Source organism: Bufo gargarizans, chromosome 10 (assembly GCF_014858855.1).
Source record: "Bufo gargarizans isolate SCDJY-AF-19 chromosome 10, ASM1485885v1, whole genome shotgun sequence".
NCBI lineage: Eukaryota > Metazoa > Chordata > Amphibia > Anura > Bufonidae > Bufo > Bufo gargarizans.
In genome coordinates, this window is record NC_058089.1 from 81,372,002 (window position 1) to 81,516,180 (window position 144,179).

At 44.7% G+C, this 144,179-nt stretch overlaps 2 protein-coding genes across 3 annotated transcripts; one reads left to right on the forward strand and one right to left on the reverse strand.

Annotated features, from left to right (window-relative positions):
• Nucleotides 1-8,591: 8,591 nt before the first annotated feature.
• TMEM170A (transmembrane protein 170A) lies at nt 8,592-20,612 on the reverse strand. The gene is made up of 3 exons (XM_044270375.1): nt 20,380-20,612; nt 19,869-20,039; nt 8,592-10,238 (listed from the first exon to the last, which is right to left on the reverse strand). The coding sequence occupies exons 1-3, from the start codon at nt 20,510-20,512 to the stop codon at nt 10,108-10,110; spliced, it is 435 nt and encodes a 144-aa protein (XP_044126310.1). The 5' UTR covers nt 20,513-20,612; the 3' UTR covers nt 8,592-10,107.
• Nucleotides 20,613-24,999: 4,387 nt separating this feature from the next.
• On the forward strand, nt 25,000-76,218 carry CFDP1 (craniofacial development protein 1). Of its 2 annotated transcripts, none has more exons than XM_044270319.1 (7): nt 25,000-25,137; nt 28,954-29,092; nt 30,492-30,723; nt 30,928-31,049; nt 43,983-44,102; nt 64,462-64,620; nt 75,976-76,218. In XM_044270319.1, the coding sequence occupies exons 1-7, from the start codon at nt 25,083-25,085 to the stop codon at nt 76,064-76,066; spliced, it is 918 nt and encodes a 305-aa protein (XP_044126254.1). In that variant the 5' UTR covers nt 25,000-25,082; the 3' UTR covers nt 76,067-76,218. The 2 variants fall into 2 exon arrangements, with proteins under 2 accessions (XP_044126254.1, XP_044126255.1); XM_044270320.1 differs by having other exon boundaries at nt 30,931-31,049.
• Nucleotides 76,219-144,179: the final 67,961 nt, after the last annotated feature.

Consider the following 144,179-nt stretch of genomic DNA (forward strand, 5'->3'; position numbering starts at 1 on the left):
TTCCTCACTCTTTGAAATATATCCCATAGTAGCAGCGGCAGTAACATGGGGGGCTCAGTGGAGGGACCAGACAATGAGGCGCTCGCTGACATCCTAATGAAGGGGAGGTCAGCCTCCAGGGACATCATGGCGTTTGTGTGGAAGCTCGTGTGGCTGGCCCTGCAAAACAATTTCAATTTCATTTGCACACACATAAGTGGGCAACGTAACATCGCAGCCGATGCTCTATCTCGGTTTAACTTTCCCCTCTTCTTTCAGGTCTTTCCAGAGGCAGATCTCTCCCAAACACCAGCCCCGACTATTGATGGAGTAGCACCATTTCTCAAGATGGCCAAAAGTCTCATGTCTGATTCTCTGTCCAGCAACACACGAAAGGCGTACAGCACGGCCTGGCGATTGTTCAACAGATTCAAAATTCACATACCCTCCGGCGGGTGAAGGTCCTATCGCATACTTGCTTGCGTTTACAGCTTTTTGCCACTCACAGCTAAATCTATCCTATAGCACCATCAAGCTGTACCTCGCTGGCATACAGCATCATTGGTATGTGCAATTTCTGGATCGACCATCACTATTCATGGCCCATCCAATCAAATCCTTGTTGAGGGGCATCCAGAAACAGTCCATCAGAAGAAGACCCACTAGGCGTCAGTTCACCGGCAATATGGTTAGGACCGTTTCCGACGCACTGGCCAATCACCCGTTCGGGCAGTACATCAGCTCACTGGTCAGGGCGGCATTGTATCTGGCGTTCTACGGGTTCCTCAGGCCAGGCGAGTTCACTTGTGCAAAATCTTCAAGCAAGTTCTTGCGGAGGAACCAATTGCGTTGGGACGGCACGCTGCTCACCCTCAGCTTGGACTCCAGCAAGACGGGCCGACCTGGGGAATCCGTGCAGGTGAGGTACTTTGTCACCAACAACAAGTGGTGCCCAGTAACAGTCCTACGTGAGTGGTTGCAGTACACCGGGAATGTGCTCGCGGAGTCCCCCGTTCCAATTGGATGGGTTTCCCTTGAACATCCAGACTTTCCTCAAGTACGTTCGCCTACTAGTCTCCTCTTCGGGGGTCAACCCATTAGCAATCACAGGACACTCATTCCGCATAGGTGCCGCCTCCGCAGCCTCCAAAAATAATGTACCGGCACATGTCATCCAGAAATTGGGCAGATGGAAATCTGCATGCTACGCTCGGTATGTTCCTGACCCTCAACAGGAAATGTCACTTGCATTCAATCATCTGCTCTTGTAAATATCACCTAGAATACACAGATTCAACCTTCCCTGCATCCGTGTGGTTTTTGGCCCCTTCAGGCTACCCTTAATACGGCATAACTCTACTGCTTCAGGTAGGTACAGTTAGGTTGTTCTCATTCAGCCGATCCTAGCACAAGTGTTAAGCAATGATATTCATTGCTGTGTTTGTGCTGGGGGAGGCGGGGCCACATAGGGCTGATACCTGCTGCACGTTCGCTGACACGTCTGCCCACCCAACCCCCTCTTTTTCACACAATCCTCACTGGGGTAGCCCCCTTCAGGCTACCCTTAATACGGCAGTTCCGGCATAACTCTACTGCTTCAGGTAGGTACAGTTAGGATGTTCTCATTCAGCCGATCCTAGCACAAACAATACTCCCCTGTATACCACATTTACAATGCAGGCTACAACCTCTTCTGGTCTACGGCCACATCGCTTCACTTTGTCCCTGCGCGGGTATTTACTACCTCAAAGGCTTCAGGCCTTCTAAGCCTGAAGCCTAAGAGGGTGTTGGCAGCAGGGCAGAAAACCATCATCTCCTGTGCCCCGCTGCAGTATTAAACTGCAGTGGCGGGTCTAGTCGCAAATGGCGACAACAAAGAAGTCTTGTCGCCATTTGTAAATTCTATTTTGGTCACCATCTGGAGCACTGGGAACACTCATTTTTTTTTCTACCTTTAAAGGCCCTATATAAAACTTGCTCCAGTCATAATGAATATTCATGTCTGGTGTAATGGCAAGAAGACGACACACATACAGTTTATTACTCAAACATTTTAATCATTATATAAACACTGTAAACACAATATTAGAAAGATTAGTAGAAAAATAAAACTTTTACCTGCTGAAACAATCCCTCTAATTTACAGGGAAAAATGGTCAAAGCATTACATAAAGGTGCATGACGTGACAATATAGATGCTGGAGCCACATTGTACAGTCTTACCAGTATTAAAATAAACTATGCTCTTTACATGGTAGACATCGGAACTAGAACAGCCCCAAGCATCTGCCTCAGGGCTCATGCTCACGAATATGTGCCGGCCATGCCCGTATTGTGGACCACAATATATGGGCACCTTTTACGTGCGCACCGTATCATGAATCACTTGAATGGGTCCGCAATTCGGAAGACACAGAACGGAAGGCCATGGAAGCACTATGGCATTTCGGTCAGTGCCTCCGTACTGCAAAAAAATACAAACACACTTCTTTTTGCGGTGCGAATGGGTCTGCATCCACCAGTGCAGGCCACACAGACGGTGACCGTCCACTGGGGACTGCAGTTAGCGGTCCCTAATGAACAACACAGGCGGCAAACGTTTGTGTGCATGAGCCCCTAAAGAGGGTATATCATTGGTAATACAGCTGAATAAAGCAAGTGCCTCCGACTTGGGTAGTCCATTCCCAAACTGGTTCTGGGCCTTCATATGGGTTCAATGAGAGCGGCAACTTTCTGTTAGGCCAAGTGCACACACCATATTTTCTGCTGTACAGATGGCACAGAATCCACAGCAAAATGTATTTGTTTCATACAGATTTGCTCTTTTGCATAATTAAGGGAGATTCTGAATAAATAGTCAGAAAAAAAAACCCACAAAAAAAACACTAGATTTTAAAATAATGTTCCAAAATCCACAGATTTTGATCTGTTGTACATGGGTGTGACGTTCTAAAGCCCATTCACATAGACTATGGTACAAGCACACCATAATTTGGCTGCACACTCCAAAGGGTGAGATCCACGGAGCATATCTGCAGCATAAACTGACATGCTGCTATTTCTCCACTGATGTTTTTTTTTTTTATGCATGTGGGAGATATTTAAGGCTAAGGATATACAGCGATCATGTCCACGACACCTGCTGCAGGACTGAAAATCTCACTATGCTACCGTCGCAGCATAGTGAAGCCCATCCAGCAAGGTTTGATTCCTGAAGACTAGTGTCATAGTCGCAGCAACCCATGAGTTTCAACAAGGACTCCACTCAGTTTCACTATGCCGAGATACAGCCTAGTGAAAGCGTGGTCGTCAGTCATGCAACGGGTGTCACAGCCAGGACGGCCATGTAGTCCTTGCCAAATCTTATCCAATTTGCAGCTACTATAAAACTCTGCAAATGTTCGCATGCAGCTCCTATGGGTAAAATCTGAAGCATGTGTGGCTGTACCCTTAGTGCGATTTCACACAGCGTCTTTTGCTTGTCGGAAACGGCATGGCCTCCCATGGAAAACTGGAGACGGTTACCACTCCGCTGGCCTCTGGTTTACACCTGTATGCATTTTGCAGTCAGTAAAACGCGGATCCGACAAAACACCAGTTTTTTTTTGGGTGTGTGTGTGGGGGGGGTGACCCAATGTAACAATGCCTATTCTCATCTGCAAAACGGACAGGACTTGTTCCATCTTAATTTTGAAGGCGGCGGAATGGATATATGGATGGACAGCACAGTGTGCCGTCTGCATTTTTTTTTTCAACCTCCATGGAAATGAATGGGTCCACGTCCAATCCGCAAAAAGTGCAGATCGGAAACAGAGCAAAAATACAGTCATGTGAATGGGCCCTAAGGGCTAGTTTACACGACTGTATGGTTACTGTGCCCGTGCTGCGGACCACAAAACATGGGTTCAGGCCATGTAAACTCCATGTTGCGGATGCAGACCTGTTGCCTTGAACGGGTTCGGGATCCACAAGACACGGCAAAAGATAGGACATATCCTATCTTTTGCTGTATCTTGCAGATTGTGGACCCATTGACTTGCTGTTTGCGATCCGCAACACAGGCACGGCGACCATATGGTCGTGTAAATGAGCCCTTATGCTCTAATTTGTTGTGTACTTTCAGTGTGCAATTCAAACCAACAAACCTGCCACGGCCGATTTCAGCATGTATTCAGCACCAATATTGCAATGCGCTCATTACCCACCTCCCATTGTTGGAAATTAGTGGTGAGGAAAGAGATTCTCGCTGCATGCAGATTAGCCCCATGGCCGTGGCAAGTACAACTCCAAATCTGCTACAGAAATTTGATGGCCAGCCTCCTATTGCTGCCACTAATACTTCAGCCACAAAAACCTGCTGTGTGAACATGGCCCGATAGGCCAAACTGTATCTTAGTTTTGGTGGATGTTTGCTGGTGACAGGGAGAGACCAGTGTCAAACAAGGCTTGGGCCATTCCTGAAGGTGGGGACCAGAGATGGAGTCAAGGGAGCCCCTATAAAAGCTGTAAGGGTGGTTTATGGGTTTAACTCAAATTGAAACATCATTGATTACTATTTACACACTTTGTCCAATTTGGTTTTTAGGCAGTGTAAAAAGTCACTGAGGACCAAGTCTAAGGAATTCTCTTCCATTACAACAATCTGTCTTTGGGTACGACCAGATAATGGGCCTGTCTGTGGCCGAGGGCCACGAGCCACATCCCATTAACCAATTACAACCGCACTGCTTCATTGGTAATGGCCACACGGTTTTGAGAGTTACCACACGGCCATTACCAATGAAGAAACAATGCAGTTCTCATTGCTGCAGCTCATATGGCCACGTGGCACTCAGCCACAGACAGCACATCCCAAGCGCAATACTGCTGCTCCATGTGGTTGCACCCTCACCCTTTCCTAATCCAATGCCAAATGCTGTGCCTTCTACAGGTCTTCTTAGTGACCAAGAAAAAGAACAAATCTGCTCACACAGCGGGAGCAGCAGCCGCACAGGCCTGTATGTGTATATTCTGAGGCACAGGCAGAATACACATCTGTTACCTCAGCAGGGCTCAAATGTATAAAGTATACAGCTATGATTGGAAATTAGGGATTTCACATTAGGAATTGCATATTTCAATGTTCAAATATTACAATTTATAAAGGATATAAAAATTAACATAGGTACATGCATTTACAGAGGGAACCTCCCGAGTCTGAAATCAACAAAATGCATCTTAAGGAAGGGAGTCTGTCAGCAGCTGTGACCCTGCAAGACTGCTGACAGCAATAGGTAAGTGACCAGGACAACCATACAGAGTGCACTTCACAGTGAAGCTCCGCCTCCTGGGCACTTGCAGGAGCAGCATAGGGCAGAATATAAGTTCATATCCACATTACCACTGATAATAAAGTTATGCTTGGCCATGTCACCCTGGCCCCAACTAGCGCTGTCAGCAGTTTGGCATGGTCAAAACTATTGAAGACTCCCTTTAAACGGGTTATCCCAGAAAATGACTTAGCACCTATTCAAAGTACATAACAATGGGACCCTCAGCGATCCAAAGAACAGAGGGTCCCAGAGCCCCCTCTCTAAATGGAGCGGTAGTGTGGATGCTGGTGTATGGCTCCACTCACTTCACTGGGGTTGTGTAGACCGTGCTCCGTCCCATAGAAGTTAATGCAGCGCTCTTCTGACATGCGCACTCCTGCTCCATTCCTTGGGTCCCATCAGTGGGATCCAACATTTATCATCTACCCTGTGGATAGGCGATATAAATGTTTTCTTGTAGAATAACCTTTTAAAGTGCAAGTAAATACATAAAAATAAAAAATAAAGGATCTACATGAAAGATTCAGCGACACCCTTGTAGAATTTATAATTTCTTCTCCATTGTTCAGAGAATATGAATGAGAACACAAAAACTTCTCTCTCCCTCGTGGTTAGTGGTCGGCTGAAGCCATTTATTGTCAAACAACTGAGTTTACTCTTAAATCATCACCACAACACAAACTACCCGAATCACCCTGATCAAATACTGGAGGAAAACTTGCCCTCATCATCCCAGCAGCTGCGCATGGGACGCACTTGGACAGTCCAACATGACAATGATCCAAAACACAAGGCCAAGTCCACCTGTCATTGGCTACAGCAGAATAAAGTGAAGGTTCTGGAGTGGCCATCTCAGTCTCCAGACCGCTCTGGGGAGACCTCAAATGTCCAGTTCATGCAGGACAGCCCAAGAATTTAGGGGAACTGGAGGCTTTTTGCCAGGAAGAATGGGCAGCTTTATCATCTGAGAAGATAAACAGCCTATCCACAACTACTACAAAAGACTTCAAGCTGTCATTGATGTTAAAGGGGGCAATACAGGGTATTAAGTAGGGATCGACCGATTATCGGAAATACCGATATTATCAGCAGATATTCAGGATTTTGTACATTATTGGTATCAGCATCTAACCTTGCCGATATACCGATAATGCGTATGAAGCAAATACTAGTGAGCGCTTCAATTATGGAAGCGCGCACTAGTATGCATTGGGTGCCGGGAGCAGGGAAGAAGCGCAGCAAGCGCTTCCGATACGCACCCTCCCAGGTCTTCTTTGATGGGGCCCGCGCTGCACTGTCCTGACCCCGTACAGCGTCAGGACGTATTGCGCACACTATGACCTGAGGCTGCACGCTGTCAGGTGACAGTGCAGCGCGGGCCGGAGAACACAGGGGAGCGAGACGCCAGATCCAGAGATGAAGAGGAGCCGCGGCGCAGGAGAGGTGAGGAGTTTTTTCATTTTATCCATCTGAGGTCTGATAGAGGTTAATAAAGGGCTGATCTGAGGTCTCATAAAGTCAGTGAGGAGGGCGGATGGTGTGGAAATTGGCATTTGGCACTAGTATATTATAAATGTACATTATAAGTTGACTACCAACTAAGGGCTTTATTTCTAATTTACATTTATAATATACTAGTGCCAAGTGCCAATTTCCACCACCTCAGTGACTACCAACTAACATAATATATATTATGAGATATAAAATAAATCAGTATAAATTATCAGCTATCAGCCTGAAAGTTCGCAGATTATTGGCATCGGCTCTAAAATAAAAATAAAAATCAATATCGGTCAATCCCTAGTATTAAGAACTGGGGTATGTAAACTTTTGATCAGGGTGATTTGGGCAGTTTGTGTTGTGATTATGATTTAAAGAGTAAACCCAGTTTGACAATAAATGGCTTCAGCCGACCACTAACCACAAGTGAGAGACGTTTTGTGTTCTCATTCATATTCTCTGAACAATGCATAAGAATTCCTAAATTCTGCAAGGGTATGTAAACTTATGAGCACAACTTGTATATACACCTATATTGCAGGCTACATGTAAACACTATGCAAAGCATAGGAAGTTGTACCCGGACAGTTCTGTAAATTAGACAGGTTAGATCCTATTACTGTATTGACTAGCACTTTAGATGGCGTGGCCCTTTAAAAAGGCCTCTGTCAGCAGATTTGTCCCTATGACACAGGCTGACCTGTTCCATGTGCGCTTGGCAGCTGAAGGCATCTGTGTTGGTCCCATGTTTATATGTGTCGGCATTACTGAGAAAAATTATGTTTTAATATATGCAAATGAGCCTCTAGGAGCAACCGGGGCGTTGCAGTCACTCCGAGAGGCTCTGCTGTCCATCCAATTGCCTGCGCCCTCTCCACTTTACCTTTAGGAAGTCAGAGCCAGACGTGATCACGTTTACACTGCCGGACCCTGTCAAAGTGCCGAGGGCGCCTCTAGGTATACTGTCAACGCCCCCGTTGTTCGTAGAGGCTCATTTGCATATATTAAAACCTCATTTTTCTTCACAATACGGACACATATGAACATGGGACCAACACAGATGCCTTCAGCTGCCAAGCGCACATGTAACAGGTCAGCCAGTGCCATAGGGACAGATCTGCTGACAGAGGCCCCTTAATATGAACACATTCTTATTTGCCTACAAAACAATACCGAAAAGAACACTGTCTCTCTACAATTAACCTGGGAGTTTTGCATCAGTTAGAACCATATGTAGAAACCAATCATGGACGCTCTAAAATCCAGAAGACAAGAAAGAGAGTCTATACAAAATCCACCTCCTGAGTCTGTGTAAAACCAAGACAAACTTAAGAATGCATGCACGCTTTAGCAGCATTAAGCCAAATAAAAATGTGACTAAAATGTTAAAATAGCATTAAAATGACTAGAACAGAAAATAGGCTAGAACTAGAAAGGACATGAACAGAATCAGCCTTAGAAAAGGTCAATGGTACAATATAAGAAATGCTCCTTAGTCATTAAAAAGGGAGGCACCGATATTCTTAAGAGGTGTCAGAGCTCTGCTACATGGTAACATGCTGTCCCAGCAGCAATCGGCCCCACCACCCAGCGCAAAGGGCCGCATATGGTCCTTGAAATAGCCACGAGGCCTCATGCACACAAACTTATCTTCTTTCTGTGCCTGTTCCGTTTTTTTGCAGATCGTATACGGAACCATTCATTTCAATGGGTCAGCAAAACTCTGTGCGTTACTGTGTGCATTCCATTTCCGTTGCGCAAAAAAATAGAACATGTCCCACTATTGTCCGCATTATGGACAAAGGATAGTACTGTTCTATTAGGGGCAAGATGTAATATACGGAATGCACACGGACGTCATCCGTGTTTTTTGCGGACCGCAAAATACATACGGTCGTGTGCATGAGGCCTGACTGTGAACTTCACTGTACGAGCCAACAAAAGTCAGTCCTTTAGGGTACCTGCTCACTGCGTGCAGATTTGTACGCAGACAATCCACCCAAAATCTGCACCAAAACCGCACAGAAATCCACACCATTTATTTCAGTTTTATGCCAATATAGAATCAACGCGGCACTCACCGTTAAAATTCTTTGCTTTATTTCATATTTAAAATCCAAGTGTAGGCAAGCAAGCAACAGCAGTCTCGCAGGGGTGTGTGCTTCCTCGAGCCTCGGTCAGCTATTATATATATATATATATATATATATATATAGTATATATATTTTTTTTCCATCTGTGGATTTTATGCGGTTTTGATGCAGATTTTTGTGCTGCTTTTTTTGGCAATGCTGCACAGAATAATAAAGCAAAGTGGACGTGAGATTTGTCAAATCTCATTCACTCTGCTGGTACTGGATTACGCTGCGGTTTTCCTGCACATGAAAAGAAAAAAAAAAAAAAAAAAAAAAAGGGGTACGTAATCTGCATCATGTGCAGGTGCCTAAAGGTTCACACACAACGCTTTGTCGCATGCATGGACCCTGTACAGCTGCAGGAACATCTACATGGGTAATATAAAATCCACACTGACTTACATGTCAAATTCACCCTGTGCATTCCAAAGGCAGAAACCCACAGGGAAAATCCACAGCATCAATGCGGCTGCACAGTGCAGATTTATGTGCAGAAAATACACGTGCAATCCGCACCAAACTTCACTATTTGTTGCGTTTTTGGTGTGGATTTTCTGAAGATCTCACGGGTGAAATCTGCACAAGAAAAATGCAACAACTGATTTAAAAATCCTCACAGCAGGTCTAGCTCTACACCTAGGAAAAAAAAGTCTACATGAAATTTGTGTGGAAAAACCGCACGTAATCCACATGGTGTGCAGGCACCCCGAAAATCTGCATTCCAGGTCAATTTGTGATGAAGACTGTTTTTAGTTTTTTCTGCAGCATGTGGATATTTCTGAAAAGCTCCTCTCTGCTGCTGGTACTGTAAAACGCTGTGGATTTGCCGCACACAAAGCCGCAGTGTTCCAGTCCCACGTGGACATAAGTGCTCGGCTATTCCCCATTAGAAGCATTGCTTCCATGATACAAAGTCTGGAAAGAGAATTCATTGTGTGAATGGTGATATGGATCTATAGATATTCTAACTCTAGTCTATTATCGGTTATCGATGCACTTGCTGGCATTGGATCATCCGGTTACACTGCAGTGACCGGATTTCTAGAAGTACTTGTGTGTAAAGGCAATGTGACAATCTTAAATTTCATTGTAGTATAGACATGGCTGCAAGATCTGCAGAACTCCTCATTCTACACCAACATGTGCGTCCTCTGATGTTCGTAAGGTCAATGTGCCCTGGGTTACAAAGTCGCTAAAATCCTTAAAAAGGAAACGATAAGCACACAGAACGTCTGTCCTACACCCAGAACAAGAGCCTCAAACGGAATCATTTCCTTGGCAGCGGCTTTGTAAACTCCGGCAATGGCGGCACCTGCGAGACAAAAGGAAAAACATATTTAAGGGTTTTATAGGAATTCAATATTGTTGCCCTACCCTTAGGACAGATTGGTCGGGGGGTAGCCTTTTGTAAAATGGAGAGGATGTGCGCTGCTCCAATTCACAATATATAACTATATGAAGAATAGCCAGCGGCCATGCATGCACAGTGCGCTCTGTTCTAGAAACAGGTGTGGGTTCCAGAGATGGGAACTACACCTATTAGATACCCATGTATGAGATGGACCAACCCCTTTAATGCTTCAGCAGACCAAGACATTTGGTCGGAAAAATCTGGGCAAGGCCCTCTTCTGTTCCAGCATGACTGTGCCCAGTGTACAAAGCAAGGTCCAAAAAGTCATGGTTGGGCGAGTCTGCAGTTTTGTTGGTACTATTTTAGTGTACATATGATTTTTAGTTGCCCTATATTACACTTTTTGTGAGGCAATGTAACAAAACAGTAACAAAATTCAGTTTTACATAATAAAATTATTTTTAAAAATGCTTCATTTTTTTTTTGTGTTCCCACATTCTGAAAGCCAGAGTTTTTTTTGGGGGCGATTGTCTTACATAGGGGCTAATTTTTTTGCGGGATGACGGTTTGATTGCCACTATTTTAGCATGCATATGACTTTTTGATCGCTTGCTATTACACTTTCTGTGATGTAAAGTGACAAAAAAATAAATGGCTTTTGACAGTTTATTTTTTACGGTGTTCACCTGAGGTTAGGTCATGTGATATTTTTAAAGAGCAGGTTCTTACGGACACGGCGATACCCAATATGTATACTTTATTTACCTAAGTTTTACACAATAACAGCATTTTTTAAACAAAAAAAAAAAGCCATAGTTTTTTGTTTTTTTGGGGGGCGATTGTCTTTGGTAGGAACTAATTTTTTGCAGGATGAGGTGACAGATTGGTACTATTTTGGGGGCATACACCTTTTTGATCGCTTGGTGTTGCACTTTTAGTGATGTAAGGTAACAAAAAATAAAAGTTTTTATTCTAAATTTATTGACGGTGGTCATCTGAGGGGTTGGGTCATGTGATATTTTTATAGGACTGGTCATTATGGACGTGACAATACCTAATATGTATACTTTCTTTTATTTAAGTTTTACATAATATTTTAAGAAACAAACAAAAATAAAATCATGTTTTAGTGTCTCCATATTCTGTGTCAGCTTTTTTAAAAAAAAATTGGGTGATTGTCTTAGGTAGGGTCTCATTTTTTGCGGGATGAGATGACCGATTGGCACTATTTTGGGGTGCATTTTACTTTTTGATTGCTTGGTATTACACTTTTTGTGATTTAAGGTGACAAAAAAATTGCTTTTTTGTGGCACATTTTTTACGGCGTTCACCCGAGGGGTTAGGTTGTGATATTTTTATATAGCTTGTTGTTAGACGCGGTGATACCCAATATGTCTACTTTTTTTGGTTTTATTTATTTCACTAACACAATAATAGCATTTTTTAAACAAAAAAAGATTTTTGTATAACTTACCAGTAAAATCTCTTTCTCGCTCTTCATTGGGGGACACAGAGACCGTGGGTATAGCTATGTCCTCTAGGAGGCATTGACACTAGTAAAAGCTGTTAGCTCCGCCCCTGGCAGCTATACCCCCTCCAGCCTGGAGAGAGAGCTTCAGTTTGTGTACAAGCAGTAAGAGAAGCAAGACAACCAAAGAAAAACACGTGGAACACCAACTATAGCAAAAGATCAGACGGGGTTCAAACCAGCAACAGCTACAACTGTGGTTGAACAACAATACTGGGTGGGTGCTGTGTCCCCCAGTGAAGAGCGATAGAGATTTTACTGCTAAGTTATACAAAAATCTCCTTTTCTCGCCCATATTCATTGGGGGACACAGGAACCATAGGACGTCCAAAAGCAGTCCACAGGGAGGGAAAAACCACAGACCCATGGAAGCAAGCATCCCTGCAGGCATCTAAGAAACTGCCGCCTGCAAAACCACGCGGCCCGATGCAAAGTATGCACCTGGCAAAATCTTGTGAATGCGTGTAAGGAGGACAAGTAGCTGCCTTACACGACTGTGCAGCCGAAGCGCGATTCATCAGAGCCCAAGATGCGCCCACCGCTCTGGTGGAGTGAGCCGTGACACCTAAGGGCAGAACCCTGTCTCGGGTGCGGTATGCTTCAGCAATTGCAGACCAAATCCAACGTGCGATTTCCACCTTGGAGGTCGCCAATTCCTTGCGAGGACTCTCCGGAATGACAAAAAAAGGGAGTCTGTACAGCGGAAGGGACCGGAGGCTGCTAAGTAGATCTTCAAAGCTCTGACAACGTCCAAAGGACGGGGACACAGTGAGGGAAGGAATTTCTTCATTAATATGGAAGTCAGAGACTACCTTTGGAAGAAAAGAAGGGACAGGCCGGAGAACCACATTGTCCCTACGAATAACCAGGAAGGGTTCTCTGCAAGAGAGCGCTGCCAACTTGGACACCCGTCTAATGGATGTGATAGCAACCAGGAAAAAAAAAAAAAAAAAAAAAAAAAAAAAAAAAAAACACCTTCCAGGACAGGAGTCTGAGCGAAAACTCGCGCAAGGGCTCAAAGGGGAAGCTTGGAGCGCTGAAAGGTCTAATTCAGATCCGAAGGCGTTAGAGGCCGGTACGGAGGAACCGTATGTGCCACTCCCAGAAGGAAGGTTCTTACAGGCCCTAGGGGGCCAGAGGACGCTGGAAAAAGATAGAAGCGCCGACACCTGAACCTGCAAAGAACTAAGGGCCAGACCAAGGTCCAACCCTGATTGAAGGAAGGATAGGACCCTAGGGAGAGAAAAAACAAAGTGGGGGAGTGTTCCGGTTTCCCCCAAAAAACAGGAGGACCTCCAGGTCCCGTTATAGATCCTGGACGATGCAGGCTTCCTGGCCTGAATCATAGTGCGGATGACATCCACCAAAAAAACCTCTTCGCATCAGAATGGAGGTTGCAATTGCCCCGCCGTCAACAAAGAGACCTTAAATGCTCATGAAGACCGGACCCTGAAGAAGGTCGTCTCTGAGTGGCAGCGACCAAGGGACGTCTCCTAGAAGGAGAACGAGGTCGGCATATCACGCGTGACGGGGCCAATCCAGAACGACTAGGATTGTCGGAATGCCCTCCATCGTGATCTTCAGTAGAACCCTGAATAGGAGGGGGGAGAGAGCACGTAGAGGAGGGAGAACTCCTGCCAAATGGAGATCAGGACATCCACGTCGCATGCTTCCAGATCTCTTGCTCGGGATAGAAGGGTGGAAAACTTTGTGTAGACACAGTTAGCACACCCAGGACCAATGGGAAGGATTCCCTGTAGAAGAAGGAGGGATGTGGTGGGCGCCGCAGCCCACCAGTCAGGACCAAACATGTCTGGAAGGGAAGGCCACAACGAATACTCTGTGCAATGCAGATGAGGGAAGGCAGTAATGTAGGAGCTACTAAGGCTTGCGGGGTGGCTATGAGCCTTAAAATCTCTACCTGGAAGGGCGCTGAACAGGAGCAACTGGCAAGCTAACGCCAGGGCAGGACCCCTACCTGAGGGGAATGTCCCATTGCAGCGTCGATGGACTCGAGCCTTAGCGTAAAATCTGCCCCAGTGAAGGAGAACTGGTTGTAGTAGCTAAACCAGAGTGCTAGCATAAGCACTTTCCCAATAAGGAGGAGTGGTGGATAGAGAATACAGAGTCAGTGAAAACACCCGACTCGGTGGAACGCACGCATCATATTAGTTCAATGGTGTACGCACTATGTATTGATGCGGACAAAATCATGACCGACTGGAACAGTGGAGGCCCATGGAGATGGGGGTCTCTAGGACACAAGTGTTGCTAGGTAACCCCCTGAAGACGGAGGAAGTTATAATCATGCCCAAAACCAGCACCAAAAAGAAGGAGGATACAATGTGGAATAGCCACCGTATCCACTGGCGGTACTCATATGCCACTAGATGAAGAGTACCGGGCACCCGCGGGTACTGTTGTTGCCACGTCCCACTTGCGAAATAAGATGAGGCATCCAGGAAGCCAGGCAAGGGAAGTCATACTGTATTTCTAACCCCCTACCCAGCAAAGGAGGGGGCCACCCGCAGAGGCCACCAAATTCAGTATTAGAAGAATCCGCCAGCTGCGAAGGAGCTGTGCAGTAAGCACCACAGTATGTAGTGGTAAAGCAATTACCACTCCCACAGTAGTAGCCAGCGCTTGCCCCGTCAGCGCAAAACTTGAGGGGAGGCCTGAAACTATCCCGTAGAAGCCATGGTTCAGCTGAATTGCGTCATCCCAAGATGCTCATTAGTCCCTCGCTAATGGATCACTAGTGGAAGGGGGTAATGCAACAGGAAGCACAGTGATGTGTAACACTCCGGCTATAGAAGGGATATCGAGACAGTCGGGACCAAATCCAATGGCAGTGGAATTACCCTACCTATGTAAAGTGGAATGGATACGGCAAGTACTAAGCCAGTGGTAGGGAAAATACTCCACCTGTGAAAGGGGGGGGGGGGGGGGGGGTCAATGCCTACAGCAGGAACTAGTGCATATGGCGAGTCCTGTACCCCATGGGAGTGCAATTATCGCACTTAAGTAAGGGGGTAATTCATACAGCACACGTTGCAAACAGTGACAATGTCATTGCACCACCTATGGAAGGGGCTAATGCAAAAGGCAGGTACTGAACCCCGTCCGCCACTGAAAACCAATGTTATGGAAGAGGACAATATAAAAGGCGAGTACTGTATCCCGTAGAAAGGCAATACTCCACATATGGAAGGGGGTAATGCATACAACAGTACTGCTGGCCACCGTAGACGCAATCTTGGGAGACTGCTTCAGGTGCACGTCAGACTGAATTAGTGATCGATTCCCCCCCCCCCCCCCCCGACTGACCCTCTCCGGGGAGGGAAGGTATGTCCGAGCATGACCCAGGGCGGAAGGGTGGGGGTGTGGAGATATCCACAGAGAAAGGATGTCCTACTGTGGTCCGCTTGCGCGTACGTCTACCCCTCAGTACCTCGCCCCTGGCAGTTGTGAACTGCTCAGGTGGGGGCTTATCAACCAAACTACCTGGAGGGTGGAATGGGAAGTCTAGAGGTCCATCCACTGGATTGCACAGGCGATGCATTATCAACCAAACAACCCCGGAGGGTGGATTGGTAAGTTCCAAAGGCCCTCCACTGGATTGCGCAGGTGGAGAATTATCAACCAAACTACCCAGGGGGTGGAATGGGAAGTCTAGAGGTCCTCCACTGGAATGCGCAGGCGGTGCATTATCAACCAAACGACCCGGGAGGGAGGATTGTGACGTTCCAGAGGTGCTCCACTGTATTGCACTGGTGGAAAATAATCAACCAAGCTACCCCGGAGGGTGGGTTGGGAACTGTCAGAGGTCCTTCACTGTATTGCGCAGGTGGGGAGTTATCAACAAAACAGCCGCGGAGGGCGGATTGGGAAACTACGAGAGGTTCTCACGTGTCCGGAATAGGGCACGGGCCCAGTTTGGTGCCGCAGTCAGAGTGGATTGTGACTGAGGAGAGTAGGGCCCGTATGGATGTAAACGTTTGTTTGTCTTTTTTATAAACTGGAATGCCTAGCCTCAAGTGGATAAGAGGCAGGCAGGGGTTAACTGTGCAATAAGAAAGCAATTTTTGCACTTCCCATCTATCACCTGATAATCCAGTGCCGGCCTAACACAAGCGGCTGGCCAGGAAGGGTTAAAAAGGACTTGAAGCCCAGGGGCGGTGCTGAAGGGGGCGGGGGACAGCTAGGCAGGAAGAATTCGCGCCAGCCCGCCCGCCTCCCCCCTCATACTTGTGGATGGGATAGTAGGCCGCGAAGCCGGGGCCTAAAGTTCTGATGCTCGGCCAACTGGGACCCTCCCCCTCTGTACTGAAGTCAGTCGGAGGGTAGAGGGACCCAGAGCGGGGCGCGACATGCACATCCCTGAAGACCGGGATGTTCACCCCCACGGGCCGGGAACTCGTGACAGCCGGAGGCCCCCATGCAAGTCTACCCCTCAGAAGTGCCTCACGGCACGAGTCTCCCGCAAGGGCTCAGGCGTCCGCGATCGTCAGAGGCATTAACCCTTTAGGAGTGGCGCCCGCTGAAAAGGACGGAATATGGCTCCCTCCCCCATTAGATATCGGGGAGCGGGAAGTCTCATCAGCTCCCCTCCTTGCCTGCTCGGCCACCCAATGTACCAGGAGGACATGGGATTAACCTCCTATGTGCCCGAGTTCACCATCGGCACAGGGGGGAGGGGAATGAGGGGGCCTGACTTCAGGGGTGCAGTGCTACAATAAGTGGAGCCCAGGCCCATTAACCCTATAGCCCCCTTAAAACCATTGCTGCCAAAGGGGGAGAGAAGGAGGGGGAAGAGGGTTAACCATACTTATCTAATCCGGTGTACTCACCTCATCTTCACCCTCCATACGTGGACCTGGAATGTCACCTTGTTCCAGCAGGGTCACCTCCTCAGCAGCTGGCACCGAAGTAGTCTGGCATGGCGGGAAGGTCTTCTCTTTGGCGGACCTAGGTGACCCTTCTGCTGGCGGGATGCAGGGGAGCGAGGCTGCCCTAGTCCACCTGGTCTTCTGGTGGGGGGGGGGGGAGGAGGTAGCGTGGCGAGCCAACGCTGGCGTGCTCCCCACAGGAGAACAGGGAGGTGAGGCGACCGCTGTCTCCCACCTAAGGTCTTGCCTCCTATTGACACTAGAAAAAACTGAAGCTCTCTCTCCAGGCTGGAGGGGGTATAGCTGCAGGAGAGGAGCTAACAGCTTTTACTAGTGTCAACGCCTCCTAGAGGACATAGCTATACCCATGGTTCCTGTGTGCCCCATTATATTTTAATGTCTCCATGTTCTATATTTTATTTTTTGAGCGCTTTTCTTGTGTAGGGGCTCATTTTTGGCAGACTGAGGTGATGGCTTTATTGGTACCATTTTGTGGGACATACGCCTTTTTGATCATTTTGTGTTGCCCTTTTTGTGATGTAAAGTGACAAAAATGGCTTTTTTCATTTTTTATGGTGTTTATCGGACTGGATGGATCATGTGATATATTTATAGAGCCGGTGTTCTGCCAGATCTCTATAGCTTGCCGAAAGTCTATAGCGGAAGTGACGTGGTGCGCTGCGCAAGTGCACTTCCACAAGTCATCCGAATCGTCTTAAAGTGACAGTGACCTCCAGTAAAATACAGCATCTACATTAATTTGTACCCTCGCGGGCTCGGCCTCGCTGCGCTCAGCATTTAGTAAAACTAACTCTATGCCGCCATTGATAGTAAATAAGGAAATGGATGGTAAAGAAAGAAGGATAGTCTCTTTCTTTACCATCCATTTCCTTCTTTACTATCAATGGCGGCATAGAGTTCGTTTTACTAAATGCCGAGCTCGCGACGGTACAAATTAATAAGCGCTGGGGAGAAGGGGGGTGGCAGCAGAGCTGTATTTTAATGGAGATGACTGTCACTTTAAGAAATCTATACCCTTAAGTGTGCGCACGCGCAGTGTGCATACTACTGCAGTGGAGGCTGCAGGAATGCTTCGCGGAAGTACGCTTACACAGTGCGCCACGTGACTTCCGCTATAGAGTTTCGGCAGAACACCGGCAATACTAAATATATCCATTTTATTTATTTTTTTCCTATTTTTAATATTTTTTCTTAATTGGGGGATTTTATTTTTTACATGTGAAACTTTTATTAAAAAAAATAATATATATTTTTTTATTTTACACTTTGTGTCCCCCATAAGGTCATACAAGACCTCTGGGGGACATTTGACTTCATTTTTTTTTTCTCCTGTAACTGGGGCTGACATGGTAGCCCCAGTTACAGGGGAAATACACCCCCCAGAGAGGCTGTACAGCACTATACAGCGCTGTACAGCCTCAGGTCAGGGCTGAAAGAGATCTGTAGAAGACCCGACAGCTCCTACACTCCCCCGGCCCCAGCGGTCACATGACCACCGGGCCAGGACAGGAAGTGCATAGCGCCTCCTGATCTGTATACAGCGATCTAGAAGGCAGGGACACTTGGGACTTTTCCCTGCCTTCTCTCAGGGTTGCTCCAGATCTGCAGCCGCACTATTAGCGTTCAGCTGCGATCTCTGAATGGACGTTCCAAAATATCCATTCAGAGTTGAACATCCACCCATAGGACGTTTATATCCTATGGTCAGATGTGGTTAATAAGTGTCATCTTATGACCTGTGAACGCAGGTGCAGGGAGTGAGGCTTTGTCTACATATCTTCTCAAGGTCATTTTTGGATTCTGACTCCTTTGTGTGTATGAGCCCCAAAGCTGTAACTCTTCAGGAAAGAAGCTCATCTTATTAGTTTATGGCGAGTCTGCAGACAGCCTGAGCATGCCAGCCCTGCCACCACTCTCCCTGTGGGCCTCCTTAGCACACCTGCACTGCCAACAATGGCCGAGGAGGCTGAAGGTCCCCAGCATCAGCAAGGAGCTGAAGTATTACTGCTCCATAGAAGCTGTCCCTCCACCAGCGCGACTCATAAATAACGCAAGCATAAAGTCAGCTGGGCAGAGGGAAGTCCATTCACAATCCACCGCCGTGCCCGAGCATGCATAGTACAATGCGCATTGTGGGCAGAGGCATACTGATATGGAGTGCGCATGCTTCGGTTAAGTAACTAGCCCGGCGGTGAAACGCACAGGCGCTGAATTATGAATGAAGACGAAAAATGACGCCACAAGAATACAGGTCTGGCCGGACGATACCGGCGGCGAGCACCAGGCACTTGTGATCAGTAATTTGCATATCTTTAAAACTTAGTTTTTGGCACTTTGGAGACTGAAAAACTAAAGCCAGGTACCATCATGGGTATGTATCCGCCTCCCACGTTATGTCGGTGACAGACTCCCTTTAACTTTCCCTACATGATCAATGCCTTTTTTTTTTTTCTTTATCTAAAGTGACAACTCCTTCAAGAGCGGATTTTCTTGTGCGAAATCCACAGCGTAAAACAGTCCCAGACGAGACTCTCACAGCAGTCACGTACATAGTGCGGTAATGGACTGCAGTGCAGATTGTGAAGTCCGCAGCATGTCATTCGTTTGACACGGATTTTGGCAAACCCGTGTCAATCCGCAAGTAACACATGAGGACTTTGGTGTGCAAACGCAGCAAAATCCACAAACTACGCAGCCATGTGCATGCGCCCTAAAAGGCAGCCCTTAGGACTTCTGTCAGCACCCAGACTGTCTCTGTAGTGATGGAATCAGCATCCCAACATATGGCCGGCCTGGGTACGATGCCATGGTAGAAGAGTATAATGTCTACAAGGCCCCATTCAGATGACCATATGGCCGCCGTGCCCGTGTTGCGCACCACAAACAGCAGCTCTGCATATCACTGGCAGCGGCCGTGCGAACTCCGTGCAGCGGTGCGGACTTATTGCCTTGAATGGTTCCAAGATCCGCAAGATACGGCAAAGGAAAGGACGTGGTCTACCTTTTGGGGTGAGGAGGCACGGACAGGCTTCCATGTGTTTCTGTGGGGCTCCGTTCCGGGCACGGCGGCTGTGCGGTTGTCTGAATGGGTGGGTCAGACACTGGTTTTACGTTCATAGAACAGGATGATGATGGGGGTTGTACTTCACTTACTTGTTAATATCCCTGCAGATATTGGTTCCAGAATACCCATCAGCAGGATTCCCACCGACATAAACCGTCCGTATTTGTGATGACGAAGCGTGAAGAGCGCCAGCAGCCCGGCAGGTATGTGAAAGAAGAGGGAGGAGACCAGTGCCCACAGGAAGACGCCATACCACATCTCTGCAAGAAGCCATCAAATAAGAAAGTGGCGTCAGGGACCGTACACAGAACCCCCCTACTACACCTTGTCAGCGCAACCCCAAGAGCAGGACGCGGCCAGCACCACGCGGGTGCACCCTATACTTACCCAGGTCCACACCCAGCACCAGGATGTGAAGGGCTGACAGACACAAGTATGGCCCCTGCACTGCATGTGGACCCTGCAGGGGGCACTCAGCACCACGTGACCACAACATCCCCAGAATGGCACCATAGAGCCACCGAACCACGTGACCAGCGCCACATGACCGCAGTTGTCAGGTGTAACGGCACTACGTCACCTAATAGACTGTCTGCTCACCCGGGAAGGCGCACAGGGCCGTAGGGCTAGGGCACACCGTCGCATTTCCGACCCGCGGGACTAGACTGAGGCTTAAGATCTGTTGCAGTAGCCCGGTCTCGCCTCCCGGGCCTCCTCCGCTGCTGCTGTCCATACTTCCGCCATCCACAGCGTCACAGGCCGCAGCGACTCCCCAGTGTCTCCCAACTCAACTTGCCCGGGCCTCTCATCCCTTCACACCGGGACAGGCAATACTGGCAACTTAGAAGCTTTCAGCCAATCAGCGAACGGGGAGGGGCTCTCTGACTGGACATACTCGTCAGTGAATGGATGGAAGTGGTGTCAATCATCTGCTCAGCCAATGACAGACTTGTTATCAACGTGGAGTATGGCAGTGGCGTTTTATTTGGCTTGCTGACGTGCTGTCACGCATTGACAAGCGGAGGGCCGCTGGGCCGCCATATTTACGTAGGGTAGATGGCTCTGCGCATGCGTAGCTTTTTGGGTTCAGCATAGGAAGGCTTAACAATGGGAAACAAAAGGAAATGGTCATTTATGAAGGCTCTACAGTAGGTCCATTAGTTTAGTGCAACTACTGGAAAAACAGTCAAGATAAAAATATCATTTACTGTAGTATGAAGATGAATAACGATTATTGTGAGTGGCTGGAGGGTGTGTTAAGACTAATTGTAGACCACCCTATACTTTTGTGACACCCCCTGACGCATACCTGCTTGTGAAAAGATCCAGTCAAGATGTATTGGGGGAGATTTATCAAAAACTGGCTTAGTTGCCCGTAGTAACCAATCAGATTCCACCTTTCGATTTCCAAAGGAGCTCTGAAAAATGAAAGCTGGAATCTGATTGGTTGCTACGAGCACCTACGCCAGTTTTCCTTTACATCAGTTTGAAAAGTCTCCCCCATCCAGACCCTTTAACCCCTTAAGAACATGGCTGCTTTTTTGCGAGGGTGCATCGCTGTATTTCGAAAGCCACTTTGTTGCCATAACTACGAGAGCTTGTTTTCCTACAGAATTTTAAAGGGTCACTGAGTTTTTAAAGGGGTTATCCGAGGATGGAAATGCCCCCCATATCCCCGGGCCCCTCACACAGATTCTAATTACCTGGTTCCCGCACCTCCACCGCTGCTTCTTCCTGTGCGCAGATGAAAACAACTGGTGTCGGGGGGAGCAGCCAATGGCAGACGGTGACGGGGACAACCCTCCCTTGCATCGCGGGTGACACTAGGGAGGCTTGCCCCCGTCACCGCTGTTTTCATCTGCGCACGGAGAGAAGCAGCGGGGACCAGGGGCGGTGCGGGGAGCCAGGTAAGTAGAATCAGTGTGAAGGGCCCGGGCGTATTGGGGCCATTTCCAGCCTCGGATAATGCCTTTAAACAGCTTCTGATATGTTGTGGCGACAGCAAAAGTTTTGATCGGCAGGGACAGAGCGCTGAGACTGTCACTGTTATGGGAGCGCTGTGGACGTCACTGTTATGGGAGCGCTGTGGATGTCACTGTTATGGGGGGACTGTGGACGTCACTGTTATGGGGGGACTGTGGACCTCACTGTTATGGGGGGACTGTGGACCTCACTGTTATGGGGGGACTGTGGACCTCACTGTTATGGGGGGACTGTGGACCTCACTGTTATGGGGGGACTGTGGACCTCACTGTTATGGGGGGGACTGTGGACCTCACTGTTATGGGGGGGACTGTGGACCTCACTGTTATGGGGGGGACTGTGGACCTCACTGTTATGGGGGGGGACTGTGGACCTCACTGTTATGGGGGGGGGACTGTGGACCTCACTGTTATGGGGGGGGACTGTGGACCTCACTGTTATGGGGGGGGGACTGTGGACCTCACTGTTATGGGGGGGGGACTGTGGACCTCACTGTTATGGGGGGGGGGACTGTGGACCTCACTGTTATGGGGGGGGGACTGTGGACCTCACTGTTATGGGGGGGGGACTGTGGACCTCACTGTTATGGGGGGGGGGACTGTGGACCTCACTGTTATGGGGGGGGGACTGTGGACCTCACTGTTATGGGGGGGGGGACTGTGGACCTCACTGTTATGGGGGGGGGGACTGTGGACCTCACTGTTATGGGGGGGGGACTGTGGACCTCACTTATGGGGGGGGGACTGTGGACCTCACTGTTATGGGGGGGGGACTGTGGACCTCACTGTTATGGGGGGGGGGACTGTGGACGTCACTGTTATGGGGGGGACTGTGGACGTCACTGTTATGGGGGGACTGTGGACGTCACTGTTATGGGGGGACTGTGGACGTCACTGTTATGGGGGGACTGTGGACGTCACTGTTATGGGGGGACTGTGGACGTCACTGTTATGGGGGGACTGTGGACGTCACTGTTATGGGAGCACTGTGGATGTCACTGTTATGGGAGCACTGGGAAAGTCACTGTTATGGGAGCACTGGGAAAGTCACTGTTATGGGAGCACTGGGAAAGTCACTGTTATGGGAGCACTGGGAAAGTCACTGTTATGGGAGCACTGGGAAAGTCACTGTTATGGGAGCACTGGGAAAGTCACTGTTATGGGAGCACTGGGAAAGTCACTGTTATGGGAGCACTGGGAAAGTCACTGTTATGGGAGCACTGGGAAAGTCACTGTTATGGGAGCACTGGGAAAGTCACTGTTATGGGAGCACTGGGAAAGTCACTGTTATGGGAGCGCTGTGGACGTCACTGTTATGGAAGCACTGGGAAAGTCACTGTTATGGGAGCACTGGGAAAGTCACTGTTATGGGAGGACTGGGAAAGTCACTGTTATGGGAGCACTGGGAAAGTCACTGTTATGGGAGCACTGTGGATGTCGATGTTATGGAAGCACTGGGAAAGTCACTGTCATAGTTGGCGGAATAACAAGTTGGTAGATAGGCGGTCAGAGGGAAAGGATGGGCGGGCGGAGGGTAGGAAGGGGCAGGGGGAAGCAATGAATAGGCTGAGCTAGCAGGGCACCTACGAGGGTTACGCCGCCCCTGGGCACTTGCGAGCCCTCATTTGCATATGTTATAAAGATCGTTTTTGATAGTTTTATAAGTCCAGGATTGATGCCAGAGGTAACGTAACGTAACGGGATTCTGTCACCAGGTTTGGGGCTATAGAGATACAGACATGCACAGCTAGATCGCCGCTAGCACGTCTGCAGTATATCTGTCCTATAGGGCTGTGTGGTTTTAATTTCTCTAAAAAAGGATTTTATAGATATGTAAATGAGTGTTAAATGTGTCCAAGGGGCTGTACTAACCTTACTTGTGCCCAGCCATGCCCAGCCTCACCCGCCTGTGAAGGAGCCCAGCACCGCCTATGTCTCCTCCTTTCATCAACTATAGATAGCCGTGAGCTTGCGCATGCGCAGTGCCAGTATAGTGTTCCTTCTCTGTGCTGGCATCAGCCTCAGGGAAAGAACTGCGGCTATCTATAGTTGATGAAAGGAGGAGACATAGGCGGTGCTGGGCTCCTTCACAGGCGGGCGTGGCTGGGCATAAGTAAGGTTAGTACAGCCCCTTGGACACATTTAACACTCATTTACATATCTATAAAATCCTTTTTTAAAGAAATTAAAACCACACAGCCCTATAGGACAGATATATTGCGGACCTGCTAGCGGCAATCTAGCCGTGCATGTCTGTATCTCTATAGCCCCAAACCTGGTGACAGAATCCCTTTAACTGTAAGCATGCTAGGGAGCTATGGGGAGCGTTAAAAAAGTGAAATGCTGATGAGACTCCCTTTAAAGGATTATCTTATCTTTATAAGGTAATGAACTGTAATAAAGCCAACTGTGACCAGTTTTCTATTGGAGGAGATGTATTAAAACTGGTGTAAAGTAGAACTGGCTTAGCCACCCATAGCAACCAATCAGATCTCACCTTTAATTTTTCAGAGCTCCTATAGAAAATAAATGGTCGAATCTCACTGGTTGCTATGGGCAACTAAGCCAGTTCTACTTTACACCAGTTCTGATAAATCTGTCCCAATATGGAAAATCTTCGCAGCTCTACCACCATGCTCCCCCTACATCAGGGATCAGCAACCTTCGGCACTCCAGCTGTTGTGAAACTACAACTCCCAGCATGCTTCTTACACTTCTGTGGGAGTTCAGAGAACAGCTAAGCAAGTGTGCATGATGGGAGATGTAGTTTCACAACACCTGGAGTGCCGGAGGTTGCTGATCCCTGCCCTACACAATACACAATATGGTTTTATAGCATGGTATCTCACTGCAGACATCAGCATTAATCACGCATGCGCCATAGTCAGGCTTGTGCCTAAACTCCATGAGCCGCAAGGGCCTGGTGATGGCACAAGGTCATGTGATATGCTAGCGTTTTTGAAGCAGCCGCGGCATAGCAGCAGAGTAATATCTCTACATCCCATGCGCTGCAGTAATAACGATTAGTAGCATATTACAAAAACAATAATAGCTATGGTGTTTAGGGTGAGGCGCATGGTCCTTTTAAAATTGCGGGGTTTTTTTTATGTCACGTGACCCTTTGACGTCGTACGGTCCATACGTCGCATAGAGTTTAGACTCAGAGAAGTCGCCTGATAATTCGAGCACGCGCTCTGAGAAGTCTCATTGCGCATGCCCAGTAGAATGACCCGGCTGGGTTGTGGGGCATGCGCAGTGCGGTGTTGGTGGCAGGTTACTGCAGTTCAGAAGGGCGTGCGGCGCCGAGTCCAGTACACGGTTATGTCTGACTCCGAGGACTACTCCTCCTCTGACGATGAAGATTACGTCCCCTCTGGTAGGTGCTGCCCCCGCGCGTCTGTGCATAGCAGAGCCACACACATCGTACAGAAGCCTTTGTAGAACGACAAGTCCCAGCAGACCGGAAACTGCCCATAGAGGGGGTCAGGCTCAGCATGTTCTGGAGCCTATGGTGATGTCATAGAGAGCCCTGAGCTCATTGTCTGATTGGGGACAGTTTTTACCTGTCACATCCACAGTAGTCACGGGGTGAACCATGGATGGAGAATGCAGCCACATATATCATAGCTCTCATGCACACAACCCGCTCTATTTTGTGGTCCGCAAAAAAAAAAAACGGATGACGTCCGTGTGCATTCTGTAGGTTGTGGAACGGAACAGCTGGCCCCTAATAGAGCGGTCCTGTCCTTGTCCGTAATGTGGAAAATAATAGGACATGTTTTATTTTTTTGCAGAGCGGAAATACGGAAACTAAATGCACACGGAGTAATCTCAAATTTTTTTTTTTTGCGGACACGTTGAGAACAATGTTTCCGCCTACGGTCCTCAAAAAAACCGAACAGACACGGAAAGAAAATTTGTTTGTGTGCACGAGCCCTTAGGGATGTGGAGCACGACGGATCCAGCATGACACACAATGTAAGGCCTCATGCACGCGTCCGTGCTCAAATCTGTGAAAAGGCAGTGCGTGATCCCTCCGTGTGTGATCTGTGTCTTGCTGTCCGTGTGCCATCCATGTTTTACGGACAATGCACAGCTGAAAAATAATTTCCTCTTAATGTTCTGTAAAACACTGATGTAACACAGATGGCGTCCGTGTTGCATTTTTTTTTTTTTCACGGACCCATAGACTATAATGGGCCTGATGGATCAAGATAAGACACTGATGTGTGAATGGGATGTGTGCTGTCCGTGGAGAACATGTACAGGACACGTCCGTGAATCACTGACGTGTGAATGAGGCTTAAGTCAAGGGTGCTGGATTCGTTTTCTTGGACACATGAGAAAACGGATCCGGTGCCCATTGACAAGCAACGGATCCGTCATGGCTATTTTACAGATAATACAATGGGATCCCTTCATAACAGATGCAGGTGGTTGTATTATCATTACGGAAGCATTTATGCTGATGCATGACGGATCCAGCAAAAACGCAGATGTGAAAGTAGCCTTAAAGGGGTTGTTCACTACTCTTGTGGACCCTCCAGCGTGGCCAGACCTGCGGTGGGAATCATACTTGCCTCATCCTCTGCTGGATTCCAGCGCCCCGAACCAACCACCCCCTCCCCCAAGTCTACTCCGGTCAACATCTGGTTTGACACAGGTCGTATGGTCTGTGGCGGTGATATGTCACCCATGCGTCACATGACCCAGTGACATATCACCACTGTAGCCAGTCCCTGGCTGCACGGACCACGTGGCTTGGGGAGACTTGAGACCTGCGGCACCAGAGAGGGAGCGGTAAAGCTGAAACCCACCAGTGGGGATCAAGTAAGTGTGTTTACCACAGCGGGTCCGGCCACGCTGAGGGGTCTTCAGCAAAAGTCCCATTTAAGGCTACACGTGACTGAAGCACAGTGGAAAAGTCCACTGTGATTTTTGCCACGGATATGGCTGGGGTGGAGATCCGCAGCACAGACTGACAAGCAGATTTCAAATGAGCAGCGCAAGTCAATTTATGCAGAGTGTGTGTGGATGAGAGTTCGTAAACCCCCCCCCCCCCCCCAGTCTGCCGGCTTTGTCATGTAGAAATCCGCAACAGAAAATTTGTAAACTCTCAGTCACACGAGGGCGTATCCTAAGGCTACGTTCACACTGGCATTTTGGCTTTCCATTTGTGAGATCCGTTCAGGGATCCCACAAGCGGTCCAAAACGGATCAGTTTTGCCCTAATGCATTCTGAATGGAAAAGGATCCGCTCAGAATGCATCCGTTTGCCTCCGTTCCGCCTCCATTCCGCTTTAGGGGCAGACACCAAAACGCTGCTTGCAGCGTTCTGATGTCCGTCTGATGAAACCGAGCCAAACGGATCCGTCCTGGCACACAATGTAAGTCAATGGGGACGGATCCGTTTTCACTGACACAATCTGGCACAATAGAAAAGGGTTCCGTCCTCCATTAACTTTCTATGTAAGTCAGGATGGATCCATTTTGACTTAGACTTGTTTTTTTTTTAAAGAATAATGCAAACGGATCCGTCCTGGCACACAATGTAAGTCAATGGGGACGGATCAGTTTTCTCTGGATAATACAACCGGATCCATTCTGAATGGATGCAGACGGTTGTATTATCTGAACTGATCCGTCTGTGCAGATCCATGATGGATCCGCACAAAACGCGAGTGTGAAAGGGGCCCGGCATGTGGAGGGGGTTTCTTGAAATTAGATAACCCCTTTAAGAAAAAAACACTGCAAAAATTATGTTTGTCCAATAGACTTAGATGCAATATAAAAAAGCTGCAAAAATACTAGCTCCTAAAAAAAAAAAAAAAAAAAAAAAAAAAAAAAAAAAAAAAAATGCGACGCCTGATGCCACAAATTTGCTGTGGTGTTTTTTTTTACTACAAAGAAGCCATAGAATTCACTTGCGTTTTTTTTTTCACAACACAGGGCTTTATAGTGCTTTTTTTTGTCAGAGGTTTTTTTTCCTTACGGAGGAGGAGATGGGAGAAACGCCAGTGCTTCAGCATCTGGTGTTATTATCCCCTTAGTGATATCCTCCGGAAGTTGGTGTTAGGAGCTGAGCTTTGTCATAACTGTGTTAGGCCTCTTGCACACGGCCGTATGTATTTTGTGGTCCACAAAACTCGGATCCGCAAAATACCGATTATGTCTGTGTTGTACCCATTTGACACTTTGTAGTCAAGTATAGGACTCATTTTTTGTGGAAAGCGCACAGATCATCCGTGTACTTTGCGCATCTGTATGTCTGTTCTGCAAAAAGATAAAACAAGTCATATACTGGCCTGCAAAATGCGTACAGTGGACCCAAGTGAATAGGTCCGCAAAAAATGCGGATGCAACACAGATCCGCAAAACTGATACAGTCGTGGGCGTGAGGCCTTATACAACAATTTCCGCCAATGTCTGTGATGGGACTGAAAATAAAGTTAAAAAAAATTTAAGTATAAAAAAAAAAATCTACAAATTGAAATCGCCCCTTTCCCAATTTTACAAGTAATACAAATATGTAAAAATGTAAAAATCTTTGATACCGCTGCATCCGAAAATGTTTTGCCTCCAAGGCTTCCATCCCAAAAATTGTATCAAGACTCAGTCTTACTTTTAAAAAGGACCTGCCACCGCTCCTGACATGCCTGTTTTAATAGCTCCATGTATTCCCCATGTAGTAACAATTCTGGAGCATCTATTCTTATGGCTCCATGTTGTGCCGCTCCTGTATTATTTGAACTAGAAGTTCTGAATGAATTGCTAGCAGTCTGCAGTAAGGGAACAGAGGGGAGGTAACCAGTTGGGGGGTGTCCCTTCACAGACTGACTCTATCCAATAAGTGCTGCCAACTGGTAACACCCCTCTGTACCTTTTACTGCAGAGTGCTAGCAATTCATTCATAACTTCTAGCAGGAATAATAAAGGAACGCCACAACATAGTCCTAAGAATAGATGCTCACGAATTTCTATTACATGGGGAATGCAAGTAGCTATTAAAGACGAGGCAGGAGGTCCTCTTTAAGTGTGTCCTCGGATATGATCCACTCCTCCTCGTCGAGAAACCTGAACGTGGACAGCCAGCCTCGTGATTGTACCATCGTTCTGCCATTATCACCACATGTAAATGGGCCCTAACCTGTAATAAAGCGCAGAACACATAACAAGTGTCTTTGTGTCTTAGGGGGAGAATACAGTGAAGACGATGTGAATGAATTGGAGAAGGAAGAGGACGGTGATGACGAAGAGCAAGAAGGTGGAGGGAAAAAAGAATCATGCAAAAATAAGGATAAAAAGAAGAATACGAATTCTGTTTTAGCAAGGTAAGCAGACCAGTGGCTCCACTATGGACATCGCCTTAGGATGGACTTCTTTTCCTGGAAATATGTGGCGTATGTCTGGTAAGCCCCCAGTAACCTAATGTGTGCAGTGTATCGTATACTGTGAAGGCCTCACACTGGTCTGTCGTACATCTTCCACCATAGGTGCTCCTTCACATAAGGGAGCGCTATTTTGAGGAGTCAGGGTTTCAATGTTCAGGCTTCTTGATGCAGTTATTGAAGCCAAAGGAACAGATCAAAACCTAAGGACACTTATAAGGCTACTTTCACACTAGCATTAATATTTTCCGGTATTGAGATCCGTCATAGGGTCTCAGTACCGGGAAAAAAAACGCAAAAGTTTTGTCACCATTCATTGTTAATGGGGACAAAACGTAACTGAACAGAACTGATGCTCCAAAATGCATTCCGTTCTGTTCTCATACCAGAGAGCAAACCGCAGCATGTGGAGTAAGATGGATCCGTCATGACCCACAATGCAAGTCAATGGGGACGGATACGTTTTGTCTGACACAAAAGAAAACGGATCCATCCCCCATTGACTTTGAATGGAGTTCATGACTGATCCGTCTTGGCCATGGTATAGATAATACAACCGGATCCGTTCATAACAGATGCAGACGGTTATATTATCAGTAACGGAAGCGTTTTTGCCATTAGCAGGTTAGATTAGCATATCAACACATGGTACAGACCTGTACTTGCGTGTCGGCACATGACTGGTCCTTATGTTGGTACATGGTTTACCTGTAGTCAGTAGATATCCTGTGACAAAGAACTTGATATCTGAAACGCGTAAGGCTACCTTCACATTAGCGTTTTTGCGGATCCATTATGGATCTGCAAAAAAGCTTCCGTAACCATAATACAACCGCATGCATCTGTCATGAACGGATCCGGTTGTATTATGTCTTCTATAGCCATGACGGATCCGTCTAGAACACCATTGAAAGTCAGTGGGGGACGGATCCGTTTTCTATTGTCAGAGACGGATCCTTCTTGCTCCGCACCACATGGCGGACACCAAAACGCTGCAGGATGCGTTTTAGTGTCCGCCTCCAGAGCGGAATGGAGACTGATCGGAGGCAAACTGATGCATCTCAGAAACTGAAAGACAAAACGCGAGTGTGAAAGTAGCCTAAGACTATGGCTGCTCTCATGCCGTCACATTTTCTCGGAAATCCAATAAATGCTTTAATCTAGAAGTGCTGGGGAAAAAGTAAATTTTCATGTGGATTTTGATTTCCAAGCCGGCAATCGCTACCAACCCTCTGAAGTAAGAAACGTCCGTCATGGCATCAGAGGGAACGTGGTCTGCTCTTTCATCATGTACACCACATTTAGCTTATTAAATTTCCCCCAATGTTTTCTTTTCCCATAGAAAACGGAAGAAAGGTGTGCTGTCCCTGAACTTAGAAGAAGGCCCCGGGGAGAAGGAGGACAAAGATGATAGCCCAGAGGAGGACGATACAGGGACATTTGATGAGTTGAAAAAAAAGAAATTGGAAGAGGCAAAAAAGAAAAGAGAAGAAGATCTGTGGTCAAGTTTTCTTTCTGATGTTGGGAAGCCACCAAAAAATCTACCTACTGTTCCTGTAGCCCAGAATAACCAGGTGATGTTGGCGTGCCATGCTCCACAAAGTGTCGTCTACAAACAAAGCAATGTTCGGCTATTTGTAGTGTATACTAATTAAAGGGGTTGTCCGAGTGATAAAAAAATAAATAAAGCACTGTAAATCTATGGGGTACATAACCTTATATCTTATTACATGGTTTCTTAAATGAGTTAACATCCTTTATATCATGTCACCATTCAGAAGGAGGTAGAAGCAAAGAAGAAAGATGTCACCCAGTCTTCAAAGGAGGATTCTGAGAGAGAGAACAACTCCAAAAAACTCACCATTACCAAAGTGTTTGATTTCGCTGGGGAAGAAGTCCGGTAAGTATCTCTGCTTTACTTGGTCAAACTCTGCAAGAAGTAGAATGTGGCGTGATCTCTTAGAGTGCAGGGATGTCAAACTCGTGGCCCTCCAGCTGTTGCAAAACTACAACTCCCATCATGCCTGGGCATACTACAGCTATCAGGGAATGATGGGAGTTGTAGTTTTGCAACATCTGGAGGGCCATGAGTTTGACATCCATGTCTTAGACCTTCATATAGACTTCTGGGATTGTTAGCCATCTTCATGCATTACCTTATGGGGCTAAACAATAGTTTTACTACTTCTCCATTTTGGTCACTGACCTTTATTACTGTGACGTAAACCCTCTAGCTTCCCTTAGATGTGCCCTGTAGATCCACAGCTCTGCACTGCTCTTCTGTTTATGGAGGTGTGGATTTGCCTGCAAGTGACCATAGAGTAGGAAGAACACCATTAAAGGGCATCTGCCACTAATAACACTTGCCCACAGAAGAGGGCATAAGAGTTTGATCCCTGGGGGTCCTACGGATCACAACAATGGGGGGTCTGCAAGTGCCGCCAAATTGCCCCATGTGAACAGATTGGTGATGCACATGTGTGTCCTCTTCTTCATGCACTCAGTTCGGCGGAACTTGCAGACCTCCATTCTTGTGATTGATCAGGGTCCCATTGTATGGACAGGAATGTCAAAAGTGGCACGAAAAACAGCTTTATCTCAAGTTTTTTCATATACTACTTTGAATTCCACTATATAAATTCCATATTGACCAGGGGAATGGGATCGCTCTCATTTATTTCCTGGATGAATAAAAGAGGAACAACACGTGTAAGAATAGATGCTCCAAAACTGTTATCACATGGGGAATACAAGTAGTTAGTAAAATGGACGTATCAGGAGAGGGGGCAGGTCCTCTTTAACCACTTCACATCCGTCCATAAGATATAAACTTCCTGTGGGTGGATGTTTATCTCTGAATGGACGTTCTGGAACATGCATTCAGAGATGGCGTGGGGCCCCCTGTCAGACAGTGACAGCAGGCTACCCCAGAGAGAAGGCAGGGACAGTTCCCAGGTGTCCCTGCCTTCTAGATCGCTGCATACACAGCGCTCAGTAAGTGCTATGCGCTTCCTGTCCCGGCCCGGTGGTCATGTGACCGCCAGGGCCAGGAGAGTGCAGGAGCTGTCGGGTCTTCCACAGATATCCATCAGCCCTGCACTGAGGCTGTACAGCGTTGTATTCTGCTGTACAGCCTCTCTGGGGGGTGTATTTCCCCTGTAACTGGGGCTACTATGTCAGCCCCAGTTACAGGAGAAATCAAGAGTGGGGGAAAAAAAAGTTAAGGTAAATGTCCCCCAAAGGTCACGTATGACCTTATGGGGGACGCAAAGTGTAAAAAAAAAAAAAACAGGCAGCAGCGACAGCCGTTTCGCCCAAAAAGCGCTTAGTTTCGCCTACAAAGCGCTTCCTCTGGCCACAGCTCACCAATCAAGCACACCTAACACCTTTTATAGGTAAATGCACTAGGGGCGTATACCCACTCCATCACTTCTCGTCCACAACGCGGCTCAAGTGTGTGGCGCTGCTGCGATTGCGCTCACCCACCGCCGCCACACACGATTGAATTTAAAGTGTGTACTTTAGTGGTGACACAATCGCTAACCCGCCGGATCACCATACACCGCGTATTGGTGGGTTCGATCCCGTTCTGTGCCATCCGCCCATCACTCTGCAATCAAGCAGTATATTTACATCAAAGACATCAGGACATACATCAGGTGATATTAAAAACAATAATTAACATTGAGCAGATCCATAACAAATGATTACAAAAATATGCTTAAGTCTATTTTTTTTCATTTATCCCAAGGGGGCTCATAGCATTGGAACGCAGGATCCACCTGCCTTCCCTTCTAAGAAGTTCACGATCCCTATCCCTTCCCCTTTGAGGGGTTGGAACAACCTCCAGACCAGCAAACCGTAAGACTCTACTGTCTCCGCCGTGTACCGTGCGGACATGTTCTACTAATCGTAGGACCCCTTTTGCCTGAGGTAATTGATCCCACATGTTCACGGAACCTTTCAAATAGACAGCGTATGGTCTTACCAATATAAAACCTACCGCACACACACAGTACTAGATAGACAACATAGCGACTTCTACATGTTATCAGTGTGTTCACTCTATGAACGAGACCAAAGACCCTTGTAAATTAAATTTACAAAAGGAACAACTTCCACAACGTTTATTCCCCTGTGGACGCCAACTATTCAGCCATGTTTCCAGTTTTTTTTTTGTTATGGATCTGCTCAATCCTCATTATTGTTTTTAATATCACCTGATGTATGTTTTGATGTCCTTTTATGAAGTAGTACTGCTTGATTGCAGAGTGATGGGCAGATGGCACAGCACGGGATCGAACCCACCAATACGTGGTGTATGGTGATACGGCGGGTTAGCGATCGTGCCACCACTAAAGTACACACTTTCAATCAGGGCTGTGGAGTCGGTAGATAAATGCTCCGACTCCTCAGTTTTTGGTACTTCCGACTCCTCTGTATTTAATATGCAAATTTATTTTCTACATTTCTTGAAGGAAAGAAAAGCAACACACATGTCATTACCACAGAACTACTAGGAAACTGCTCCCTTCTCCTTTGTGTGCTGATCTTCTGCTGAAGATAGGGCAGTGGGAGGATCCAGGAAGGGGCAGGGGAAGGGGCATTTATTGTAAAACATGATTTCCCGAGTAGAATCCCATAGTCATGTTTAAAGTTTAAGCTAACAATCTGAGTTTACAAGTTTTTATAGCCTTAGCTGAATGACAGCAGTTTTTCAAATGGTTCACAGCTTCAGTCTTGAACTATTGATTATCCATTCCCTTCACTTATACAAGTGTCTAGTCCTGCAAAAAACATATTTACTTAATCAGTTATCAGTGAGAGGCTAGGTTAACCATGGGCGTTGCGTTCCCTGTAACAGTGGAACACAACACAATGGAAAGTATAAGTATTGCCGCTCCTTAACTGTGCGTTGCGTGCCATATAGTGAAGCATATGAAAAGCATGCTTCTTCATGGTCACTTAACGTGTTCGTTTTGTGGTAACGTGACGCACTGCATGCATTGGCCTTTATTCTTACAGTAGAGAAGTACCGTATTTTTCGCAAAAGTGGGGGAAAAATAGCAGTGCGTCTTATGGGGCGAATGCTGCGACCGTCCGGTGAATAGGCTGAGAGGGAGGAGGGGCTGGGGGCCGGCATCTATTTCTGTAATGGCAGCGGGGCCCGGTGCAGTCACTGTATTCTACTACACCGGGCCCTGCTCACTGTAGTATACGGTAATCATATCTAACTTGTGGGTATTGTTAAAGTATTCCAATCATCTTAAATCTAGCGCTGTACTACTTACTAACTTCTTGGCAGTCAGCAGGCCGGGTGGGCGCTCGTAGCGTAGCTCACTACGTCATGCGCCTGCTCCGCCCACTTTATGAATGAAGCAGTCACCGGGCCCCGCTGCCATTACAGAAACAGATGCCGGCCCCCATTCACTACACAGGAACACTGTTATGGGGATGATTTGTGGATGACACATAAGATAAGATGCTGTATATGTGCCATCCACAGATGCCCCCATAACAGTGCCACCCACAGACCACCATTAGTTCAAAACCCACCAAAAGCACACCTTTTGGTTCAAAATATATTTTTTCTTATTTTCCTCCTCAAAAACCTAGGTGCGTCTTATGGGCAGGTGCGTCTTATAGGGCGAAAAATACGGTAATTAATTATAACTTTTTGTGAATTGGGACATTTAAACTTGCTTTTTTTTATTTTTTTTATTCCAATTTAAATCTAGTAGGAGTCGGTTCATTTTTTGTCGACTCCTACTCCAGGTACCCAAAATTGCCTCAGACTCCACAGCCCTGCTTTCGATTCAATCGTGTGTCGCAGAGGTGGGTGAGCGCGATCGCAGCAGCGCCGCACACCGGAGCCACGTTGTGTACGAGAAGTGACGGAGTGGGTATACGCCCCTAGTGCATTTACCTATAAAAGGTGTTAGGTGTGCTTGATTGGTGAGCTGTGGCCAGAGGAAACGCTTTGTGGGCGAAACGGCCGCCGCTGCTGCCTGTTTGTTTGGTTGCACTATATCGTGTCTGCTCCCGACCCGTGGTTAATAAAGTAAATGAAAACGTTGATCGGTGAGTGCCGCCGGAGTATTTTCTTCTATTATATGTCTATAAATTTATCACATGGACCACCCCGTCCGATAAACAACATATAAAATAAAAACTGTAAAAAAAAAAAGCAATTTTTGTCACCTTACAACCCCAAGTGATCAAAAAGGCGTATGCTCCCCAAAATAGTACCAATTAAACAGTCACCTCATGACGAAAAAAGAGACCCTACCTAAGACAATCGGTCAAAAAATAAAAAAAGCTATGGCTCTCAGACAATGGAGACACTAAAATGTTTATTTTTTTTTCTTCAAAACTGCTATTATTGTGTTAAAGTGAAATAAATAAAAAAAAGTATACATATTAGGTCTCGCCACATCTATAAAATCCAGCTCTATAAAAATATCGCATGACCTAACCCCTCAGGTGAACACCGTAAAAAAAAAAAAAAAAAAAAAAAAAAAAGTGCCAAATTTTTTTTTTTTTGTCACCTAACATCACATAAAATGCAACACCAAGCGATCAAAAAGGTGTATGCCCCCCAAAAATAGTAGCAATCAAACCGTCACCTCATCCTGCAAAAAATGAGACCCTAAGACAATCTGCCATAAAATAAAAAAGCTATGGCTCTCACAGACTATGGAGACACGAAAACATAATTTTTTTGGTTTCAAAAATGCTATTGTGTAAAACTTAAATAAGAAAAAGTATACATACTAGGTATTGCCAAGTCCGTAACGATCTGCTTTATAAAAATGTCACATGACCTAACCCCCTCAGGTGAACGCTGTAAAAATAAATAAAAACTGTTCTAAAACAACCAAGTGAAATAATGAATGATAAAGAAAATCATATGTACCCAAAAATGGTACCAATTAAAATGTCAACTCCTGCAAAAAAACGAGCCCCTGCACCAGACGATCGGCAGGAAAATAAAAAAAATATGGCGTTCAGAAAATGGAGATACAAACTTTTTTTTTTTTAAACTGGCACCTTATCCCGTATTTTCAAAAATGAGGCCTGCTTTTGGGAGTTTCTACTGTAAGGGTGCATCAGGGGGGCTTCAAATGGGACATGGCATCTAAAAACCAGTTCGGGTAAATCTGCCTTCCAAAAACCGTACAGCGCTCCTTTTCTTCTGCGCCCTGCCGTGTGCCCTTACATCAGTTTACGACCAAATGTGGGGTGTTTCTGTAAACCGCAGAATCGGGGTAATAAATATTAAGTTTTGTTTGGCTGTCAACCCTCGATGTGTTAAAGAAAAAATGGATTAAAATGGAAAATCTGTCAAAAAAGTGAAATTTTTAAATATCTCCATTTTCCTTTAATTCTTGTGGAACACCTAAGGGGTTAAAAAAAGTTTGTAAAATCTGTTTTGATTAACTTGAGGGGTGTAGTTTTTACAATGGGGCCATTTATGGGGGGGGGTTCCACTATGTAAGCCTCACAAAGTGACTTCTGACCTGAACTGGTCCTTAAAAAGTGGGTTTTTGAACTTTTCTTTAAACAATTGAAGAATTGCTTCTAAAATTCTAAGCCTTCTAACGTCCTAAAAAAAATTAAATGACATTTCCAAAATGATGCCAACATAAAGTAGACATATGGGGAATGTTAAGTAATCATTTATGAGGTATCACTTTCTGTTTTAAAAGCAGAGAAATAGAAATTGTGAAAATTGCATTTTTTTTTTTGTTTTTAAAAAACCTTTGGGTAAATTTTTGATTATTTTGTAAATAAAGGTGAAATATATAGACTTAAATTTACCACTGTCATGAAGTACAATGTGTCGCGAGAAAACAGTATCAGAATGGCTTGGATAAGTTAAGTGTTCGAAAGTTACCATATAACGTGACACATGTCAAATTTGCTAAATTAGGCCTGGTCAGGAAGGGGGAAATGGCCCGGATGGGAAGTGGTTAATAACCCTTCACAAAGAATATCCAGACTCCGTTCATGAGGAGAGTGCTGCCATGTCCTCCAATGACTGCCATCATGCCAGTGTGAGGAGGGGGAACGCTCAGGACTGTGGCATATTCTTTGTAGAGGATTATTGGACAATTGGCACAATATCTTTTGGTCATAGGGGGACAGGATCATATCTTAGAGGTTTTTCAAATGGTAAACATATAGCTCAGTTAACCCAAAATGAAATAAATTGTCAATTCTTACAATTATCTGTAGGATTCTGCTCCAGTCCTCCTCCGCTGCTGTAGAGGATATCTTCACTGGCTAATCTCGACCCATGCACTGTGATGTGCCCTAGGGGCAGGGGATGTCCTAAGCTTCTGGAGGTTCTCAGAACTGGAGATGTTGGTCATGGAGGCATACTTATCTTATTTTTGAAGCAATACTGTTGAAAAGCAGTACAGTCACATTCTCCCAACCTGAAATGGCTAATAAACTGGAACTTCAGCTATAGTTTACAAGTCCTTTGGAAGTCCTGCAGTTTTAATTTTAAAATCCCTTGACTATCAGCGCTATGCATGATGGAAGTAGTCACTTTGAATATGGCGTCCGCTCAAGAACACAGCGGGTTCAGCCCCTCAGATGCCGTGGTTAATTGTGACCGCGACACCTGAGTAGTGTAAGGGTCCATTCACACGTCCGTAGTGCATTGCGGATCTGCAATACAGATCTGCACCCCCCATAGGAATGCCTATTCTTGTCCGCAATTGCAGACCTGAAAATCCGAGCATCCATTCAGTCCCCATAGAGAATGAATGGGTCCGCACCCGTTCCGCAGAATTGCGGAACGGGTTCGGACAACACTTGCGGACGTGTGAATGGAGTCTAAAATATGGGAGCCTCACGCTCTCGGGTCGTTAACACCTTCTCCTCGCAGAGATTGAGGAAGCTTTTAATTAGTGATGAACGAAGCAAGCTTTGGATGCTAAATCCGAAGTCGCTTCGTTCAAAACTTCGGATTAATACTGTACAGAGATCCGTCTCCGCACAGTATTAAAATGTATGGGCTCCGATGAGCTGAAGTCGGAAGTGACTTCTTTGAATAACTTCAGTAGTTGATTTTTAAAGTGTAAAACCACTTTAAAACTTGCGATACAACTGGTACGGCTCTGCAGTATTTACTTGAACAGACGAGCAGTCCCATAGAAGTGAATGGGGACGTAATTACACCTGCACACCCCTGCAATTATTGCGGCAAGCAGGTAAGCAGAACAGAGAAGGAGGCACTTGTATGAGCACTGCCTTTTCATTAAACAGCTGATCGGCGGGGGTGCAGGGAGTTGGACCCGTGCTTTTCTGATATTGATACCTATCCTGAGGATAGGTCATCAATAGTAAAAAGCGGACGACCCCTTTATGTTTAGTGTATGTTCTCCTATTTGTGGAGCCTCCTTGTATTGACCACTAGGGGGTGCAGTTGCACTATCAGTGTTGGGGAAAGCTGCTGTTCTGTTTCCTGTGTTAGCCCATGATATCATTGAGGAGGCCTGTTATAGGAACTGCTTGGTAAGAATCAGCTCATTCTGTCCTGGCAGATGCTCGGGGCCTCTTACAACAATCACAGTCTTTATTCCGTCTGCTGTAATGTTCATTTTAACCTCCTGCAATTGGGAGTTGTCTTGAGCGGGGCCCAGCTTTAAGAACAAGATGGAGCTCTGCCCTATTGCCATCTGATGCAATCATTGAGAGTGGGGCTCTCACAATGCCTATGCTCCCCTGGGATGCTCTTCAGAATTACCAGTGACGTGATGCTATAGGAAGATTACATTAATAAGCATTTCTTTTCAGGCCTTGTGTCAGGATCTCAGAGTTGTTCCTATATATTAAGTGACCCTAACCCCCCCCCTTCTCAGACCTGCAGCATTTCTAGGTATCTATTATCCACTAGTTATATATCTGCCACTCTTTACAGTAGGCTGGGAAGGCCACGTCAAGACTGTATGACACATTTAGATTGTAAGCTCTTAAGGATTGTTGGTTCACGTCCCCAGTGACATGTGACCTGTCACTTGGGGGCACCTCACTCCAGCAGCCAGTTATTGTCCTCGGCGGCACACCTGACCCCGTCCACTTTACAAGCAGGAAACCAGAGCGCAACGCACCAAAGGAGCCGGAACTGAGCAGCCGGGAGCAGGTAAGTATGCTTCCCTCCACAGGTCTGGTGGTCAAGGGAAGAGGGGGCTGCTTAAAAGGGACCTCTGAGGACAGCCTAAAGCAGGCATCCTCAAACTGCGGCCCTCCAGCTGTTGTAAAACTACAACTCCCACAATGCCCTGCTGTAGGCTGATACCTGTAGGCTGTTCGGGCATGCTGGGAGTTGTAGTTTTGCCACAGCTGGAGGGCCGCAGTTTGAGGATGCCTGGCCTAAAGTTTTGAAAGTTGCTGGCACTTATGTGACAATGTGCTGTCGTTTTGTTGGCCTTACAGTTCACTCATTGCAGTATGGTGGCAGGACAGCAGTGTATTTATGAGATACAGGCTCCCTCACCTACCTGCTGCTTTAAAGAGCTTTCCTTACACTGGAAGGAATGTTCTGTAAGTTCTACTAACCCAAATCCTATTGTCACGGTAGATGAGGGAAGCAAACAAAATTAAACAAAACAGCAGGCTAGGCCCCACAGCTAGGGAACAGGGAAAGGTCACCTCCTGACAATCCCTGAGCCTTTCCCTGACTGCTACCATCGAGATTTGTTCATGTAGGTAGAAGTGTTCATGCACACCAACCTAAACCCTGCTGCAACTGACACAAACCCTCAGCTAGGGAGCTGGCGAAAAGACAACCGGTTCCTTGCACAAGATGAAGGAATCAGCGTCTACCTAAGGCCTAGCCAGTACAAACAGAGGAGAAGGAAGGAAGGAGAACTTAACTGAAGACTAACTGGGAGCAGGAGATCCACCAAACACCAGCAGAGATCTCCAGGAGAAACCACAAGGGCTATAGTGAGAGGCAAGAATAAATAGCATCACTAACTAACTAATGAGCAGAACCTGTGAGGGGGTGCGATCCTGCCCAAAGCCACAACAAAGCAATCTGTCAGGTTCACGTGCAGCAAGTTACTGCTTTATGCTGTCACCAGAGGGCAGGACAGGTTTCCTTTTAAAAATGAAAAATGTAAAGAATGCAAAGACAAGACATAGTCTGTACATACATGTTGAGTGGTTCCCTTATTAAAGGGGTTCTAAAAATACCTTTGCCTTGTTCGTTTCAGTGCAGGGCAAGGGACCGCATCGGAGCAATACTCCAGTGCTCAACTTGGAGGGGCTGCCTGAGTGAAGAAGAGAATATGTCTGGGTTCAGCTCTGAACCTGGACAACCTGTTTTAATTGGTTCTGGGAAGACCATTGTAACTTGAGTCCATAACTCTATGGAAAACTAGTACAGTTGACCCCCAAGATACAATGACCTCAGGATACAATATTTTCAGCATACAATGGACTTTCATGGAACATCATAAGTTGAAACCAGACTGCATACAATGTCTCAGACCCAGATCAACCAATTAAGGGCGGGTTAACATCTGCGTTGTGAACTACAGCACTATAATCCGGTCACTGTATCCGGCATACATGCCGACTTTCAGATGGACAAAAAATGCTACCAGCAACATTCTTTGTCCGGCTGAAAGTCGGCATGTATGCCGGAAAGTAGCTAGATTACCATTACAGTGAATAGGGATCCGGTGGTGCACAGTGGTATCTGGCTATGCGGCAGCCTAACATGGCCATTGCTCTGGTATTGTTTGTCTGGTAGCTCGTCTTTACAGTACAGTGCAGTACTACGTGTCCTGTGCACCCTCTGTCTGTGTCAGGATGAGCCTCTCCTTTGGATGTCAAGTGAGGACGACTACATTTTATTTTTTGGGTAAACTGTATGCTATACAGACCCTGAAGAAGTTCCTGTCCTCATCATAAACAGTGAGTTACAGCTCCCAGCAGAAGTTATACAGTATGTAAGGACTTTCTTTATCTGTCATAGTTATCTATATGCTCATTTAAATCTTCATTTTCTCTTACCTTGGGGTGACGTTTTGGGGTTTTGTTCAAACCCCAGGACAATAGACTAAAAGACAAACTGCAATGACGCCAGAAGTCAGGTGGGAGGAAGACTGTCTCAGTTTTTTCCAGCCTGGGGGTCCATTTCTAAGATTAAGTGTAATAGAAAACGGATTCCGGCTGGAATTCCTTTTTCGTCTCGAAACCAAATGGAACGTTCAGAGTTATTTTTAATCTGAAGAAATTAAACCAATCCCTAGTCTACAAGAAATTTTGCATGGAGACTATAAAATCTACTGCGAGTCTCCTCTTCCAGGATTGCTGGATGGCAAGCCTGGATCTGGAAGATGCATATTATCATGTTCCAATCCATTCTTCCTCCCAAAAGTGTTTAAGAACAGCAGTCTGGGTTCAGGGGAAGTTGATGCACCTCCAATACAGGGCGCTTCCCTTCGGAGTATCTCAGACTCCAAGAGTCTTCACCAAAGTGGTAGCAGAATTAGCAGCTTTTGTAAGACTGTCAGGAATTACTCTGGTGCCCTATCTGGACGATTTCTTAATAGTCTCTCAGCAAAAGAGGGGCTAGAAAAAGATACAGAATTCCTCTGCTCCACTTTAGAGAACTTAGGATGGATAATGGGGCTGCAACGATTAATCGACGTTATCGATAATATTCGATAACCGGATTAGTTGTCAACGAATCCAGTTATCGAATAATCGGCCGATTAGTTGCTATGCGAGCGGGAGCGGGCGGTCAGGCGCTATGCCTGCGGGTCCTTGAACTTTAGATCACCGCATCTTTATTACCTTACAATGAAGCTCCAGTAACAGGCAGAACACAGATCCCTCTCCCCATAACAGCCCTGGCCCCGCCGCTCACAGCAGTATTCCTTAACCGGCAGTAACTTTTACTTTAAAATCGCTGCATCTTCTTTTACCTTACAATGAAGCTCCGGTAACAGGCAGAGCGGGCGGCGGCATAACGTCACTTAATCACGTGACACGCATGCTCCACCTGCTTCATTCATAAAGTAAGCGGAGCAGGCGCGCCACGTGAGTAAGTGACGTTATGCCGCCGCCCGCTCTGCCTGTTACTGGAGCTTCATTGTAAGGTAAAAGAAGATGCAGTGATTTTATAGTAAAAGTTACTTCCGGTTAAGGAATACTGCTGTGAGCGGCGGGGCCAGGGCTGTTATGGGGAGGGGGATCTGTGTGTGGGATCTGTGGATAACGCTGCTATGGGGGAGATCTGTGGATGACACATATAGCATAAGATGCTATATAGTGTCATCCACAGATCCCCCTCCCCATAACGGTGCAATCCACAGATCCCCCTCCCCATAACGGTGCACAGATCCCCCTCCCCATAACGGTGCCATGCCCAGATCCCCCCTCCCCATAACGGTGCCATGCCCAGATCCCCCCTCCCCATAACGGTGCCATGCCCAGATCCCCCTCCCTATAACGGTGCGTCCGATTCGAATTTTTTGAGGATCAGACGCGGCGGACCCTTTCATTTCTGTGGGGCCGAAATGCGCATGCTAATGAGTGATGTTCAGTGTGATAACATATTTCCCCCCCCCCCCCCCCCCCCCCCCAACAGCCATCTTTTAGACTACTTGCTGTGCTGTAATCTTCAAATTGTTGTCAGGATAACATATCTCAAGGAATGAAAGCGCATAAATTTACGCGTATAATGTACCATGGCTCTTCTGACAAGTCAATTTTTAGTAAATACCAGCATTCATTATGAAATAATAATTTTAGAGCACATTTTCTGAACTCTATTTTGTGCTGTTTCTCAGTTGTTCCTATTTGAAATGCATGAATGTTACAGCCTTAGTTTAAAGGGTTTCTACCACCACATTTTGACCTAATTAGCTGTCAGACACTAGCGATCTGCTAGTGTCTGCTGTACCTAACCATGCTAATGTAATCTCTTTCTCTGCATCGGTTACCCTAAAAAACAAAAACTTTTATTGCTATTCAAATGAGCCTCTAGGTGCTATGGAGGCGTCTTTTCAGCACCTAGAGGCTCCGTCTACTCACCATGTCTGCCGCCCAGCTCGTCCCTCCATCGCGGCCGAATTCTCGCGCCTGCGCCGTGTGCGTCTGTATTCGGCGCAGGCGCAGGGACTTGTCAGACCGCTCACTGCGCCAGCGCATCTCCATGGCGCCTGCGCATCTCGCCTGCGCATCTCCACTGCTTGAGGCCGAGCGTCGCCTGTTCCTGGGAGCACTCTGACGTCATTGGCGCAGTCGAGATGCCGGCGCAGTGAGCGGTCCGACAGTCACTGCGCCTGGGCTGAATAAAGACACACACGGCGCAGGCGCGAGAATTCGGCCGCAATGGAGGCTGTCAATCTAGAGATGGGTGGGCTGGAGGGACGAGCTGGGCGGCAGACATGGTGAGTAGACGGAGCCTCTAGGTGCTGAAAAGACGCCCCCATAGCACCTAGAGGCTCATTTGCATAGCAATAAAAGTTCGTTTTTTAGGGTAACCGATGCAGAGAAAGGGATTACAATAGCATGGTTAGGTACAGCAGACACTTGCAGATCGCTAGTGTCTGACAGCTAATTAGGTCAAAATGTGGTGGTAGAAACCCTTTTAAGAGTACTTTTTTTTTCATCATCTTTGCCAGCTCTCTGCAGCGCAGTTGTTTTCTTGCTGCCTGGGCTTGCCGTTAGCTGGATTACAATGTACAGTACTACAGTTCCCTTTTTAATTTCTGTAATCTTTTGTCCTAAACAAACAGTTTCTTCAAAGCTTACCAAAGCAATCAGCAGCTTTAATTTCCACTGTGTTCTTTCTCATCAGGGTAACAAAAGAAGTGGATTGCTCATCCAGGGAAGCCAAGGAATTTATCAAGCAGCAAGAGAAAGGACAATTGGGACAGAGTCCGCCACCTTCAAGGACAGTCACAGCAGCCAGTTCAGGGTGAGTTGTGCACCAGTGAGTGCAACATCTGAAAGTTGAAAAATGAAATGCACCTTTTACAAATACTCCCTTCTTCCCTACTGAAAATGAAGCCACACTCTATACACTTTTCTGTGGCCTGCTTCTTCAGAATGGGATTTAGGGAGACTGGTGAATGATATGAACTAGCGTAACCTAAACTGGGCTGTAAAGACATACCATGTAGTAAAGACAAATGCCCATACCGTTTTTCCTACGTGTACAGATGTACGGTACATACTTTTTTGTCTTAGCACATGGCGCAAGTATCCATCTCATCTTATTCCATAGCACCTTTTTTGGGTGCTTTACTCCTGGACAGGATTTCCCCTATGCGCTATAACTATGGGTAGAAAAGAATTGCTCAATGCTGAGACAGCCATTTCCTATTCTGAACCGAGCCCCTCATCCTCCCCTCTGCTCTGCTTGTCAGGTATTATGATCCTGAATACAGCGTATAAGAGCTGAATCTCTGTGGGAAAGGAGTTCATGAGGAGACATGAAGTTCAGAGAGGAGGATGGGGGTAATGGGCAGCAGCCCTTGTATGTAGTCTCTGTTATCACAGTCTGTCTTGTCTATCCTGTCTTTACTTAAAGTGGTTACCCCATGATTAATGTAAAAAATTTAAATCGGATATTGTATAGTACATGACAGTCTCTTTCTAACAAAGCTAGAACCAGCCCTGTACCTCACATAGATCCAGAGATCTCCCCATTCATTGTTCTGCAAGATTTATATCAAGCAGATAGGGAGAGCATGGACACGCCTCCTCTCCCTATCACAGCTCAGGAGGCAGTTGAAGGATGAAACTGAGCATGTGCGGCCATCTCAATGAGCAGGACAACGAAATAAGAAAAATAACAAACAGCAGGTGGCGCTATACAGATACATTTTATTGAATAACTCAGTGGCTATACAGAATTTTTAATTACATGCAATTACAAAAGTATTCAGATCCAGATGCCGGTTTGAAAACTGTAGAACATTTTTCGTGGGACAAGCCCTTTAATTCCTGGAGAACCCCTATAAGGACAAGGAAATCCTAGTACACAAGCGACAGATGCAGACATACGAAAAGGGACCACTGTAGATGGAGGAACTGTTTTTGTTTTTTCAGGCAAAATATTGACTTCACTTCCATCCACAGTTGTACAGCGCAGAAACCTTGTAACCTACTGCCCTCTTATCCACAGACCTAAAAGCATCTGTTGTATTCTTCACAAGATAGCGGCGCATCTTTTACTTCTACATATTGCACACGGGGCTCGAGAATCGAATCTGTTTTGATTTTTATGATTTTTATTTATAAAGTATTATTAGTGTTTATTTTTATTTTTTTTGCCGTATTCTTTCTGCTTTGTATGGTGGATAGGCGCACAACAGTTAACCTTTGAAACAGGATTGCCTATGACGTCTAGTGTAAGCAGAGTAAGGCTACTTTCACACTAGCGTTTGTTTTCCGGTATTGAGATCTGTCATAGGGGCTCAATACCAGAAAAAATGCTTCAGTTTTGTCCCAATTCATTGTCAATGGGGACAAAACTGAACTGAACAGAACGGAATGGTCCAAAATGCATTCTGTTCCGTTTAGTTGCGTTCCCACACCGGAGAGCAAACCGCAACATGATGCGGAGCAAGACTGATCAGTCATGACCCATAATGCAAGTCAATGGGGACGGATCCGTTTACTCTGACACAATAGAAAACGGATCCGTCCTCCATTGACTTTCAATAGAGTTCATAACGGATCCTTTTTGGCTATGTTAAAGATAATACAACCGGATCCATTAATTACGTATGCAGACAGTTGTATCATCAGTAACGGAAACATTTTTGCTGAACCCTGCCCAATCGCCCAAAAAATAAAATGGCTCAAAAACTATGGCTCAGAAAATGGAGACACTAAAACATCATTTTTTATTTTTTTTGTTTCGAAAATGCTGATATTGTGTAAAACTTAAGTAAATAAAAAAAGTATACATATTGGGTATCGCCGTGTCCGTAAGAACCTGCTCTATAAAAATATCACATGACCTAACCCAGTGATGGCTAACCTTGGCACTCCAGCTGTGGTGAAACTACGACTACCAGCATGCTCCATTTATTTCCACAGAGTTCTGAGAGCAGCCAAGCAAGGGGGGCATCTTGGGAGTTGTAGTTTTACCACAGCTGGAGTGCCAAGGTTAGCCATCACTGACCTAACCCCTCAGGTGAATACCGTAAAAATTAAAACTGTCAAAAAAAAGCAATTTTTTGGTCACCTTACATCACAAAAAGTGAAATGGCAAGCGATCAAAAAGTCATACGCACCCCAAAATAGTACCAATCAAACAGTCATCTCATCCCGAAAAAAAATGAGCCCCTACACAAGACAGTCGCCCCAAAAAATAAATAAAACTATGGCTTTCAGAATGTGGAGACACTAACTCTGGGTTCAGACCTGAGCGTTTTACAGCGCGTTCCTACGCGCTGTAAAACGCACAACAGGCAAGAACCAATGATTCCCTATGGGAATGGTTCTCACCTGGGCGTTTTACAGCGCGTACGATCGCGCTGTAAAACGCCCGACGCTCAAACAAGTGCTTGAGCTTTTTTTGGGGCGTTTGTCGCGCGTTCCCGCACATAGATATTCGGGAACGCGCGACAATGTGTGCACGCCTGTCTCTGTATGCGCGATTGTAAACGCCCGTACAATCGCGCATACAGAGCGCTCGTTTCAGAACGGTCAGGTCTGAACCCCCTGTTAAGCTTTTTTTTTTTTTTTTAAATTCTTTGTTATGTAAAACTGAAACAAATAACCCAAAAAAGTAGTCATATTTGGTATTGTCGCGTCCGTGACAACCTGGTCTATAAAAAGACCACATGATGTAACCTGTCAAATGAATGTTGTAAATAACAAAAAATAAAAACCGTGCCAAAACATCTATTTCTTGTTACCTTGCCTCACAAAAAGTGTAATATAGAGCAACCAAAAATCATATGTACCCTAAACTAGTACAAACAATACTGCCACCCTATCCCATAGTTTCTAAAATGGGGTCACTTTTTTGGAGTTTCTACTCTAGGGGTGCATCAGGGGGGCTTCAAATGGGACATGGTGTCAAAAAACAGTCCAGCAAAATTTGCCTTCCAAAAACCGTATGGCATTCCTTTCCTTCTGCGCCCTGCCGTGTGCCCGTACAGCAGTTTACGACCACATATGGGGTGTTTCTGTAAACTTCAGAATCGGAGCCATAGATATTGAGTTTTGTTTGGCTGTTAACCCTTGCTTTGTAACTGGAAAAATTGATTCAAATGGAAAATCTGCCCAAAAAGTGATATTTTTAAATGTTATCTCTCTTTTCCATTAATTCTTGTGGAACACCTAAAGGGTAAACAAAGTTTGTAAAATCAGTTTTGAATACCGTGAGGGGTGTAGTTTCTAGAATGGGGTAATTCCCTGAACTGGTCCTTTAAAATGTGGGTTTTTGAAAATTTCTGAAAAATTTCAAGATTTGCATCTAAACTTCTAAGCCTTGTAACATCTCCCAAAAAATAAAATGGCATTCCCAAAATGATCCAAACATGAAGTAGACCTATTGGGAATGTAAAGTAATAACTATTTTTGGAGGTATTATTATGTATTATAGAAGTAGAGAAATTGAAACTTGGGAATTTGCAATTTTTGGTAAATCTGGTATATGTGTATATGTGTGTGTGTGTGTATATATGTGTGTGTGTATATATATATATATATATATATATATATATATATATATATATATATTTTTATAAATAAAAAATAATTTTTTTGACTCCATCTTACCAGTGTCATCAGTGTCATGAAGTACAATATGTGACGAAAAAACAATCTCAGAATGACCTGGATAAGTAAATGTTTTAAAGTTATTCACACATAAAGTGACACTGGTCAGATTTGCAAAAAATGGCTTGGTCCTTAAGGTGAAATATGGCCGTGTCCTTAAGGTGTTAAATCGGGGAAAAAAGCGCTGCATGTATTTAATCTGCGACAAAGGCCCTCAACAGGGCTTTCAAAGCAGATGTTATCAAGCCCTAACATAGTTTGTAAAGGCTTGTGTCTATCCATTTCAGCCTATCATCCTGCAGTGATGATCCAGAGGAAAGCAAAAATACAACTGCAGGTCAGCGTTTATTAGTTGGATCCAGGAACCAAGGGTGGGGTTCTTTGGTGGTTTCCAATTCAAAAGGATTGTTTTCCTCCCATAGAACAAAAGTAGACAGAGCAACTTCCTTCCATATTTGGTAGGAACTATTTCTGTCACCAAACCCAGCAAACAGACTATAGGGGGAAAGTATCCCCGGGAGTCCCAGGCTGTGAGCTGTGCGCTGCGATTGGCCAGTGCTGCAGCAAGGGACACACCTCATACAAAAACTCCTCCCCGTACAACAGAGGGAGCTGCAGACACCGGAGCCTATACCGGGCGAACGGAGCGGCGCCCAGACATACTAGTAAGTGCAGGGGGACCCCTGGGCGCCGCTCTGCCCACTGATATATAGTTAGTTTTTAGTTTTTAAACTAGTGAAAGGTCCTCTTTAATATAAGCACGGTTGGTGTTTATTTGTTTATATTAAACGTGACACTGTTGCCAATCACTGGCCTCTGCATGATCTGCTAGGTAATTTATCATTTATTCTATATTGCAGGCACTTCGTAAGGGTTGTCCGGTTTCTTCCTGACACAGTCCACCCCTTTTAAAGTGTTTTTTTTTATCATTTTTAGTTTTTGTGTGTACCTTTTTACATAGTTTTTAGATTGTTTCACTGAGTCTTTAGATGAAACCTCACCTTTTTATGTGCTAAGCAGAATATTGCCAAAATATATTTTAGAGTGACTATCTTCCTTACTGTGCGTCTTTGTTATACTTACCGCACCTAGGTTTTAGAGGCGGAAAAAAAAACAACAATTTTTTTCATCAGACCTTAGATCGGACCACCAATCTGTATCAGATCCCCAAACGTTGACATCTCAGATCAGACATAAAATAAATAAAACAACTTGCCTCCCCTGCTTCGGACGGCGCGCTCTTCTTGCTCTCACCGCATACTGGTCGTCTTCCGGCCCTTCACTGCACTGACCTGACGCCCCGCAGCACGGTGCTCGGAAGAAGACCCAGCATACTAGTGAGCGCTTCCATAATGAAAGTGCTTATTAGTGTTAGCTTTATAAGATGGAATGCCTTACCCCCCCCCCCCCACACACACACACGCTTTAGGGGGGAAAAAGTGCATCTTATAAAGCAGAAAATACGGGTGCATTGTTAAGAAGGCCGGGGCACATTCATTGATTGGTCAGTATACTGTTGCTCTGAATTAACCTGGAATGGGCCCCCCTCTTTCCAGGAGCCACCAATGGCAGCTGTATGGGCTCCCTCAGCTACATATGACCTTGTATTTGCCCGTGTCATCATGTGAACAAATGGTTGTTTACTTGTGCTCTGTGGCAGAACTGATTAAATCGCACACTTTTAAGGAAAACCACATGGTTCCCAATGACGGCTCTTTGCAGCCTGAGGTTGACGTAACGAAGTGCTTTGCAGCCGCCATTAATCTTTAAGGAGGCACAAGCCTGTTTTTAAATGATATCATGAATAATACATTTGCCAATGAGCTTTACACCCAGGCTTGTCCAGAACTTGTCTCTCGCCAACTCGTTACTCTATTCGAATGCCAGTCTTGACGCCTCATCTTCATAATACTTTCCAGCGGACTGGGGTTAGAAGAGGCTGAGATCACGCGCTCAGTAGGGAGATGCTGTCAGGATAATCGAAGTGCTGTGTATAATAAAGAACTGCACATTATGTTGGGTTTTATATTTGATCTTCTTCCTACTGAGGTCTATAGGGAAAATGCAGCCCTGCAAGAACACCAGGGGTAGTGCGTCCTGCAGATGGAGAAACCACCGCACAGGCTTGAAACATATTTGAATGAAAGTGTATAGCCCCCGCTTTGTATTTGTACATGTATCCAGCCTGGCCCATTCCTGCCCATTGGTTGCCCCAGAGCTCCCCCTCTCTCTCCCAGAAACCTCCTCCCTCAGCTTTTTGTGACCTGATTGTGAGGTGCTGATGAGTTTCACTGACAACTGAACACAAGGTTGGCCACAGGCAACTGCCTGTAAGGCTCTCCTAGAGACATGGCCTAATAGTGTGCCTAATAGTGCTCATGCACAAGGCCTTAGTTTTGGTCCGTGGATCTCAATGGGACCAAAATAGATGTGGACAACACTTCTGCATGCAGTCCGCATTGGACTAGTAGGTTAAAACATGTTAAATTAACTTCTTAAATTCTTAAATATTTTTTATTTAAATAAAAGGCTGTTTTGTTATAGTAAATTAAAACCCCTTAGAGGGCTCCAGATGGCGACCAAAATGGTCGCCAATGCGACTTAAAATTGCTAAATGGCGAGACTTGCCGGCCATATCCCATACCCGGCACCCAGCCTCTGACTGCGCTTTTACGATCCGCTGCTATTAACCCCTCAGGTGCGGCATCTAGCAGCACAGCCTGCGTTTGTATTAAGCATAAACTATATTCATTGGTGGCGCAGTGCACCGCAACCCTGCCCCCCCGAACCCCAGTATTATAAAGCAGAATCATTGGTGGCGCAGTGCACCCCCAACCCATATATTATCATTGGTGGCAGTGGCAGTTCCGATCGGAGCCCCAGCAGTGTAATCCTGGGGCTCCGATCAGTTACCATGGCAGCCAGGATGCTACTGAAGCCCTGGCTGCCATAGTCGGCTCCCTGCTGCTGTGTGCACAAAGCACAGGGCAGCAGGGAGAGTGTGAGATCTATCAGGGTGAATAGGACAAGGGATGAAAAGATCCCAGGTTCTAGCCCCTAAGGAGGGAAATAGTTATTAAATAAAAAGTAAAAAAAAACACACCAAAATATTAAGTTTAAATTACCCCCTTGCCCAATTTTACATATATTTTATATCGCCACGCCCCGCAAAAGTGCGAACTATTAAAATATTTAAAAATATCTCCTATGCGACGAACGCCTTAACAGAAAAAAAAAAAACTTGCAATTTGCCATTTTTTAGTCACCATGTCATGACAAAAATTAGGTTAGGACTGTTCTATAATGGTCCAGATGTTCCATAAAATCTGGAATGCACTCTGCTTTCTTGGTGTTTTATTTTTTTCACGTGGTACCGAGTATCGCAATACTTTTTATTGTATCGAAATAGAGTCAAAATTTTGGTATCATGACAACCCTAGGTAAGACGTGTTTTAAAAAAAAATAAAAAAATTATTATATGTATTTAAAATTTGGCGACTAAAAATTTAAATTTGGCAACTAAATTTTTCAGGTTAGGAGTAGTGATGAGCGAACTTCTGTTTTAAGTTCGGCGTCTAAAGTTCGGCTTCCGGTTAGCGGAGAATCCCGATATGGATTCCGACTTCCGTTGTGGTCGTGGTACGGCAATGTGTTTTGGGGTGTCTTTTTACATATACTCATGCTGAGTGAGAGAAATATCTCTGTAAAATGACAACTTTGTATTATAAAAAAAATGGGAAAAGTTGTCTTTTACAGAGATATTTATCTCACCCAGTATGGGTATATGTAAAAATACACCCCAAAACACATTGCCGTACTTCTTCTGAGTACGGCGATGCCACATGTGTGACACTTTTTTGCAGCCTAGGTGCGCAAAGGGGCCCAAATTCCAATGAGCACCTTTACGATTTCACAGGGCATTTTTTACGCATTTGGATTCCAAACTACTTCTCACGCTTTAGGTCCCCTAAAATGCCAGGGCAGTATAAATAACCCACAAGTGACCCCATTTTGGAAAGAAGAAACCCCAAGGTATTTCGTGAGGGGCATGGCGAGTTCATGTAAAATTTTATTTTTTGTCACAAGTTAGTGGAATATGAGACTTTGTAAGAAAAGAAAAAAAAAATCATTTTCCGCTAACTTGTGACAAAAAATAAAAACTTCGATGAACTCACTATGCCCATCAGCGAATACTTTAGGGTGTCTACTTTCCGAAATGGGGTCATTTGTGGGGTGTTTCTACTGTCTGGGCATTGTAGAACCTCAGGAAACATGACTGGTGCTCAGAAAGTCAAAGTGCGTAGATTAATTTTTTTGCACAATAGTTTTACTTTAACTTTTACCCAAACCAATAAATATACACTTACTGCATTTTTTTTAATCAAAGACATGTAGAACAATAAATTTAGAGAAAAATTTATATAGAAATGTATTATTATTTTTTTTAATTTTAAAAATTTCGGTCAATTTTGATTAATATAAAAAAAAAAAGTAAAAATGTCAGCAGCAATGAAATACCACCAAATGAAAGCTCTATTAGTGAGAAGAAAAGGAGGTAAAATTCATTTGGGTGGTAAGTTGCATGACTGAGCAATAAACGGTGAAAGTAGTGTAGTGCAGAATTTTAAAAAGTGGTCTGGTCATTAAGGGGGTTTAAGCTAGGGGGGCTGAGGTGGTTAAGGACCAGGCCGTTTTTTGGAAATTTGACGTGGTAAAAACTTTGAAACACTTTTTATTATCCAAGTCATTCTGAGATTTGTTTTCTTGTGACACATTGTACTTCATATTAGTGGTAAATTTCAGTAAAGATTTTTCATTTTTGTTTAAAAAATATATAATTTTACAAAACAAAATTAGAAAAATTAGCAACTTTCCAAATTTCAATTTCTCTGCTTTTAAAACAGATATGTAAAGAGAAACAAAGGAGTTAATTGCACGGATGGCTGGGTAGAGAGGGTATGGGGAGAAAGAGAGAAGAGGAAAAGGGAACGTGAGGCGCCAAGGGGAGACCACCTAAAGACGGTGCTAGAGGATGGAAATAGTGGATGAAATATAATATATTAAACATGTGGAAGCTCCCCAAGCCCAAAAAAAATAATCAGTACCCACTTGTGGACTGTAATGGAAATTGGAGTAACATACAGTACAGACCAAAAGTTTGGACACACCTTCTCATTCAAAGAGTTTTCTTTATTTTCATGACTATGAAAATTGTAGATTCACACTGAAGGCATCAAAACTATGAACTAACGCATGTGGAATTATATACATATCAAAAAAGTGTGAAACAACTGAAAATGTCATATTCTAGGTTCTTCAAAGTAGCCACCTTTTGCTTTGATTACTGCTTTGCACACTCTTGGCTGTTTTGACAGATTATTTTTTTTTTTTTTTACAGTATTTACCTTTTTAGGGGTTAGATCATGTGATATTTTAATAGACCTGATTGTTACAGACAAGATGATATCTAATATGTCTTTTTTATTTATTTTTTTACAATTTTGTGTTTTTATTTTGGGAAAATTTAGACTAACACATTCATGGTTACAAGTGTATATCTATAAAGCAGGCATACAGAGAACTAATAAAAGCATGGCTGCACAACATTTCACATGCAAACAATAGAACTGGGAAATGGGGATCATTCTAAATTAAAGTGGTATTATACCCACTTTCTCGTGAATGGCATTGGGAGACACAGCACCATGGGTATATGCCCAGCTGACACTAGAAAAGTGTTGGCTCCACCCAGATGGGCTATACCCTCTGCACAGACTCTAAACTAACCAGTTTTAGTCTGTCTGTAGGAGGCAGACATGACCTGCTCTGTTTTTATCGCAGGTCTTGCTGCTTTTTTTTTTTTTTTTTTTTTTTTTTATATTTTTATTTATTTTGTTATTTTTCTCCCCAGGCTTCTGCCTGCTGCAGGATTTGCAGGGGCTTCATTGTGGACTCCACTTTATTTCCCTCTTTTGGCCAGGGGGTGGGATTATTCACACTATGGAGGGGCCTTTCTCTCCCTCACTTCTCCTCCCTGGCCACCCATACCTCCTCCTCTGCCTTCCCTTCTACTTTAGTCCCCAGCTTTTGCCGGGACTAGGCCACATCTGCTCTGGCCTGTCCTCGGGTCCCAGGTGCACCTTTTGCCCCTCCATGGGCGTCGCGCTCTCTCTCAGGAGCTCCCCTCACCTGTTTTTTCTTTCCCGAAGGGCCCCCGGTTTCCTGCGGTTCCTAGCCGCCGATGGTGCACCTTTTCCGGCCACTTCATTAATCGAGGCCCCGGCTTTTACCTCGCCTAAGCCGCATCCTCTCCTGCGGCTTCCCCCACCTGCTTCCTAGGCTTTTTTCTCGGCCCCTCCATGCTTCTCTCTGCTCTTGGGAGGTGTCTTGTCCCCTCCTATCCCAGTAAAGCGCAGGCTTTTGCCATAGGGGCGGAGTTTACATTTCTTCTGCTTTCAGGCCTCCATCTTGCCAGCACCTGTGGATATCTCCCTACTCTCTTCTGCGACTGCTGCAGCACCTCTTCGGGAACACAGCACCTGGGGTCCAGTAGGACAGCCTCTGGCTGGCTACTTTCTCTTTGGCTACTCCTGAGAGAGAGTATTACATAGTAATACCTACAAAAATAGATATTACTGTACATTCCCCATATGTCTACTTCATGTTTGGATCAATTTGGGAATGATATTTTATTTTTGGGGGATGTTACAAGGCTTAGAAGTTTAGAAGCGAATCTTGAGATTTTTCAGAAATTTTCAAAAACCCACTTTTTAGGGACCAGTTCAGGTCTGAAGTCACTTTGTGAGGCTTACATAATAGAAACCACCCAAAAATGACCCCATTCTAGAAACTTCACCCCTCAAGGTATTCAAAACTGATTTGTACAAACTTTGTTAACCCTTTAGGTGTTCCACAAGATTTAATGGAAAATAGAGATACAATTTCAAAATTTCACTTTTTTGGCAGATTTTTCATTTTAATAATTTTTTTCCAGTTACAAAGCAAGGGTTAACAGCCGAACAAAACTCAATATTTATGGCTCTGATTCTGTAGTTTACAGAAACACCCCATATGTGGTCGTAAACGTACGGGCACACAGCAGGGCGCAGAAGGAAAGGCATGCCATACGGTTTTGGAAGGCAGATTTTGCTGGACCGTTTTTTTTGACACCATGTCCCATTTGAAGCCCCCCTGATGCACCCCTAGAGTAGAAACTCTAAAAAAGTGACCCCATTTTAGAAACTACGGGATAGGGTGGCAGTATTGTTGTACTAGTTTAGGTTACATATGATTTTTGGTTGCTCTATTACACTTTTTGTGAGGCAAGGTAACAAGAAATAGCTGTTTTGGCACCGTTTTTATTTTTTATTTACAGCATTCATCTGACAGGTTAGATAATGTGATATTTTTATAGACCAGGTTGTCACGGACGCGGAGATACCTAATATGTATACTATTTTTTTATTTATGTAAGTTTTACACAATGATTTCATTTTTGAAACAAAAAAATCATGTTTTAGGGTCTCCATAGTCCGAGAGCCATAGTTTTTTTTTTTTCAGTTTTTGGGCAAATACCTTGGGTAGGGTATGATTTTTGCGGAATGAGATGACTGTTTTATTGGCACTATTTTGTGATGCGTATGACTTTTTGATCGCTTGGTATTACACTTTTTGTGATGTAAGGTGACAAAAAATAGCTTTTTTTTCCCACTTTTTTTTTTAACGGTATTCAACTGAGGGGTTAGGTCATGTGATATTTTTATAGAGCAGGTTATTATGGACACGGTGATACCTAAAATGTATATTTATGTAAGTTTTACACAATTTATTTCATTTTTGAAACAAAAACAAAAAAATCATGTTTTAGTGTCTCCATATTCTGAGAGCCATAGTTTTTTTTAGTTTTTGGGCGATTATCTTAGGTAGGGTCTCATTTTTTGCGGGATGAGGTGACTGTTTGATTGGTACTATTTTGGCGTACATACAACTTTTTTGATCACTTTTATTACCTTTTTTGGGAAGTAAGGTGGGCAAAAGGTAAGGTTCATCATAGTTTTTTTTATTTTTATTTTTTATTTGGGTAAAGTAACACGACCGTTTTATAGATCAGGTCGTTACGGACGCGGTGATATCAAACGTGTAGGGAATTTGTATTTTATTTTATTTTTTTCCTTTTCACTTTAACTGATGTCTGTATAATACAGTACAGTATATAGTGTACTGTATTTTCACTTTACAAAGTCTGATTAGACTTCTGCCTTTAGCATTCCCCGCACCCCTCGCTGCGCCCACTGGCAGATGGCAAGAGGGCAGCGGGGGGGGTTAAACATAAAAAAAAAAAAAAAAAGCTTATTCTGCGGTTTCAGAAACTTCCGAAACCGCAGTTCTGAATTGACCTGCGGTTTGCTGCGATCGCCGACATGGGGGGGGGGCGCATCTAGCCAAGGTGCCTGCTCAATGATTTGAGCAGGCAGCGGGTTCCGATCACCGGGCGGCGGTGATCGGAACCATACATGACGTACCTGTGCGTCATGTGTCCTTAAGTACCAGGACAACATGACGTACCGATACGTCATGTGTCCTGAAGAGGTTAAAGGGAACCTGTCACCGGGATTTTGGGTATAGAGCAGAGTACATGGGTTGCTATATGGCCGCTAGCACATCCGCAATACCCAGTCCCCATAGCTCTGTGTGCTTTTATTGTGTATTAAAACCAGATTTGATACATATGCAAATTAACCTGAGATGAGTCAGAGCTTGGAAAAAAATGACACTTCTTTGGTCACACAAGTAAGATATGACTCTTGTGTTAATTTGCATATGTATCAAATGTGTGTTTTTTTTTTTTTTTTTTTTTTTACACAATAAAAGCACACAGAGCTATGGGGACTGGGTATTGCGGATGTGCTAGTGGCCATCTAGCAACCCATGTCCTCAGCTCTATACACAAAATCCAGGTGACAGGTTCCCTTTAAGGTTTAAACCACTCTTGGATATTATTGCTTTAAGTCTCTGTAACAAGTTGTGGTCTTGTTTTAGAAGATGTTTTGGGGGGAACACAAGACTAAACCGATCAGCATACAATATTTAGTGTGAACATGGTCATTATAAACGTATGATCACTTCTGTGGCACTGCAGTATAGAGGTTCTGGGGTCCCAATTCAGTAGACAGTAAAGAGAAGAACTGTGCACTCAAGTGAGTGATGCTCTTCAGATTCTTTATTAGATGGCAATCCACTCAAAACATCCTGACGTTTCAGTCCACTGGACGTTCCTCAGATGTCACTGCCGTACTAGAAGATTATACAGCTTGGTGCAGTGTATAAATGGAATCCGTATCAAGTCACGCCTTTGGGACTTCTGTTTATGCAAGAGTTTACTGAGCAGCACTTTCTTGAGTCGCTCTTCTCTTTGTGGTCATCATACATTTATGAACTCTTTACACTATCTAGTGAGTGAATGCCACTGTCTGCTTTATTCTGTGTGTGGAGAACACTAACTATCCTTCAGAGATCTGTGAGATAGAATGGCATATTCCAGTGTGACCCTGGACTGAGTCCACCTGAATGCCCTCATCGGAGCAGTCCAGCAGCATCTCCATCAGCCTAGGGCCCTTCCACTTCTGTACGTACAGTAAACAATGTCCTGTCACCAGCAATCTGTCATTCTGCAGCTTAGACTACAACCTTCAGGAAACCTTGCTGATTCCAGGGATGCAGATTCTGAGTCTGACGTCCTTTCTCCTGGCAAGTCCACCGCCTGTCATTGACAGGTTCTGCTATATTTGCACGTTCTTTCGTATTTCTGGAGAGGATGCGGTTATTTTCCTACTTAGGAGTAAGGCATGCCCATGGATCCATCTCCACTCACTCTGACCTACATGGACTTGTCTCTGAGCTCATAAACTGCATCATTGACAGTAGAATTTAGGAAGTAAATGCAAATAAGTCATCTTTTTGAGAGTTTTGGACACGAAGTTTAAATAACTAACAGACCCACTGCATTCATCGAAGGCTCTTCTATAAATGCTAGCAGATGTTTCAGTGCAAATTATCAGTTTGAACATTTAGCTTTGGGTTACAAATGTTGTGATGAGGATTTTCTTAGCAGGTTTTGGAGTTCAGGTTCCATCTTGCGACATGTAGCCACCAAAGGAGGGAATTTATAGGTGTATTTTTTTTTTTGCAGATTTATCCTCTAGTCTGTTTTGTAGGTCCTTGGTAAGTCCATCTTCAGTGAGCTCCCTCTAGTGTTGGTTGTGAGAAGCCAGAATTTTTAACATTTTATGTTAAATGGAGTCGGTCGGCAGTTTTGTCCACTATACTGCTGACAGCACCAGGTAGGGACTGGGGAGAGCAGTAGAAGCATACCTTTTGTGGAGCTTTTCTCATGAGGAGTAGGGTGAATATGAAGATTGAGTCAGCTAGATTATGCTCCTGCATTGAGCTGCTTCACAACCCTTCTGCTCTGAGGACAGCTGTAGTGATCTCCTGGCTGGTTGCTACAGCTGGTGCTCAGAGGGGAGGGCCTGTCAAGAAGCTCAATGTAGAGAGTATTTCACAGTGAAGCCCCACCTCCTGGGCACTTGCAAGAGTAGAATCTCGCTGATTAAAACTTCATATTCACACTACTCCTGATGAGAAAACAGTAAGCAAATTGTATGTTTGTTCTGCTGTCCCCAGTCTATCTCTGCCAGCAGTTTAGCATGGTTAAAAGTGCTGCCAAACTTTCTATTAAAGCGGTTGTCCAGCCTTTAAGTGATGGCCTGTCCTCACAATAGGCCATCAGTAGCCAATTGTGGGGATCTGGCACCCCGGCTGATAAGCTGTTCTGTGTAGCTCTGTCAGCGCTGGAGCTACAAAGAATAGTCATCATTGTAGTGGATAGTGCTTGTCACTACAGTTCTGTTCAGAAAATGTTTTGTCGAAGAACCCAGCTGACTGCCGCAGTTTGATTACTGCCGCAGTTTGTGCTGCCTCCGCATCCGCACCGACTAGTCCCATTCAATTTCCACACTGAAATAAAACAAATTTTTTATTTTTTTTTAGAAATACATTTCAACTCCTCTAGAGGAAAAATCCACGTTGCATGAACTGCTGTGCACAGTAAAAACATTGGCAGACTTATGTTAAGCATTTTTATGCATATTTCTGCACAGAAAATGCAAAGAAATAATCATAAATCGGCCGTGTAAACATGCCCCAAGATGAGCTGCCCATTGAAGGAGTTGTCTTATATAGGACATTGTTGGTATAGCATAGCAGCGGACTGAGTGCAAGCTGCGCAAGTGTGGCCTACCCTCTATTCACCACAGAGACCTTCAGAGGCGAACCAGCACGTCGCTATTTAGGGAAATCCCATAGCAGTGAATGGAGGGTGGTTGTGCATGCACAGTGTACTCTTCTTTCACTTTGGGGTCGTTCTGGAGATATGAGCAGTTCTCAGAGGTGGGACCTGCACCATTTATGCCTTATCCTGGCAACATGCCATAAATGTCCCAGATGGAAATACCCCTTTAATACCAATTCACTTCAGCAAATAGAATGTGTTGTGTACAGAAAGTTAATATAAGGCACTTACTAATGTATTATTATCCATATTGCTTCCTTTGCTGGCTGGATTCATTTTTCCATCTCATTATTCACTGCTCACTTCCATGGTTATGCCCCCCTGCGATCCATCAGTGGTGGTCGTGCTTGCACCCTGTAGGAAAAAGTACTAGCCTATGTGCACTCCCATGGTCCCGGTGCTTTTTCCTGTAGTGTGCAAGCAGAGGTCTTTCCTGATTACATTTAGGGCTACTTTCACTCTAGCGGTAGCCTTCTCCGGCAGGCTGTCCCAGCGGGGACACAGCCTGCCGGGTCCGTGCTACCGCTAGTGCACCATGCCGCCTGAAGTCTGCTCCCGCCCCATTCAGCATGTTGTAGTTTTATTCCAGCCGCCTCTCTGCATGTTTGCTGTGCTGCGCCCGGACCCATTATAGTGAATGGTGCCGGAGCGGTCTTCTGGTGGCACGGTGCACTAGCGGTAGCACAGATCTGACAGGCTGTTCCCCTGCCGGAGAAGGCTAATGTGAAAGTAGCCTTAGTCTGCACGGCAAATAGAGATGAGACTTTTCAGGTTAGTATCCCTATAAAACCCTGCAGCTTACATAGTACGTAGTGGTACAAGTATCAGAAACAAAGCAATCCAGCAACCACTTGATGTCATTTTGTAATGAAACACAAACCTCTATTTCCGTACATTTCACAAGCTCCAGAATATTATGGATGCGTGTTTTTTTAATTTATTTTTTATATATATATTTTTTTGCTTCAGTTGTTTTCCTTCATCTGAAATGGCATTAAGTATGTGCCAGTGGCATTCCGCCACAGCAATAAAAATGTTATGTTCAAGCGTAGATCAAGGGCAAGTACGACTTGGGGATATTACGGAGGGCAGTGCAGTGTTGCATTGCAGGGAGAAGGTTCTCATTATCATTCATTGCATTTTGTTAAGCTTGCCTTAGATGACACCACATCAGCAGAGGTGAAAGCACAGCGGAGCTTGAAGTTTAGAAGCTCCTTTTTTTTTTTTTTTTTTTTTTTTTTGCTTGCTTGGAAACATTTTCAAGGTTTTAATATTAAATAGCACAATGAATTTCTGCTACCGACGCCAGATATTTCACTGGTCTGGTCTTCATGTGAAAAAGAGTGACTACAGATAAGAAAGCACAACGTGGTATTTGGATCCTATCCCAGTTTTGATAAAACTGCATTATGTAGCACTTAAAGGGGTTATCCCATAATTAAAGGGGTTGTACCATCTCAGACACTAGGATATGCCCCCAATGTCTGATAGTTGTGGGTCCCACCGCATCTTTTAAAAGGGAGTTTTTAATACATCCCTATCATGGAAAACAGTCCTTTTTACTGGAGCTTACAATGTACGGTATTTCTTTTTCTCGATAATTTTATGTACATCCAAATGACATGCTGCAGATTTTGAAATCCGCACAGTAGGTCAAAATCCATGCGGAAAAAAATCTGCATTGCGTGCATGAGAATTTCACATTCTCATAGAACACAATATACATGACCTACGGTGCGGATTTTCAGCACGCAATCTTGATCGTGTGCATTTAGCCTTAGGGTACTGTATGAGGAGATCTTCACACTGCCGTTGTGATTTGTCATGCTGTGTATGACATGGAGGGGACACTGGCTCCTCCATTGGGTTTAAAAGGTTATATTAGTTTTCTAGAGATTAGAAAAACCGAAATGCACCAATTTTGTTCTGCAGGCCCTGTATGGCTCAGCCCTATTCCCAATGCAATGAGTGAAATATCCAGATCAATTTGTACCAACATCAACAATGAAATTCACACATAACATATGTGGATTTTGGCGCCGGTTTTGCTCCATAATTTTTGCTCACATACCCTAAAGCCTTCAGCTTTAATCTGAATGTGACCTCGTTATCTTCATTTTATCTTCTTAACAATATTGCCTGCACTGATTCGGACATGTGCTCTAATAGGAAACCAGCTGAGCATGTAAGCAAGTTGTAAATTCACATGCAAGCACTGTACATAAAAGAAAGTTCCACTAAACTTAAGTTATGTACACGTTTGGGGGCAATTTTTGTTGTATGATTGCATTGCACTCATTTTGAGCTTTTTTAATTGGTCTTTATTACAAATATGGAGCCCTTTTTTCTCTACAGGGCTGAGATGCTCTAATAGAGGGATCAGAATTTTCTCTCTTCTCCGTCAGCCAGCTAATCTGACGGCTCCTTATCTCTGCTCCCTGACTTTTTATAAACACTGATTATAGCTCAGATCTTACCTTACTGATAAGAATGTGGAGAATGTGGCTTAAATGTTTATGACCTCTCAGTAAATTAGAGATAACGGGGGGGGGGGGGGGCGCAGCAGCCGACATGGCTGAGCTCCGTGGCCGGCGCAAAACTACAGGGCAAATCCTGACTACTACTAGCCAGCACCAGCATAACAGAATTCTTGGAGGAAGCCGGCACATATCCAAATTACCCTGAAGTGTGAGCTGAAATGAGCAGCGCGACCAACGGAAATGAAATTCAAAAGGTCAATGCTACCATTACATACATTAGCCCAGACGGTCTGGAGAGGAGCTAAATAACTAGCAAAATTTAGAGGTAGTTTCAGACATGCCTTTGTGGGGAAATTAGTCCATACCAAATGGTCCCAAGTAATGGGAGCGGATAAATGGAAGTTGGCGGGAGCCAAAACCCTAGGCGATATTTATGATCAAGGAATTATGATGACGTTCGAGGCTTTGGCACAAAATTATAATATACCACGCACCCATTTCTTTTCATACCTACAACTTAGGGCTGCAGTACAGAGCAAATTTCTGCACGGCAGCACCAGAGTGTCCAAATATCCACTTGTAGGAGTTGTTAAAACCCAGGGTCCCAGAGGATTAGTATCGGCAATTTGCTCACACCGAGTACAAGCAAAGATTAGCACAGAGCCCCTCCGAATGATGGACAAATGGAAAAGAAAGATACCCACACTCGCAGAAGAATCAATATAGGATTTATTTCTAGTCGCATCTACGAGTATTGCCCGCGATAAATAACAAAATAATCCAACTTTTTATCATTCACCAGTCATTTTTAACTCCAATTAGGATGTACAGAAAGGGTAGAGTGCCATCTCCAGCATGTCCGAGGTGTGAGGAACAGGAGGCGGACTTCTGGCACATGATCTGGAGCTGCAACCCGATAGCCGCCTTCTGGAAGGTGTTTGATCTTCTTCCCTCATTACTATCGGTTCGGGTGCCGTGCACTCCTCGGGTCTGCCTGCTAGGAATACTGAATGATGATGATTGGGATCACTATACAACAATATTCCTAAGGGAATCCCTGTTTATGGCACGCAAATGTGTAGCACTGAGATGGTACAGCCCCAATACACCGAACTTGACCATGTGGAAATTGCAAATAAATCAGATCCTACCCTACATGGTACTGGTATACAAACATCGCAATAAACCACATAAATTTGATCAAGTTTGGGGATTGTGGCGTGGGGCAGCACAAACCAAGTATTCAACCTCGAGAATGCGACAAGCAATATCAGTGGCTCGAGGAGAAGTGGCTCAGTAGGTGTACTGGGACATTCGTATACATCAACATTGCTACGCTTTAAATGATGTCATAGGGGCGGGTGGCATTGATGTCATAGGGGTGGGTGACTAAGACAGTTACTGTATTATTGGTTACACTGTTTTCTGTATTAAGAGAATTGGACCATACAGGTATTGGAACCTCCATATATACATTGTATTTGGCAACAAAAGTGTATAGTACTGTTGTATTTAGAAAAATCACAGAATGAAGTGGCCTAAATGGAAGGAAACGCTAAAAAACCCCAAACACTGTGGCATGTTTATGTCCGGGGGAGCAATTCCTCAGCATGTGATCCGTTGCTAGCGGCAATCCCCAGCAAAAATGCCTACAATGGAGGATGTCGGCAGCTGACCACACTCCGTAGGTAGCTTAGTGGTAGGAATACATTGGCTAAAGTCTCAGTTCTTAACATCAGATTGAGGGATTAGTCAGTGTTGTCAGTTGCATAGCATTGTGGTGCACCCTTCGCAGTGATTTATGTACTGTTGTATTTCCATTTCTGTCAATAAAACGGTAAACAAAAATTAAAAATTTAGAGAGAAGGGTTATTAGATGACTGCCACAAAGTGAAAGTAAAAAGTAGGATATACACAGCTAGACAAGCAGTTAATCTTTTGTGACCGAACGGCTCAATATTTTTTAAACAAAGACCAATTGAAAAAAATTATTTTTAGCCCACAATGATTAAAATGCAATCATAAAAAATTGCCTACGGATGTGTGTATCGCCTTTTAAAGTGGTTCCACCACGACCCAGGCCTATAACCCTATCCAGCAAATGTCCGACTGCTGGGACCCCCTGCTATCCCTAGAACAGGGGCCCTGTGTTCCCATTTTAAATGGGGTGGTGGGAACGCATGTGCGCTGCCACTGTTTTCAACTCTATAGGACTCCCAGAGATGGCCACGCTTTCGAGTGGTTCTCCGGGAATAATGACTTTTTATCTAACGTCCACAGCCTTCCTCTGTAAAGAAGAGATTTATACTTGCCTGTTCCTCGCTTCCAGTCCTCCACGCTAGATCTCACGTGTCCATGTTCCAGTCCCCAGACTATTTACATCCGTCACTGCATGGCCATGGTCACATGCTCCGCTGAAGCCTGTTATTGGCTGCAACAAAACCTGTGACCATGACCATGCAGCGCCAGATATATACAGTCCGGAGACCAGAACATAGACATACGGGAGCAGGTAAGTGTGAATTTTCTCTTTATGGAGGTAGGCTGCGGACATTAGATTTCTGCATTTGCACATTTCATTATGAAATCTTCTATATGTATTTTGACCGACAGGGTATAAATCTACAGCTTCAGAATCTCCATCTAAGGTTGCATAAGTTTGCTGGTAGATATGTAATCCTTGCATTTCCATTATGTCATTACAGTGTGAAAAGACCTGCTGGGATTGGCAGCATACTTGGAACATTAGGCTCCAAAAAGCAGAAGATGAGCACACTGGAGAAATCCAAGCTGGACTGGGAATCTTTTAAAGACCAAGAGGGGATTGTAGATGAATTGGCTCGCCACAATAGGGGCAAGGATGGGTAAGAGCATATTCCAACAAATGTTTACTGTACGTGGCCATGTAGACCATGCTGTGCTATGCCCAGTCCACTGCTGCTCCACTCTACTCCGGTCGTGTCTGACAGCGCAGACTCTAAGCTCCTTCCTGCATCCAGCACGCTCTCCTTAACATAATGCATGGGTTAAATTCTACATCAGAGGTCCGCACAGTCAGATATGAAGAAGCAGAACAGAAGTGCAGGAAGGGGTTAACAAGCTAGATCTATTGAAGCCAGCTTGTCCTTGTGGCTGGACAAACCATGCAGTCACTCTGACATCACTGTCCATCCCGTTCAAGTGAATAGGATCAACAGTGGTAATTACACGGCACCCGCTGCTACAAAGTAGACAACGCACAAATACATTTTGAAGAGGAAACAGCACTCACACAAGAGCCCACGACCTCTTTAAACATGGCGCCCGTTTGCGCATGCAAAGGGTGCTATAGCCAGCAGGTCTCTGCTGTTTCAGAGGCCCACAGGTAATGTCCACGACCACAGCATCTAAATAATGAAAAACCTGGAAGCGCAGTTCCAGGTTAAAAATGGCTCCCCTGTGTGGTGATCGGGGATGCCGGTTATTAATTCTAATAGGCTGAAGAGACCCAGCTTATTAGAACTGCCGTTCAATTGTTGGCCAGCAGGTGTCAGGCTAACATAGGAGATCAGCAATTAGAGATAAAGACTGAATACGCTAACTGGCAAAATAACTAGTATAATACACTGTGGTACTTTTGCGTTACAGTTAGGGGGGGGGGGCGATATATGCGATATAAATTTGTGCCACGATATAGATTTTGTGCATATCGCCGGACCGCGATATGACCACGGAGCAGTAGTGAATGATCGCGCTCTCGGCGCACACCATGTTTTCCTGAGCCGGCAAAGTGGAGGAGGGAGTCCCTCCCTCCCCACTGTGCGTGACTGCCGCTGGCCACCAATAAGAACAGAGTAGGAGGAGGAGGGGAGGGACTGTGGCCACTGTGCCACCAACGAATGCCTGAATTCCAACGTAGCGTTCATGTGCCGGCCATATCCCGGCCCCTATGACTGCACGCTGCGATCCGCCGCAATTAACCCCTCAGTTGAGAGGTTAATCGCACGGATCACAGCGTCCTGTCAGAGGTCGGGTGCCGGGAATGTTCTTCAGTCTCTGCATTGGTGGCAGTGGGCAGTTCCTATCGGAGTCCCAGCAGTGTAATGCTGGGCCTCTGATCGGTTACCATGGCAGCCAGGACGCTACTGAAATCCTGGCTGCCATGGTATGCAAGTGAGCAGCATTATACTCACGTGCTCCGTGGCCGCCGGGCGCGCCTTTTTCTGTCTGCGGCGCATTGCTAATGCTTATAGCATTAGCAATGAGCCGCACAGACCTATGAGAAGAAGGAGCGCCCGGCGGCCACGACGCACGCGAGTGTAATGCTGCTCACTAACATACCATGGCAGACAGGACTTGGTAGCGTCCTGGCTGCCATGGTAACCGTTCAGAGCTGCCCACTGCCACCAATGATTGGGGGGTAGGAGGGGGACCCTGTGGCCACTGCCACCAATGATTAATACTGGAGAGGGAGGGGGAATGGTTTGAGTTACCAGAGGGGGGTGATAAGAGGGAGCGACTGGGGGGCACATGAGTGGCTAGCTGCCATGGTCAGCTCCCTGCTGTTGTGTGCACAAAGCACAGGGCAGCAGGGAGAGTGTAAAGTCCTATTCACCCTAAAAGATCTCTATTAGCGTGAATATGACAAGGGTTCTAGCCCTTAAGGAGGCTAATAGTTATTAAGAAAAAAAAAAGGTTTAAACACCCCCCCAATATAGAAAACAATATATCGCAATATATATTGCATATCGCACATGCTTAAAATTATATCGCAATATAGATTATGGGCCATATCGCCCACCCCTACTTACAGTGTATTATGCCATTTAGAGTCCATTCAGACGTCCGTAGAACGGGTCCGGATCCCTTCCACAATTATGCGGAACGGGTGCGGACCCATTCATTTTCAATGGGGACGGAAAAGATGCAGACAGCACATAGTGTGCTGTCCGCATCCGCATTTCCGGTCCGCAGCTCCGGAAAGAAATAGAGCATGTCCTATTCTTGTCCGCAGTTACGGACAAGAATAGGAACCCTCTATTAAGTGCAGGCATCTTATTAGACAGTGCCTCATACAGGATGTAAAGGGTGCACAAAGATGGTCTAGTAGTGTCTAATGGTCTGGAAATCTTGATCATCTGGAATGGGAATCTTTTTGATCCATGCCAGATTATCAGACTTCCCTGGCTATGGTGCTCATGTTCTAGAATTAATGGAGCCCTCAGGGTTGCAATTTCTTTTCCAGCAGCAAAGCAATCCCTGGTTCTGGATCATTGTCATTTTCTGTATATTTGATAGGTTTTACATTATGCAGAGATCAAGTACAATGTGAGAGTGTCGCCTTTCAATAATAGTAATACAGAATTAGTCCACAGAGGAGGCCGGCTGGTCCAGCCCTGGCACTGGATTGTGCAGTGTTAGCAGCTGGCACAGCTCCTCCATTGAACACTGTGCAGCTTGCTGACCTGACTCAGCATGCTCTTGTCGTAGTTGGTTTCTTCTTGCCTAAGGAGGAGGTTACAGCTGTATTCTTGGCATGAGATCTTCTTATGTAACCCTCCCGGACGCCACAAGGACGTCGCATTTTCCCTTAATTATTCACATAGCATTGTGAGGCTGAGCGTTCTGCACTGCAGGCCAGATAGCAGCAAAAGTGTTAATTTTCTTTTTCCGTGCAGAGTTTTGAAGCGCTTATGAGCTAAATGGGAGGTGACTATGCTAGCATGTCCTATTAGGAATGTGTGTCTCTCTACTGTATTATCTGTGTTACAGGCGTAGACTGCGGGCCCAGCGAGGGGGACGTTCTACTAAATAATTGTCTGGAAGTCCGTCTGAGCTGCCCTTTTACACAGAGATCAGTAGTTGGTAGAGGGGCACTTTTTAGTTTTCAGCCCAATAAATACCTGCGGCTGTCCACAATGGGGGAAGTTGTTTCTGTATCGCTGTTTTATTTTGTCTATCACTGCTGTCCTAATAGATTTCATGGGCATCTGTCTAATTTAAAGAGGAGCTGTCCCCTCTCCTGACATGTCTGTATTAGTAACTACGTGCATTCCCCATGTAATAACAATTCTGGAGCATCTATTCTTATGACTCTGTGATGTGCCATTCCTGTATTATTCCTGCTAAAAGCTTACAAATTCCCAGCAGTCTGCAGTAAAGGTACTGCTGGGTGTTACCAGAAGCGAGTGTGTCTGACTCTGTCCGATCAGTGCTGCTGGTATCAACTGTGTAGAGACACACCCTCAACTGGTAACACCCAGCTGTACCTTTTACTGCAAGTTGCTGACAATTCGGAATGGCACAACATAGAGCCATGGGAATGGATGCTCCAGAATTATTGTTGCATGGGGAATGCAAGTAGTTACTACTACAGACATGTCAGGAGAAGTGAGAGGTCCTCTTTAATAAATTTATTAACTATGTAAAAACGTGTTTCAGGACTGTACCAGTCGCTTCCTCAGGCAGTACACAATATATAATGTCTGAGGAAGGGACTGCTACAGTGCCGAAACATGATATTTCCATCCAGGCAGTGTCCTAACTTAACGGGGTTATCCAATACTATAAAAATGTCCCCCATATACCAGGCCACTCACAATGAATATACTTACCCCGCTCCCTGCGCTGCTTCTGGTACCTGCACCGCCACTGCTGCTTCTCCCCGTGCACGGATGAAAACATCCGGTGTCGGGGGAAGGAAGGGAAGGGGCTGCTGCAGCCAAAGACAGAAAGGGACTAGCATCGCGGGTGACACTAGGGAGGCTCGGCCGACACCGTAAATATATTCCCTGTGAGGGGCCCAGAACATGTGGGACATTTTTATAGTAATGGATAACCCCTTTAAAGGGAATGTCATCAGAAAATGACCTATACTTCTATACTTTACATAGTTAATATGGTTGAAAAAAGACCCAAGCATGCTCGAATACCACGTGTGCTCGAGCGCGATGCTAGAGTCTCCTCCCTGCACGTGCAGGCAAGTACTGCCAATCACTGTAATGCCGTAGCCATGTTGGTTACTGGCATTACAGTGATTGGCTGGCTGGAAAGCGTCATCGGGTGCTATATGGCACCCGATGACACGTGTTCGGCTCAGTCTTAGTCAGGGAGACCTGGAGAGCAGAAGGGAGAGATGGTGTAGGGAATGAAATAGGAATATTTTAGCTTTTATACTTGTTTAGACCAAAAAGTCCTTTTAAGGACTATTGTTGTATCTGGCAGCAATATATATTTTTAGCGCAACCTGCACTAAATAGCTTGCAATTGTTTGCCCGCTGCAGACAGCGACATTATCTGCGCTACATCTCCTGTCTAGCGTTTGCCCATCCTAAATATCGGTGACATTCATTCAGTGTCATTTTTTATTAGGCAGTGGTGACAGCGACATTACTTGCGCTATACCTAAAAATATCTGTGACATTCTGTGTACTTTATTTGCGCATCCACCATGGAGATTCTTGGCAAACAAGTGATCCCACACTCGGATATTCCGAGGAGCTGTTTTCATCGATATTCCTTAATTTGAGCCTCTCGCCAAGCCCACTTGAAGAGGGACATGAGATCTTGTGCCCTGATTCCCAAACTCTTGAGCATCCACAGTCGCAAGAAGATGACGGTGGGGAACGGCCATTAGTGTTTCACGAGGTGGATGATAATGATGAGACACAGTTTCCAATAAGTCAACAGCAAATTTAGTGTCTCAAGAGGTTCATGATGATGATAACAGTTGTCAATAACTGAGGTTGTTGTTAGGTCAACAAGTCAGGAGGATGACAAGAGCGAGGAAGTGGAAGAGGAGGTGGTGGACGACGATGAAGTCACTGACCCAACCTGGGAAGGTGAAAAGCTGAGCGAGGACAGCAGTACAGAGGGGGAGGGATCCGCAGCACCGCAACAGGCTGGAAGAGGCAGTGGCGTGGCAAAAGGTAGAGGGCGGGCAACACCAAACAGGCCCGCAACTGTTCCCCGTAGCACCCCCTTGCGGCAATCTCACTTGCCAAAGGGGTAGGTGTTCCGCAGTCTGGTGCTTTTTTGAGGAAAGTGCTGACGATAAAAGAATTGACATTTGCAACCTGTGCAGTACCAAAATGAGCAGGAGCGTGAACACTAGCAACCTCACCACCACCAGCATGATCCGCCACATCGCATTAAACCACCCTAATAGGTGGGCCGAAAGCCTGGGTCCACAACCAGTGTCTGCAGGTCACACCACTGCCGCCTCTTCCCCTGTGTTACGTGCTGGCCAATCCCCTGTCCAAGACGCAGGCCTAGATGCCTCCCGCCATGCACCTGGCTAGCACATCCACTTCTGTGTCCCAGCGCAGTGTACAGATGTCTATACCTCAGACCTTTAAACGAAAGTGCAAATACCCAGCCACCCACCCACAGACCATAGCACTAAATGCTCACCTTTCCAAATTGCTGGCCCTGGAAATGTTGCCATTTAGGCTTGTGGACACTGAGGCTTTTCGCAGCCTGATGGCGGCGGATGTCCCGTGGTACTGTCCCCAGCCGCCAATATTTTTCACAGTGTGCAGTCCCAGCCTTACACAAGCATGTGTCCTGTAACATCACACGTGCCCTGACCAACGCAGTTATTGAGAAGGACCACTTAACGACTGACACATGGACAAGTGCTTTTGGCCATGGACCCTCCATTTCCCTGACGGCACTCTGGTTGAACGTTGTGGAGGCTGGGAGCGAGTCGTACCCTGGGATGGCACAGGTGCTACCGACGCCAAGGATTGCGGGCCCTACTTCCATCAGGGTTTCCGCCACCACCTACGTTAGTGGATGCAAACCCCCCCCTTCTCCTCCTCCATCTCCTCCTCCACTTCCACCTCTGAATTATCTTGCAGCACCATTCAGCCATCAGTCAGTAGCTGGAAGCAGTGGAGCACTGCAGTGGGGAAGCGGCAACAGGCCGAGCTTAGACTGATCTGCTTAGGTGACAAACAGCACACCGCCACAGAGCTGTGGCAGGGGATAAGAGACCAGACTGAGCGGTGGCTCTCTCCACTTAACCTAGAACCAGGCATGGTTGTCTGATAATGGCCGTAACTTGGTTGCGGCTTTGGAGCTCGGCAAGCTCGCAAACGTCTTAAACTTAGTGGTTCAGCGGTTTCTCAAAACCTACTCCAATTTACTTGAGCTACTGGTGAAGGTGCGCTGCGTGTGTGCCCATTTCCACAAGTCATCTACAGCTTCCGCCGGTCTGTCAACTCTGCAGCAGCGCTTACAATTGCCAGCTCACCGACTCCACATGTTGGCCAGGCTTTGTGAGCAGTAGTGGGATAGCAGCTGCAACATGGTCGTCGCCTTTCCAGTTAGCTTCTGCTATTCACAAGCGAGGAGTGGGCATGGATGTCTGACCTCTGTGAGGTTTTACGCAACTTTGAGGAATCAACACAGATGGTGAGCGGCAATGCCGCTATTATCGGCATAACCATCCCACTTCTTTTTCTATTCAAACGCTCGCTGCTCACAATTAAGGCTGACGCTTTGCATGTGAAAGAGGTGGAAATGGGGGAAGACATTACATAGGGTGATAGCCAGACCACCCTCCGTTTGTCTTCTTAGCGCAAATTGGATGATGAGGACGAGGAGCAGGAGACTAATGCCTCTGCTACAGAGGGTAGTACCCATGGAAGTTTTATTCCATCTGTTCAGCATGGATGGGTAGAATAGGAGGAAGAGGACGAGTAGATTGAGAGTCATCCTCCTGATGAGGACAGCGAAGTATTGTCTTTTTGGACTCTGGCACACATGGCTGACTTTGTTATGCTGCCTTTCCTGTGACCCTCGTGTTGTACGCATTTTGGCCAACACCAATTACTGGTTGTTCACTCTTCTCGACCACTGCTACAAAGAGAACTTCTCATCTCTCATTCCTGTGGTGGAGAGGACGAGCAAAATTGTGCAATACCAGAAGGTCCTTGTAGAAAACTTGCTCCAAAAATTTCCAGCTGACAACACTGGCTGCAGATTACGTAGTTCCTTGGCCAACCGAGGAGGGGAGACGAGGGGAACACACAGCAGTTCCAACAGAGGCAGGGCAACACTTTCCAAGGCCTGGAGCAGACCATATCGGTGTCCTCAGTGATCCCTCTGTGCCTTACAACTACTGGGTGTCCAAGCTGGACACGTGGCACGAACTGGCGCTCTACGCCTTAGAGGTGCTGGCCTGCCCTGCCGCCAGCGTTTTGTCAGAGCGAGTATTTAGTGCTGCTGGTGGCATTATATCAGATAAGCGCATCTGCATGTCAACTGAAAATGCTGACAGGTTGACTCTTATAAAAAATGAACAAGGCCTGGATTTCCCCTGACTTCTCTACTCTACCAGAGGAAAGCGGCTGAACATAAAGGCACTTTACATGTGGCTTTTATGGTGTATTGAATACACTGTATTCCCTTCCACCACTAAAAAGAGTATATGGTTCAATCTCCCTTTTCTCGTCCTCCTCATCCTCCTCCATCATATCAACATGCTTATTAGGCTGCCCTCGCTCCTAATGTTTGAGAGGGTCAGATCAGCAGCAGACCCGAACCCATAATGTTTTAGCTGGTCAGATCAGCAGGCCCTTGCTTCAATAGTTTTTGAGGGTCACCAGCAGGCCATCAATCATAATTTTTCAAGGGTGTGTATGATGCCCTCCGTTATGTGTAATAAGGGTGTATTGGAGTGCCTCTTCCTTGTAATTTTTGGCAGCCCTTTCACTAAGTGCATAGGCTTTATAAGTGTAGGAGTCCCACTACATGAACAATTTTGGCAGCACTTGCACTTTATACACAAGTAAATATACAGGAAAGAATGTTTCCTAACAATTTTTCCTCTAAAATAGATTTTATCTTCGGTTTTGTGCGTATTATTGTCAGTCTGTAAAAGTGGTGTACTACTCGGACAGCATCGTTTTTCCTGTGAACCAGATGCCCTCACCTCTTCAGAGCAGGGGTTTCCTGGTTTAATGCTCGGGTTCTCCCATTGACTTCCATTGTGCTCGGTAGAGCACCTAAGCATCCCGAGGTGTTGTACTCGAGCACCCGAGCACTTTGGTGCTCGACCAACACTATTAAACATGTTTTTAAATAATTTTTGTTGCAATATTTAAGCATAAATCATAAATTCCTGCAGTTTTGCAATTGCCACTATGCCTAATAGAGTCTGTACAGATCACTTTACCGCAGTTACCTGTTTATCGGTCATTCTAACCCTGCCTGTAATGATATCACTTCTGTGTATAGATAAGGCAGGATCCACCATTCACCATAGGTGATATCATAGCTCCTTTCTGTCCTCTGCACAGGTCACAGATCATTCCTAAAAACTCTCCCATAGAAGTCAATGAGGTCCCCTCCTGACCATTGTGTCTATGGACCATGGGGCTGCCGTAAAGCAATTTTTTTAATGCTTTGTAAATGCTGTTAAGAACAGATCAGACAAGATGGCCGCCCCCATAATTATATTCAGGATATAGAATTAAAATTAAAAATAAATAAAAAAGAATTAGAAAAAAGGATATGCTAGGGGTGGGCGATATGGCCTAAAATCTATATTGCGATATAATTTTAAGCATGTGCGATATGCGATATATTGTTTTCTATATTGGGGGGGGGGGTGTTTAAATATTTTTTTTTTAACTTTTTATTTATTAACTATTGGCCTCATTAAGGGCTGGAACCCTTGTCATATTCACCCTAATAGAGCTCTATTAGGGTGAATAGGACTTTACACTCTCCCTGCTGCCCTGTGCATAGTACACACAACAGCAGGGAGCTGACCATGGCGCCAGCCTCTCATGTGCTCCCCCAGCCTCTTATCTGCCCCCCCCCAGCCTCTGATCTGCCCCCCCCAGCCTCTGATCTGCCCCCCCCCCAGCCTCTGATCTGCCCCCCCCCAGCCTCTGATCTGCCCCCCCCAGCCTCTGATCTGCCCCCCCCAGCCTCTGATCTGCCCCCCCCAGCCTCTGATCTGCCCCCCCCAGCCTCTGATCTGCCCCCCCCCCAGCCTCTGATCTGCCCCCCCCAGCCTCTGATCTGCCCCCCCCAGCCTCTGATCTGCCCCCCCCCAGCCTCTGATCTGCCCCCCCCAGCCTCTGATCTGCCCCCCCCAGCCTCTGATCTGCCCCCCCCAGCCTCTGATCTGCCCCCCCCAGCCTCTGATCTGCCCCCCCCAGCCTCTGATCTGCCCCCCCCCAGCCTCTGATCTGCCCCCCCCCAGCCTCTGATCTGCCCCCCCCAGCCTCTGATCTGCCCCCCCCCCAGCCTCTGATCTGCCCCCCCAGCCTCTGATCTGCCCCCCCAGCCTCTGATCTGCCCCCCCAGCCTCTGATCTGCCCCCCCAGCCTCTGATCTGCCCCCCCAGCCTCTGATCTGCCCCCCCAGCCTCTGATCTGCCCCCCCAGCCTCTGATCTGCCCCCCCAGCCTCTGATCTGCCCCCCCAGCCTCTGATCTGCCCCAGCCTCTGATCTTCTCCCCCAGCCTCTGATATGTCCCCCTTCCCCAGCCTCTGATATGTCCCCTTCCCCAGCCTCTGATATGTCCCCCTTCCCCAGCCTCTGATATGTCCCCCTTCCCCAGCCTCTGATATGTCCCCCTTCCCCAGCCTCTGATATGTCCCCCTTCCCCAGCCTCTGATATGTCCCCCTTCCCCAGCCTGATATGTCCCCCTTCCCCAGCCTCTGATATGTCACCCTTCCCCAGCCTCTGATATGTCCCCCTTCCCCAGCCTCTGATCTTCTCCCCCTGCCTCTGATATGTCCCCTCTGGTAACGCAACGCAACGTATTAATCATTGGTGGCAGTGGCCACAGGGTCCCCCTCCTCCCCCCATCATTGGTGGCAGTTTGCCGTTCCGATCGGAGCCCCAGCAGTGTAATGCTGGGGCTCCGATCGGTTACCATGGCAGCCAGGAGTCACGCTACTGAAGTCCTGGCTGCCATGGTATGTTAGTGAGCAGAGAGCAGCGCATTATACTCACGTGCCCTGTGGCCGCCGGTCGCTCCTTCTCATAGGTCTGTGCGGCGCATTGCTGATGCTGTAAGCATTAGCAATCCGCCGCACAGACAGAAGAAGCAGCGACCGGTGGCCACAGCGCACGTGAGTATAATGCGCTGCTCTCTGCTCACTAACATACCATGGCAGCCAGGACTTCAGCAGCGTGACTCCTGGCTGCCATGGTAACCGATCGGAGCCCCAGCATTACACTGCTGGGGCTCCGATCGGAACGGCAAACTGCCACCAATGAGGGGGGGGAGGAGGGGGACCCTGTGGGATATGGCCGGCACATTCATTGGTAGCGCAGTGGCCACAGTCCCTCCCCTCCTCCTCCTACTCTGTCCTCATTGGTTTTCAGCGGCAGCCGCGCACAGTGGGGAGGGAGGGACTCCCTCCTCCTCCTCCTCCCTCCGCTGTGCCGGCTCAGGAGAAAATGATCATATCGCGGTCCGGCGATATGGCGAAAATCCATATCGTGGCCCAAATTCATATCGCATATCGCCTATATCGCCTATACCGCCCACCCCTAGGATATGCGTTACTATCTGGTTTTAGCTTGCAGATAAAATTTTTGGTGACACATTTCCTTTAAAATAGACAGCACCCAGACCAAGCACTGACCGTTTCTATTGTTTGGGAATGTTGACATGTCCAATTTTCCACACGCACCGTCATTCCATGAAACTTATACATCTGCCTAGCATGTCAGGAATTTTATACGTGCTTATCCTCGTCTATCAGCCAAAATGTAGATCACCCTCAGAAGGAGTCATTGCAGGACTCTGGACACCCCAAGTTCTAGGATCATTGGGACTCTCGTTGGTCTATTTAGTCTTTATGTTAAAGTCTTAGGGAACTTGTCATGATGAAACCGGTGTCTGATCTGCAAGCAACTTGTTGTAGAGCAGAAATAGCTGAGCAGGTGGACCTTTAGATACTTTGAGAAATGATTCCATATAACTTGTCATTTTTATTATATTATTTTCGTGCTCTTTCTTGGCTTAGGAGTCCAGTGGGCGGTCCTATCAGTGATTGACAGCCTTCTCTGTATTAGTGTGCAGAGAGACAACGAACTCACCGATAGGACCACCCTCTGGACTCCTAAGCCATTGAATGAAATATTGTGCAGAATCTTGCATCAATCTGTCCAGCTTTCCCTGCCCTGTAACATGCAAGCTGTCAATGTGACAGGTCCCATTTATATGATTTCATTTAATGTCTTTCCTGTTATATTTTATTTCTAGCTACATTGATAGGAAAGCCTTCTTGGAGCGAGTAGATTATCGTCAATTCGAACTTGAGAGAGAAATCAGACTAAAAAATATGAAGCCGTAACAGTTATCATCTGACTGTGAAAGAAGTTCCATGGATGCGGTCGGGTTGTCAGAGTGCCGTCACAGAAGAAAACAGACATCACTTTGTCAAGTAGAGTCTGAAAGACTGTATATTTGAACTGTAATATGAAAATTAAAATTCTTTTAAATGTTTTTTACTTTTTGTTTTTTATTGTTTTTTTTGGCATGGAGTGGTTTAGATGAGTGTGAAATAATAAATCTTTGTAAATGTATAGTTTTCGTTACTATGCTGTCCATGATGGTGCTCCAGAATTTTGTATGTTTGTAGAGGGTCCCCACTGGTCCACATTTATTAATAATGACATATTTTGCACCAATAATACTGGAGAAAGTAGTTGTCGAAAATTGTGACAAAAATAAGGTGTGCCCCTCAATAAATCTGGTGCGTCTAAAATTGTCTGCTTGAAATTTTATTTTATTTTTTTGTCTTGTTTACATTCGTACCACTCATTTGTGCCCTTTTTTTTAGTCCTTGCCTTGGATAAATCAGTACCTTTTTTTTATAACTCGATCATGCCCAACAGGCAAGTGGTGCAAATAAGGCACAAGTTTAGCTGCAGCTTTTTAACAGGGTATTCCTGGGCGGTAAATTGGCCTACCACTAGGATATGCCACCAATGTCAGAGAAGTGCAGGTCCCACCTCTGGGACCTCCTGTCTATCCACTCCTATCTCCAGAACAGGGCCTCTAGTTTAGGGTGAGCTGCCGCACAAGCATGGCCATCCTCCGTCCACCGCCACAGGACTTCTGAACATACCGAGCCAGCGGTCAGCTATTTTTGGAAATCTCATACCACTGAACAGAGGGTGGCCACGCCTGTGAAAAAGTTCTCTTTACTTTGGGGGGCCCTGTTCTGGAGATAGGAGCGGGTCCCAGAGGTTGTAACCTGCACTTATCTGACATGTGTGGCATATCCCAGTGCAACCTTTGTTATTTCTGCCAAAATTAGGCATAAATGGGCCAGAAGGTTTTTATAGTCTTATGTAACCAAAGACTAACCTATTTTATATTCAGAAATAACACTAATTTTATTAGTTAAATGAGGGACTTAACCGTAAACGGTGCATAACAACTATAGGTTTTTGCAATTCTGAACTGGACGTCCAGTTCACCATGTAAATATGGTGAAAGTCTGACGCAATTAAAGGGATTGTCCCATCAGGTTAGCAGTGGGGTCTCTACCTATTGCTGACTTGCTTCAGGCAGCTCAGGACTATAACACTTGCTGTAACTCAGGACTGGTCAGTACATTGATAAGTCTTATAATTGCCCTGCAGTCAGCATACCAGAACGGGTAAATCGCATTTAGTCAATATTCCTTACAATTGGCTCATGCTTTATTACTAAAGGTATTAAAAGTTGTGTATTCAAATTAGTTTAATAGCACAAATTTAAAGGGGTTATTCTGGAAAAGATGATAAAGACCTAGCCTCAGGATAGGATCGATAAGCCGTTTCGGGGAGCGGGCTCCCGACAGCTTTCCAAGCACAGCACTATACGTTGTATAGCGTAGCTTGGTATTGCAGCTCAGTCCCATTTACTTGGATGGAGCTGAGCTGCAACTGGACCACGTGACCGATGTACGGTTAGGTCATTGGCCTAGGAAAAGTCTGCGCCGCTCAAGGAGCGCACAGCCTCTTCTAGCAGGTGATCGGCGGGGGTCCTGGGTGTCGGACGCTGCATATATGATATTGATGACCTGTCCTGAGTATAGAACATCAATATCTTTTCCCGGATAACCCCTTTAATACAGGTCTCAGCACAGGATCTGGAGTTGTTTTTTCTCACTTTTCTAATTGTGACGATGATTAACACTGTGTGACTACGAAGCCCAGCCTACACTCATAAAAAAATCTCCCCCCACGGAGTTCCAAGTTCCATGCTTTCCTTTACATAGTGTGCGAAAATAAAAATGGGGAGAATGGAGCGCCACATGTGCAGTATCAGTAGTTTTGTGTCCGGTTAAAAGGTAAGGATGTGCTTACCGGATGTAGATCTCTCGGCTGGTTATTTGCTACCCCGACCAGCGGGCGGTTGTCCTAAGCTGCAGCCATGGTCTTCTGCGTTCGCTCAAGGGCAGTCAGCAGGTAGAGCAGAAACGTTAAAAAATGGTCAGGCAGCACCTCCTAAGATCCTGCACCATTTTTTAAAGTTTCTTCTTCCTTTCCATAGTGAATGACAAAGCTTTGGCTGCCCGCAGTCATCACCAGGGGCAGCACAGTGCTTTGCCACACATCACTTGTGCATTGCGTGAAAATTGCAGCATGTTCTATATTCTGCGTTTTTCACGCAACGCTGGCCCCATAGAAGTGAATGGGGCTGTGTGGAAAAAAGGCATCACACCCGCAAGCAAGTGCGGATGCGACGTGTTTTTCACTGATAGTTGCCAAGTGATGTTTTTTCTAAACATTCAGTTTTCTATCACGCATGTGAAAAACCCATCACCCGCGCAATAAAAACTAAATGCAAACAAAACTGACTGAACTTGCTTACGAAATGATGTGAGTTTTCCTGAACTCATCCGGACCTAATTTGTATCGTTTGTGTGCAAGAGGCCTTAGAGCTGCGAGTTGTGTGCAGCCCAAGGTTAAGGAGAGGAAGATATTATTGACTTCCCAATTTTCTGCTCTGATCTGTCTTTGTACAACAATAAGGCCTTATGCTCACAAACGGATTTTCGTTCTGTGTCCGTTCCGTGTTTTTCGGACCTTATACAGAACCATTCATTTCAACGTGTGCATTCCATTTTCGTATGTCCGTATTTCCATTCCACAAAAAAAACATGTCCTATTATTGTCCGCATTACGGACAAGGATAGTACTGTTCTATTAGGGGCAAGCTATTCCGCTATGCAAAAAACGGAATACACATGGGTGTCATCCGTATTTTTTGCGGTCGTGTGCATGAGGCCTAAGTCAGAACAGATTATTTGGAGATGCAGTGAAAAGCTGCCAAGATGCAAGCAGCAGGTCAGACTATCCTCACCCTGATTTCATTGCGGATGTTGAGAGGGGGCATTCGTATTTGACTAGCGCCTCTCATTACATCATAATATCTACAGAGCTTTAGTTGGTGCTTTTCAGTCATTTTAATGAATGTATTAGGAAAATAGTAATTCCCTAATATAATGACCTTGCTCCCTTTAGCCATGACTAATTCCGGAAAATGTTAACCAATGCTTTGTAAAGAAATTTTTTATAAACGTATTAAAGGGGTTGACCACTCTGCATGTATTTTCAATTACTGTGTGGGAGGCAGGAAAAAAGTACTTTTCCTAATATATGTCTGTAAGTAGATCTGCCAGTTTTTTTTTTCTACAATCTGATGACACGCCCCCTGAGCCCCGCTCTGACGTGCAGCCAGTTCGTCCATGGCTGCACGCAACATGGAGAAGCTCCGTCCATGCCTGCAGAGTAAATGCGCATGCGCTGCTTTTCCTCATCCTCGCAGCGCATGCCCAGTCTGTCACTGGCGCCCCAGCCTCATGTAACCCTAACACACCCCCCCTAAATCCGGCACTTCTACTGTGTCCAGGGTCGGTGCCTGGAGCTGACACATTACCGGTAGGGATGTCCCGATACCGATACTGGACATTTGCAGAGTACTTGTACTCGTGCAAATGTCCCCGATACCTGCTGGGCGCTCTCAGCAGTTCGGCGTGGGGTAAGGAATTCTGTTACTCGCATTCCCGGCACCCGACCTCTGAGAGGACGCTGTGATCCGCGCAATTAACCCCTGTCCTATCAGAGGTCGGGTGCCGGTACTGTTCTTCAGTCTCTGTATTGGTGGCAGTGGGCAGTGCGCTCCCCCCCCTCTCCCTCCCCAGTATTAATCATTGGTGGCAGTGGCCACAAGGCCCCCTTCCCCCCCCCCCCCCATCATTGGTGGCAGTGGTCAGTTCTGATCGGAGTCCCAGCAGTGTAATGCTGGGGCTCCGATCGGTTGCCATGGCAGCCAGGACGCTACTGAAGTCCTGGCTGCCATGGTATGTTAGTGAGCAGCATCATACTCACGTGCACTGTGGCCGCCGGGCACTCCTTCTCATAGGTTTGTGCGGCGCATTGCTAATGCTATAAGCATTAGCAATGCGCCGCACAGACAGAATTTTTTTACTTTAAAAAGTAATAAAAGATAATAAAAGCTATTTGGTATTGCCATAGTTAGATGGGCCTGCAGAATAACAGAACAGCAGGACCATCCTGCCGGATCTCTAGCGCTAGCCTAATGCCTCCCATATCATTTTAATTGCAGTGATTGGTGAGAAAAAATTGAAAATGTCCTTTCCAGAATTGTCCTGGTTACAAATAACATGATGGTTTGCAGAGAATTTGAAAATCCTTTCGGTTGACCTGTTTGCAGAGTACAGGCTGCTCAGTGTGGCAGCCTGTATTCAGTCAGTACAGTTCTAGGGACTCCTCATAGTGGAGGGTGAGTTGTATTAATATTTATTACGATTACACTGATTATTGCTGGAGAATTTACTCTTGTGTGTCTGTAGACATCCTAGTTATGTCAGTCGTGGCGTTCTTGAGATCCTCCTGCCATCTGATGCTCTGTGTAATGGTGCAGAATGGCGCGTACTAGTTGTGACATATGCGAGGTCCATACAAACGCGTCTTGCAGGATCCGTGTACGCATCCTGTACATTTCCCGCTTCACAGAACTTGTCACCTCGGTGTAAAATCAATCTGTGGGTATATTACATTGGGACTTGCTGTGAAAGCCGTTCCTCTTACATAACGCACACAAGCTTTGAAGAATGCAGAGCTTTTACATGACTTGGCACAGACAGTGGTCCACAGACAGGTCCTTCAGTCTCTGAGCACCCCGCTATCTCCTGCCATGCTCGACTGTTCTGCTTGACAGCATCCTATGCAGCTGGTCCTAACAGCTGGCGCTGCACCCGCAGTAGGCACATTGACTGTGTTTATTGAGATTAGATACAGAAGCTAATGGTGGTTATGATGTATGTGAAGGAAACTATCGCATTTGACAGTGTTCATCAATATTAGGAATTCTAGAAATAAATGATCACCCAACATGATTTATATCGCACCCGTGTGTTCTATAGCACAGTACAGAGATTGTATCTAGTCATATCTGTCCCTTATGGGGGGCTTATCTCACTAGGTTGGGCATGCTAGCACATTGCATGTCGCTGCCACCTTATAACTACACAGGTGGTTGATCAACCATCTTTGCGGTCCACAAATCACATACGGTCGTGTGAATGTAGCCTTAATTTGTATTTCACAAGGTTATTCCCATCTCATAAAGTGATGGCGTATGACTAGGATATGCCATCACTTCTTGATCAGTGGGGTCTGACTGCTGGGATCCAAAACTGAGCTGGAGAATGAAGCGCTGTGCTGCAGCCCATATTCAGTTTTTAACGTGATTAATGTGAAGCGAAAAAAAATAAGGAAGGGAGAAGAATTCTAGTAGAAAATGTCATGTTGATAGATTATCACAAGTGCAGAAAGAAATACTTCTGTAGATATGTCTCTTAACTTGGCCTTGTTACCGTCCTATTTTTTTTTAACGCCCCACAGAAACAGTCGATTAAAATATATATTTTTTTTAAATCCTTATACTTAAATGGTTATCCCATGATTAATGTAAAAAATGAAAATCAGACATCATATAGTACATGACAATCTCTTTCTTATGGCTGTATTACACCAACAGATTTTCTGACCTATCATTGGTCAGATGGCCGTTTACACACACAGATCTTTTCTTATACACACACCAACTATTGGTCTCATTGGATAGAAATTGGTTAGATAATCTATTGGTGTAATACAGGCCTAACAAAGATAAAACCGGGCCTGTACCTCACATGGATCCAGAGATCTCCCCATTCACTGCTCTGCTATATATGATATCAAACTGACAGCTCAAGAGGAGTCTCTTTTCTGCTGCAGCTCAGGGGGGCGTGTCCGTTCTGCTGGAGCTCTCTCCCTATCACAGCTCAGGAGGCGTGTCCATTCTGCTGGAGCTCTCTCCCTATCACAGCTCAGGAGGAGTGTCCATTCTGCTGGAGCTCTCTCCCTATCACAGCTCAGGAGGAGTGTCCATTCTGCTGGAGCTCTCTCCCTATCACAGCTCAGGAGGAGTGTCCATTCTGCTGGAGCTCTCTCCCTATCACAGCTCAGGAGGCAGTTGAAGGATGAAACTGAACATGTGCGGCCATCTCAGCGTGCAGGGCAAAGAAATAAGAAAAGAACAAACAGCAGGTGGCGCTGTACAGATACATTTAATTTAATTATTTAGTGGCTGTTCAACAATTTTAATTACATGCAATTACAAAAGTATTCAGATCTAGGTGCTGGTTTGAAAACTATAGAATATTTTTGGTGGGACAACCCCTTTAACTGCTTTTGTTGGGGGGAGGGGGATGTCCTTTATATAGTCCAGGATTTACAGTATATAATGAAATCATATCATTTTAATGATAGCCACCAGGAGATCCTATTACCACTAGGGATGAGTGATTCGACCTCGGATGAAACATCCGAAGTCGATTCGCATAAAACTTTGTTCTAATACTGTACGGAGCAGGAGCTCCGTACTGTATTAGAATGTATTGGCTCCGATGAGCCGAAGTTATTGCTTTGTGAAGTCTCGGGAGACTTTGCGCGATAACTTCATAAATTAATTTATACTGTTAAAAAAAACATTTCCCGAACATTAAATCCACCTGCCTAATATTGTGTAGGTCCTCCTCCTGCTGCTAAAACAGCTCTGACCCATTAAGGCAGGGTCTTCCCAAGACCTCTGAAGTTGCTCTGTGGTATCTGGCACCAAGACATATGCAGCATCTCGGGATTTTCTGGGCTTGCTATGGCATGTAACAATTAACCTCCTGTAGTTGCTTTCCTTGTATACATGTTCCCCAGTCTTTTTTTCAGTTTGGACTCAACTGACCTGTTTTCACCATGTAATCCAATCCCTCCAGTTTGTTTCCATCCTGTATGTAGATCTTCCTGTTGCTGTATCCAACCAAACCCATGATGCACTTCTCCATCCTCTGCCGCAGCTACCATCCCTAACAACGCCCAGCTGGTTTATAGCTCTTCCTACACAGCAGATTTTTTAGTCTTAAATCTTCATATCTCTTAATATTCAACCTATATTCATTTAGTCAAATTGTAATTGCCCATTTTGTTTGTCCAGTGTACGATGTCCCACAGGGACACCTTCAACCATATGCAACATCATTAGCATTACAAGTAGCATACCACCAATGCTCTGCTGATGCCATATCTGCAGAGTTCAAACTTCCTCTGGCTTTTACATTAGCATAAAAACTGTGCACCAGGAGCTTCACGGCATGGGTTTCCATGGCCAAGCAGCTATATACAAGCCCTTCATCGGCAAGCATCAGATAGAGTAGTGTATAGCTCACCACCACTAGAAATGTTTTCTTTGGAGTGATCCATTCACTCATCTCTATCTGGCAGCCTGATGGACAAGTCTCGGTTTGGTGAATACCAGGAGAATGTTATCTGCCTGACTGCATTGTGCCATTTGTAAAGTTAGGTGGAGGAGGGATAATGCTATGGGGGGGTTCAGGGGTTGGTCTAGGCCCCTTACTGCCATTAAAGTGATATCATAATGCTTCAGCATACAAAGACATTTTGAACAATTGGATGAACAACCAGGGACAGTCTGGGGAAGGCCCTTTTCTGTTGCAAGGTCTATAAAGTCATGATTGGGTCAGGTTGGTGTGGAGGAACTTGACTGACCTTCACAGAGTTCTGATCTTAACCCCACTGAACACCTTTGGGATTAACTAGAACAGAGATTGTGACCCAGACCCTCTCATCCAACATTAGTGTCTGACCTCAAAAATGCTCTTCTGGAAAAATGGGCAAAATTCCCCACAGGCACACTCCAAAATGTTGTAGAAAGTCTTATCAGAAGAGTAGAGGATGTTTTAGCTGCAAAGTGGGGACCAACTCCATATTGATGTCTATGAATTTAGAAAGGAATGTCATAAAAGCTCCTGTAGGGGTCCCAGTACTTTTGCCCATATGATCTATATGTTGAACCCATCCCCTCAAGATAGATCCCTTTTGCTTTAAGCCCAGGGATGCCTCAAATTGAGAATGTCATAGCTTATTGTTTGCAGGTGATGTTTTATTATTTTCCATTGATGCCAAGACCCCTGTTAACAAAGACATGAGAATATTTGAGAAATATGGTCCTTTTGCTGGAATAAGTATTAACTTGATTAAATCCTCTATGATTCCTCAATGCAAAGATATGGTGCAAAACTTGGAGGATTGCAATCAGAGTAGATAAGATGAAATATTTGGGTCTCCAGGGAGGTGGGAGACTATATGTCTCTCCATGTTTCCCTGTTAGGCCACTGTCACACGTCCATAATGACATCCGTGACAACATGGTCAGTGGTTCATCCTTGAAGATGTCTGTGAAGGATCCATATTTGCTCTCCCTGTGTCATCTGTATTTCATGGACACTGCTAGGCTGAAAATAAATTTCCAGAGCATGTCCTACCACTGGTCCAAATCACGGACTTAATTCAGATGTCATCTTTGTTGTGTCTGTGGACCCATAATGTGCAATCTGTAATCATGGTCAAAAATAGGGCATGCTTATCTGCAATCTGTATATATACGTGATAGCTGCACCCCGTGCAGCTACCACGTATATAAACGTTCTGGCAGCTCTTTAATCCAAGCGCTGCAAAACGCTTGGATTAAAGCTTCTGCCCCTGCTCTGCTGCTGTCACGGACAGCATACAGTGCAGTAATGCCGGCAAGGGACCAATCAGAGTGGCCCCTTGCCGGCAATCGATCCGATTGGTTAGTCTGTGCAGACTAACCAATCGGATCGCGGCAGTGTTAAAATGCCGGTTTCAGGCTCTGATCTGCGCTCTGCAGATCAGAGCCTGAAAGCAGATAGTGTAACTCATGCCCCCAGATCTGTGCCCCTCCAAGCCCTTAGTGCCGATCTGTGCCCCCCCATCTGTGCTCCGCTGATCTGTGCCCATCTCCTGCACTGATGCGGTCCGCCCCCTGCATTAATTTTCAAGCCGCCCCTCCTGCCCCAGCCTCCCTCGATATTGTGGGCAGCCTCCCGACCCTCCCCCTTTCCAGCGCTGCCCCCCCGATCCCCCTGCTGTGTGCGATGGCGGCGGCTCAATTACTGAGCCGCCACCATCAGCAGAGAGTGTCAGCTCTATGCTGACACTCTCCTGTAACCCCTATAGATGCCACGGTTGCGGCATCCCTGGGGTTAACAGAGGGAGGGAGCTCCCTCTCTCCACCATCGGGGCTGCAGCGTTGTGATTGCAGCACCCGATGGTTGCCATGGCAACCGGACGCTTTGCAAAAGCGTCCGGTTGCCATGGCAAAGGCGTCCAGTGCTGCCACCTACAGGCAATCTGGAAGTACTATACTTTGGAATGCAAGAGCATTGCAAAGTATAGTACAACTATCAGCCCCACTGGATCTTCAAGATCCAAGAGGGAACTGATAAAAAAAAAAAGTGAAAATAATAAAAGTAAAAATAAATAAATAAATAAAAATGTAAATTAGAAAAAAGAAATTGCCCTTTCCTATAAAAAATAATGAAAAAATAAAATACACATATTAGGTGTCGCCGCGTCCGTAACGACCATCTCTATAAATATATCACATGATAGACCCCGTCCGATAAACACCATAAAAATAAAATAAAAAAAACAGTGCCAAAAAAGCTATTTTTGTCACCTTACATCACAAAAAGTGCAACAGCAAGCGATCAAAAAGGCGTATGACCCCCAAAATAGTACCAATCAAACCGTCACCTCGTCCCGCAATAAATTATGCCCTATTTAAGACAATCGCCCAAAAAATAAAAAAGCTATGGCTCTCAGACTATAGAGACACTAAAACATAATTTTTTGGGTTTCAAAAATGCTATTATTGTGTAAAACTTAAATAAATAAGAAAAAGTATACATATTAGGTATTTCCACGTCCGTAACGATCTTCTCTATAAAACTATCACATGACCTAACATGACCTGAACGCTGTAAAAATAAATAAATGAAAACTGTTCCAAAACAGCCAATTTTTGGGTCACCTTGCCCCATAAAGTGTAATAATGAATGATCAAAAAATCCTATGTACCCAAAAATGGTACCAATAAAAACCTCAACACTTTCTGCAAAACGAGCCCCTGCACAAGACGATCGGCACAAAAATAAAAAACATATGGCGTTCAGAAAACCAATCCAGCACAATTTACCTTCCAAAAACCGTATGGCATTCCTTTCCTTCTGCGCCCTGCCGTGTGCCCGTACAGCAGTTAACGACCATATGTGGGGTGTTTATGTAAACCGCGGAATCAGGGTAATAAATTATGAGTTTTGTTTGGCTGTTAACTCTCAATGTGTTAAAGAAAAAAAATATATAAAATGGAAAATCTACCAAAAATGTGAAATTTTGAAATTTCATCTCCATTTTCCTTTAATTCTTGTGGAACGCCTAAAGGGTTAACAAAGTTTTTAAAATCAGTTTTGAGTAACTTGAGGGGTGTAGTTTCTACAATGGGGTCATTTATGGGGGTATCCACTATTTAGGCCTCACAAAGTGACTTCAGACCTGAACTGGTCCTTAAAAAGTGGGTTTTGGAAATTGTCTTAAAAATTGTAAGAATTGCTTCTAAACTTCTAAGCCTTCTAACGTCCTAAAAAAAATTAAAATGACATTTCCAAAATGATGCCAACATAAAGTAGACATATGGGGAATGTTAAGTAATAAATATTTTATTAGGTATGACTTTCTGTTTTAGAAGCAGAGAAATTGAAATTTGGAAAATTTAGAATTTTTCCAAATTTTTGGTAAATTTGGGATTTTTTCCTAAATAAAGGTGAAATATATTGACTCAAATATATGACTGTCATGAAGTACAATGTGTCACGAGAAAACAATCTCAGAATGGCATGGATAAATAAAAGTGTTCCAAAGCTATTACCACATAAAGTGACACATGTCAGATTTGAACATTTTGACCTGGACATTGGGGCATCAATGACCCTTGGTCATGAAAGGGTTAATATCAAAGCTGAATATTTTTGGAAGTAGTTTTTAGTTTGTTTTTAGTTTTAGCTATTTTAAGGGGATATCTTGTGTGTGCAGGTGACTATTACTGTGCATAATTATTAGGCAACTTAACAAAAAACAAATATATACCCATTTCAATTATTTATTTATACCAGTGAAACCAATATAACATCTCAACATTCACAAATATACATTTCTGACATTCAAAAACAAAACAAAAACAAATCAGTGACCAATATAGCCACCTTTCTTTGCAAGGACACTCAAAAGCCTGCCATCCATGGATTCTGTCAGTGTTTTGATCTGTTCACCATCAACATTGCGTGCAGCAGCAACCACAGCCTCCCAGACACTGTTCAGAGAGGTGTACTGTTTTCCCTTGTAAATCTCACATTTGATGATGGACCACAGGTTCTCAATGGGGTTCGGATCAGGTGAACAAGGAGGCCATGTCATTAGATTTTCTTCTTTTATACCCTTTCTTGCCAGCCACGCTGTGGAGTACTTGGACGCGTGTGATGGAGCATTGTCCTGCATGAAAATCATGTTTTTCTTGAAGGATGCAGACTTCTTCCTGTACCACTGCTTGAAGAAGGTGTCTTCCAGAAACTGGCAGTAGGACTGGGAGCTGAGCTTGACTCCATCCTCAACCCGCAAAGGCCCCACAAGCTCATCTTTGATGATACCAGCCCAAACCAGTACTCCACCTCCACCTTGCTGGCGTCTGAGTCGGACTGGAGCTCTCTGCCCTTTACCAATCCAGCCACGGGCCCATCCATCTGGCCCATCAAGACTCACTCTCATTTCATCAGTCCATAAAACCTTAGAAAAATCAGTCTTGAGATATTTCTTGGCCCAGTCTTGACGTTTCAGCAAGTGTGTCTTGTTCAGTGGTGGTCGTCTTTCAGCCTTTCTTACCTTGGCCATGTCTCTGAGTATTGCACACCTTGTGCTTTTGGGCACTCCAGTGATGTTGCAGCTCTGAAATATGGCCAAACTGGTGGCAAGTGGCATCTTGGCAGCTGCACGCTTGACTTTTCTCAGTTCATGGGCAGTTATTTTGCGCCTTGGTTTTTCCACACGCTTCTTGCGACCCTGTTGACTATTTTGAATGAAACGCTTGATTGTTCGATGATCACGCTTCAGAAGCTTTGCAATTTTAAGAGTGCTGCATCCCTCTGCAAGATATCTCACTATTTTTGACTTTTCTGAGCCTGTCAAGTCCTTCTTTTGACCCATTTTGCCAAAGGAAAGGGGGTTGCCTAATAATTATGCACACCTGATATAGGGTGTTGATGTCATTAGACCACACCCCTTCTCATTACAGAGATGCACATCACCTAATATGCTTAATTGGTAGTAGGCTTTCAAGCCTATACAGCTTGGAGTAAGACAACATGCATAAAGAGGATGATGTGGTCAAAATACTCATTTGCCTAATAATTCTGCACTCCCTGTATGGTGTCACCATGGACCTACAGTTCATGGAAAACGACTGAGGTATTAGGAATTAATGGGTATCTGAATTTTACTTCTATTTGTCACAATACTTTGCTGGGTTCGGGGGAAATACAATTAAATGTTATTTGGAGAAATTATAATGTAATATTGTATATATATTTTAAGTGGTCTCAAAGGGTAAAGTGAAATCTTTCAGGGAACTTCAGCAAGAAGTGGGTTTGAAACATGAGTATTATTTGCAAATTCACTGTATGATGCACTACGTTCATGTTTGTATAATGATGAGTTTATTGAAATACCCTGTCTGGTGATGGCAAGGCTGTGCACTTCGAGTTCTAGAAAGGGCAGCTCTTTCTAAAAAAAAAACAACTTTATGGTTCTAGAAAAGGAAAAAAAATTACAACCTTGCTGGCAAATCGTGTTGGAAGACATGTCCCCTGAGTGTTAGAATGATGCGTTAGCAATGGTGGGTGATACTACCAGAAATTAATCAATCCTTTAGATTATATCCACTTCTTGTTGTTTATAGGTCCTACTATACCCCAATACAGATGTACAGTTTTTGTTGAGTAATAATTAATCAGATTGTCTAAGGTGTAAGAACCCAAATACTGATCTTGTTCATGACATGTGATAATGTTCCAAGATTCAACGGTATTGATGTTCTATTATTGAAAAAACGTAGTTGCGCTCTCCTGGGCAGACATGGGCGCTGCTCCACTTACCAGCCTGCTCCAGCGGCCTGGCCTGCTTCCTGCCCGGCAAGGCCTCTTCTAGCCTGCTAGTTCTCTACGAAGGTGTGCTGTATTCATTTGTCTGCCTGTGTATCAATCTCTGCCTGTTTACTGGAATCTGACCCTCCACTGCCTGATCTCCATATCGACCCTTTGCTGCCTACCCTGACCTCCACCCGTTTACCGCATACCACATAGTCAGCCAGCCTGACCTCACCCTGTCTCTGACTACGATTTTGCCTAACCCCCATGGTGCGTAGTACTGGTGTCTCTGGCCCCCCATAGGTCAGCTGTCAATCACATAGAGACTACTTCAGGAGTAGTAGCCTGGTTGAACCCCTTCACTAACGTCCAGATCCCTGATTAGAGGTTAAAGAGTGAATACTAGAGGACTGCCATGATAACTTCTTAGGATTAGCCCAGAGTCAAATCTGTTGGTTGACAACTTGACACAGTCAATAAAAAAGGTCAATAAAATGCCTGAGGTGGCATTTAGGATAGAGTTAAAAAAGAAAATTGTGAGAAGGTTGATGTCTGTGCATTGGAAGATGAGGTTCCTCCTTAGATTGAGGCTTGAACACAGTCCATAAATACATTCAAACGTGCTGAAAATGTACTTTGGAAAAGCAGGGTAAAGCTAAGTTACATAAAAACTCTGGGGCATGTGGTTGGATAATTACATGTGTTGGGTATTTTTCCCCTGATACACGAAAAGAGATTGGGAACTTGCCAGGGTAATAGGGGGTTCTAGACTGGTGATTTTTATTTTATTCTTGTATATCTAAATGTTTGCAATAAAAATGTAATTCAATAAAAAAAAAATACTCTAAGGGTACTTTCACACTAGCGTTTTTCTTTTCCGGTGTTGAGTTCCATCACAGGAGCTCAATATCGGAAAAAATTGATCAGTTTTACCCTAATGCATTCTGAATGGAGAGCATTCCGTTCAGGATGCATCAGTTCAGTCCCTCTTACGTTTTTTGGCTGGAGAAAATACCGCAGCATGCTGCAGTTTTCTCTCCGGCCAACAATCCTGAACACTTGCTGGAACGCCGGATCTGGCATTAATTTCCATTGAAATGTATTAGTGCCGGATTAAGTGTTTTGGCAAAACAGTTCCGATTTTCCGGTCTGCGCATGACCTTTAAAAATGCAGAAAAAATAAATACCAGATCCGTCTTTCCAGATGACACTGGAGAGACTGATCCGGTATTTCAATGCATTGCGGATACGTCTGACAAATGCCATCCGTTTGCGTTAGTATTGCCGGAATCCTCTGCCGCAAGTGTGAAAGTACCCTAAGCTTTTAGGTAAAAAGCTCTTTAAGATGATTATAGACACAGAGATCATACTCATATTTTACCCACTCTTAAATTACCCACTGGAAATGTTTCTGTGACTTAGCATCATATTACTCTGACGTTGGTATTGGCACTAATGGAGTGATAATATCTTTGGATTTTTTTGTGTCCTATATACGAGCGAAGGTTGTTTCCTCTTGTAAGGTACTGTATGAAACATGCCTGCCCTTACTGTATATTTATACCCGTGAACTTCATTTCCTATTCATATATTACCTCTGTTCCTCTTGACGTGTTCCACTATATGAGGTGCGGATATCAGTATGCCGCTTTCATCGTAATGAGAATGTTGTACACATTTTGAAGGTCACTTGTTGTATTAAAGATTATCCAAGCATGAAGTTGAGGTAATAGTTCTAAGCTAATGAACCAAACATGTTCTGCACAATTTCAATCCTTGGAACAAAAGCCTAAGAGGTGAGGGCAGAATCACAGAGGAAGAAATAAATCTGAAAGAACCACAATAAACCGTCATCGAGGTCATGGATCTGACACAATGTTTAAAGCAAAGATTGACAGAACTCCTTGTCACCTAATGTTGTGCCAGAGATGTGCACTGCCTGAAAAGTGGTTTGGGCTACAAGGAACTTTCATTTAAAGAAAGGCTGCTCACCATAAGCTCTGTAGGGTGTTAGTATCTGTATTGCGGTCCACACACCTGTGTGCAATTTTAATAACTTCCATCACTAGACATGACTATTTTCTATCATATGTGGCCCTTGCTGTACTTTTATGTTGTAGGCTAAGATCAGGCTAAAGCTAAATGAATGTACAGCCAGTTTCATTTAGCATCATTTTGCAGACACAAGACTGAGAACCTCTTTGTGGTTCTACTCAACCAAGCATTATAAAACAATATGGTGATCAAAATTCAGCCCAGAAAAGCCAGGATGTGCAGATCCTCTGTACTACAGAGCACGGGAGAGCTGACAGATCCTCTACAGGTCCTTCTAAAAAAATTAGCATATTGTGATAAAGTTCATTATTTTCTGTAATGTACTGATAAACATTAGACTTTCATATATTTTAGATTCATTACACACCAACTGAAGTAGTTCAAGCCTTTTATTGTTTTAATATTGATGATTTTGGCATACAGCTCATGAAAACCCAAATTTCCTATCTCAAAAAATTAAAAAAATTCATCCGACCAATAAAAGAAAAGTGTTTTTAATACAAAAAAAGTCAACCTTCAAATAATTATGTTCAGTTATGCACTCAATACTTGGTCGGGAATCCTTTTGCAGAAATGACTGCTTCAATGCGGCGTGGCATGGAGGCAATCAGCCTGTGGCACTGCTGAGGTGTTATGGAGGCCCAGGATGCTTCGATAGCGGCCTTAAGCTCATCCAGAGTGTTGGGTCTTGCGTCTCTCAACTTTCTCTTCCCAATATCCCACAGATTCTCTATGGGGTTCAGGTCAGGAGAGTTGGCAGGCCAATTGAGCACAGTAATACCATGGTCAGTAAACCATTTACCAGTGGTTTTGGCACTGTGAGCAGGTGCCAGGTCGTGCTGAAAAATGAAATCTTCATCTCCATAAAGCTTTTCAGCAGATGGAAGCATGAAGTGCTCCAAAATCTCCTGATAGCTAGCTGCATTGACCCTGCCCTTGATAAAACACAGTGGACCAACACCAGCAGCTGACATGGCACCCCAGACCATCACTGACTGTGGGTACTTGACACTGGACTTCAGGCATTTTGGCATTTCCCTCTCCCCAGTCTTCCTCCAGACTCTGGCACCTTGATTTCCGAATGACATGCAACAGTCCAGTGCTGCTTCTCTGTAGCCCAGGTCAGGCGCTTCTGCCGCTGTTTCTGGTTCAAAAGTGGCTTGACCTGGGGAATGCGGTACCTGTAGCCCATTTCCTGCACACGCCTGTACACGGTGGCTCTGGATGTTTCTACTCCAGACTCAGTCCACTGCTTCCGCAGGTCCCCCAAGGTCTGGAATCGGTCCTTCTCCACAATCTTCCTCAGGGTCCGGTCACCTCTTCTCATTGTGCAGCGTTTCCTGCCACACTTTTTCCTTCCCACAGACTTCCCACTGAGGTGCCTTGATACAGCACTCTGGGAACAGCCTATTCGTTCAGAAATTTCGTTCTGTGTCTTACCCTCTTGCTTGAGGGTGTCAATGATGGCCTTCTGGACAGCAGTCAGGTCGGCAGTCTTACCCATGATTGTGGTTTTGAGTAATGAACCAGGCTGGGAGTTTTTAAAAGCCTCAGGAATCTTTTGCAGGTGTTTAGAGTTAATTAGTTTATTCAGATGATTAGGTTAATAGCTCGTTTAGAGAACCTTTTCATGATATGCTAATTTTTTTAGATAGGAATTTTGGGTTTTCATGAGCTGTATGCCAAAATCATCAATATTAAAACAATAAAAGGCTTGAACTACTTCAGTTGGTGTGTAATGAATCTAAAATATATGAAAGTCTAATGTTTATCAGTACATTACAGAAAATAATGAACTTTATCACAATATGCTAATTTTTTTAGAAGGACCTGTATACTACACCACACAGGAGAGCTGACAGATCCTCTATACTACACCACATAGAAGAGCCGACAGATCCTCTATACTACACCACACAGGGGAGCTGACAGATCCTCTATACTACACCACACAGCAGAGCTGACAGATCCTCTATACTACACCACATAGAAGAGCCGACAGATCCTCTATACTACACCACACAGGGGAGCTGACAGATCCTCTATACTACACCACACAGCAGAGCTGACAGATCCTCTATACTACACCACACAGGAGAGCTGACAGATCCTCTATACTATACCACACAGGAGAGCCGACAGATCCTCTATACTACACCACACAGGAGAGCCGACAGATCCTCTATACTATACCACACAGGAGAGCTGACAGATCCTCTATACTATACCACACAGGAGAGCTGACAGATCCTCTATACCACACAGCAGAGCTGACAGATCCTCTATACTACACCACACAGGAGAGCTGACAGATCCTCTATACTATACCACACAGGAGAGCCGACAGATCCTCTATACTACACCACACAGGAGAGCCGACAGATCCTCTATACTATACCACACAGGAGAGCTGACAGATCCTCTATACTATACCACACAGGAGAGCTGACAGATCCTCTATACCACACAGGAGAGCTGACAGATCCTCTATACTACACCACACAGGAGAGCTGACAGATCCTCTATACTACACCACACAGGAGAGCTGACAGATCCTCTATACTACACCACATAGAAGAGCCGACAGATCCTCTATACTACACCACACAGGGGAGCTGACAGATCCTCTATACTACACCACACAGCAGAGCTGACAGATCCTCTATACTACACCACATAGAAGAGCCGACAGATCCTCTATACTACACCACACAGGGGAGCTGACAGATCCTCTATACTACACCACACAGCAGAGCTGACAGATCCTCTATACTACACCACACAGGAGAGCTGACAGATCCTCTATACTATACCACACAGGAGAGCCGACAGATCCTCTATACTACACCACACAGGAGAGCCGACAGATCCTCTATACTATACCACACAGGAGAGCTGACAGATCCTCTATACTATACCACACAGGAGAGCTGACAGATCCTCTATACCACACAGCAGAGCTGACAGATCCTCTATACTACACCACACAGGAGAGCTGACAGATCCTCTATACTATACCACACAGGAGAGCCGACAGATCCTCTATACTACACCACACAGGAGAGCCGACAGATCCTCTATACTATACCACACAGGAGAGCTGACAGATCCTCTATACTATACCACACAGGAGAGCTGACAGATCCTCTATACCACACAGGAGAGCTGACAGATCCTCTATACTACACCACACAGGAGAGCTGACAGATCCTCTATACTACACCACACAGGAGAGCTGACAGATGCTCTACACTACACCACACAGGAGAGCCGACAGATCCTCTATACTACACCACAAAGGAGAGCCGACAGATCCTCTATACTACACCACACAGGAGAGCCGACAGATCCTCTATACTACACCACACAGGAGAGCTGACAGATACTCTATACTACACCACACAAGAGAGGTGACAGATCCTCTACACTACACCACACTGGAGAGCTGACAGTTTCTCTATACTACACCACACAGGAGAGCTGAGAGATCCTCTATACTACACCGCACAGGAGAGCTGACAGATTCTCTATACTACAACGCACAGGAGAGCTGACAGATCCTCTATACTACACCGCACTGGAGAGCCGACAGATCCTCTATACTACCCACACAGGAGAGCTGACAGATCCTCTATACGCACCGAACTGAGAGCCGACGATCCTCTATACTACACTACAGAGGGAGCTGACAGATCCCTCTATACTACACCCACAGGAGAGCGACAGATCCTCTATACTACACCACACAGGAGAGCTGACAGATCCTCTATACTACACCACACAGGAGAGCCGACAGATCCTATACTACACCACACAGGAGAGCGACAGCTCTATACTACACCACACAGGAGAGCTGACAGATCCTCTATACTACACCACAAGGAGAGCGACAGATCCTCTATACTACACCACACAGGGAGCTGACAGATCCTCTATACTACCACACAGGAGAGCTGACAGATCCTCTATACTACACCACACAGGAGAGCTGACAGATCCTCTATACTACACCACACAGGAGAGCGACAGATCCTCTATACTACACCACACAGGAGAGCGACAGATCCTCTATACTACACCACACAGGAGAGCTGACAGATCCTCTATACTACACCACACAGGAGAGCTGACAGATCCTCTACCACACAGGAGAGCTGACAATCCTCTACATACCACACAGGAACCGTTACAGATCCTCTAGACCACACCGATAGCTGCTATCCTCTATACTACACCACACAGGAGAGCTGACAGATCCTCTATACTACACCACACAGGAGAGCTGACAGAGCTCTACACTACACCACACAGGAGAGCCGACAGAATCCTCTATACTACACCACAAAGGAGAGCCGACAGATCCTCTATACTACACCACACAGGAGAGCCGACAGATCCTCTATACTACACCACACAGGAGAGCTGACAGATCCTCTATACTACACCACACAGGAGAGCTGACAGATACTCTATACTACACCACACAAGAGAGGTGACAGATCCTCTACACTACACCACACAGGAGAGCCGACCGATCCTCTATACTACACCACACAGGAGAGCTGACAGTTTCTCTATACTACACCACACAGGAGAGCTGAGAGATCCTCTATACTACACCACACAGGAGAGCTGACAGATCCTCTATACTATACCACACAGGAGAGCCGACAAATTCTCTACACTACACCACACAGGAGAGCCGACAGTCCTCTATACTACACCACACAGGAGAGCTGACAGATCCTCTACACTTCACCACATGGGAGAGCTGACAGATGCTCTACACTACACCACACAGGAGAGCTGACAGATCCTCTATACTATACCACACAGGAGAGCTGACAGATCCTCTATACTACACCACACAGGAGAGCTGACAGATCCTCTACACTACACCACACAGGAAAGATGACAGTTTCTTTATACTACACCACACAGGAGAGCTGACAGATCCTCTATACTATACCACACAGGAGAGCTGACAGATCCTCTATACTTTACCACACAGGAGAGCTGACAGATCCTCTATACCACACAGGAGAGCTGACAGATCCTCTATACTACACCACACAGGAGAGCCGACAGATCCTCTATACTACACCACACAGGAGAGCTGACAGATCCTCTATACTATACCACACAGGAGAGCTGACAGATCCTCTGTACTACACCACACAGGAGAGCTGACAGATCCTCTACACTACACCTGTCACAACCAGACAGCTGAGAAGCTCTGACAGAAGCCTTTCAGAACCTCCTCCTTGAGTTTATTTGTTTTGGTTTTCAGTTCCTCATCTCGTTAGCCTCTCTCAGCTGTCATGTAGTTGGACTGATTGCATCCCTTTAAATTCCTCCCCATAATGCATTAGTGTGCGGCTTATACAACTTCCTGGAGTGTGTGTGCATGCTGATCCCATTTTCTAGTCTTCTACAAGATAAGTGCTGTACATTTATTTTCTGTTTGCTGGATCCCAGGTGACCCTGACTCCCTCCGTGTCTAGTGTAGGGAGCCGGTGGTCGTGTCCCTTCACTATTGTAGGGTGTTCAGGTGGTATATAGTCGAGGTACGAGGATATGCGATCATCCACCATTGGGATTTTCGCATAGGCTGAGCAGTCAGGGAGAGTGCCAGGTCTTATGCAGGGGTCTCCCTTTTGTTCCTTAGGTTTGGATCCAGTGAGTCATATATTCATTTTGCATTGTCTTGTTTCCTGTACACCTTCCGTGACATTATAAGCCGCCAAAACCGTCTCAAGCATGGATCCGGATTCACTTTTGACAGAACGCTTCCAGGGTCTCTCATTGGAGGTAGCTGATCTCCGTAAGACTCTTTCTCAGTTTCTAGTGACCGGTTCAGCTTGCGTTCATGGAGTTTGTTCTGAGCCTAAGATCTCGCTCCCGGATACGTTCTCCGGGGGTAGTGAGAATTTTGTGCCTTTCAGAGAGGCTTGCAAACTCCATTTTCGCCTTCTTCCCCATTCCTCTGGTGATGAGGAACGGAGGGTGGGGATCATTATATCGCTGCTCAGGGGTAACGCTCAGTCGTGGGCCTTTTCGCTGCCGTTGGGGGCACGGCCCCTCCGTTCAGTGGATGAATTCTTTTTAGCCCTGGGTCAGATATATGATGATCTGGATCTTGGACTCTGCTATGTATCAGGCCGTTCGTATTGACAGGCGTCTTAGAGAAAGAGGAGAGATCTCTCCTTCCTGTCATAGTCCCAGGACAGTGCAGCGGTCTCATTCTGTGCGCAGGGGTCTCAGTCGCTGTCAGCCCCTTCTGAGCAGGAGCCCATGCAGCTGGGGTTGATTGCCTCTGACAATAGAAGATTCAGCCCGCATGGGAAGGTTTGTTTCTGTTGTGGAGGTATAAATCATTTGGCAAATGTTTGTCCCTCTAGGAGATTCAGGCAGTTTTCTGGAAGTAATAAAGAAACAAAAAGGAAAAAATCTTTAAAAAATGTTCCATCTGTTACTATTGGCAGGGTTGAGGCGGAAATTGAAGGTTTTCCGTTTGCTTGTAGTTCCCGTTTTGTCCTGCCTGCCAGGGTGGTGCTAGAGATCAAGAACCTTTTTTGTGAGATTTTTGTAGATAGTGGAGCAGCTGTCAATCTCATTGATAATCATTTTGCGATAACTCATGGTTTCCAGGTATGCACTTTGGGAAAGGATATTCCTGTTTTTGCTATTAATTCCGCTCCACTTTCTCAGAAATCATTAAAGGGCATAGTTCACAATATTCGTTTAATTGTGAGTGATGCTCATGTTGAGGATGTGTCATGTTTCGTCCTTAGCGGATTACCTACTCCTCTTGTGTTGGGGCTACCCTGGCTCACTAAACATAACCCCACCATTGATTGGCAAGCGAGGCAAATAAATGGTTGGAGTGACTTTTGCAGAGAGAATTGCCTCACGACATCTGTTTCTGAAGTTTCTACTAAGACTGTACCACCTTTTCTCTCTGAATTTTCAGATGTCTTCTCTGAGAGTGGAGTTCAGGATTTGCCCCCGCACAGGGAGTACGATTGCCCTATTAATCTCATCCCAGGCGCCAAGCTGCCTAAATCTCGTTTATGCAATCTTTCCCAACCTGAAAGGGTCGCTATGCGTGCTTATATCTCGGAGAGTCTGAGAAAAGGACACATACGACCCTCAAAGTCACCTGTTGCCGCTGGTTTTTTCTTTGTTAAGAAAAAAGATGGTTCTTTAAGACCTTGTCTGGATTTCAGGGAGCTGAACAGTATCACTATTCGTGACCCTTATCTGCTTCCTCTGATCCCGGACCTGTTTAACCAGGTTGTTGGGGCTAAAGTCTTTTCCAAATTAGATCTAAGAGGGGCATACAACCTGGTCAGGGTCAGAGAAGGAGACGAATGGAAGACGGCCTTCAATACCCCTGAGGGCCATTTTGAGAATTTGGTTATGCCTTTTGGTTTGATGAATGCCCCAGCCGTTTTTCAGCATTTCGTGAACAGCATTTTTTATTATTTAATGGGAAAATTTGTATTAGTGTATTTGGATGACATTTTGATTTTTTCTCCTGATTTCAAAACTCATAAGGAACACTTACGTCAGGTCTTGCTCATCCTGCGGGAGAATAAATGATATGCAAAACTGGAAAAATGTGTGTTTGCGGTTCCAGAAATTCAATTTCTGGGGTTTCTTCTCTCCGCTTCTGGTTTTCGCATGGACCCCGAGAAGGTCCGCGCTGTGCTTGAGTGGGAACTTCCTGAGAATCAGAAGGCGCTGATGCGTTTTTTGGGCTTTGCCAATTATTACAGGAAGTTTATTTTGAATTATTCCTCTATTGTTAAACCACTCACTGATATGACCAGAAAGGGGGTAGATTTTTCTTCCTGGTCGGTAGAGGCGCGTAAGGCCTTTTCTAATATCAAGGAGAGTTTTGCTTCCGCTCCCATCTTGGTACAACCTGATATTTCTCTACCCTTCATAGTTGAGGTTGATGCTTCTGAGGTGGGTGTGGGTGCGGTCTTGTCTCAGGGTTCCTCTCCTGCCAAATGGCGACCGTGTGCCTTTTTCTCTAAGAAACTCTCCTCCGCAGAGAGAAATTACGATGTGGGAGATAGGGAATTGTTGGCCATCAAGTTGGCTTTTGAGGAATGGCGCCATTGGCTAGAGGGAGCCAGACACCCTATTACCGTGTTTACTGACCATAAAAATCTGGCCTACTTGGAGTCAGCCAAGCGTCTGAACCCGAGACAGGCCAGATGGTCTTTGTTCTTTTCAAGGTTTAATTTTGTTGTCATGTTCCGCCCTGGGGTTAAGAATGTGAAGGCAGATGCCCTGTCACGTTGTTTTCCGGGAGGTGGGAATTTTGAAGACCCGGGTCCCATTTTGGCTGAAGGTGTGGTGGTCTCTGCTCTTTTTCCTGAATTGGAGGCAGAGGTGCAGGCAGCCCAGTCAGAGGCTCCTGATCTTTGTCCTTCTGGGAGGTTGTTTGTGCCTCTCGCTTTAAGACACAAGATTTTTAAGGAACACCACGATACAGTCCTTGCTGGGCACTCGGGGTCAAGAGCCACAGTGGATCTCGTCGCTCAGAGATTCTGGTGGCCTGCGCTTCGTAAGTCGGTTGAGGGTTTTGTGGCAGCCTGTGAGACTTGCGCTCGTGCCAAAGTCCCTCATTCACGGCCATCAGGTCCTCTCCTTCCCTTACCCATTCCTTCCCGTCCTTGGACTTCATAACGGACCTGCCTCGTTCCTCGGGGAAGACTGTGATTCTGGTGGTGGTGGACCGTTTTAGCAAAATGGTGCATTTCATCCCTTTTTCTGGTTTGCCCAATGCTAATACGCTGGCGCAGGCATTTATTGATCACATTGTCAAATTGCATGGTATTCCTTCAGACATAGTCTCTGATAGGGGCACGCAGTTTGTTTCCAGATTCTGGAAGGCTTTCTGTTCTCGCTTGGGGGTTCGGTTGTCATTCTCTTCTGCTTTCCACCCGCAGTCAGAATCTGGAGACATATCTGCGCTATTTTATGGTGGAGAATCAGGAGGATTGGTGTTCTTTTTTGTCCCTTGCTGAGTTTGCTTTAAATAACCGTCGTCAGGAGTCCTCTGATAAGTCACAATTTTTTGGTGCATATGGGTTTCATCCGCAGTTTGGGACTTTCTCGGGAGAGGGGTCTTCTGGTTTACCTGATGAGGACAGATTCTCCTCGTCTTTGTCATCTATTTGGCAAAAGATTTAGGATAATCTAAAGAGCATGAGTGAGAGATATAAGCGTGTGGCAGATAAGAGACGTGTGCCTGGTCCAGACCTGAATGTTGGTGATCTGGTGTGGTTGTCTACCAAGAATATCAAATTGAAGGTTCCCTCCTGGAAGTTGGGTCCTAGGTTTATTGGGCCTTACAAAATCCTGTCTGTCATCAATCCTGTTGCCTACCGTCTTGATCTTCCTCAGACTTGGAAGATCCATAATGTTTTTCATAAGTCCTTATTGAAACCTTATGTTCAACCCATTGTACCGTCGCCTTTGCCTCCTCCTCAGATTATGGTTGATGGAAATCTTGAATTTCAGGTCTCTAGGATTGTGGATTCTCGTTGTGTCCGCGGTTCTCTCCAGTACCTCGTTCATTGGGAGGGTTATGGTCCTGAGGAGAGGATGTGGGTCCCAGTGACGGACATTAAGGCCACTCGTCTCATCAGGGCTTTCCATAGGTCCCATCCTGAGAAGGTGGGCTCTGAGTGTCCGGAGTCCACTCGTAGAGGGAGGGGTACTGTCACAACCAGACAGCTGAGAAGCTCTGACAGAAGCCTTTCAGAACCTCCTTGAGTTCATTTGTTTTGGTTTTCAGTTCCTCATCTCGTTAGCCTCTCTCAGCTGTCATGTAGTTGGACTGATTGCATCCCTTTAAATTCCTCCCCATAATGCATTAGTGTGCGGCTTATACAACTTCCTGGAGTGTGTGTGCATGCTGATCCCATTTCCCAGTCTTCTACAAGATAAGTGCTGTACATTTATTTGTGATTTTCTGTTTGCTGGATCCCAGGTGACCCTGACTCCCTCCGTGTCTAGTGTAGAGAGCCGGTGGTCGTGTCCCTTCACTATTGTAGGGTGTTCAGGTGGTATATAGTCGAGGTACGAGGCTATGCGATCATCCACCATTGGGATTTTCGCATAGGCTGAGCAGTCAGGGAGAGTGCCAGGTCTTATGCAGGGGTTTCCCTTTTGTTCCTTAGGTTTGGATCCAGTGAGTCATATATTCATTTTGCATTGTCTTGTTTCCTGTACACCTTCCGTGACAACACCACACAGGAGAGCTGACAGATCCTCTATACTATACCACACAGGAGAGCTGACAGATCCTCGATACTATACCACACAGGAGAGCTGACAGATCCTCTATACTACACCACACAGGAGAGCTGACAGATCCTCTATACTATACCACACAGGAGAGCTGACAGATCCTCGATACTATACCACACAGGAGAGCTGACAGATCCTCTATACTACACCACACAGGAGAGCTGACAGATCCTCTATACTATACCACACAGGAGAGCTGACAGATCCTCTATACTATACCACACAGGAGAGCTGACAGATCCTCTATACTATACCACACAGGAGAGCTGACAGATACTCTATACTACACCACACAGGAGAGCTGACAGATGCTCTACACTACACCACACAGGAGAGCTGACAGATCCTCTATACTACACCACACAGGAGAGCTGACAGATCCTCTATACTACACCACACAGGAGAGCTGACAGATCATCTATACTATACCACACAGGAGAGCTGACAGATCCTCTATACTACACCACACAGGAGAGCCGACAGATCCTCTATAGTACACCACACAGGAGAGCTGACAGATGCTCTACACTACACCACACAGGAGAGCCGACAGATCCTCTATACTACACCACACAGGAGAGCTGACAGATCCTCTATACTAAACCACACAGGAGGGCTGACAGATCCTCTATACTACACCACACAGGAGAGCTGACAGATCCTCTATACTACACCACACAGGAGGGCTGACAGATCCTCTATACTACACCACACAGGAGAGCTGACAGATCCTCTATACTACACCACACAGGAGAGCTGACAGATCCTCTATACTACACCACACAGGAGAGCTGACAGATCCTCTGTACTACACCACACAGGAGAGCTGACAGATCCTCTATACTACACCACACAGGAGAGCTGACAGATCCTCTATACTACACCACACAGGAGAGCTGACAGATCCTCTATACTACACCACACAGTAGAGCTGACAGATCCTCTATACTACACCAGACAGGAGAGCTGACAGATCCTCTATACTACACCAAGTGGTAATAGAGAGTGTCACAGTAACTCCAGAATGGCCCAAATCACTCCACATACAGTAGTTCCAATCCAATCACAAAGAAAGAAGCTACACAAGCAACTTTTACTTATACTGGGAGAAATCTAAGTTGGTGCCAGACAATGTCGACCTGGAGCCCATCAGAGGAAGTTATTAAGGCTCAACCCTTATATCATCAATAAAGTTTTGAATAAAAGAAATAGAAATAGACCCTAGAGGCAAGTAATTTGCTGCAAAGTCTGTTCAAAATGTGTTTTTTTTTTCCTCCTGGACCTTTGTAGCCCACTAGGGTATCTCAGACATTCACCACAGAGAGATATATTATTATTTATTATTAAAGGGAACCTCTCATCAACTTTATGCCTACCTCACTGAGGGCAGCATAAAATAGTGACAGAAATGCTGATGTCAGCGGTTTGTTACTCATGAGCTAAAAGTAAGTGGTTGCTGAGAACCAGCATCATAATCATTGCAGCCCAGGCCGTGAAAAGAGTCAAATCTACCTGAGAAGAGTCCTGGTTATTCCTAATCTCCTGCTCTCCGGCCCATCTGCTGATGATTGGCAGTTCTCTCCTAGAGAGAAAGGGAGAAAACTAGGGGCAGTGTCCCACTCGTGATCATGGGCACCGCAAACTAGTTTTATTGTCATATATTATGCCTGTATGCTGTACTTCATCTCATGTCACATTCTCCCATGTCACTATGTGATTTTATATGTAAGATCCATTATACAGGCCAGGTTAGTGTGCACTACACTAGTTTCTCCACTAGATGGGGCAGTGTTACAGAGTATTTATAGCTTAGCTCAGGCCTAGTTAGGTGGTTCTTTTCCTGAAGTCTAGTCAGTGAGCAGCCATGATGTAGCGGCCTGCTGGAGGGAGGCCTCCTGCCTCTCTGTTCTCTCCCTGTTGATTCCACAGTCCAGGGTTAAAGCCTACAAGATTCAGCCTAGAGGTGAGAAATCCACTTCTATAGCTTGCTCCTCCAGGGTGACCGGTGATAAGCTGCAAACAGCAAGTATTCAAGGGGACTAGTATATTTTAGTCAAGTCAAAGGATAGCAAACGGCCGTACTCAAAGGCTTCTCAGGCACCTTTACAATTAGGTGTAGGACACAGCTTCCGGCGTATATATAAAAGACAAAGAGTCTGTTTTACCTGAGGACTTACAATATCCTACCCTCGTATGCATGAGAGACTGTATTTCTTATCTGGGTGTACTAGAGACTGTTTAATACTTGGATGCAACTGTTATCAGGAGCAACGTTCAGTAAAAGTTATAAGCTGGATTGCACTATCCTTGTCTCAGTCTCCAATTCCTCAGTTAACACTACAGTAAATGGTTGTACCACCATAAAAGGTACTGGCGTCACGACTACAAGGGACCTTGCCATAGGCACATTAATACAGACCATCAAGGGCACCTCAAACCACCATCTGGCCTGTGTCTCTTACACCAGAGTGTGCCCCAGAGAATTCCTGGGCCGTTCTCCTCATCACTTGTGCATGCCTGCCCAGGGACTACATAACCGTGAGTAACCAGAACTGTATTTACCTCAGCCCAGGTGGGGGGTAGATTAATCAGGCAGCAGAATTGAGGATAGATTGGAGCTGTGTGAGGATGCTAGATGAGAGACCACAGAGGAGGATGTTACAGTAGTCTAGGCGGGAGATTATGAGGGCATGTATAAGCATTTTTGCACACTCTGGATTGAGAAATATGCAGAGGTGGAAAGGGCTTGGGTGTGCAGTTTGAAGGACAGAGCAGAATTGAAAGTTACCCCTTGGATGACCAGGGAGAGTGTGCAGCCATTGACTGTGATAGAAAGGTCTGATGAGGGGGCTAAATAAGATGGGGGGATGATAAATTCTGTTTTATATATGTTAAGATTTAAAAAGCGAGAGGAGAAGAAGGAGGCTATAGAGGATAGGTATTGTGGGATACTGACTGGATAGTAGGTTGTTGATATTTGGACCAAAGAGGTAAATTTGCATTTCTTCAGCATAGAAGTGATACTGAAAGCCATGGGACTCTATGAGCTGTCCCAGGCCAAATGGGTAGATTGAGAAGACCAGGGATCCTAGGATAGAGCCTTGAGGGACACTGACAAAGAAAGGACAAGGTGAGGAGATGTGTGAGTGGGAGACACTAAATGTCCGGTTTGCAAGCTATGATGTGATTCAGGAGAAGGCCAAATCTGTGATGCCAAGAGATGCGAGAGTTTGTAGCAGAAGTGAGTAGTCAACTGTGTCAAAGGCAGAGGATAATTCAAGAAAGAAGAGGACAGAGTAATGGCGTTTGGCTTTGGTAGTTAGCAGGACAGTTCAAGGTGGTCATGTTGTTGAAGTAACTTTGAGGCATATGGGAGTAGTGATATGGGGCAATAGTTAGACAAAGAAGACACGTCAAGGGAAGGCTTTTTGAGGATGGGTGTGATGGTAGCATGTTGGAAAATAGGAGAGGAAGACACCTGAGGTTAGGGATAGGTTGAAGAGATGGGTTAGGGCAGGGAGAAACACTGTGGTAAGGTTAGGGATGAGGTGGGATGGGATTGGGTCAAGCGCACAGGTGGTGAGATGTGATAGAGTAGGTTGGAAAGTACTTCTTTTGTAATGGTGGAGAAGCTGTTTTTGGGGGAAGAGGACTGAATAAGTGTGTAGAAGGGCTGTGGGGACTGTAGGCTGAAGCTTTCTCTGATGTTGTTAATCTTTTGTATGAAATAGGTGGCAAAGTCCTCAGCTGAGATGAGATGTGAGAGAGGGGACACAGGTGGATGGAGAAGAGAGTTAAAGGGGTTATCCCATGATTAATTGAAAAAACTAAAATCAGACTTAATATTTTACATGACAAGCTCTTTCTAACAAAGCAGAACAAGCCCTGTATCTCACATGGATCAGGAGATCTGCCCATGCATTGCTCCAATTACTGTGCTAGATTTACAGTGAGGAACAGAAATATTTGAACACCCTGCAATTTTGCAAGTTCTCCCACTTAAAAATCATGGAGAGGTCTAAAATTCACATTGTAGGTGCATTCCCACTCTGAGAAAAAATAAAAAATTAGGAAATCACATTGCATGTGATGACTAGAGCAGGGGAACGTTCCGTGCAATGCATGATTTGTGACCTTTAAAACTGTGGTCCCAGCTCTCTTCATGCCATTGACCAGCTCCTCCCTTGTAGTTCTGGGCTGATTCCTCACCTTTTTTATCATCAGTGATACCCTACGAGGTGAGATCTTGCATGGAGCCCCAGTCCGAGGGAGACTGACAGTCATCTTTAGCCTCTTCCATTTTCTAACGATTTCTCCAACAGTTGATCTATATTCAGCAAGCTGCTTGGCAATTGCCCCTTAGCCCTTTCCAGCCTTGTGGAGGTCCACAATTTTGTCACTGGTTTCTTTCGACAGCTCTTTGGTCTTGCCTATGGTAGTAGTTGGCGTCTGACTGACTGTAGGGTGGACAGGTGTCTTTAAAGAGCTCAGACAGGTGCTACTAAGTTAGATTAATGAGTGGAGTAGAGGTGGACTTTTTAAAGGCACAGTAACAGGTCTTTGAGAGCCAGAATTCTTGCTTTTTCTCAGGTGTTCAAATACTTATGTTCAGCAGTGCAAGACAAATACATTCTTTAAAAATCATACAATGTGATTTCCTGAATTTTTTCTTTTTATTCTGTCTCTCAGAGTGGGAATGCACCTACAATGTGAATTGCAGACCCCTCCATGATTTCTAAGTGGGAGAACTTGCAAAATCGCAGGGTGTTCAACTACTTCTGTTCCTCGCTAGTGTCCTTTCTCAGGGGGCATGTCTTTCTTCTGTAGCTCTCCCTATCGCAGTTAAAGGATAAAACCGAGCATGTGCGGCCATCTCAGTACGTAGGACAAAGCAATACAAAAAACAAACAGCAGGTGGCGCTATACAGATACATTTTACTGAATAACTGTACAAAATTTTATATGACATGCAATTACTAAAGTATTCAGAGCCAGGTGCCTGTTTTATTTTTAATGGGACAATGCCTTTAAAAGTGTTAAATAGTTGTTTAGGACTGAAGACAGGGAAGAGAGAGAGATGTGAAGTAGCCCTGTTTTGCAGCAGCGAGTGCGGACTTGGTTCACTGGTCCTCCATCTTGTCGGCAGATGTGACAACAGATGCCACATGGAAGGAAAAAGCTGAGATTTATCTAAACTAGTGTAAAGGAAAACGGGCTTCGTTGCCCATAGTGACCAATGAGATTCCACCTTTCATTTTTCAGAGCTTCATCGGAAAATGAAAGGATCAATCTGATTGGTTGCTGTGGCCAACTAAGCCAGTTTTCCTTTACACCAGTTTTAATAAATCCCCCCACTGAGTATAGTCTGAGATAATCCTGATTCAGCACAAATGGAAGTCAGCTGTGCCACATATATGGTGCATGATGTGTCCGTATACATGTGGCATAGCTGTGTATTTATGTCTGACATATGTCTTCATTAGTTATCCGAATAAACCTGTGGCTTCAGGCGTTCACTCCCGGCCCATTATACTGTTAGCCCTTTGTTCTGCTGAAAGGCGCAGCCTGTCCTGACAACATGCATACACATGGCCAGTATAGATGTCTTCTCAGTCACCCCAGTCATGACCCCAGCACGCCATCTTAATGTCTTCAGGATTAATTACCACAGAACCAATAAACACAGCAGGGTAATGAATTATCAGAGGTCCAAGTCCCATTACAGCCGATAACATGGCCTTTAGGAGAGATATTCCCACAGGACAGGCCAGAAACAAGATACTTGAAGACAACAGTAATTAAAGCTTCATGTATCCAAAGCTTCAGAACTTGTACCGGTTATTCAAGAGGACCTGTCCCCTCTCCTGACATGTCTGTTTTAGTAAATCACTGTATTTACACGTTCAAACAGCAGAAAAGATGCCCGATTATCATCAGCCCATCGCCCTGTGTAAGGCTACTTTCACACCAGCGTTTTTGCTGGATCCATCATAGATCAGCAAAATCGCTTCCGGCATAAATAGTACAACCGCCTGCATGCGTTCTGAACGGATCTGGTTGTATTATCTCTAAACTACCCAAGACGTATTCGTCTCTAAAACCATTGTAAGTCAATGGGGAACGGATCAGTTTTCTTTTTTGTCTGAAAAAATGGATTCGCCACCATTGACTTACATTGTGATTAATGATGGATCCGTCTTGCTCCGCACCACATTGCGGACAGAAAAACGCTGCTTGCTGCGTTATTCTGTCTGCGATGAGGATGCAACCAAATGGAATGGAATGCATTCTGGTGCACTGCGTTTCGTTCAGTTCCGTTTTGTCCCCATTGACAATAAATGGGGACAAAACGGAAGCGTCCTATGACGGAAAGGGAAGGCGCAGATGTGAAAGTAGCCTAATCCGAGATGTGCTGCTGATAATGGGGAGGAACCATATACTTTGCATTGGCAAAATAATAGCAAAAAAATGAACTCACTAAACCAGCATTTTATTTTTTAAATATGTTTAGAATAAAAACCTAATTTACATAAAGTAATTTTCTCATATTACATCTCCTTTACAGTTGCTCCAGGGATGGAGCTTGACTGTAAAATGAAATCTACAGGGAGTGCAGAATTATTAGGCAAGTTGTATTTTTGAGGATTAATTTTATTATTGAACAACAACCATGTTCTCAATGAACCCAAAAAACTCATTAATATCAAAGCTGAATATTTTTGGAAGTAGTTTTTAGTTTGTTTTTAGTTTTAGCTATTTTAGGGGGATATCTGTGTGTGCAGGTGACTATTACTGTGCATAATTATTAGGCAACTTAACAAACAACAAATATATACCCATTTCAATTATTTATTACCAGTGAAACCAATATAACATCTCAACATTCACAAATATACATTTCTGACATTCAAAAACAAAACAAAAACAAATCAGTGACCAATATAGCCACCTTTCTTTGCAAGGACACTCAAAAGCCTGCCATCCATGGATTCTGTCAGTGTTTTGATCTGTTCACCATCAACATTGCGTGCAGCAGCAACCACAGCCTCCCAGACACTGTTCAGAGAGGTGTACTGTTTTCCCTCCTTGTAAATCTCACATTTGATGATGGACCACAGGTTCTCAATGGGGTTCAGATCAGGTGAACAAGGAGGCCATGTCATTAGATTTTCTTCTTTTATACCCTTTCTTGCCAGCCACGCTGTGGAGTACTTGGACGCGTGTGATGGAGCATTGTCCTGCATGAAAATCATGTTTTTCTTGAAGGATGCAGACTTCTTCCTGTACCACTGCTTGAAGAAGGTGTCTTCCAGAAACTGGCAGTAGGACTGGGAGTTGAGCTTGACTCCATCCTCAACCCGAAAAGGCCCCACAAGCTCATCTTTGATGATACCAGCCCAAACCAGTACTCCACCTCCACCTTGCTGGCGTCTGAGTCGGACTGGAGCTCTCTGCCCTTTACCAATCCAGCCACGGGCCCATCCATCTGGCCCATCAAGACTCACTCTCATTTCATCAGTCCATAAAACCTTAGAAAAATCAGTCTTGAGATATTTCTTGGCCCAGTCTTGACGTTTCAGCTTGTGTGTCTTGTTCAGTGGTGGTCGTCTTTCAGCCTTTCTTACCTTGGCCATGTCTCTGAGTATTGCACACCTTGTGCTTTTGGGCACTCCAGTGATGTTGCAGCTCTGAAATATGGCCAAACTGGTGGCAAGTGGCATCTTGGCAGCTGCACGCTTGACTTTTCTCAGTTCATGGGCAGTTATTTTGCGCCTTGGTTTTTCCACACGCTTCTTGCGACCCTGTTGACTATTTTGAATGAAACGCTTGATTGTTCGATGATCACGCTTCAGAAGCTTTGCAATTTTAAGAGTGCTGCATCCCTCTGCAAGATATCTCACTATTTTTGACTTTTCTGAGCCTGTCAAGTCCTTCTTTTGACCCATTTTGCCAAAGGAAAGGAAGTTGCCTAATAATTATGCACACCTGATATAGGGTGTTGATGTCATTAGACCACACCCCTTCTCATTACAGAGATGCACATCACCTAATATGCTTAATTGGTAGTAGGCTTTCGAGCCTATACAGCTTGGAGTAAGACAACATGCATAAAGAGGATGATGTGGTCAAAATACTAATTTGCCTAATAATTCTGCACTCCCTGTAGTAGTAACTTTGTGCCAGGCAGTATATGTTTAGCTAGGACATCATCTTCCGATACATTTCTGGGTATTTGCTAAGCAAACGGTGACCTGTGCCATGTTCTTTTCCTTACAAACACATGCTATTATCACTTGGTTCATCCAGGCGCATCTTCACGATATTTTCCTTCCCAAGAACCTCTTGCCCTGACACGTTCCCTGCAATAGCAGCCTTACCAAGTAGATTCTCCTGCTATGTGAGGAATGTCTCAGTATGTCAATGAAGATTGCTCCTTGTTTATCTTTATTTTTTCTGGAACACCTTATAAATTCTTTAACCCCTTCCCGACCACTGCTGTATGTGTAGGGCGGATGTCAGGTCATTTTTATAGATTGAACCCGCTCAGCCATGGGCATAGTTTGGGGCTGAGTTACACAGCGGACACCCAGTGGCAGAGTCCATGATCAGAGACAACTCTGATCACAGGCACTTAGTCAATTGCGACCACAGCATCTGAACTTTCATTGTCAATGAGATCATGGCAGCCATCAGGTTGCTTTGGCAGCCTGGGGCTTTCTGAAGGCTCTGAGGCCTTCAATAGCAAAGTTCCTATGTGTCAAACCCTGCCTATAGATTCTCCTCTCCTATAGATTGCAATGGTAAATCATTGCATTCTATAGAAGAAGTGATCACACGAATGCATGATAACGTCCCCTAGGGGGACTAAAAAATAAGTGTGAAACAATGTAAAAGTTTTTAAACATATGAAACAAAAAGAAATAAAATTTTTAATCAACTCCCCTTCTCTTTTTTAAAAAAAAATCTATAAAAAAATAAAGATCATTGGTAACGCTGCGTCCCAAAAAGCCCGAACTATTAAAATATAAATGTGTGAATGGTGTAATGGAAATAAAATTAAAATAGCTGACTGGCAGTTTTTTGCCTCCCCCAAAAAATTGAATATAAATTGATCAAAAAGTAATGCACACCTCAAAATGGTATCAATATAGAAATACAGATCACCTTGAATCAGTCCTTACACAGCTCCACAGATGTAAAAAAAAATGTTAAAAGTCATCGGAGTCAGAATATGGCGATGCAAAGAAAAAATTTATTTTTTCTCAAGATTTTATTATTTTAAAAGTATGAAAACACAAGAAAAACTATAAAAAATATGGTATTGTTGTTAACTATACTAACCTGCAGAATGAAATTAACATGTCATTTTTACCACAGAGAGAACGCCATAAAAATGAAACCCATAAAATAGAGACGGTATTGCATTTTTACCAATTCCACCCCATTTAGAATTTACACAATATTGAGTAGTGTGATTAGAAAGTACAACTTGTCCAGCAAAAAAATGTGAAAGGGTTAAATGGCCTTTATTATCCCGCTTTTATTGGATAAAATAGCATTTTTGCAATAGTTTTTTATGAAAAATTTTGCTCTGTTTTTCTGCTGCGTATATTTTTATGCATTGCAGCCCCTCACTCTTCTATTCTGAATGCAAATATAATGCACACGGCCGTAGTTTTGGTCAGCATCCGATCCGCATTTTTTTGCGGATCAGATGTGGACCCGTTCATCTCAATGGGGCCGCAAAAGATGTGGACAGCACACCCATGTGCATCTGCATCCATAAGTCCTTTCATGGCCCTGCAAAAAAAAATAGAACATGTCCTACTCTTGTCTGTTTTGCGGTCAAGGATAGGACATTTCTACAGGAGTAAAAAAAATGGTAGCATGCACTCGGCCGATAAACGTGTTTTGTGGGTCCGCAATTTATAGACCACAAAACACTTAGGCCTCTTTCACACGAGCTTGTCCGGATAAGGTCCGGATGCGTTGCGGCAAACCCGGGCGAGTAGGTACCCAATTGCAGTCAGTTTTGACTGCGATTGCATTCCGTTGTTCAGTTTTTATCACGCGGGTGCAATGTGTTTTGCACCCGCGTGATAAAAAACTGAACGTGGTACCCAGACCCGAACTTCTTCACAGAAGTTCAGGTTTGGGTTCAAGGTTGTGTAGATTATATTATTTCCCCTTATAACATGGTTATAAGGGAAAATAATAGCATTCTGAATACAGAATATATAGTACAATAGGGCTGGAGGGGTTAAAAAAATATATTAAAAATGTAACTCACCTTAATCCACTTGTTCGCACAGCTGGCATCTCTTCTGTCTTCTTCTTTGAGGAATAGGACGTTTGATGACATCACTGCACTCATCACATAGTCCATCACATGATCTTTTACCATGGTGATGGATCATGTGACGGACCATGTGATGAGCACAGTGACGTCATCAAAGGTCCTATTCCTCAAAGAAGAAGACAGAAGAGTAGCCGGGCTGCGCGAACAAGTGGATTAAGGTGAGTTAAATTTTTATTTAATTTTTTATAACCCCTCCAGCCCTATTGTACTATGCATATTTGTCCCGATCATCTCCTAGCAACCGTGCTTGAAAATCGCACCACATTCCCACTTGCTTGCGGATGCTTGCGATTTTCACGCAGCCCCATTCACTTCTATGGGGCCTGCGTTGTGGGAAAAACGCACAAAGAGAAGCATGCTGCGATTTTCACGCAATGCACAAGTGATGCGTGAAAATCACCGCTCGTGTGCACAGCCCCATAGAAATGAATGGGTCCGGATTCAGTGTGGGTGCAATGCGTTCACGTCACGCATTGCACCCGCGTGGAAAACTCACTTGTGTGAAAGAGGCGTTATGGCCATGTGCATGAGCCCTAATGAAAATTCAGGAGAGGAAAGAGAGGTCTTCAAAAGTTCCTTGCAAATGTATGGAGCATTACATAAACACAGATGCCATGCTGCATTATTTAGACCATGTTGGTCGGATTCATCATACACCATGAGTTAGGGATCATTCAGACGACCATAGTGTTTTGCGGCCTGAAAATTGCGGATCCGCAAAACACTGATACCGGCCATGTGCGTTCCGCATTTTGCTAACACTGGGACCCCCACCGATCACAACAACAGGGGCCCCATACCTTATGGAGCCCCCCTAAAATGGACAGAGCAGCAGGTCAGAAATGCCCGCCACAGCTCCATTCATTTCTATGGGAGCAGCAGAGATAGCTGCGTACAGCGCTCGGCTATTTCCGGCGGTCCATTAGAGAATGAGTGGAGCAGTAGGGTTCATTCCTGGTGTCTTCTTAGAGGAACCATGAATCCTACCTCGGTGGCCACCATAGCTTGGCATCTGGTTAGAGATCAACAGAAACTGCCCTTTCTTGGGGAAGGTTCTCTACGAAACATCTGAAATCGAGTACCCACACACCCCTTGTGAAGGGCTAGCACAATAATTATACATAGTGAGATGCTCCTTGGTTTATATTACTTTCTCCTCTTGCTGTTAGAAGTGTTTCTGTATGATCCAGACACATAGTTTGCACTAATGAGCACCAATAAGCTGCAAACAGCTGCGACCAATCGGGATATACAGATAGAGCTCTGCTATAACACAGTAGTTTTGAATGAATAGTTGCCTTTCTGGGACACATAAAATGATTTGCATATCCCCTCCCACAATCGTAAATGAGCAATTAAACTCTAATTTTAAATCTTTTCCGTCTAGTCTAGAGAGTTGATACAGTCTGCAGATAGCTTGTGTTTCTTGGCAATGTTGAGTCTCACCCTCCCGTGTTGTCTCTTTCCTACCTGCTTGATACGTTCTTCAGACTATTATTCTGCCAAGTCTTAAATTAATTTCTTAATTAATTTGGCTGGCTGCCCCTTGCTATTAGAGACACTAATGCTGCTTATCAGGAGAGATAAGAGTAATTGCAGTTAGTATTTTGCATTAGAGGAACTTCCAGGCTTTATTAGAGATGCGCCGCGTGGCATGTGGTCCTCTCAAGATTCCAGATTATTTTGCTAAGACTGCACCCTCAATTCTCAAGATCTTGGAACCTTATTCAAAATATAATTGTACAATGCGATATAAAGGGGTAATTGAACCATGACAAACACTTTTAGGAGTTAAGCCTGCCTGGCAATCAGATGATGGGTCTACCTTCTGAAACCTTTGGAAGAAAATTCAGCCAATGATGAACAATTGTGTCTTGAAGATGTGATATGAAATTTCTCTCCTAATCATCTTTTCAGCCTCCCGGCCTGGTGACAAGCATCATTACTCTCTTTCTCAGGGACGTGTCCTTTCTCAGGGCATGTGTCCTGTCTGCTGCAGCTGGTGGCAGTTGAAGGATAGAACTGAGCATGTGTGTCCACCTCTGTGAAGTGGACAGAGAAATTAGAAAAAAAGCAAACAGCAGGTAGCGCTATTCAGATAGATTTCATTGAATAACTCAGTGGCTATACTAAATTTACATATTTACAAATATTACATATTTAGTGCCCTGGAGCAGGGAGTACTTTGACATTTGGACATTTGCCTATATCCATAGAAACATAGAAACATAGATTGTGTCGGCAGATATGAACCATTTGGCCCATCTAGTCTGCCCAATATACTGAATACTATGAATAGCCCCTGGCCCTATCGTATATGAAGGATGGCCTTATGCCTATCCCATGCATGCTTAAACTCCTTCACTGTATTTGCAGCTACCACTTCTGCAGGAAGGCTATTCCATGCATCCACTACTCTCTCAGTAAAGTAATACTTCCTTATATTACTTTTAAACCTATGCAAAGTTAAAACTTACTTTATTTCTTTTGAAAGGGTTAACTTATACAGTTTATTACTGTGTTACTGCATTTTATATACATATAGGTCCACATATATTTGGACAGAGACAACATTTTTCTAATTTTTGTTCTGTACATTACCACAATGGATTTTTAACAAAACAATTCAGATGCAGTTGAAGTTCAGACTTTCAGCTTTAACCCCTTAAGGACACGGCCATATTTCACCTTAAGGACCAGGCCATTTTTTGCAAATCTGACCAGTGTCACTTTAAGTGCTGATAACTTTAAAACGCTTTGACTTATCCAGGCCATTCTGAGATAGTTTTTTCGTCACATATTGTACGTCATGACACTGGTAAAACGAAGCAAAAAAAACATTCATTTTTATTTATAAAAAAATACTAAATTTACCCAAAATTTGTAAAAAAGTTTCAATTTCTCTACTTCTATAATACATAGTAATACCTCCAAAAATAGTTATTACTTTACATTCCCCATATGTCTACTTCATGTTTGGATCATTTTGGGAATGATATTTTATTTTTTGGGGATTTTACAAGGCTTAAAAGTTTAGAAGCAAATCTTGAAATTTTTCAGAAATTTTCAAAAACCCATTTTTTAGGGACCAGTTCAGGTCTGAAGACACTTTGCGAGGCTTACATAATAGTAACCACCCAAAAATGAACCCATTCTATAAACTATACCCCTCAAGGTATTCAAAACTGATTTTACAAACGTTGTTCACCCTTTAGGTGTTCCACAAGAATTAATGGAAAATAGAGATACAATTTCAAAATTTCACTTTTTTGGCAGATTTTCCATTTTAATAATTTTTTTCCAGTTACAAAGCAAGGGTTAACAGCCAAACCAAACTCAATATTTATGTCCCAGATTCTGTAGTTTACAGAAACACCCCATATGTGGTCGTAAACTGCTGTACGGGCACACGACAGGGCGCAGAAGGAAAGGAATGCCATACGGTTTTTGGAAGGCAGATTTTGCTGGACTCTTTTTTTTTACACCATGTCCAATTTGAAGCCCCCCTGATGCACCCCTAGAGTAGAAACTCCATAAAAGTGACCCTATCTAAGAAACTACTCCCCTCAAGGTATTTAACACAGATTTTACAAACGTCGTCAACTCTTTAGGTGTTCCACAAGAGTTATTGGCAAATGGAGATGAAATTTCTGAATTTCAATTTTTGGGCACATTTTCCATTTTAATCAATTTTTCCCAGTAACAAAGCAAGAGTTAACAGCCAAACAAAACTCAATATTTATGGCCCTGATTATGTAGTTTACAGAAACACCCCATGCAACCCTCTTCTCCCACTCTTCACACACTGATAGCAACACCGCAGGAGAAATGCTAGCACAGGCTTCCAGTATCCGTAGTTTCAGGTGCTGCACATCTCGTATCTTCACAGCATATGCTGTCAAGATATCGAGATGTGCAGCACCTGAAACTACGGATACTGGAAGCCTGTGCTAGCATTTCTCCTGCGGTGTTGCTATCAGTGTGTGAAGAGTGGGAGAAGAGGGTTGCATTGACAATCCAACACAATGGGCAGCACATTGAACACATTTTATAAGTGGTCAGAAACTTGTAAATAACTCATGAAAGAATAAAGTTGCGTTAAAACCAAGCACACCATTGTTTTTCTTGCGAAATTCCCAATAAGTTTGATGTGTCACATGACCCTCTTCCTATTGAAAAAACAAAAGTTGGATTTAAAATAGCCGACTTCAAAATGGCCACCATGGTCACCACCCATCTTGAAAAGTTTCCCCCCTTACATATACTAATGTGCCACAAACAGGAAGTTAATATCACCAACCATTCCAATTTTATTAAGGTGTATCCATATAAATGGCCCACCCTGTATTCTTTTTTTTATTTATGTAAATTGTACACAATAATATCATGTTTGAAACAAACAAAAAAATCATGTTTTAGTGTCTCCATATTCTGAGATCCATAGTTTTGATGATGCGGGATGAGATGACGGTTTGATTGGCACTATTTTGGGGTGCATATGACTTTTTGATCGCTTGCTATTACACTTTTTGTGATGTAAGGTTTATTTAGCACAGTTTTTATTTTTTATTTTTTACAGTGTTCATCTGAGGGGTTAGGGCATGTGATATGTTTAGAGAGCCGGGCAATACCTAATATGTATACTCCCCCCCCCCCCCCCCATTCTTTACCATTTTTTTAAACTTTATTTGGGGGGAATGATGTTTTTGTTTATTTTTACTTGAAGCTTTTAATTTTTTGGGGGAAAACTTTATTTTTTCAACTTTTTTTTCACTTTATGTTTTGTCCCACTTTGGGACTTGAACTTTTGGGGGTCTAATCCTTTACAATGCATTCCAATACTTCTGTATTGGAATGCATTGGCTGTATGAGTAATACTGTGTGTATTACTCATACAGCTTCCGGCCTGTGAGATCCATACTGCTACAGAGGGATCTGGATAGATTGGAGGCTTGTGGGCAGATAAGTGGCAGATGAGGTTTAACACTGACAAATGTAAGGTTATGCACATGGGTAGGAATAATGCAAGTCTCCCGTGCAGTCCGGAGGCACAGCGAAATAGCGGCAGGACGGATCCGACAGGGTGAACAGCCTGTCGGATCCGTCCTGCCGCTAGTGTGAAAGTACCCTAAGCAGTAAAAACCAGTGTCAAGGCCAATAAGATAATAGGTTGCATAAAAAGGGGCATAGATGCCCGTGATGAGAACATAGTCCTGCCTCTTTACAAATCACTAGTCAGACCACACATGGAGTACTGTGTACAGTTCTGGGCTCCTGTGAACAAGGCAGACATAGCAGAGCTGGGGAGGGTTCAGAGGAGGGCAACTAAAGTAATAACTGGAATGGGGCAACTACAGTACCCTGAAAGATTATCAACATTAGGGTTATTCACTTTAGAAAAAAGACAACTGAGGGGAGATCTAATTACTATGTATAAATATATCAGGGGTCAGTACAGAGATCTTTCCCATCATCTATTTATCCCCAGGACTGTGACTGTGACGAGGGGACATCCTCTGCGTCTGGAGGAAAGAAGGTTTGTACACAAACATAGAAGAGGATTCTTTACGGTAAGAGAAGTGAAACTATGGAACTCTCTGCCTGAGGAGGTGGTGATGGTGAGTACAATAAAGGAATTCAAGAGGGGCCGGGATGTATTTCTGGAGTGTAATAATATTACAGGCTATAGCTACTAGAGAGGGGTCGTTCATCCAGGGAGTTATTCCGATTGCCTGATTGGAGTCGGGAAGGAATTTTTTTCCCCTTAAGTGGGGAAAATTTGCTTCTACCTCACAGTTGTTTTTTTTTTTGCCTTCCTCTGGACCAACTTGCAGGATGACAGGCCGAACTGGATGGACAAATGTCTTTTTTTTCGGCCTTATATACTATGTTACTATGTTACTATGTTAGCCTTCTTATTCTTAAGGCTTATGAGTGGCTTGCACCGTGCAGTGAACCCTCTGTATTTACTTTCATGCAGTCTTCTCCTTATGGTAGATTTGGATATTGATACAGCCTATATCCTGGAGAGTGTTGTTCACTTGGTTGGCTGTTGTGAAGTGGTTTCTCTTCACCATAATAATTCTTCTGCCATCATCCTCCACTGTTGTCTTCGGTGGGCTTCCAGGTCTTTTTACATTGTTGAGGTCACCAGTGCTTTCTTTCTTAGGAATGTACCAAACTGTAGATTTTGCCACTCCTAATAGTGTAGAAATTTCTCGGATGCTTTTTTTCTGTTTTCGCAGATGAAGGATGGCTTGTTTCACCTGCATGGAGAGCTCCTTTGGTTTACATCTCAGCAAAATCTTCAAAATGCAAGTACCACATCTCAAATCAACTCCAGGCCTTTTATGTGCTTAATTGAGAATGAAATATTGAAGGAATTGCCCACACCTGCCCATGAAACAGCCTTTGAGTCAATTGTCCAATTACTTTTGGTCCCTTTAAAAACAGGGTGCCACATGTAAAGGAGCTGAAACTCATGAACCCTTTATCCAATTTTAATGTGGAAACCATCAAATGATAGCTAAAAGTCTGGACTTTATGTCATTATATAACTATAACTTGAATATGTTTTATTAAACAGTTTAAAAAAAAAAATGTGTCAGTGTCCAAATATATATGGACCTAACTGTATACTGTATGTTGTGATATACATCCTGTTCATTATCACTGTATTTACATGGCTCTGTGGAAAGGGTTAATGAATACTAAGAGACTGTTAGGGCTTTGATTGAGAAGCTGGTAATTTTCCACAGCTGCCATAGAGCTTAAAGAAGACGATGTTTTGGAGGGAAAAACCCAGACTTCTTTACCACCATATTTTGGAGGGAAAACTCAGGCTTGTTTACCACCATGTTTTGGATGGAAATATCCAGGCTTTACCACCAAAAAGCAGACAACCTGGCCTTTTAAATGTCTGGTTTTATCTCTGTTGTTATGTCTGGAAACTTGTTTTTGTCTGGAAAACCTGCTCTGTCATTGCCATTGAGTATCATTGAAGCTCTAATGTAAGTCTATAACAGACGAGAGCTGAAACAATGTATATGTTTGTGATAAGTCTCTCCACTCCACCCCCTCCCACTAGAAGGTTCTAGTCTAGCTAGAAACTGTGTATAAGGAGAGCAGTCAGAGCCCCTAGTGTGCTGCAGTTAGGGACCAGTGCTTGGAAGTGGAGACTCTGCCAGACTACTGAGTGACCAGAAGAAGGCGCTGAGAGGGGGATACACTGCCACAGACCCTGGATCATCAGCCTTGGACCAGGGTACCAGCCTTCTGAGGAGAAAGAGGGACAGCTAGCTCAGGCCTTTCCTCAGCATCAAACCCTTCTTCTGCCAGGGAGGAGACTGGAGAAGCCAGCCCAATGTCTCATCTTTATTGTTTTGTACCTGAATTCCTCCAGTAAAGAAGCACCCTGGTTTACTGCAGACCCTGACTCTCTGGACTTTTTTCCCATTGGGGTGCACCACGCCTTACCATCCCTTCCGGAGAGCAGCAACGCGTGGTGACACCTCAACAGTGTCTGGGGGACCCAGCGTAGTGTTGGGGCCACCCTAAACCCGGCCACTGCACATGCAATTAGAAAAGTGTTCAGATTCAGGTGCTGGTTTGCAAAAAACTGGAGAATATTTTTGTAGGACAACTCCTTTAAAATATTGTTCTCTGAAGCTCCCTTATGTTTCATTTCAAAAGTAAGGAAATATGCTTTAAAGAGAATCTCTCACTAGGCTAGGTGCACCTTGCCTTTCTGCTGCCAGAGATGAAAAGTAAATGAAATGGCACCCCCCTCAATTGTCCATGTCGCAGAATTTTGCATAAAATTTGACCTGCAATGCAAAGAGTAAAATGCATGGTAAAATATGGCGAAAACTCTGTGGCAAAATTAAAGGTAGAACATGCAGATTTTGCAGCAAAAACCTCTACTATATGTAATATTATTTTTTGTAGTTGTTGTTAGTATGCAGAAAGATATCTCTTAGGGGAAAAACACCTTGCTAGCACTACCTTCTGGAAATTAAGGTCAAAATTCAACTTTTAAACAAGCCTTGGGACATGACAAGGGAAAACTAGCCAAGTGAAATATCCATCCGTAAACAGCTGTTTTGGGGTGCTTGCCTCTCATCAGTACAGAGTAGGATTCTGGGCTGGCTGATTGCGATGCCTTGGATGCAGCTTGGGTAGGTCAATGGGTCTACTTAAAGAGACCAGACCTGTATGGAGACTTATTGGCAATGCTCCATGGAAAACAATATGCAAAGAGGTATTAGCCAAGGAAAGAGAACCATCTTGCTAGCAGCACCTTCTGGAAGTGACTATCTACAAGTAAATCTCCAACTTTTTAACAAGCCTTGGGATATGATTAGGAAAAATAGCCAAGTGGAATATACATCCTTAGACAGCTGTTTTGGGGTGCTGGCCCCTCATCAGTGCAGAGTAGAATACTGGCTGGTTGAGTGTGATGCCTTGGATGCAGTTGGGTAGGGTAATGGCTCTCTTTAAAGAGACCAGACCTGTATGGAGACTTACTGGAAGTGCTCCATGATGTGGAAACTTATTGGCAGTGCTCCATGGTGTGGAAACTTATTGGCAGTGCTCCATGGTGTGGAAACTTATTGGCAATGCTCCATGGTGTGGGAACTTATTGGCAATGCTCCATGGTGTGGGAACTTATTGGCAATGCTCCATGGTGTGGAGACTTATTGGCAATGCTCCATGGTGTGGGAACTTATTGGCAATGCTCCATGGTGTGGAAACTTATTGGCAATGCTCCATGGGAAAACAATATGCAAAGAGGTATCTCCCAAGAAAAGAGAACCATCTCGCTAGCTCCATCTTGTGGAAGTGGCTCCCTATGTCAAAATCTTACCTTTTAACAAGTCTTCCGACATGACTAATGACAACAGCCAAGCCAAATATCCATCTGTAGAAAGATGTTTCAGGGTTGTTTGTGAAGGGATTAAGAGTCTGTAAAAGTAAATCAGTTAAGTACCAGGTGTCTTCTGGTTAATCTAAGCATTCTGCCATGTAGACAACCAGTAATAGATGTGTGGTCACTAATACTGAAAATACTTTTAAAATACTGAAAATACTGATGCTGACACCTAAATCATGGATTGTAAGCAACAGGTTGTCCTGTGTAAAAAGGGGTCTTTGGGAAAAAAACAATCAAGTGTCCACAATGCTGTGGAGACTCCAGCATTGCAAATTTGTTATGTCTATTTTGTGCTATTATATCTCCCTGCACATAATGTCGATTGGCATTATATAAGTGCACTTTGTAAACTGTACTGCTGCTACCAATCTAGTGTCCAATTGTGTTATTGCTATTGTAGTATATTGTTATGTGCACAGGACCTTTCTGGTCACATGTTCTAAGTATGAAGGTCCTTGTGTGGAGGGGGAGGATATGAGCTGTGTCCATCTGTTTCCATCAACTATTCAGTGGGGATCTACGCATACTACTCACAAGCCAAGCTCCGTTCTTGTGCTACAAAGGGAACAACCACCACACACACATTGCAGAAGAAGGAGGGCAACACAAGGCGTCAGGCAAGTGCAGGCAGACACTCTCTTCTACATACACTGATTTAAGAGATGTTTGACACTCCCTACATATACAATGTTCTTTTCTGGCACCACATACAGTTCTGTCACCTGGATGTTCATTTTGTTACACAGAATACAATTTTGTATAACAAAACAGCAAACTCTAATGAAGATTTGCATTTGGTGACAAAGATGAGCATTTTGTGATGCTGAAGGTAATTATGTGACACTGCATAACGTCATTCTGTGTCAGTTTGTAACATAAAAACATTTTCAGGCACCAAAATGTTACACCAAATGCCAGTTCTGACATAGAATGCACAATGCGCTTCCCTCATCCATGGATGAGATGTAATTAAACTGTAATTGTCCCCTCTCAACATCCTCCATCCACAGCCCTTAAGAGTAGCCCCAAGTCAAATCCGTTCTGTAGACACAGTGGATCCACATCCGTTTGGTAACATAAAGCTGGCCATACACCTTCAATAGCTTCAGCTATTCGTCTTGACTTCCCTATACACATGCATGCTTGGATGGCCAAGCATAGGGGTGTTATCAAATGGGAAAGAGAAGTGAACCACTACTAGACACCTCTGGCAAGAAGTTATGTCCCTTTTGAACAAAGGATAGGGCATGTTGAAGTTCTTTCTCCCGATACATGCATACTCAGCTGAGTGTACATTGCAGGGAAAATTAAAGAAGCTGCTGACAGACTACTCCGCAGGTGGCCTATCTCCTGTGAGAACAAAGGGTCTGCCATGGTTAATTCCAACATGCACAACCCTTATTTCCCCCCATTATTTGACAACTTCAGAAGGGAGAATCAGGCCTTCATCATACACACTAGATGGTTGGTCAGTTCTACCAAAATTGACTGGACGACATTAATCTAATGTATATGGGGGAAACTATATCTCCTTTTGGAGTGCCCCTAAATGTAGGCCTAGGCTCTTAGCAAACTCTGTCTCTAATGCCACCAGATGTAAGGCAGCTACCCTATAAGTCAATGTCTGACTTTTTAAACAGACCTTGAGATATGACTTGGATAATAACCTATGCCAACATCTCATCTGCAGACAGCTGTTTTGGGGTGATTGCCCCTCATCAGTGTAGATGCAGGGAGTATTGGCTTAAATGGGTGAGAGGTCTAGGTCAGGGGATATATATTTCCTTATGGGGAGCGCCTAAACTGTGTGAGAGGTCTTACAGGACAGGCAACGTTCCTCTGTAATTCTGGGAAGAGAGTATGTAAATGAGCACTAATGTTTATGAGCACCTTAATATACAGATTGTTTCTGGTGCTTTGTATTCCCCCTAAGAAATTAACTACTACTTTACATTTCAATTTTAATTCCTTACCACTTTTAAGACTTAGTGAGGACATCCCATTTTACTGCCCCCTTTATTGGAGTTCATGGGGTTCACCACATAAAAAAAACCCTAAATGCATCACCCTGGCAGCATCTTCTGGCTGGAGAGGATCCAACTCTTTATTCCCTAGACATCTCTTGCCCTGCGGAATGCTGTGAATTATTTCCAGTCTGTGAAGATATATGTGTCTTGGCACAGCTATTAACCTTAAGGCCTCTGCCCTGCCACAGCTACATGTCAGTGTTCCCAGCCATGTGCTTATCATTACAGTCTTGTTCATGCTGTGCTCAGGTCCATTACTTTCTACAACATTGTCATAACAAGGGCTCATCAGGATTTGGACTTTGGCATACATTGATGAGACCTCAGTGCACTTTATTGACTGATTCACCCTCCACTGCACTTTGGCAGAAGCTACAGAAAAACTTACAAGAGATCCATCCCGGATGCTATTACATGAAACAATAAAGGGGAAATCCACTTTCAGCAAGTATGCCAAAATCCCAACCAACACAAAGGGTTTTCCCAGGATTAGAGAAAGGGTCTATATATTTTTTTTTCCAGAAACAGTGCCACTACTGTCTATGGGCTACGTCTAGCATTGAACCTCAGCACCATTCACTTATATTTTTGATGCTTCTATCAAAAAGTTTTAGCACATATTAAAAACCTCTATGTGGATATTCTATATAGTTAAAAAAAAAAAAAAGAAGATGGATGGTTTTCTGGATATATATTTTTTTAAATAACTTCATATATTCTACTTCCTGTCCTTCATATTTAACTTTCTCTTTGTTTGGACTTTTAATGCAGCAGAAAGTCTTGCTTAACTTTCTCAGTCAGACCATTCACCGCAAGCCCCCCTGTTGTGACCCTATTAGAGCACTTCACAATACACTAATCAATGCCGTGTTCTTCTGTGGGCATCTTTATCTATGCTTATCAAGAGAACAATAGAGCTGTTCGCTACTATTATCATGAGGATTATCCTTCAGATAACATCTTCCCCTCACAGCAGCAGTAAACTGACAATGGATTGCCTATCTTTATACTGGAGGAAGTCTTGTTATTTGTGTCGACTGTTATAGGAGGACAATATTTTTTTACATGTTTTATTGGTATTTTCAAAGAAGAAGAAAAGATAACAGTACCTAGTTTCCAAAGTGAAAGCAAAGTTAACACCTGACACCTTCCAGAGTATATGCAATCAGCAGAACAAGGAAAAAAGTTATTATATTAGGCAAAAAGAACAAATAATCAAATGGAGCAAATAACCAAACAACGGTATGCAGTTTTTGCACGGAATCTGTCTAAAAGGTGGTGCGGATTGATGCAAATAGGGTTTCTACAACCAGTGGCATGCCTAAGATGCTTGCACCCGGGACGGGTCCTTTCTCTGGCACCTCCCCCCCAATAAATTGTACCCCCTCACAGTAGTATTGCCCTCACTGTACAACCTTCACAGTAGTTTTGTCCCGATATGTGCCCCCTCACGGTAGTTATGCCCATATTGTGCCCCCTCACGGTAGTTATGCCCACACTATACCCTCTCACAGTATTTATGCCCTCACTGTACAACTTTAACAGTAGTTATGCCCACATTGTGCCCCCTTAAAGTACTTATACCTTCATTGTGCCCCTTCACAGTAGTTATGCCCTCATTGTTCCCCCCTCACAGTAGTTATGCCCTCTATGTGCCCCTTTCACAGTAGTAATACCCTATCTGTTCCCCCTTCACATTTGTAATGACCTATCTGTGCCCCTTTAGAGTAGTTATGCCCTCACTGTGCCCCCATAACACTAGTAATGCCCTCTATGCCCCTTCACAGTACTAATGTCAATTGTGCCCCCTTCACAGTAATAATGCCTCTGTGTCCCATTCACAGTAGTAATGCCTTCTGTGCCCCCTTCATAGTAATATTGCCCATTGTTCCCCCTGCATAGTAGTGATGCCCATTGTGCCCCCTTCATAGTAAGAATGCCCATTGCACCACTTCATAATAGTAATGCCTATTGTGCTCCCTTCACAGTAGTAATGCCCATTGTGCCCCCTTTTATAGTAATAATGCCCTCTGTGCCCCCTTTATAGTAGTAAAGCCCTCTATGCTCCGTCTATGTTAAAAAACAACAACACAGTACCTACTCACCCTATCCTATTCCTTAAGCTCACAGTCCTCTCTTCCCTGCAGGCGCAGATCACTCTGCAGCCCTGTGTGGGAGGAGTTTAGGCAGATTTACGGGCTGCAGGCTCCTCCCACACAGGCCATCAGCGCGATCTATGCTTGCAGGCTGAATGGCGGAGCAGAGAGAAGTCTGCTTCACCATTCCGTGCGGGAGAGAAGGAGTGCGGGGAGCTGAGTGACAGGACTGCAGCTCCCTGAGCACCAGCAATGAGCGCTTCCATCTGTATTGATGGAAGTGCTCATTGCTTCTAGGCTCTGGCACTCCCATAAGAACGGGCACCCGGATGGACCACCCCCCTGCCTACCCCTTAGCACGACACTGCTTATTCAGACTTGCTTAAAAAGTGGGCAAAGCTTGGCAGGAAGAGGTGGGTCTTCACGGGGATGGGGGAATGGTCTAAGATGCAACCGTTGGCACTAAAATTGTGCCACAATTCTGGAGCAAAATTCTGTCTCAAAGTAAGCCAACCTACAGTATAAGAAAGAAAAAAAAATTGGGGGTTAGTCAGCTTATCCCAGTGTGCAGGTGCAGGTGCAGATCGCCATGGCTAGAAGCACAAAAGCAAAAAATCAAACAATGCAAAAGCACTCTACAAAAGAAACAGGAAGGAAGGAACTCTTCCTTCCGGACAATCGCCTGTAGGATCGCTAGGTCTAATACAGGTTTTAGTTTTGAGCTACCCTGCTCCCTCCAACAGTTCACACTAGGGGAGGACTTGCCATAGACCCTACAGAGAAATTTCCCTGTAGGCTGATGCCCAGGGCCACGTGAACCCTCCTTAAGCTGCCAAGTAAGTAACAGTCTGTCAGTCTCAGCACTAATTAATAATAGGAGCATTAGGTACTTATGTACCCGGAGGAGTACAATAAGTGCCCTTCTCAATTCAACTGTATCACCACTATCAAGATGGTGATACGGTTAAATATTGCAACAGGCGCAGGAGCTCATGGCTTCCTGCCTCACTGTTCACTGACCCCACCTAATCAGGGACAGACTGGGAACATAACGTGGCCCTGGAGAAAAAGCCTAAAATTGGGGTTTTGTAGGCAGGTCCAAACTGACAGAAAGCATTGCCAATATAAGTAGGCAGTGCCAGAAAAAATAGGCAGGGCCAACAATACTGTAGTGCAGCACAAAATACTGCCCCAGCAGAACAAAATACATAGAGCAGCACAAAATACTGCTGCCCTCGCCCCTGCATCCAACCCTATCACCATCCTAAGTGCGGTAATACATTTAAATACTGGATGGCACTTTCTTCTACCAGGTACATACATACAAGATGCTCCTAGCATTAAAGGGAACCTGTCACGTGGATATTTGATTATAATCTAACTAATTATATACAATCATTAACTACTAAAAAGTACCTTAGATGTATTCACTTACTGGTGTGACAGATGGTTACCTCATAATATACACACAAAAATGCCGCATGCCGCATGCTAATGAGCTGATTTGAGTCCAGCATGATGTCATTGAGTCCAGCGTATATTTAATTCAGAGCTATAGCCACTCCCCTGCCCACCTGCTGCTGATTCATATGGAAACAAACTGTCATTCAGCAGCAGGTGGGCGGGGAGAGTCAGGAGCTCATGAATATTCATGACTCATCATTATCAGCTGGAGCTTTTCAATACAAGATGTTGGCAGATTGACTGGGTCAATTAAAGAAAGTGACCCAGCATTTTGCTAAGCGAATCAGTCACTTATTTATGTTGCCCTTAGTTAGGACACCATAAAACTGGTGACAGGTTCCCTTTAAGAATGCTGAGAGCATCAGATCTCTATGTACCCAACTGGAGGGCTTGGGCAGCCCCCCTGTAGGATTTATGTCCAGTCCGTCCCTGCACATAATGGTGTGTGTCCTGCCTACTTGTGTTGCCCCACCTTCTGTAAATTTGGATGGGCCACTCTTAGATTTATTCCAGGGCCACTTTAAGTTGCCAGTCTGCCCTTAACAAGGTGCATACATCTTATAGGGCTCCATAGCAAAACTTAGTATGAATTTTGAAATTTGAGGAATTTATGGTTTATTTGTTTTAGTTACAGTCACCCTTGGCCTCGACCACTTTATCCAACTTCTATGCTTCATAAATATGGCAGACAAATGACATAAATACAATGATAAATCTCATGCTTCCCATTTATTACAAAGCTGGATGCCTGTAGCCACCACTAGAGGGAGCTCCTTTCGTAGGAATTTATACAGTTACATTTGAGTGAAATAGAAGCTGCAATCATCTGTTTGCACTGAGCTCCCTCTAATGGTGGCTGCATGAACATGCAGTGTTTTCATATCAGAAAAAGAAGTTTAGTGCCGGGCCCACTCCCCCCTCCTTTCCGCCCCCTGTAGCAGTTGATTGGTCTTTCTCCATTGAATGTACTGGACTTTGCACTCTTTTAGATATGACCCCTTCCTTCCCTTTTAATTTATTTTCTTCTAGGGTCTATTACATTTTTATTTTCTCAAATGTTAAATACTAGTTGCTCATAGACAAAATAATTTTTCATCAGATTCCATCTTTTTTCACTGTAGAATGTGGCACTAAATAAATAGTGGAAACCTCTACCTGACCATACATGACATAAACTTCTTTTGATGCCATTTTTGCTTTCTTTTGTGCATGAAGTTTAACTTTTCCAGGTGTGTAAATGTACAGGGTGGGCCATTTATATGGATACACCTTAATAAAATGGGAATGGTTGGTGATATTAACTTCCTGTTTGTGGCACATTAGTATATGTGAGGGGGGAAACTTTTCAAGATGGGTGGTGACCATGGCGGCCATTTTGAAGTCGGCCATTATGAATCCAACTTTTGTTTTTTCAATAGGAAGAGGGTCATGTGACACATCAAACTTATTGGGAATTTCACAAGAAAAACAATGGTGTGCTTGGTTTTAATATAACTTTATTCTTTCATGAGTTATTTACAAGTTTCTGACCACTTATAAAATGTGTTCAATGTGCTGCCCATTGTGTTGGATTGTCAATGCAACCCTCTTCTCCCACTCTTCACACACTGATGATGTGTTTCCCTCTTTATGCACTGAAGCTGGCACGTTCCCTGAGTTTTTCCAGCAAGATGGTGCACCACCACATTATGGGTGTCAGGTCCGAGCATTCCTAGATGAACAGTTTCCTGGAAAGCGGATTGGTCGTCGTGGGCCAGTTGAATGGCCCCCAAGGTCTCCCGATCTGATCCCCTTAGTCTTTTATCTTTGGGGTCATCTGAAGGCAATTGTCTATGCTGTGAAGATACGAGATGTGCAGCACCTGAAACTACGGATACTGGAAGCCTGTGCTAGCATTTCTCCTGCAGTGTTGCTATCAGTGTGTGAAGAGTGGGAGAAGAGGGTTGCATTGACAATCCAACACAATGGGCAGCACATTGAACACATTTTATAAGTGGTCAGAAACTTGTAAATAACTCATGAAAGAATAAAGTTACGTTAAAACCAAGTTTTTCTGGTGAAATTCCTAATAAGTTTGATGTGTCACATGACCCTCTTCCTATTGAAAAAACTAAAGTTGGATTCAAAATGGCCGACTTCAAAATGGCCGCCATGGTCACCACCCATCTTGAAAAGTTTCCCCCCTCACATATACTAATGTGCCACAAACAGGAAGTTAATATCACCAACCATTCCCATTTTATTAAGGTGTATCCATATAAATGGCCCACCGTGTACATTTTCATCATGTCTGTTAAATACGATGATAGATAATAACATTTTGCCTAAAAAAGGAATTCTCAAGACAGAAGACATGTAAAGTATGAACAATATTATTCTTTTCTAAATTCCGGGTTTTTATGCTCTCTGCTGGTGTCGCGTCTCATATTCATGTACATTTAGTATGTACACATTTTTACTACAGGTTATTAGGTCCATTGTGGAATACCTTTTACAATATAACCAGTTTTTTTTCTTTTGCCCCACAATAATAGACACTTCTCTCAAATGCCCAAGTATTTGCCAAGCAGTGTTTGCACAAGAAATCTCCTGCTGTTCATTTAGAAACCTAATCCTGGATTATTGTCCTCCTGCCGATGCTTTGAGCTGAAATGCATTTTTTTTCTTTTCAATGCATTAATTATAAATTTCATGTGTGATAAGACATTTGCAATAATTTTCAACATGTAGTGGATAAAAATGATCTCTGGAAATTGTGCGCACAGACCCACACACATTGTCTGAAGCACATACACTCACCTAAAGAATTATTAGGAACACCATACTAATACGGTGTTGGACCCCCTTTTGCCTTCAGAACTGCCTTAATTCTACGTGGCATTGATTCAACAAGGTGCTGATAGCATTCTTTAGAAATGTTGGCCCATATTGATAGGATAGCATCTTGCAGTTGATGCAGATTTGAGGGATGCACATCCAAGGCACGAAGCTCCCGTTCCACCACATCCCAAAGATGCTCTATTGGGTTGAGATCTGGTGACTGTGGGGGCCATTTTAGTACAGTGAACTCATTGTCATGTTCAAGAAACCAATTTGAAATTATTCGAGCTTTGTGACATGGTGCATTATCCTGCTGGAAGTAGCCATCAGAGGATGGGTACACGGTGGTCATCGAGGGATGGACATGGTCAGAAACAATGCTCAGGTAGCCCGTGGCATTTAAACGATGGCCAATTGGCACTAAGGGGCCTAAAGTGTGCCCAGAAAACATCCCCCACTCCATTACACCACCACCACCAGCCTGCACAGTGGTAACAAGGCATGATGGATACATGTTCTCATTCTGTTTACGCCAAATTCGGACTCTACCATTTGAATGTCTCAACAGAAATCGAGACTCATCAGACCAGGCAACATTTTTCCAGTCTTCAACAGTCAAATTTGGGTGAGCTTGTGCAAATTGTAGCCTCTTTTTCCTATTTGTAGTGGAGATGAGTGGTACCCGGTGGGGTCTTCTGCTGTTGTAGCCCACCTTCCCACCTTTCTTTCCCATTCTGACATTCAGTTTGGAGTTCAGGAGATTGTCTTGACCAGGACCACAAGCCTACCTGCATTGAAGCAACTGCCATGTGATTGGTTGACTAGATAATCGCATTAATGAGAAATAGAACAGGTGTTCCTAATAATTCTTTAGGTGAGTGTATATTGTGAGTATCAGTATTGTCAGGCCTGTCATGGCACAGATGAAAATTGCAGCTTACATTCCAGATAAAACAGTCACGATATTACAGCATGATAAATCTTATGAGGCTTTCCTTTCTTCATCTGGACATGTATACAAACTATATGGACACACTACCTTAGGCCCACCAGTGGAAATAATTCTGAAAGCCCAAACTCCATTTATGCAACTGCATTGTAGACCTTGTGGTAATCACTGCAGACACAGGACATATCATCAGTATGGTTTAATAGATTATCTGCAAATCACCCTTTAAAGGGGTTGTGCAAGAATGGCAACCCCCCCCCCCCCCCCCACTTGGCCAGACCTGTAAAGGGAAGTTTACTTACCTGCTTCCCGGCGCTGGCTAATTGCTCCTTCTCCTCCCGGCCTGCGATGCAGCACTTGGCTCTCTCGTTGTAAACATCCAGTTTGACATGGCTGCAGCCAGACACTGGCCACGGCGATAAGTGGCTCCTCTTATGTGACATGATTCAAAGGGATCCGGTCCCCACTGCAGCCAGTGATTGGCTTTAGCCATGTCAAACCGGATGTTTTCAGTGTGGGAGCCCAGTGGAGCATTGCAGACCAGAGAAGGAGCGGGAAGTCAGCACTGGGAAGCAGGTAAGTAAGCTTCTGTCACGGCAAGTGGGGATAAGAGGAACACCAAGAAAACAAACAGCAACAGGGAAACAGACTAGGCCCCAAAGCTAGGGAGGAGGGAATGGTAACCTCCTAACAATCCCTGATCCTCTCCCTGACTGCTGACAGTATGAGCAAGTCCTAATGGTGAACAAACTCATACGCTGGAACCTAAGCCCTGCTGACACTGTAGCAAACCCTAACTTAGGGAGAGGGGAATAAAACAGCCGGTACCTTTCACCGTGAAGGGATCAGCATCTCCCTGAGGCCTAGCAGCAACACATGCACAGAGGAGAAAACAGGAGGATTTAGCTTGAGACGAGCGGGAAGTAGAGGATCCACAAACAACCAGTATAGAACTCCAGAAGGAAAATATCCACTGCAAAGTGAGCAGTAAGAGACAGACTTAAATATAGCCTCTAAAACAGCTAACGAGCAGAACCTGTGGAGAGGTGGGTTCCTGCCCACAACAACAAACAGAAAGAAAACACAGAAAGACCTGTCAGATAGACTCACGTGCTGCAGGTCTATCCGATCTTCTCAGATCTTACACAGGGCAGAAAAGTGACAGCTTCCCTTTACAGGTCTGGCCAAGAGGTGGAAAGGGGGGTTTGCCAACCACACCCACCCCTTCATTCTTGCAAACCCCTTTATAGAGGACCTGTCATTTCTCCTAATGTCTCCTGACATTACTAGCAGTTTGGAACAAAGGTCCGGATGGGTGTTATCAGTTGTCGGCGTGTCCCTGCACAGTCTGCCACTATCTAATCAGTGCTGCCAGTATGAGACTGTCCAGGTACACACCTTCAACCCTTCAACTGTAACTCCCATTTGGACCATCATTGCAAACTGCTAGCAATCATTCATGACTTCTAGCAGGAATAATAAAGGAGTGGCACAACATAGTCATAAGAATAGATGCTACAGAATTATCACATGGATAATGCAGTTTCTAAAACAGAAATGACAGGAGAAATTACAGGTTTTAGGCTAAGAATAAAAGCCTAATGGTAAGTCATTGGTTCCAAAGTCAACTTCAAATAAGGTTGTACTCTGGTGGATCTTTGCGACTTACAGATGTGTCATAGCTGGGCCCTAACGTGTTTCAAAGCCGAGCCTACAGGAGAAGTCTCTGGCAATCTGGTGGGTTAGTTCAACCCTGCAGACTATCTTGGTGCTATGGCACCCATCTTTCTTACCAGTGGTAGGTATAAATCTTCTAATTGCTTTCTTCTCTACATGCACAACACTATTAGCAGACAAGAGGGAGATAAGCATCCTGAGTGCCAGATCATCTTCTCCACTAATGTGGAATGAAAGGGTAGCAAAAACAACAGCAGCCTGGGATATGGTAGAGTGATAACCTAAACTAGCACCGTGAAGGGACCAGTGTAACTTTATGGTATGGAGCCATGATGTGCTAATGCTGGGAATTGAGGTAGTAGTTAGGGACAGGAAACAGTCAAGGCAGAAGTTTCACACAAGCATGGCTACCTCTTTATTAAAATGTATGGAAAATACAGTCCCCAAGCATTGGGAAATGGAGGTCAGTGGAACCCCTTCTGTCAATAGGTGAGGGTTCTAGAGGTAGACCGTAGGTACCACACAATTCCATAATACAACCTCATACATGGGACATGAAATTCACAAATTTAATTTAGGGTGGATAATTGTAATTCACCAGGCCTAGACTCATCTAAAATAACACTTGTTCGTTTTTCTTTACTCATGATAAGAGTCCCCAAACTGTAAAAAAAATGTAATAAGAGGTCAGAGTGTGCCATATCCACTTTTTGATACAACCGTTGATAAAAAAAAGTCATATATAACACCAGACAGAGGAGACGAGGAACGATAAAAAATATATTCATCCATTAAAAGATATGACAGATTACAAAGTTTCCACCTTTCTACAACGTGCTGATGAGATGTGTCACATTTCCCGACGCGGAGAGGACCAGGAAATTATTCCAGTCACAGCTCTGAGCTCTGAATTTTCTTGTGGCTCATTTGGCGACAAGCCCTAATCTCTTAAGGGAATTAATTGTCAATTAACCTTGTCAACTTTCAAGAGAAAACTCAGAAGGAACTGTCCTCACAGCAGCAAGTTCTTGCAAAGAGCTTGTTCTAAATTTGACAGATATGTCTTATCTTTGGAGAGCAATGTATCCAGAGGATTGTGCTCTGGTAAAATGCCCTATAATAATATGTGTTATATAGTGCAACACATTTCTTGTGTTACTTGCAGCCTTCTTGATATTTTTACTTCATCTTCCAAAAGAGCCTTGGATCATTGGAGGTATGTGTACAGAAGAAATAGTGATGCTTACAGACAACAAGGAACATTCAAAATTAATGCCAATGTCAGATGTGTTAGGTTAGAAATATGAGGCATTATGCCTTAAGTATTTTCAAATGAGTCATAAATAAATTGAGATCTTGCAGTCTTTGCTGCTGAATACAGTATGTCACTTCTTGGCTTTCCCATACCTTTCTTCCTGAGCAAACCACAAACAATACCAGGGTGGTATTCATACATGGCAGCTCTGTCCCAATATGTGAACACCACCCTCTCAAGCCTCTATAATCTAACAATGTATGTGATACCACAGACCCGGGGGTATTACTATTGTGTTATTTAATTTCTGCATTCTTATATTTTTATATGTAATTGTATGTAATGTTATGTATGTCACATGTGCTATGTCATTTTATCCAGCAGGGGGAGGAATGGGTTGGCAGTGGCTGGCTGTAAGAGGACTTATTCACCCTGTTCTACCCCTCCTGGTAGAGTGGGCGGTCCAACTTCCTGCAGGAGGAGGAAGTCTAGTGTATTTCAGAATTCTATGGTCAGAGTTAGGTGGAGAGAGGAAAAGAGAGGTCCTTTCGAAATAGTGGGGGAGTGAGGAAGCAGCTCGTAGAAGACCCACTCCCAAGAACCGTATTGTTTCCCCTCTAAGAGAAGTTCTGGACCCAAATTTTCCTCTCCTGCCATAGAGTTGAAAAGTAGCTCTTAGAGCACCCACTCTCAAGAACTGAAGAAGGACTCAAGTGAAGCCTTGAGGTCCCAGACAGCAGAGTGAACAGCCACATTGCTTACAGACACAGCTGTAAGATAAGGAACTACGGCTAAAGACACCCTCATTACCAAACAACAACTAGACCAGCATTATCTAATGCAGAACTGCAGTGATCCAACCTGCCACCATACCTGCTTAACTGGTGCCAGCGAAGAATAGCACTAAAGCCTGCTGCTACTGTATGTATTTTCAAGTTCCATGTTGAACTTAGTAAAAAAAGGACTTTGTTACGTTCAATCCTGGCCTCATTCTTCAGTGCTACAACTTTCACTGAAATGGACCCCAGGGAGCGACGGCCTGAGGTAAGACACTGTGACACTACAGAACTACATCAGGGCCACTACCACTCCCATCCTCTACACCAGGTCCCACAGGGGCTTGCTTGCTCCATGTCGCCCACCAGACCAAAAGATGGTATAGGTCAGTGGTGGGCAACCTTATTAGTAAAATGAGCCAAATATCGACAAAACAGCGATTTTTATTTTTTTGAGAGCCAAATTTTTTCAACTTCAAATATATAGGAAGGTACATTGTTATTTACTTCATAAGGGTATTCCTAACCATCTGAACATACCTTTCTCAATCCTCGACACTACATCTTCTTTCACTCCACAACGTTTTACCCTATAAGACGCACATAGGTTTTAGAGGAGGACAATATGGAAAAAAATATTTTTCATTACACCTCAGGTCAGACCACTAATCAGAACCTCAATGTTTGAAATCTCTTTTTATTAGACAAGCAAAGAAATATCACCAAATCGCATGTAGCACAGTACAGCGGGTGACACATCACAATCAAATCTAGTCATAGATCATCGAAGGCATAGCCTAACAATACAGGTTAGGATGTGACAACCACTCAGCTAGGGCAAGGGGCCCTTAAAGTGATTGATCTTACAAAACAAATGCGGGTAACATTAGATACATAACAGTAAGGGGAGGGGAGGTGGGATGGGGATAACAGCTGGCAGTTGCTGGCTGGTGAGGGGTATTGGGAGGTTATACAGATTTGAATAAAAGGAGCAAAACTCCTGAGCTATCGCTGGAGTATTAATAAGTTGGGGGCCTGACGCTGATTTGATGGCTTGAATAAAGGATTTATTTATTTGGTTCTTAATAAGGTTGGAGACTAACTTAGAACCCCTATTCCCATGAAGGTATTGTTTGAAGCGCAATACGAACATTCAAAAAGTCAGTGACCTTATGCCTCAAGCACTTAAGCAGAACCTCAATGTTAATAAGACCTCCCTGAGATCAGATGTCAGCTCAGACCCCAAAGTAAATGACCCCCTCAATCAGACCTCAGATAAGAGCCCCATGCCTCTCATCATCCCCATTATCAACCATGATGCCTCTCATCATCACCATTATCATTCATGATGCCTCTCATCATCCATGATGCCTCTCATATCCCCCATTATGATTCTCATCACCTCATTGCCTCAGATCAGCCCCAAGTTTCATAACATAAAAAAGCACTTACCTCTCCGGCTCCTGGATGCCGCTGCTCCTCACCACCCGCGCTCTGTGTTCCTCCTGCTGTCGGCTGTGCTGTGAACTGGCGTGCACAGAGTGATGTCACAGAGCGCCTCACACTGTGCGCAGCCCTGCACAGCCTACAACCGAGGACCAGAAAGCGGTGAGTACAGAGCCTTCACCGCTTCCTGGTCTTCACCCTCCTACCTATTTTTGCTACGGGCAACGAAAATGCTATCGCACTGTACATGTGAGCCCGCACCTGGAAGAGCCAATATCAGGGGGCTAAAGAGCCGCATGTGGCTCTAGAGCCGCAGGTTGCTGACCACTGGTATAGGTCATGACATGGTCCATTAAATATTTTGGATGTTAGTGTGCAGTATTCCAGACCTGGGGGTATCTGCAAATGTTTTATTATGTATTGTTATGCTATGTTACATCCTGTACACCAGCAGAAGAGATATGGTTGACAGGAACAGGGCTAACCAACCTGTTAATCCCCTCTTGGTAGGAGTGGGCCGGTCCTACTTCTTGCCAGGAGAGGCAGTTCAAGTCCAGATAGAGTGGAGATCTGAAGCACATGCCAGAACTTCTACTCCAAGGGACCTTAACCAGTTATCCTGTGCGACCATTACTCCAGGGAGATTTCCAGAATCCAGAAATCTGCTTTCATAAGCCCTACCCCAAAAATAAGCCCTAGATTAATTCTATATTTATGGATTCAGCAGCTCAGGAGCGCTCACTAATGGCTCCTGAGCTGCCAGGGCGGGTGGGCAGGACATTGGCGCTCTCCCAGCTGATCGGAGGCGGGCAGGAGTTACAGTACAGCAGCACAGGCTGCCAACACTTAGCCTTCAGTAAAGCCGCTAGCCCACGCATACATCGCGGCTGTTGGCTTCACTAAATGCAAAATTATGCCGGCAGCCACGCTTCCATCTACGGTACCGAACGGGCAAATTGCTGGGCGGGCTGGACGGCTTCTCTACCCTGTACTGCCGCCAGCCCACACATTCTAATTTACCCCTACCGTAGCTGAATAAGGCAGCAGGAGGATATCCTTCTCCTCTCTGCTGCCTGGAGCTGGAGGTGCTGATTGGTGGTGAGGTTTTCATGTTGGTGTGCTGTGCCTATTTTTCTCCACACATAGTGTTGTGTGTTTCTTCCAAACAACTTAACTTTGGTTTCATCTGTCCACATAATATTTTGCCAGTACTGCTGTGGAACATCCAGGTGCTCTTGTGCAAACTGTAAACAGGCAGCAATGTTTTTTTTGGACAGCAGTGGCTTCCTCTGTGGTACCCTCGCATGAAATCCATTCTTGTTTACTGTTTTATGTATCGTAGATTCGCTAACAGGGATGTTAGCATATGCCAGAGACTTTTGTAAGTCTTTAGCTGACACTCTAGGATTCTTCTTCACCTCATTGACCAGTCTGCGCTGTGCTCTTGAAGTCATCTTTACAGGATGCCACTCCTAGGGAGAGTAGCAGCAGTGCTGAACTTTCTCCTTTTATAGACAATTTGTCTTACCGTGGACTGATGAACAGCAAGGCTTTTGGAGATACTTTTATAACCCTTTCCAGCTTTATGCAAGTCAACAATTCTTAATCATAGGTCTTCTAAGAGCTCTTTTGTGCAAGGCATCATTCACATCAGGCAATGCTTCTTGTGAAAAGCAAACCCAGAACTGGTGTGTGTGTGTTTTTTATAGGGCAGGGCAGCTGTAACCAACACCTCCAATCTCATCTCATTGATTGGACTCCAGTGGGCTGACACCTCACTCCAATTAGCTCTTGGAGATGTCATACTTTTTCCACCTTCACTGTGAATGTTTACATGGTGTGTTCAATAAAAACATGGTAACATTTAATTCTTTGTGTGTTATTAGTTTAAGCAGACTGTGATTGTCTATTGTTGTGACTTAGATGAAGATCAGATCACATTTTATGACCAATTTGTGCAGAAATCCATATCATTCCAAAGGGTTCACATACTTTTTCTTGCAACTGTATTTGTACATTTTTTTATTCCTTCTTCAGCTGCAGATTGTGAATATTTTAAAACAGACATGACAGGGAGCGCCATCTTCTTACACAGGGCATGATGAGTGTCTGCTAGACGCAGCATTAATGTTATTGCGTCCCTACATTTAAACTACACTGACAATTCACTGTCGGGTGCACTAGTTCGTAATTGCTTCATTTTATAACTGACAAAGCAAATGGCCATTCCGGTATTATCAAACTGGCACATCACTGGCAGGCCTAGTGCGACTGTGGCTCCTGGAGAAAATTAAATGGATCCATTAACATTCGTAGCAAATGAGAAATCGATGCTGCCTGAGTGGTTATATCTCACTATAGGTTACCACTTAGAACATTCTCTTCTAGATACAGATGGGGCATCATCTGTTTTATAGTATCATGGCTTCAGTGCAAAAGTGAACAAACTTTCCTCTTCATTTTCTTACAAAAAGGAACCCTGAAGTAGAGGATATCGTGATTAACTGCAGGGCAGGCACCAAGGCTGAAGAATTGGTTGGTCAAAGCTGGTGGCTATTCCTTGCATTCTCCAAGTGGCCATTGTGGTCAGTGACAACAAAAACATGGTTGCTCAACTAGACGGCACAGATATTTTTATGAATCTATTGGTCTTCTCAGTGTGTAGCACTGACCACAATGTTCACTGTTTTAGACATAAATGCAGCTTAGGAGACAGCACTTTTAATTAATTTTTCCTTTTAAAGGGGTTATTAGACATCCGAATGTTCCTCAAAATTCTTGTTCCAGTGAGAGAATATTTAAAAAAAAAACTAAAGTGTAGCTGTTGTTTTAGTTTATTTTCAATATAGTGTAGGGTCAGGGATGTTAAGCATTTTTGTAATACACTTTATTAGGAAATGTGCTTCTTTGTACTAGAAAACAGGGTATAAAGAGTCTTCTTAGCAACTCTCTAACTGAGCGTTACTATGGAGAGTCTGTCTTTAGTATTCAGTTCTACTGAGCAGTGAAGACACTTGTATGTAACATACAGAGGCTTCCAGCCTTCCTCTTGTCACTATCCCAGTCACTGACTAATTGACTATGTACATGTGCCATGGACCTCAGGATAGGTCATCCATAAGTGATCAAGTGGGTCTGACCCCTGACACTCCCACCAATCAGCTGTTTCAAGAAGTCGTGGCTCTTCGATGAGCATTGCAGCCTCTTCCTAGGCCGTCACATTGATTGGTCACATGGTGCAGCTCAGTCTTCATGATGCAGTCAGGGTTCTATGCAATCCTCTTCTTCTAAATTGGATGATCTAGTGGTTTCTTGTGACTAGAGTTCTTTCAGTCAGCATTGCCAGGAATGCACTGGAGGGCTCTCCTATGGATGTCTCAATGGGCCATCTATGCAAAAGAACAGCATAAATAGCGTAAAGCTCCTCTATACAGGGGCAAACTGTGTGCCCACTACTTTAAAGGGGTTATCCAGGAATTTGATATTGCTGGCTCTTCAAAAAGCTGATCAGTAGGGTCCTGGCCTGGGAGACAGATCCCAGATGATCCTGAGGATAGGTCATCATATTCCCGAATAAGCCCTTTAGTTCATTGTCTAAACATCACTGGGATATGGTAGTGTCTCTTTAAAGGAGCCAGAATGGTTACATTTCATTTTGTAGAACAGATTCTTTAAAGGGAACCTGTCACCGGGATTTTGTGTATAGAGCTGAGGACATGGGTTGCTAGATGGCCGCTAGCACATCCGCAATACCCAGTCCCCATAGCTCTGTGTGCTTTTATTGTTTAAAAAAACCCGATTTGATACATATGCAAATTAACCTGAGATGAGTCGTGTACGTGAGATGAGTCAGGGGCAGGATTCATCTCAGGTTAATTTGCATATGTATCAAATCCCCCAAATCCCGGTGACAGGTTCCCTTTAAGCCTATAGTTCATGCACCGGGCCTAAGATTCCAAATTACATCCTGCTGATTCTGTGAAAGGGTGAGACAATCACATACATAGACTGTATAAACCCCAAATTTACCACAGCTCCCATCACTGTCTCACAGAGTTATGTATATTACATGTTCTCCAAAATCTTTGATCTTACATTTCTTCTTTAATAGGTGAGGGAAAGCTGATTTTATTTGACAGATGCTAATGCCAGAGAAAGTTTCAAAGAATGAAAAGTTATATTCAAGATATAATTTGATATAAAGCGTGAAGGAACGTGAGAGAGAGGATATTAACACAGAATTATTCATAGTCAGATATCTGATTTGTGATGTTATATATGCATATAAATCTGTGAATCTAGTAGAGAGTAAAAGAGGAGCCTAATAGTGTCATCAGCATAATGCAGCGTGCCAGGTATGTGCCAAATGCAGCCTTGCTAAAGTGTTAAATTCACACTAATTACAGTTTTGCAAAATTATATTACATTATATTATCATTAAATCAATTTTATTCATTGAAAAAGGGAATGTTCTTTTTATAGTAGTTGCAGAAAAATAGAAGGGCACTGGTGGCACAGACTGAAGCTTCTGGATCTTGATGCAAAAGCTATACCTGAGCCCACCACCAAACTTCACTGATGTCACACATTTCCATACATGATAATATTTGCGTTTTAAATATGATCTGAACACAGTGACCACATTTACTAATTCTATAAATGGCGTAAGCGGCATAAGTCGCGTAGACCTGCACCAAATTTATCTCAGGGGCCCAGACTTAATGATAAATCTGGTGTAGGTCTAGACACTCTTCTCTGACTTCATACCAACTTTCGGCTTTGAGACAGAATTTTATATTAGAAATGTTGGGCAATTTTAGAGAAAAAGGCACATCTTAGACCACATCCTATTTTATGTGAAGCTCTGCCGCTTTTTAATAAGCCCTACCCCATTTTTGAGCAAGTCAGAAAAAAGTATAAAAAAAACCTAGTTACAGCAAATTGTGCCATAATTGAACACATTTTCACAGCTTTTTAGACAGATTTTTAGCACAGCCACATTAGCACATTAGTAAATCTGGCCCATTATGTACTAGCTAGCAAGTTTGTGAACCCTTCAGGCAGAGTTCCTGAGTATTTGTGAGACTAAGGCCCCTTTCACATGGGTGTTGCGGAAAAATGTGCGGGTGCGTTGCGGGAACACCCGCGATTTTTCCGCACGAGTGCAAAACATTGTAATACGTTTTGCACTCGCGTGGGAAAAATCGCGCGTGTTTGGTACCCAAACCTGAACTTCTTCACAGAAGTTCAGGCTTGGGATCGGTGTTCTGTAGATTGTATTATTTTCCCTTATAACATGGTTATAAGGGAAAATAATAGCATTCTGAATACAGAATGCATAGTAAAATTGCGCTGGAAGGGTTAAAAAAATAATAATAATAATTTAACTCACCTTAGTCCACTTGCTCGCGTAGCCGGCATCTCCTTCTGTCTTGATCTTAGCTTTTTGTAGCAACAAGGACCTTTGGTGACGTCACAGTCATCACATGATCCATCACCATGGTAAAAGATCATGTGATGGATGATGTGATGACCGGAGTGACGTCATCACAGGTCCTGTTCATGTAATTAATGCTCACCCCAGGTCCTGTTCAGCAAAGGAGACAGAAGGAGATGCCGGCTACGCGAACAAGTGGACTAAGGTGAGTTAAATAATTTTTAAAAAATTTTTAACCCCTCCAGCGCTATTTTACTATGCATTCTGTATTCAGACCATGTTATAAGGGAAAATAATAATGATCAGGTCCCCAGCCCGATCGTCACCTAGCAACCGTGCGTGAAAATCGCACCGCATCCGCACTTGCTTGCGATTTTCACGCAACCCCATTCACTTCTAGGGGCCTGTGTTGCGTGGATTATCGCACCGCAACGCACAAAGAGGAGCATGCTGCGATTTTCACGCAACGCATAAGTGATGCGTGAAAATCACCGCTCATGTGAACAGCCCCATAGAAATGAATGGGTCGGTATTCAGTGCGGGTGCAATGCGGTCAACTCACGCGTCGCATCCGCGCGGAATACTCGCCCGTGTGAAAGGGGCCTAAGAGTACTTTCACACTAGCGGTTTTCTTTTCCGGTGCTGAGTTCTGTCCTAGGGGCTCAAATCTGGAAAAGAACTGGTCAGTTTTATCCCTATGCATTCTGAATGGAGAGAAATCCGTTCAGGACGCATCAGGATGTCTTCAGTTCAGTCATTGATTGGCGTTCTGGACGGAGGAAATACCGCAGCATGCTGTGGTATTATCTCCATCCAAAATTCTGGATCAGTTGCTGGAATGCCGGATCCAGCATTCATTTACATTGAAATGTATTAGTGACGGATACGGCATTAAAAATATCGCAATGCTGGATTGCGCAGACCAGTAAAAATTTTAAAAAATATATAACGGATCCATTTCTCCGGATGACATCCGGAGAGATGGATCCGTTCTTGCAATGCATTTGTAAGACGGATACGCATCTGGATCCGTCTACAAATGCTGTCCATTTGCATGCAGAGCCGGCGACGGAACTGCTTGCCGGATCACTCTGCTGCAAGTGTGAAAATAGCCTAATCTGAGGTCAGGGCAGGCAGAGTTTTTGCGTATCCGAGAAACTAAACTGAGGTCAGGACAGGCAGAGGGTATCAGAGTAGGTACATGCAAGAGTATGCTACATGGGCAGACTATCTGAACAGCATATCTTCACTGGTTAATTGGAACACTGGAAACCTAAAGATCAGGAAAAGTGCCTGAAATACACACTGATGGCCAACCATTGGCTGGAAGTAACTAGGGTGCGCAAGCACTGGCCCTTTGTGCCAGTGTTGGCCGGAGATCACGTGTGTGCGTCCTGGAGTCTGGTCAGAAGGCCTTTACAGTGAAGCACGGCCGGTGACCTGCAGAAGCCACATGGGATGCCGGTGGTTGCTGGTGAGTAGAAGAGGGTGAGCAGATCCCACCAACACAAGGAGAGAAGAGTGAGTAGCACGTGCCTGCCCAAAGGAATGGAGCAGCAGTGGACATGGGCCACCATCATAACATCATCAATGATGGCAAGCTGTCCTAGCCCAGATGTCGCAAAACCCAAACCTGGCCCAAACCATGATACTACCACCATGTTTTACAGATAGATTTTTTATGTTGGAATGCAGTGTCTCCCTTTCTCCAAACATAATACTTCTCATTTAATCTAAAAAGTTTTTTGTTTCATTTCGTACACAACAGTGGGGGAACTACAAATGTAGCAGCCATAGCGACAGTTATGAGCTCCATGGCATTACGGGGCCTGCATCCCGGGCCCCCACACAATTGTCTATTATTCAATATTGCATATAACTGTCACACTGACTCCATCCGCACATTGTACCGACACTTGATCAGGAGCAGGAGTCAGCGCTAGGGCCCAGTGGCAAAGCAGTGCTACTAAGGTACTGGGCAGGAAGAGGAGAATGAAGGGCTGAAGGCAGAGCCCCTTGCTCTGCTAATGTGTGGACCAGTGCCATCTTTCTAGGGAGTGCAGGAGGCAGGGGCAGTGTTTAATCAGTGAGCTGTGGCTGTCACTTACAGTGGTCTGTAGCAGGTAGGCACAGCACAGTCACAATAGAGTACCACACTTTTTAAAGATAGAGAAACAGCCACTGATTCTTGAATGCTGTTTCTGAGACTGTCATTCTGTTTTCTGCCACAAGAGGCTGCTGTTTCCCCACACAGCGAAGTTTCTGCCGGATCTAGATATGCAAAACAGATGATGACTCATGCTGCTGTGTGCCAGACAGAGCAGGAAATGGTGACATGAGGAGACATGCTTGTGCTGAGTCTGAATACAGGATCCAGTGCCATCCTCAGGTCTGTGGGACTTGGAGTGGTCAAAGTCACTGTCAGAAGTGATTGATGCCTGTCAGCAATGCAGATGTTGCCAAAGGGAGAAAGGATCGGTTCCCGGAAGGTCAGTTGGACCGTGGAATGTGGTTACAGACCCTGTGAGGCTTCATTGTGGATGGAAGGACCTGCAAGTTGGTGTAAGTCCCCATCGGATAAGGCCCAGGCCAGGGTCAGTGATCCAGAAGGCTTCCCAGGGAGAGAGAGAGGACCGGGTCCCGGAAGGCTGGAAGAGCCGTGGAATGGTTGGAGCTACCAGGAGAGGTGGTGTTGCTCTGCTTGGCGAAGAAGAAGTCCGCCATTTTGTGAGCTGCATGAGAGAACCGTGTGGATCTGGATTCTGTTTGCAGGAATGAGTATCGGCATCAGGAAGCTGATCGGAACAGAGGGTCAGAGTACAGGTTCTGCAGGGTCACATGTTGTGGCAGGGACTTGCTGTCTGTCTGGAGCAACCAGTAAACACAGGACATACCCAGGTCAGTGACTCAGCAACACGGTAGGTATTGACTTGTAGGCTCTGCAGTGTGCGCCATCGGTCAGGTCCGTTACCCTGTGGCACAGTATCGACTTGCGGGCTCTGCTGTGTACGCTGCTTTGGGTACGGTTTTTCATTTGGGCTGGTACCGTGACTCTGAGCCTGGGGTATAGGGTATTCTGGACACTCCACTGTTGCTACACTACAGGGCCACTCCAGCGTGCAGGCTGGGAGTACTCAGGGCATGTGAAACAGTGTCGTTTGGGGGGTTAAGAGAAAGGAATGTGACAGTTTGTTTTAATTGTATTTGAT

Bases quoted from the DNA above. Each gene is read 5' to 3' on its own strand.
- TMEM170A (XM_044270375.1), bottom strand. From the start codon at position 20,512: ATGGACAGCAGCAGCGGAGGAGGCCCGGGAGGCGAGACCGGGCTACTG. The intron at 20,040-20,379 runs GTGAGCAGACAG...GGCTTCTTGCAG, and splicing joins GGCCCTGTGCGCCTTCCCGG to AGATGTGGTATGGCGTCTTC. The intron at 10,239-19,868 runs GTAAGTGAAGTA...TTTGTCTCGCAG, and splicing joins ATCTGCAGGGATATTAACAA to GTGCCGCCATTGCCGGAGTT.
- CFDP1 (XM_044270319.1), top strand. From the start codon at position 25,083: ATGTCTGACTCCGAGGACTACTCCTCCTCTGACGATGAAGATTACGTC. The intron at 30,724-30,927 runs GTGATGTTGGCG...GTCACCATTCAG, and splicing joins CTGTAGCCCAGAATAACCAG to AAGGAGGTAGAAGCAAAGAA. The intron at 44,103-64,461 runs GTGAGTTGTGCA...ATGTCATTACAG, and splicing joins GTCACAGCAGCCAGTTCAGG to TGTGAAAAGACCTGCTGGGA.